We start from the raw sequence: 144179 nt of genomic DNA on the forward strand, positions 1-144179 counted from the left end.
AATTTCGGAGGAAAAAAACCCACTTTTTTCGGGAGAATAAAAACCCTTTTTCAGAAAATTTTCCAGCAAAAATTTTTTGTGGAGAAAAATGTCACTTTTTTAGGGAGGAAAAAAAACACTTTTCTGAGAGGAAGAAAACACTTGAGGGAGAAAAAACTCACTTTTTGGGAGAAAAAAAAAACACTTTTTTTCGGGAGAATAAAAACACTTTTTTTGGAAAAAAATTTCAGCAGAAACTTTTGGGAGAAAATGTGTCACTTTTTTCTGGAGAAAAAAACCCACTTTTTTTCATTCTCAATTTAAATGTTTTTTTTACGAAAAACAGAGTGGCAAAAGAGTTTCGGCTCAGTTTCACATGGGTGGAAAATTCCTCCGGGAAAAAATAAAATAAAATTTATTTTAGAAGAAAATTTTTCAGCAGAAATTTTTTGGGAAGAAAGAATTTCACTTTTTCTGAAGAAATAAATGCACTTTTTTGTGAAGAAAGAATTCACTTTTTTGTGGAGAAAAATGTCACTTCTTTTGGGAGGAAAAAAAACACTTTTTTCCTGTAGAAAAAGTTCCCTTTTCCTGGAGAAAACATTCACTTTTTTTGGGGGGGGAAAACAAATTTCGGAGGAAAAAAACCCGCTTTTTTTCGGGAGAATAAAAACCCTTTTTCGGAACATTTTTCAGCAGAAATTTTTTGTGGAGAAAAAATTTCACTTTTTTGTGGAGAAAAATGTCACTTTTTTAAGGAGGAAAAAAACACTTTTCTGGGAGGAAGAAAACACTTAAAGGAGAAAAAACTCACTTTTCGGGAGAATAAAAACACTTTTTTTGTAAAAAAAATTTCAGCAGAAACTTTTGGGAGAAAATGTGTCACTTTTCTGGAGAGAAAAAAACCTCACTTTTTTTTCATTCTCAATTCAATTTTTTTATTACGAAAAACAGAGGGGCAAAAGAGTTTTCACTCAGTTTCACATGGGTGGAAAATTCCTCCAGGATAAAATAAAATAAAATATTTTTTAGGAGAAAATTTTTCAGCAGAAATTTTTTGGGAGGAAAAAAAAACACTTTTGAGGGAGAAAAAACTCACTTTTCAAGATCACTTTTTCGGAAAAAAATGTCAGCAGAAACTTTTTGGAGAAAATTTGTCACTTTTCTGGAGGAAAAAAACAACTTTTTTTTCATTTTCAATTTAATTTAATTTATTTTTTTTACAAAAAACAGAGTGGCAAAATGGATTTCAATCAGTTTCACATGGGTGGAATAAAATAAAATATTTTTTAGGAGAACATTTTTCAGCAGAAATTTTTTGGGGAGAAAAATTTTTACTTTTTTCTGAAGAAATAAATGCACTTTTTTGTTGAGAAAAATGTCACTTTGGGGGGGGAGGGGGGATCACTTTCCTGGGAGGAAAAATCACTATTTTGGGAGGAAAAAAACACTTTTAAGGGAGAAAAAAACCCTCACTTTTTTCCTGTAGAAAAAAATCCCCTTTCCTGGAGAAAACAATCACTTTTTTGAGGGGGGGAAAAACACTTTTTTTCAGGAGAAAAAAAAGCACTTTTTCGGGAGAATAAAAACACTTTTTTGAGGGAGAATAAAAACACTTTTTTCAGAAAAATTTTCAGCAGAAACTTTTGGGAGAATATCTGTCACTTTTTTATGGAGAAAAAAAACTCACTTTTTTTTCATTCTCAATTAAAAATTTTTTTAACAAAAAACAGAGTGGCAAAAAAGTTTTCACTGTGGGGAAAGAATTCCCTTTTTTTGGGGAGAAAAGTGTCACTTTTTTGGGGATTACCTCACATCCATTATATCAGACTCCATCTTGATATAATGGATGTGAGGTAATCAGATCACATACTGTAGCCTCGAGCCAGCGGCACTGATGTGTTGTGTGTGGTGGGAAACAGAATCAGTGTCACCAGCTCAGCTGATGGCTGCAGACAGCCTGATGTTGTGATGATGGAGAGGAGATGCAGTCAGGATGTTTGTAATCCTACATTTAACGTGATTATCTACGCGCCGGTATGAAGTAAATAAGAAAATGGCTCAGATCTGGCATGTTTACAATAAAGACCCTCGTACTCGCATTTGCAGAGAATTCAATCACATGCATCCTCTCTCTTGTTGTTTGCCTCAAGCTGAGCAGGTCACAGTCGGCCTTCCTCTCATTTAACAACCTATATCCTCTTCACTGCTGCCTCGATAGTTTCATCAGCCTTGAAACAAATAACAGCATTAATGGGTTCAGCTGATTTCTGTCTGAGGATGTGAAGCTCAATTTCAAGTGAATTTCAGGTTCGATTGACCCGTTGTTTCTGAGCTGCTTTATAGAAAATATAATCTACAAGACAAATTGTTTTTGTGACTCTTTAGCCACAACAATCTTTTGTGCCTTTCGAGGAACCGCAGGTTTTGGTACTTTCATGTCGGGCCTCATTTTTCTGCCCCAGAGGTTGCTGCTTGGTTTCCATTTAGAAAACAGTCTTCGTGAGCAAGATGATCTAAATATTTCAAAATAAAACAAGGATGTTATAAATGCAGGAGTCGATACAGCAGTTACTTTCACTCACGTCAGTGGAGTCTGTCTTGTCTTGTAGCCTCCATTTTGGCAGCCTTCTGTATCGACTTTAACATACAGCTTTCGCTCGATTCTCGCCTGATCACAGTCAGAGAGGAGGAGATGTGTGGAGTCTGAGGGAGGACAGTGAAATCTCTGTGTCTGATTGCTACTGAGGGGAGATCCTGTCGGATGATTACGGGCCCAGCGTGGGGCGGATCACTCTCTGATGGCAGTGATGAGTAAACTGTCAGATGGCTGTCAACCTCACATCCCCTTTGTTTATTGGACTGTCAGGCTGAAAGCTGTGCTAGCTCCACGTTTATGTGAAAATACACCAGTATCATCTGTCTAAATCAAGAGCTGCTGTAGGGCAGCGTCTTATCACCACTAATTGGGGCACGGAATAAATATGAGATTTTCACTCTCGCTCGTCACTGGGAGGAATATTTTTCTGTCAAAAGGAAGCCACGGATCAAGATTCAGGAACCAAGTACAGAGCAACAAGGAGCTTTGTTTGGGGGAAATTCATTGATTTGAAATGTTTCTCACATTCTCAAACCAAATTGCTCCTGATGGCTTTTCCATCAGTTTTCAAGTGGTGGTATGAACGGTTGAGCAGAGACGGTGGAGCGCTTTGGTTGAGAAACGCTGTATCGCTCCTGATGACTCTCTGGGTGTAACAATCCATAGATCTGGATCAATAACTTGATTTTATTATTAACGATCTAATACCATCGATGCAAAGATCCATATTATCATCTGTAGGCCACACCTTTATTTTGAAATTCCCATGGCACGTCTCCTAAAACGCTGCTCGTGGGCTGTCTGCTCCGGGATTTCAAAAGTGGACCGACATGGCAGCTTGTTTGGAAACTAGGAAGTTCACTGAAAATGGGTTGAAGACACCTGCATACTGAAATTCAACCATGATGTTCTGTCAGGAGAGACTGTGACTTAAACCAGTGATGAGTTGTTATTTTCTTGCAGAAAAGAAAGTGGTGGCAGCTCCTTCTGTAACTGGTTGTGTTAAACGGACAGAAGATAACGTCTCATATCGATCGCAGGTATCTGAATTGAATTGAAACCAAAATCATATCATGGCCAAAATTTGTGATATCGGCAAATATTGTATTTCTGCCAGAGAATCAATATAATATTGTCTTGTGATGAAACTAGTGATTTAGACCATCCGTCCTGTCTCGACCGTCAGTGTATGAATGTGTGTATGAATTGGTGACAGTGGCCAGTGTTATAAAACACTTTGAGTGGTCGGTCATCAGACAAGTTCTGTTTAAATCCAATTAAATTTAACATTTACATGCCTAACCTGACATCACTCGCTTGTTAGTGAAGCTCTTTAAATGTAGCAGCTGATCTGAGGCAGCATGAACGTGAGAGAGACGACTCTGGGGAGAAAGCAGGAGGCCGACTTGATTGGTATTCGAGGAGACGCCCTCCCCGATCCGGTCACGGACTGGAGGGAGAAACTGGAACTGAAATGCATTCGAACACAAGTCGGAGGGAAGGGAAGGTACAAAAACGGGATGTGGCATCTTTGCTTTATTGTTGCTCTGCCCACACGTGTCGCTGTCAGTTCCTATCGGGGCTGGAAACAGGCGGCGTCCTGATGTAGATGTTTGGAGTCATCCGCAGAAATGAGATATGAGCGGTGACTCTGAATTCAGCACGAAGGTCTGCAGTGGGAGTGAAGCCGTATGTCTGTTTATTCTCCGAACATCTCGACTGTCTGCTCGCCTTTCGCACTTTGTCCACCTGAAATGCTCCAGTGCCTGTCTGAAATCCACCACCGTCTGTCTCTGTTTTTCTTTCAGTCTCTCAACTTAAAAAAATTTACTGTTAAAAATTAACATAAAAGCTGCTGTAAGTGAAGTATTTTTTATTGAAATAAGTGTTAAATAGCTCTTCATTCCAACAGTAATTACTGTTATAATTAACTCCATAAAGAGGCGGTCCTGTCTGGTGGCAACGTAGAGAGGAGGGAGGGGATGCTAACTGCAAAAATGGACAGGAAGTTAGCAAAAACAACGACTCTGACAGCAGTTTTAAATAACTTGTGTATATAAATATAACTGTGGGGAGACTGAGGGGGAAACTGTGGAATGAAAACTTTCCTGAAAGTTACAATTTTAAAGTATTGGTACTTTGCTTGAGTATTTCCATTTTCTGTTACTTTAGACTTCCACTCCACTACATTTATTTGATAACTTGAGTTACTTGTTACTTAGATTTTCGTAGATCGGATAAGAAGAAGAACCAAGCAATGATTACGATAATCAGAAAAATGCTGGATAATTATATATGTATAATTTACTTGTACTTTTGATACTTGAAGTTACTTGGGAAGAAATAGTTAATCTTCTCGCTGATGATCTCATTTACAGTTCACACAGATGCATCGGTGTTAGTTTGAGACTGTTTCATGAACTCCTCAGTGTCGTGAGACTTGCTCAGTGACTTGTGTGAGTGACTTTTACTTTTTCCAGATGAATATTTTAGCGTGGGGGTTCTGCTGTGAAGGTCTTTAACTACGGGCGAGCTGTTATTATTCCCAATTATTCTAGTAGCAGTCCCATTATTCTGAACTTTCTATCTTTTGATTTCAGCTGAATGTCAAGTCCCTCTTGATTGATTGGAGTGGATTCAGATCACCTGTTGCTCAGAGAGTGGAAACTCCTGATTAACGATTGAGAGCAACTTGGTGCATTGCCCTCTCGAGTGTGATGACGCCATCTTTTTTCAAGGCCTAAGAAAGGTGGGGAACGGCACACCCGGGTCATTCTGATCCTTCCTCGACTTGCTGCAGACTCCGATTTAACAAGTTTTCGGACAGAAACTCTGCTCTGTTCAGGCCCTGTTGAGATTTCTTTGTTGTCTTTGTTCTAACTGAGGGAAATTTTGAGCATCCTGCAACCTTGACTTAAAAAGTCACCGTTCAACGAGGTGAGTTGACTCCGTGCCTTTCAATAGCCTGGTGCCTGCAGGTTTCTTTTGTTGTATATCTTCATTGAAGCCCTTTATACCCGAGCCCCTATAGACACGTTTCTTTGTTCCATGTAACTTCGGAAACTTTAGACGGAGATTAAAGGAGGAACCATATTCTAGTTTCATCATCATTGAAGAGGCAGTTAGTAATATATTTTTTATGTTTTTGTGGTTTGGAACTGGTTCTCAGGCTTTTCCCTCCAGTACAACCACTCGCTGTTTCAATATAATGAGAGTTGTGGGTTGACAATATGAACAATAAATGACAATGACTCACCAGTTCCTGTGTATGTGGGCTGAGGTAAAACACAGAAGGTCAGCTCACTTCGTTTTGACGTTTGTTGGGCAACACTCCTAAACTGTTCCTCTCATACGTGTCTTTTTATTGCACCATTACTTATCTGCAGCAAATCAAACTTGAATTGAACCTGACCTCTGCACAGTCTCCATCCTGGCTCCGTCCTGAACTTGCTAGCAGCATTGTGGATGGACTGCGTGGGTGCAATCTCCTCCTCTCACCCTCTGCCCTCGTCTAATTTTATCATCTGTCTGTTATCATCTCTCTCATCATCTCTGCTCTTCCCTTGTTCTGTTCTCCTGTTTTCTTTGACACTTTAATCTCTAATCTTGTGTCTGATTTAATACGTTAATAGCTTCTTTCTGACTTTGTCCTCTCACAAATCTGTAAAACCACCTGCATAAACTGAAAGGGGAAACTCGTGCAGTAAAATCACACATCGACACGTGACATCATCTGAAAGACAAACATAATGATACAGATGGGAACAGTTGATTTTTACACCTTGTAAGAGACTGTTGACATATTACAACTCTACTGTGTCAGTATGCAGCACATTTTAAATTAAATCTGTTATTTCTGTTTTTATTGTAGTTATATTTTATCTCAATCCAGTTATCATCTGCAGCACAGTAAACTACAGGGAAAATGTGTTTGTCATTCAGGACATTACACTGACTGAGATTAGTGAAATAAGTCTTCTTGCATTTATAAGAACTTTCCTAAAAAAATTTAAATGAATTTAATTTTTCATGTATGAAAATAAACAATTTCAGGGGATTTTTTTTTTCCTTTTCAGGTGTGAAACTGAGTGAAAACAAACTTTTGTCAGGAAATGTTTTTTTTCCATGTGCGTAACCGACTGAGAAAAAAAGGGAAACAAAAAAAAAATTTCCAGGTGTGAAACAGAAATTTTTTAATTTATTTTTTCTACCAGAAGGAAATCTTTTTTTTTTTTTTTTATGTGTGAAACCAAGTGGGAGAAAAAAACATGTTTTTTTTTTCATGTATAAAACCAAGTGATTTTTTTTTTCATGTACGAAACTGAAAAATTTCAGAAGGGGAGAAAAACAAATTTCCAGGTGTGAAACTTAGTATTTATTTATTAATTTTGCCAGAAGGAAGAAAAAAAACATTCATGTGTGAAACTAGGTGGGAGAAGAAAAATCAAGATTTTTTTCATGTATAAAATCAAGTGATTTTTTTTTTTTTTCAGGAGAATATTTTTTTTCATGTGTGAAACAGAGTGTAGAAAAAAAATGGTAAGCTTATTTCTCAAGGAGCGAAAACAACGTAGATCAGACTTAGAAAATGGATCACCAGGAAAAAAGAAAAACAAATGTCTTCACCTGCCCCTCAGGACTTCCACAGCTGGAAATATCCCCACGTCTCCTTTAAAAGTATCCAGTTGTTTGACTTGAACTTGTTGGCTGACATCACAACACCACCGTCACCTCCTGATGTGAAAGGTGGCTAGTAATTATGTAATGTCAACGTGATATATCACTTTTAGAAGAAATGTCAACCTTGGACGTATCTGTGGTTTGCAGAAATGTTAACTGCTGACAATGATATCCTGGAGGCTGGGCTGGAAAAAAATAGATAAATGGGCCAGGCAGGGTTTTAAAAAAAAGCCCAAATGAAGTTCAAATTGTAGCTGCTGAGGATTCAGTTAAACTGCCTTAAACCTCAGCGATTAGCCGACTGAACCTGGGTTGTTGGAGTTGAAGCTGCTCAAAGAGTAAATCTGCCTCTTACTTTCCAGGCACTATTTAAATGTCAAACTACTTCCTGTTTCTAGTCGTGTCTCGGCGTAATCCTTTCATGCCGGGGAAAAGGATTACTCACTTCTCAAGTCATTAGCATATGTAGACTTCATGCTCGTTTCAGAACATTTAAGCAGGCTGTGCTCAGCGTCCAGACTGAGACACAACAGCGCTCTCACGCTGCCACCTAAACTTTATCTCCGCTCTGCTGCTTTAAACAAGCAGGACAGTGATGAATGTCATTTCTCTACAGAGCTGCACTTCTAGCAGAAGAAGAATCGATGTGAAATCACTGGAGACTTATCCTGCTCTTTGTATCCCTGCCACAGCACAGACACAACGACCTCAGCATGGGAATCACAACGGGCCTCATTCATCAATCAGAACCGGCTGGAGAAAAAAAAAAAAAAAATCTATCCAGCATCAGTACATCAGGGTGTGTAATGGTTCTAAAAATAAATGTTCTGGCGTTTATTTAATCAATGCTGGGAGACAAAACTCACTTTTCTTGTCATTCTGACCTTGGAGCTGCGCTTCTGAGGAAACTTTGAGGAAACTTCAGACACTCTGAGATGATTACAAGTATGTTGATGATCACTTAGTTTATACTTGCCATTCATTGAAAGATGCCATCCAAACATTACTGGCACGTATGAAAACCCAGGCCAGACGCCAGAATAAGATGTTACCAGCTAAAGCTTCTGAGTTGCAGGTGTTAAGGCTGCCAACCCGGTGACCACAGCTCGAGTATGTGTTTCAACATTTGTAAGACTGAAACTACTGGATATATTGTTAAGGAGACCTCGAGACAAAAAACAATGATATTTTTGACAGGAATTCGGGCCTGCAGCTGTGTTTGTGGTGACAAAATCGGGTGGTCCCCATCTATCTTTGTGTTTTCCTAACCCTAACCGAGTGTTTTTTGTGCTTAAACCCAGCCACAGCATGAGAACAGCATTGAGACGAGAGAGATATCGAACCTGAAGAAACGTAGTTTGAAGTTCGCTGTAGTTTCGCAGAAATGTACTTTGCCAACATTTATTCTGGTGATGTGACTAAATGAGTGTCATCAGCATACAGACGTCCCTTTTCCAAGTCATTTATAAAAACAGGCCCTCAAATGGACCCCTGAGGGACATTCCTGGTTGTCTCAAAGTCAGACTTGTTGCCTTCTGCATATACACACTGAGTGTGAGCACAATGCTGTTTTCTGTCCAAAGCATCAATGAAATAATTTGTCACAACCTTAGCAGCAGCCTTGGTACTATGGCCAATTCTAAAACCAAACTGAAAATCACTTAAAATGTTATCAAGTAAAAACTGTTTTTGCTTTAAACTGACCTCAAAGTCAAGGGAATGATAAAACTGAGAGTTGAGCACGTGACTCTTTTTGAGAGTATATTTTGTTGAAGGGTGAGGTCGTAGTTTTGAGGTCAAGTCCAGACAAGTTTATGGACGTTTCCCTCCCCTCCAGTCCTGCCTTCTGTCCATGAGCATGCTTTTTGAAAATGTTGTTCAAAGTGCCTCTCTTGTCGTAGTGTTAATGAGATGATGAAGATGAGCATTTCAAAAATGCACAAGGCTAGATTACATGACAGGGAAAACAGACAACTGTCCTGTGGCTCCAGGCCGCCCAAAGCCTCGGCTCGACTGTTTGTAGTGAAATTATTGATTGTAACTCAGTTTGGGGGATATGCAACACTGATGCACAATAAGAACAGATGTGATGAGGGCCTTCAGGTGGGTTCTGCTCCAGCCGATCGGGTTATAGCTTTTCCTACAAGATTGACCCTGGAAAAAAGTACTGATGTTTTTTTGTAGATGATAACATGACTCACTGCCTCTCACTACCCCCGAAGCTAAGTAAGTAAGTCATTCAGTTACAGGAATCACCTACGCTGATGTCTGAAAGACCATGTCAAGTAGGCTGTACAACATGCATCACAGTTGGTTCTGAATAATTTTTATATAATTTTAGGATCTTAGGATTTTAATATCTGAGCTATTTTGCAGAAACAGCTTCCTGCTGCCTTTTGAAACAGGACTGATGAGCAGTGAGTGTGAACCAAAACGCAACTGAAAATAGAAAAAATTCTCTGCAGCGTCGAGGTGAGGTTGAATCTTTGCGTTCAACACATGTTTCTCAGCTTTAACCAAATTCCTGTTGGATTGCACACAGAAAGGATAATTTCGGGATTGTATTACGAGGCAAATAAATATTTTTCTCTGTGCATGAGAGTTTTTATGTAATGACTTGGCACCAAAACACAACACTGACATCTGTGTCCATATCCCAATAAAACAGTTTAGATGGAAGCAGAGAACAATAAACTGAAGCAAAGTCAAACTGCAGCGTGGACTCGTGTTCGTATGCAGCATCACAGCCCTCTGTTTGTTTTGTGTCTGAGCTGCAGAGAAGTAGAGCACAGGCAGAAACACCGATCCTTGGCTGAAGTTGAAAGAAAAAGTTTCTCTTGTTGCTCCTGAACACTGATGTTGTTCCTCTGTTTTCTCTCACTAACGATGAATCGATGAGGACGGTGGAGCTTCGGCTCCAGCTCGGTGTCGTTTTGAATTTCATGGGCCGACCTGTCTGCCTGTCTGTGGAGCTTGTTAGTCTGTTTTGAAGCGAGGAGTGGACGGTGATGTATTATCTCCCACGCTGGTTGTATTATCCTTCACTGACCCAAGACCAAGATAACAAGGCTGAGGAGCAGAGGGCTGAAAGCTGAGGGAGGAGAAGAAGAGGGAGAGGCCACGAGAAACAAACAACATAATGTAGTCCACACTTTTCTTTCTTTATTATCTTTGTTTGTGTTGTTTTCTTGTCTCTTGGATAATTTAATCTGACCGAGGCTGTCTTCTGTTTTCTGCTGCGGTGAAAAAAAATAACTCCAAACTTATTTCAGAGTCTGTGGAGTTTGGTAATTTTACTATGAACACATATATATGAATATATATGAACCATAAAAAAGAAAAACAAACAAACAAACAAAAAAGAATTTAATCTTATCAAGATCACAAAACTTTAAAGTTGCAGCCACCTTTTTGTTTCCACATAAAAAAAAAGTAAACCAGCATATTAATGTCCTTGTAGTTAGCATTAGCTAATAGGTCATCAGGTCCTTATAAGTCTTTTTTAGATGAAGATGCTTATAAAAATCATGTGTTATTAAAACTATATAACATAATATTAATTATATTAATGTAATAGTTATTATAAGACATAATGAGCAAACCTTAGTTAATTGCTAATAAATGCATGATAAAGTATGTATAAATCTTAATAAAGCAACCAAAAAGCTTAGTAAAAGTTTACAATGACATAAATGGTAAGTTAAACTGATTGTAATGCTATTATAGACAATCATAGAAACTCAAGGCTTTTATTAACATTTTTAAGCATCTATAAATAATTACTATAAGACCTTATAAGATGCTTATTAGCACTATCGTGTAGTAGTATCACTATCACTGTTAAGAAGTTTTTTAAAATGTTGTGTTGATGATATTGTTTACACTTAAATAGTCTTAACACAAAGTTAAAAAGCATCTTAAAAGGACATTTAGATATGTATATATATACACACACACTATAGGCTAAACTAACATTTATAACAAGGACCTGAATACAACGCGTCACCAAGAATGCTACATTTTGTATAGACAACATGCTGATTGAGAAACAGCAATGGCTAATTGATAAAGAAGAGTTTAACCTGCTTTATCAGAAACTGTATCAGAAATGGGTTTATTGCCAAGAAGGTTTCACATACAACGAATTTGCCCTGGTTTTTGATCCATAACAATGAATAAAGTAAAAGGGGTAAAAAGTCAAGGATCTCAATATAAAACAGAAGTTTACAACAGTGTGTATGAACCATAACAATAGCTAGCTTTTGCCTGTTGGCTACTCATTACAGGAGGAAACCCTTACATTGTTCCCCAAAGTACGTTTGTAAGAAATTCTGCTGAACTTGTGATATAAAATATAAATGAGACAACTTCAGCTTTTTATGGTGGGGTCAAGTGTTTTTACTGGAGGGCTGGATTTACCCTGCAGGCTGCTATTTGCCTCTACTGCTTTACAGCCATGCTAGCAGCTCTGTGAGGCTGTTTGAAAATGTACATTTTAGCAACTTTCATTCATATGTGGGGAAAAAAGCCTTGTAGAAATGTCCGAAATGTCACGTTTCCTCTCCGTAACCGTCCTGGTTTGAGTCCAACAGCTTCCTGCACAGCCTCCTCTTCTCCACTCTAAACTTTCCCGTCTGTCTCCATTTAGTCTCTCCCTCGATAGCAGGAAAGCCAAAAATAATCTTGAAAAAAGGCAAAAAAGCAAGTTTCCCCACACAGCCCCGCAGTTAAATCTGTCAAACCCAACCAGCCTGCGGAAAATGTGTGCAACCAGAACTGTGACACACTGTCATTGAAACATCTTTCCATTTTGCTGCGTAATTGGAAAGAGCTGTGGGCCGAGAGAGGGGGGAGGGAGAGGGAGGGAGGGAGGAGGGAGGGAGGAGGGAGGGTATCAGTGAATTATGGGAGACAATTGGATCGGCTTTTGCTTTTTATAATGGTGCTGAGCCCAATAAAGAACCTTAATGGATATCTTCAGTGGAACAGTGTGCAAATGTAATAGTCTGATCTCTGTCCCAGTTACAGCTCACCAGTCTGGAGGAATGCTGATTATTTGCTAATTAACTAGAAATAAATATAAATGGGAAAAAGCATTACGCAGAGAAATAACCTCTGCTGATAACATTAGTTTAGTTTCAGTAATAATACAATAAATAAAAACGCTAAATCCAATTTAATTAGTATTTTACTGCTTAACTGTTCTTCTCTTTACTGTGACTGTGTAATTATGCGATAGCTCGGTAACATCCCGACTGTAAAGGCTTCTCACGGTGAGACAAACTGAAATGTTCTCCTCCGTGACGCCACGTCCCAGGAGACGGCGAGAAATGGGGACGACTCGCAGAGGCAGTATCACTCCAGCCACGCATAAATCACCTGAACCCTGAAAGCTATCAGAGTTAGCAGGGTTTGCCGGGGGGGGAAATGATTATGGGATTAACGTTTGGGGAAAGTGTGTTTTTGTGCCATCAGTCACAGAAGCAATTAAAGTAATACAAAACCTACAACAAGGAGTGACAAGGGGAGGAAATTAGAAAGCTCTGGGCAGCTGAAGTTATTCAGAGGAGACGATCGCGGCTGGAATGAGCCGCCTCTCTGCCCACCTGGTGCTCTGTGGACAGGTCGCTGCCTCACACACATTATTAAAGCTGCTGCTGCAGATGTTGTGTTGGAGGAGGTGAGATGAGAAAAACCTACATGCATTGGATTTGTACAGTGGCCCTGAGAGCTCACAGCACTGCAGCTTAGACTCATACAAATACAGAGATGCTGTAAGCATGACAACCGAAACAGGGGACGTTAAAAGTGATAAACGTTTCTGAATTTGGTGTTTGCTTTTTATATATTATAGACCTGGATACGGCGGTGCAGACAGCCTATAGCCTCCATTTTTGCCCAGTGGCCACTCTAAATCTGTAAAACTGTTGACAGGAGACGTTGAAATACAAACAAGGTTGATTACGACTCTTTCTGTTACGAATTTTTGATCCCTGGAGTTTTTATATTTGTAAAACTTTCCTCAAAGTGAGAAGAGCTGAGCTGGTGTCAGAACACATCTGACTTGATGTAACTGCTGCAAATTGACCCACTTAAGAGTCTCTCCTCCATCCATGTCTTCTTCTGGAGGTCTGAACCATCTGTTTACCTTTAAAAACAGTGTATGAAGGCAGAGAGACGGCCATGACAGCAGCTGTGTAGCCGTACGTGGGCATTGCTTTGAGTCAGATGCTAACATTAGCATGCTAACATGCAGGTAGAATGTTAGTCATGTGTTCGCTGCTGATTTGACTCCTTCTGTTCTGCTTTCATGAGATTTATCAGCAGTTTTCCTTTTTTTAGAGCGCAGGGAACAAATTATTGACAGAAAAATTATGAGCCACATTAGATTTAATAAAAATCCCTCATGACTGTCAGAAATAATAATAAAAAAAACAACATGCATGTGTCACAAAGACACTGAAGTTTTGCACAAACTTTGATTCTGCTTCTGAATCATTTTAAAAGGCTTCTGCTCCAGCATGTCTGATTGTGTTTCATCAGTGTTTCCTCGTGTGAAATAAAAAACAAATTAATATTTCATAGAGAATTTTTCAATTTTTCACGTGTGTGTGTATGTGTGTGTATGTGTGTGTGCGTGTACGGGGTATTTAAAAACACATCAACAATTTTCAGTTGCCAGAAACTGTGTTTACTCAGCGATCGTCTGTGATCTCAGCCCTGAAATGTTGCAGCAATAAAAACATGAAGCCTGACGAGGAAATAAAGCGAAGGGAGATGAAAAAAAAAAACAACAAGAGATTTTTTATTCCTGGCAGCTGTTTACTAACCTTGTACCTGCAGACATTTTCTGTGTAAACACATGAAGCTGCAGCTTTTTCTTCAGACAGGTGTACTCCCACCTGGACAGGTTAAATATTTCAACCTCAGCCAAGATTGAAGAAGAAAGAGAGGAAATCAATAGGAGGCTGTCGGGCAGCATTTAGTCAGCTGTGACGAGCGTTGAGAACGGACAGGACCGTAATTTTCTGGTTGATTTTAGATGAAAAACAGGAAATGTTTACCTGCTCGAGGAAGAGGAGACGCTTCTTATGATTGCTGCTCTTCCAACATGGCGGCACATTTTCATCTCATCACGTTTGTATTAAATTCTTCACCACACAGGTTTTTCCTCCAAATATAGAAACCTTTTTATTTTACAATTTCAGCAAAAATATCATACAATTCCAGTTAAATTGTACAGTTTGTTAAATATCTAAATACACTTTTACAGTTGCGATGTCAGTAGAAAAAAATATCGGATATTTTCTCATGAGATACAAAATTTACACGTCCCTACACGACAAAACTCACACACACACGTACACAACACGTGTGTGACCGGCCCGACGCCGGCCGCGGACATTAGAAACCACTTTGCTCTTATAAAATGAGATTTCTTTACATTGCTCAACGAATTTTAGTCTGACCGACAACGACATGGGGAAAAAATCATCACAACAAAACTGTGGAAAAAGTAGCGTGAAGACGAGAGATTTTATGTTGTTAAATGGTTTTTCAATGAGAATATGATCGTTAGAGATTTCAATACTTTACCACAGTTAAATGTCACCTTAAGACTCAAAGCTCGACCCAAGTTATAGTTTGATGTAATGTGCAACAGAAAGGTACAATATTATACTTTCACAAGATTTCTCAATTAAGAGTTTACTTCAAGGATACAGTGAGCAACATCTTGGGCAACACTAGGCTAATTTCCAAAGAAAAGTCATTTAAGTCCCGTTTTTACAGCTCAAGTTAACGACACTGTAAATGACCACACATGTTCATAAACACTTCGACTTCGAAGTAACGTAGTGATTTTAGGACGCACCACAACGTTTCATAAACCTAACCAGACTGCAGCACACGTTATTGGAACAGAGATAAAGCTGCATTGATTGATAGTTTTTGGCCACTTGGAGGCAGAAGATCTCCACTGACGGACACAGACCTGACCTGCTTTCATCTTATAGTTGTTGCAGCTAACAACGGCGATTTTATATTTGATTTGAAGTTATTTTAATGTCCAATAACTAATGTTATGTTTGTGCCCATGTCCGTTTTGTTTGCCGGCAGGATTACACAGAAACTACTGAACGGATTTCTACAAGACTTGGATTGAGGATGAGAATAGATCCTTTTACTTTTGGTGTTGATCATGATAAAGCCAGTGAGTACAATTGATGCAGATCGAGCAGATTTAAATGTTTAACTCGATGTTGGATTAGGCTCGATTGAATTAAAAGGGACTGAGGAGAAAAGAAAAGACTTTTTAGCTGCTAAACGTTTCTTATTTGGGGAGAACGGCTGCCTGCTGCTGCTGAAAACCAGACTGATTGTTCCTCTGAGACTGAACTCATCTCAGCTGAGCTCCAGAGTTTGGTGATTTTCATGGTGATGAGCGACTCCTTTCACATTAACTTCTTTTAATTTATTTCAATAAAATCTATTTGTGCATCTTTTAGCATTTTGATTTGTAATGAAAAAGTTAAACGTAGCATGACTATAACTCCAGATACAAGGGAAGCATTAGCGACCTTGCTGTCATGATAGCACAAGTCTAAAAACAGGGATATTTTACTTTCAGCATCCTGTCTTTCAGCTGCTGTGGTGAGCAGAAGAATCCACCGTCCTTTGTTATTAAGAGTTCAGCCGACATGAATCAAGTCACAGTCAAGTTTTTTATTTTACGAGACACTGTGGCCGCTCTGAGAGACGGACTTGGCGGACTCAGACAAACCAGATATTATCAAACTGTTCTGATGTGGAAAAGGAAAAGAAGAAGAAGCCCAACATGTTGCTGTGTATCCAGCTCTTTACACAGCTTTGTCCCTCAGTACAGTGTCCGTATTAAACAGTCCTTCACAATAAAGTGACATGATTGAACAGCGCAGGTTGTACTTCTGATCCAAACACTGGTACTGTGGTGTCACCGCGGTGTCAAAAGGTCAGACAGGTGTTAGGTTTGGTCCCGTAGTGGAGACTCTGCTACAGCAGTGACTCCTGCTCACCTCGTAAGTACAAGTGGTCCAGGCATTGGGGTCGAAGGTCAGGGTGGACTCCACACACTAAGACATGTGACCGGACTGATACAACAAGAGATTTTCAAACTGCAACAAAAACGACGAAAGACGACACGTGTTGACTGGGCAGTTATGCATATACTGATAATTACTCCTGACTTTGGTTTTCAATTCAAACTTCTGACGTTTCCTCTGGAGCAGATGAAATATCTCACGGTGAAGTAAAGCAGACAGTTGGCTGAAATATCTCAGGGATATCATGACTTTATAAAAAGACAATAATGGATGAGTCAGAGAAACTGACTCTTACTGACAGATTTTAGATTTCAGTCTGAAGCTGACGTCCTCCTGACTGATTGCATTTGGCTGATTTAATCGCGACAGTTGGACGTTTTCTAAGCGGCATCGCTGAAATCACTGGGCTCAAATAGTTGGCCGATGGCTGCACAGCCAGCTCCAGTCACATGGGGGCGCTCATCAGTGTTTTGCATGGACTCTGTAAACTGGTATTACTGAGTGTGGGAATTTAATAGCTGTAAAAAACAAGACACGTGAAAGCGATTTTTATTTTTGAGCTAATTTTATGTTCAGTTCTAGATTTGTTTATCAATTATTTATTACTCAGACTTAGATATCTGGTTCAACAGTTTCTGATAAAGAGATATAGACTCGACTTTTTTATTTCGTCTGTGTGTGTGTGTGTGGGGTTGAGATCCTATCCTGCTCCAAACTATCTTCATATCGACCTTTAAGAATCCATCAGTCAACCTCTGATACTGACGTGAGTCCAGATGAACTTTTTAATTCAAACATCTTCAGTTCAAACTGCTGTAAAAACCTACAAAACTCTCTGAAGCTGCAGTGAAATTCATTTTATTCTAAATGAATGAATGAACATGAGCTCAGACTTTCAGTTTGACTCACATCAGCACAGCCAGTGATGCAAAGTAACTAAGTATATTTACTCAAGTACTGTACTGAGCTACTCGTACTTGATTATTTCCATCCTCCACTACATTTATTTGATAACTTTAGTTACTAGTTACTTTGCAGTTTGTATCCTGCATCACAGTAGTGCATTTATCAATTAACTTATTTTTAAGGCCGATAATCAGACGAACGTTTGTTAACTGTTGATACATACATGTAACTATATTCGTAATTTATTTCTACTTTTGATACTGAAATACGCCATTTTTTTTAGCCAGAAAAGTACTTCACTACATTTAATATCAGATACTTAAAGTACTATTTGTATGGGTGACTTTCAATCTTACCAAAATTACATTTTAACACGATATCTTTACTTTTACTCAAGTAGGATTTTCAGGTACTTTTTACGATACTGATCACAGCTGCTTCATTCAGGAGATGTTTGAGTTGATAAAATCTGCAACTTTAATCAAGATTTATTTGGAAATTTATCTTTCTTGCTTTTACATGTTTGTGTTCGATATTAATTATCACCGGGAAGGTTTTCTTCAAACCCACACGGACAAATGTCATTTTTACCAGAATACATTGTTGATATTTTATGTTTCTGCCAACGTTAAATTTGTAGATTTCATATGTTTCACTGGATATTTTCCAGTCGTGTTTGTGGAGACAGAACCAGGTATTTTAAGCCGAAACATGATCTTTTCCAAACCCTGACCGAGGACATTTTGTTTTCGGTTTCACACCAGTCGAACTGAACACAACACCTGGAAGTGATGATTAAAACGACACATTGTTCTGCTTCACATAATCGGATTAGAGAGCGATGCAGGCGACAGACCAGAACATCCCAGAACATCACGTCGAACAAAATCATCATCGGCTGAACGACAGGATCAAAAACAAAAACACGACAGAACATTTCATTAAAAAAAAACAACAACAAAACAAACGGGATTCAAAAACAATAACGACAATAATTCCCTTTTCCCATGAAAGTACTTTGGATTGAACAGGTTGGGAAAAACAGCACAACAGCATCATGTCATGATTAAACAGAACGGAGGTCTTTCTTAGGGCTAAAGTTAACTTTTCAAGGCAGGAGGAAAAATAAGGTGGAAAGAGTCTTTAGCTCTATTCACAGCCAGCAGATACATGTGTGTTCGTTCAGAAAGCAGAAACCAGCGGTGCCTTCAGTGTCCTCACCAGAGTCGAGGTCGAGTCAGCTTCAACTCCAGTTCGGATTTCAAGAAAAGTCCAGAATTGAATGAATCGTCCTCTACGCTGAGATGGACACACTGCACTGCACCACACACACACACACACACACACACACACACACACACACACACACACACACACACACACACACACACACACACACACACACACACACACACACTCTCACACACACACACACAGACACACCTTACATCTAGTCCTCGACGACAAGGCACTAAGATTTCATTCAAGTTTATCATTACACAAGTGCTTTATGCATTTAAACCCCCCACATTTGTCTCAATCCCAGAGCTACCTCCACCCGTCTCTCCTCCTGCTCACACTGTACGCTAAAAGTGATGTGTCAGCTCGGCGGCCGGCCAATCAGGTGGCCCCTGCTGTGAATCAGCCGGCCTGTCAGTCACATAGCTAGTCATCCAGCCAGGCAGGCAGGCAGTCGGGCGTCTTTGCGGCCCTGCCCGCTGCTTTGCGCCATGACGTGACCCCGCGCTCAGCCGTGTGTGACGAGGTCGTTCCGGCGACTGATTGGGTGGGGAGCAGCGAAGGGCGCACAGAAAGCAGGGGGAGACTCTGGGAGGCAGCTCATGTCACCATGACCACCACCACCACCACCACCACCACAACAAACAAGCCCTTAGCCAGCAAGAGTTGGCTCGCACAAGAACGTGGCGGCGGAACGACTCATCGATTAAAAAATAGCGAGGAAAGTACAGAATAAGAGGGAAAAAAATTGAGCGTCTCTTTGTCGACTTCCTGCTGCTACATTCAAAGCAGAGAGAAAGAGAGCAGGCCAGGAGGAACTACAAGTTGTGGGGGAGCAGGAGACACGAGGGAGTGAACACGGGGTGGATGAGGGTTGTAAAGGAGAATCAATTCACCAGTTGATTTTCAGAGTGGTTCTGCCCGACTTCACCCAGGTGTCAGGATGACTTTGGCTCAGTAGGAGCGCTGTCCCCCATCCCCTCCCCTCCCCTCCCCTCCCCCCCAGGGAGGATGTCAGAGCTGGAGAGACATAAGGGGATTTGAGAGGGAGAATGAAGAAGGTGGGCAAAGATGCAGTCATGCAGGCAGATAGAGACGGACGTGCAGGGAGAGGCGAAGCAGGAGAGACAGAACGGGAGAAAGAGATGGAGACGGAGGATAAAGGGAGACAGAGAGGCAATAAATAAACTTTAAAGGAGACAAAAGAAATAAGAAAAGAGAGGAGAGGAGTGTGAGATAACTAATCAACAGCAAAATCAGGGAAGCGAGACGGACCGACCGCCACAGCGACGCCGTGACAGAACAAATACATCTCACACACACAGTCACTTGAAAAACACACACCCATCCATCAGAGATCAGTCCCTCCTCTAACTGATGTGTTTAACCAACTTCGCCCCGCAGGTATCCCATCCTGCCTCACCGCCAAAGAGAGGCAGCTGTCACCTCAGGAGCAGGTAAATGGGGAACTGGAGTAAATGTGAAAACCCCATTTTCATCAGCGGCAGCAGTAGTCTGCCTGCGTCAGGAGTTTTTCTTGTGGATGCTGCGGGGCCTCAGTTGGCGCCCTGGTTGAAGTGATCCAGCACGGTGGAGTTGGTTCTCTCAAACAGCCACTGCTGGGTGAGAGACGACGGGTCGCACGTGTTCATGAAGATCCGCCGCTCGTTCGGGCTGCAGTCGATGCAGCTGTTACTGACCGGGTGGTACAGACTCTTATCCTGCAGGACGGAGGGAGAGAGAGAGAGACAGGAAGGAATGAAAAACCAACAAAATAAAGCTTTTATTCATGTAAACCTTTAAAAGCCCGCTGGTGATTTTTTTCAGTCCACCACAGTCTCTTCCTGTGGTGATGCAGTTGCCAGCAGGAACCTTTTCAACACTGTTAGTGGTGCATTCATTGACATTCAAAAGTCTTAAAGCAGCGTTATGTATTCTATCTTAAAAGAACAACTTTGCAATCACTTAAATGTTACAGTGGACTGCAACAGGGTTAACATTTAACAAGTGAAGCGATTTATCTGTATCTGTTTATCAGGAAACTCCGTGAATCACTGAGGGTTGAGGCAGAGCAGCCCGAGGACATCAGAGGGGAAATCAGAAAACTTTGTTACCATAACATATAATTCAGTTTCACCCAAATCTGTTAGAAATGTGTTTTACAGTACAGTAATCAGTGAAGCCTGGCCCTCGGAGCCACTCGCTCACTGCTTGTAGCTGAAGATTGATTGTTGGGTGGATGGCACGATAAAACATGACTGGATTTTAATATAAAAATACAAAACGATTTATAATGTAATGTGTAGTCATGTTAGAGGGACCTCCGCACTCCTTTGCATTTAAATGATTTTTTTTGAGCAGTGCTCTGCTGAGCCTTTATCGTCTTTTCTTGTCTTTCAAGTGTTAACCGCTGCAAAAAAGCCTTTTTGTGACACTACATTAAATCCTACAAACGCCATAAAAATACAAATGTGGCCTCCTGCACGCCGTGTTTTTTGTAATAGCTGAGCTTAAATGCATAACAACGGCATAATGAGGTCCTGTGAATATCCATCAGCTTCAGGGCACGTTCTGTCTCAATGTGCAGAACTCTGTAGAACGATTTAAGACGCCTTCAAGTCATTTATTTTATTGCAATTATGTTTGGAGCTTTGTTGTTTCGTACAGAAAAAAGGAACAACATGTTCAGAGGAGAGAGGTCGAGACACACACACACACACACACACACACACACAGACACACACAGACACACACACACACACACACACACACACACACACACACACACACACACACACACACACACACACACACACACACACACACACACAGGTAATGTGTTTACAGTTGGTACAGTACCTTCCTGTAGCGCCACAGCTGGTTGCCCTTCATGCCGTGACAGTCGTACAGGGTGACGGGGCTGTTGTGGGAGATGGCGTCGAAACACACTTTTTTAGTGTGCATGGGGTCGCCGACACGGATGTCCTCTCTCCAGCCGAATGTGAACACCTGCGGGGAAACAAATGTCACAATCTTCATGATTTCATGTTAAAATACTGAAAAAAACGCCCAGTCGGCATAATAAATAGCTGCAAACCACAGAAATGTTCAAATGTGTTGAGCTAACTTTAGATGTCTAGAGGTACGGGGCTCAGCGGGGCCAGGAGTCAAGACAGGTACCAAGCCAGAGACCACTGTTCAAGAAGCTGTTTCAACATTTGTAAGTGTGAAACCACTGGATATTTTAAGTCTTTAAAAGTTTGAAGATTTGACCTTCCGCTAACTCTCCATTAAGACACGACGAGGCACCAAAATATGTTCAGTGTTGTGCCCTCATTTAAAACGTTAACCTCCATTCAGAGTAATAACCTCAAAGCAAGAGGAAAGTTTTGACTATGAATCATCCCTCCTCCCTTCAGACTCTGGTGTTGACCCTCGCACTCGGTTTTACTGGCTGGACGCAATTAAAGTTTTACTCCTCTTTCACAAAATGTCAAGGTTCCCCTGGCTGAGTTTTACTGTAGCCTTTGCATTCACTATCATTGGATGGATACCGTGTTTGGTTTTACTGGCTTTTAACTATTAATCCATTAAATGTAAGTGTTTGTTTCTGTCTCACCTCAGATCAGAAGCCTTTGTGGATAAAAAAACAAATCTAATGCTGAAAACTGAGCAGCTAAAAGGTTCAGTTTGACTCGCGTAGGCTGCTGAGTGATTTTATAGGCTAATCAAGGTTAAATGTTTCACAGGCTTGTGACTTTACAGCTGTATTGAGCTGAAAACAATATAGCAGGTACGTCATTCATATCCTCATTGACTGTATAAGGTATAATCACCAAGGTCAAGAATGAACCTCCACGCTTCATAGGAGAAAAGTTCTGAGTGCTGAGAATAAAAACCTAACAGCTACTAAGATTGTACGTCATCAGATCTGTACACAAAGCAACTGAGCAAGCACCATCCACAGGTGAAGACCTTGTGGTGTTGATTTAATTAAAATGAATTGGAAAAGGCTGGTAAAGATTCATTTATACCGAATGTCTGCAGAGCTGTGAGGGTCCCTGTACGCAGAGCTTGCTGAGTTGTCTCGTCACACTTAGATTTAGTTGTTTTTAATTGTTAGTTGGAGCTGCAACAATTAATCGATTAGTTGTCAACTTTCAAATTCAGTAAGGAGGAATAACACATAAGATACGATATATCTGTGATATCCGCCAATAGCACTGGCCAGTCGATATATCGGTCGGACAAAACTTTGTTTCCTCGTCTGTGACAGTTTACTGAATATCTTTGGGTTGTGGAGAGAACAAGACATTTGAGGACGTCATCTCGGGCTTTGGGAAACACTAATTGACTTTTTTCACCATTTTTCTACTCAAGAAAATAATCGACATATTTAACAATAATGGAAATTACTCTCCACCTCAACCAAGTTTGAGGTTGATCGGATTAACCCCACAGGAGTTGTTCCACGTGCGATCCCTGGAAATGTCCAAAACTATTAAAAATTCTCAAAATGGCTGACTTCCTGTTCGGTTTGCAGTATAACACAAGAGGCTTTTATTCAGCTGCACTCCAACTTTTATGAATCTAGATCAAAGTTAAAGTAGTGCTAATTCTGGCATTGGAATATTTAGCTGTTATTTGAAGTATAATTCATGTTGCCGTGGCGCCGAGACAAAACACAGACAGTGAAAGTGTTTCCTCTGAATCTGAATGCATGTGACAAAACTGCAGTTTAACACATGATATATGTCGTAAAGATTCCCTGTACCGTCTGCAGAAGCTCCCCAGAGCTTACTGATCATCTATATTGATTTATCTAAAAACTGCAGTGAGATTGTGATGACTCGGCACACCGAGGAGACTCGTACAGGATGCTGAGATTGATGATCGTCCCTTTTATCTAATTGTTTGTCACCTTCCGTCCGTGGCATTAAAAACGACCACGATGAGCTCAGCAGTCAGGACCGATGACTTCTTTTGCTTTTACTGCAGTTTTTAACTAAGAACATTCTGCTTCCTCATATTTCTGTTGTCTGTGATTTAATTTTGGACCTTGTTACAATCTCGTCAGTGACGTCCAGGCGGCTGCCGCTGCTCCAGCTAATAAAGACTTTGTGAATAACTTCCTCTTCTCCTCTCGTACAGAATCAAAAAGCCCCCGACAAGGACAGCTGCCAGAGGGCCTCCTGTGATTTGCAGTGAATCCATTTCTCGCCCGGCTGCTGAATACAGACTGCAACTGTGACACAGATTAAACTACAATGCATCTTCAGATTAAAGCAATTAAAGTGTCAGAGCTGTGAGGCAGCAGTATTTCAGCTGAGGAAACAAAAGGGGACATTCAATCCATTAAGGTTGTATTATGAGCTCGAGTTTAAAGATCCTCAGTGTGACGTGCGAGAACAAACAGACTCCTTCAGAACAATGAAAAGATGATGAAGCAGCACAGTGTGTTTGTGTGTCTGTGTTAGCTCCACTGACATTAATGTGCGTTTAGCAGAAGCAAATACCATTACTGACAAGACAATCTACCAACAACAGAGGTGAAATCTCAGCATTCCTCTCGGGACGGGAGCAGGAAGATTTGCCCCGATAAACTATTATCTTTTACTCACGGTGTTCGGAGAGGGGCCAGACGTTGTGGTCAGACCGATGGTGTGTGTGGTGCGTCTTTAAAGTGGGGATATGTGCGCAAGTTGCCTGGGCCAAGTGTGACATCGATGAGCGATGCATTAGCGCGACTTGTGCTGAAAAGTTGAGATTTTTTTTAACTTTAATGCGAGTCTAAAAACGTGACGTGCACCACATGAGAGCAGCGCAAACCTGCCGTGCTGGTCCACAGGAAGATAACAGTTTTGCTGGCGACACGTCTCGGTGTGATCGACTGCTCAGTTGAACTGTTGTTGTTGCTGTTGTTGTTGTATCTTCCATGTCTTGAGGAGCAGGAGCTCCACTCTTATCTGTAGTCTTGCTTGCCTCGCCTGCAGTACTTGTTGCTACATTCCTTTTTTTTCTCTTTTTTTTATTAAACCAGCCCGGGGATGTCTTCTTCCTCGCCTTCACCATTCTGGACACTGTCGAGCCAAAGCGCGGGGCTGTTTGCTGGAGTATATGGCATTTGAACATTGTGTCAATATATTTTTTTTTTCTTCAGGCAGAAGTTGCTGCAGAGCTTCTGCAGTGAGACTAAAAATGCTGCACATGTCGAAACACTTCAATCTAAAACCCAAACTCTGCATAATATAAAGTTACATTGAGTGCAATCTTGGCAACATCTAATATAAGCTTATTTTATATGCTAATAAATTCATTTATTCAACGGACATTTTGGTCGTTGACATTTCGCACCATAACCTGATGTTTTAAATAGTTTCCATCAGCTCCTGTCGAGATGTTTTGTGAAACTAAATGTTTGGAAAAAGGGACGGCACGTTCAAAAGCATTCAGCAGGTGACTGGATGTCATCTCAAATGTTTCCAACAATGTTCAAACCAGAGAAATCCACAAGTTCACTCTTGGTAACAGTGCGTTCATTTGGTGGCCTGTTGCTTTCACCTCCAGCAGAGAGTCCACCTGACTGTTGACAGACTTCATTTCTATTAATTGATATTTGATTTGCTGCTCACCTGTCCGTGGCTCCAGCTCACCTCGCCCCGGCCCTTCACGCAGCTCTCCAGGCGGATGGGACTCCCCGATACAAAGTGTTTACTCTCCATACACATGTTGCTGCCCACGTTACGAACCTGCAGCAGAAATACACACGACAGTCATAAACGAGGACAGAGCAGACACTCAGCACTATCATCATTAATGTCTGTAACGGTGGCTGTACCTCTCCCCACGCTGCAGCAGGAGGCTCCACCGGCGGGTAGTGTTTGGGCAGATCCCAGGCCACCTCGCTCATGAACCACTTGAAGTTCTTGCAGTTGAGGTGGTTCCTCAGCTCCTTCTGGGCCGCCATGTCTCCCGCTGACAGGTGGCGGTACTCGGGTCGACGCTGGTAGACGTACTCTGCGTATTCGTCCATCCACACCTCCGCCACGCGCTTCAGATTCTGAAATCAGAGTCAACGTCGGGTAAGAAGTCGACATCCAACAACTTACAGAGAACAATAAAGACAGAAAGAGAAAAGGAAGAACAGGGACTGAACAGATTTATCTTTAAGATGCAGGGTCTCACACAGGAGCAGAGGAAAGAGGAAAAAGAGTCGAGCAGCGGCACGAGGCAGAAAAATAAGTGACTTAGTGGTTTCTACATCGACGGGAAGTCATTTAACGCTGTGAACATTTTGTTATGTGGTGTAAATGTCACTGATTTGTCGACTCTAAAAGAAAAATCTTTCCCGCTGTGCCAGACGGTTAAAAAAGCACTCCGACTTCAAAGCACTCGAGTGAACTGGCTTGTTAGCAGATCTTTGTGCTCGTGGACATGAAGTCTTCATTGAAACAACAGACGAAGCCGTCGTCTCTACATCCTGCCATCCTTGATGTTTTGATTGATCTGACATGACAGAGTGATCAAAGCGGCTCAGCAGAAAGGCAGCCAGTCATCACACAGGACCTGTCGTCGCCTCCCAGAAGGCGAGGGGTGAAAAAATAGAAGCAACTCGTCTCGAGTCATGACGGCAGAAACAACACTGAGCTCAGCTATGTGCTTATTTACAAGGTGGCTTCAGAAAAGACTTAATTTCTGTCTCTTGTTTTTATCTCCGTTTCTCTCTGACATTACCCATCACACCATCTTATGAAACACTGAATTATCGTCATTTTGAACTGAATAAATTCAACATGATGATCCTCGGAGCCAAAAAACATGACCTTTGTGAACAGAAAGAACTTTTTCAAACCAAGAGTGTCCAGAATTTTTCCTAAAACAACTCCTGCACTGCTGGGAAATCATTTAGAGCATTTCTGTTCTTCTGGTCGAAAGAAAATTACTTTAAACTATTTTGATAATTGATTATATTTTGATCGATGTATTTGGTGGTATGGGTCTGTTCTGGGACCTCCTTGTCCTTCTCCATGTGCATTCATGGAAAGCCTACGGCAGGGAGAGCAGCCGATAGTACAGTAGTACAGAGTACAGAGCAGAGCAGAGCATCAATGACATTGATTAGTCAGACACAGCATGAAGAGGAGGAGCTGGGGAGGAGAAGCAGCATGGCAGGACTGTGAGCTGAGCTTGACTTCGTGGCCTGTCTGAACAAACGCTATGCTCAATGTTTGGCAAGTTTTTTTGGTTTGTTTTTGTAATACTCATTTCAGCCACAAGAGGCTGAAGTGCACCAATACACCATGTTCTCAACACTCATGTTTTCTTCCAGGTGAGTTTTTCTCCTTGTTACATTGTGTGGCAAGTTGTGTAATATTTATGCACGTGAATCTTTCAATCAGATATCCACCATTTCAGCTACGATTCCCTCATTATAAGAGTTCATGTTGATCTTCAGATGAATGTGAAATTGTGCTCAGGAGACTATTTGTAATACAGCATATGTTCACATATTGTGAGTGGGATTTTCGGGAGGAAAAAAAAAAAAAAAGTGTGAACCTCCCAAAACTTTTTTTTCAACTGTTTTAAAAAAAATGATCCTTGTGAAAAAGAGTTGTCCAAAACGTTTGCCGGCATGTAATGTGATTTTGTGTGTTTGAATTATTGCTGTTTTTAGGTGCAAATCACTGCTCTGTATCTCAAGTGCACTTTTTTTGGCTCTCCTTTAACTTTAACATGCTTTTTTAAGTTTATATCATGTCACATGTCATTAGACCACAAGAAATGTCATGTCAAAATGTGTTCAAAAGACATCTAATATCAAACATGAGGTCCCATTGGCTCTTCTTCTAATTCTTAAATTTCAGATTGAATGAACCTACAGGCAGGTGATCGCTAGAAACCATAAGCAACAACAACTGCAGGGCAGACAGCTTCCTCAGCAGCCTCTTTAAGCTCAGACAATTGCAAACATAAATGATTTACACCCGAGCAATGGGAAATTCATCCATCTGAGGCCTGTGGGGTGTAAAAGAGTAGAAAACACAGAGCCTGTCAGCCTCCGAGGGACGGATGCATGTGTGAGAATACAGATGGAAGCAGCCTCGCAGGTATGGATGGTGAAATGAATGAGAATACATCCAGAGAGCCTTCCAGGAAAGTAGAAATACAAATCTTCTGCCCTTTGGAGGTACAGATGTAGAGGAAAAAAAGCCTCCAGCCAGCCACACACACTGTCTCTCACACAAACACACACACACGCACACACACTTCCTGTAGCATAGCTCATTGCCTGCAGCTAAATTTGCCCCCTCCAGGTGAAACTGAGTTCAGTGGTTATATCTCCCTCCATGCTGCCGGAGCTCGGGGTGTCTGTAGCTGTTGGAGGGACTCCGCTGCTCCTGTGTTGTTTTGTACAATAACTGTGGTATTAATTAAGTGAAAGAAAACAGTTTTTCTCCTCATGAAAAAGAAAACAAAACTATGATATGGGTGGGAAACGCCTGAAAAATCAAGACTAGATTGATTTTAAAACAGTGAGAAGGAAAATAAAGATCCAGGTTTAATTCTCACCTCAGGCGAAGATTTTACAAAAACCAAGACTGGAGCTTGTGTTGGTGAAGCGTGAGCTACAACACAGACCCAACTAAAGGAAAACTCCACAGGAATAGTTTAGCAAGTCTACGAAGTAGGAGCCTGCCTGAGGACAAAGTTTTTAAAAAGGACAAAGTCAGCAGTCTCTACAGGTACAGTTTGTTATCTCATCACAGTAATTACTTATTAGACCTGCAGTAACTCATTTTTCTTTGGCCACTTGACATTTCATCACCTTATAAGTCAATATGGTGATCTTTTGCTAATTTCCAAACCCAGCAGTTAGAGAAATATGAAGATCCATTTGGACAGTGTTGTAAAAGGCAGCCAAAAGTGGTACTTAAGTAAAGATGTTAAAATATTACTGTGGTAAAAGTGAAAGTCAACCATGTGGATGGTACTTGAGTAAAAGTCTGAGGTACATTTGATGTCAGCTATTTTAAGAATCAAATGTAAAAGTAAAAGTAAACTACAATATCTGCTTTTCCTGACGAAAATGTGTGTGATGTGGGGAGTGACGCGTGCAATAATCAATATTCTTAATTGGCAACATTTTTTTTTTGCAACACAATTTTCTTTTTTCACTAAAAAACTTGAACCATTAAAATCATGATGATCCAAACAAAACATGTAGAGCAGATGATCTGTAGGTCAGAATATCTCTGCAGCCAACAGTTTTTCATCCTCACGCCGTTTCTCACACATTATATCTTTATCAAAGAAACTGCTGCTTTTTGGATGTGAGTATTGCACCATATTGACACTTCGATAATATTTTGATTAGTTGTGCAGCCGCGGCAAAAAACAACAAGAGAAGAGCAACATTTCTTCTTCTTCTGCCTCGTCCTCTTTCAGTCGCCAACAAAACTTTCTCCCTCCACAGACTCTGGATCTGCTCCCAAACTACCTTCAGGAAAGCTCTTTGGATTTATGGCATTTCCTCCTCTATCTCTGGCTGCCCGGCAGTTACATTTTAAAATATTCAAACAGTTTCACCCGTGTGAAAACAGACTTGGATGAAGCTTCTCCACCTCTCAGACCATCATCTTTGATGGAAGACAGAAAATAAAACAAAAAATGTCTCAATAAGACAAACTCTTGTATTTTTAGTCAAGACACACAGTGTAATTATCTCGGCTTTAGTCTCACCTATTCCTGACGCCGTCCAGTCGACTAAAGTAAATCAGTATGTTGTGTTTTTTCTTTAAACACAGGGGACTGACAGGATTCATCCCAGCCTGAGGTACAGTAAGTATTTCTGTGTTGTTAAACCTGCTGCTTGTTTGAGATCAGCATTCATGCGGCCTCAGTGAGGAGCTAATGGTCAGACCGACGAGGCAAAAACAAAGGCCAAGAGGTTTAATAACATATTCAGCCGAGCCAAAACAGAGCCGGGTGTCAGACTGAGTCATGCATAATGAACACTGTTCAGCTACAGGCCAGATGAACCTTATTATTTCTTTTTTAAAGATTTCTCTCTTGTTTCAAAGCGTTAACGCTCACACAGAGCGAAGGAACGTGAGCTCATTATCGGAAAACTGGAAGTTGATGGTGGAGACACGAGTTTGATACTTGAACTGGAAGTTAAAAGATGTTAAAGCTGAAACTATTAGTCATTTTCACTGCAGTGCCTGATGCAAGAATACACTGAAATGATGATTAAAGTGTCATTTCACCCAAATTACAAAAAAAAGATTTTCCATTTTCATACTTTCAGTTTATTTATGACTGAGTATCATTTGAATCATTTTTGTGCCCCAGACCCTCAGAGCTTTGATCGAGAATCAAAGCTTTTCTGTTTGTTCTCCTTTCATCATTTAAAAAATTACCTCACAGACGGAGCATTGTTTATTTTCAGACTCACAATGGAAGGTAAAAAAAACCCCCAAACAAATCGTTGCAGCAAAACCAGAAAAAAATTGGTATTTTATTACAAGCTTTCCAAGTAGCTGCTAATGTAGCCTTGAACTGCTAGCATCAAACAGCAATGAAGAGCTGATTTTAGGAAGTCTGCATTTTTTAAACCACATTTAAAGGTGGAAATGCGATTAAAGTTGGATTTCTACATTTGTGTCTCAGTCCGGCCGCTCCGGCAGCTCATATCAGATTTCAAAGTGTCTTCTGTGTCACTTGCAGCTGTAGCAGGAAGTGCATCAGATGATGAGCACAAAATTATCTGCTCTGCAACTGGACAGCATGATTTGTTTGGAGAGTCTGATCAGTCCGTCTTAAAGATCTGGTTTGAGAAACAAATCTGATCAGCCTGCAGCCCCAGCAGAAGTCTTCAGCCCCGACCGACCTGAGCAACATCACTTAATCAGACTTCACACCGCTCCCGCTGAAGTTTTACTCAACTTTTATATGTAGAAGACAAAAGCCAGAAGTCAAAAGCTCTCGTTTAATCACAAGAAGTTGCCCGATGAACAGTTTCTAATACACATCTTGTTAATACTAACAAAAAGTGTTGAGTCTGATACCCAGTCCTGGTTTTCTTAAGCAAAGTCTGAGTAACACTGAAGGTGAATGGGATTTGGGTTGTGGTGCTCAAAGCAGCCAGATAATACATTCAGAAAATCTAAATCAAATAAAAGTGTTTTTACAGCACCTACTTTCTTTTGAAGGCAGAAATAACACAACAAATCTGTACGCCATTTAATTAGTGTGTATTGTTCTGGAGCAGCAGCAGAGATCTCATCACCTCTGCAAGTAACTCTGACACTATCAGCATGGAAAGACTCCACGGAGTGAACATACGCTCATTTATTTATGCTGTTTAGGTAAACTGACTCTTTATCGTATTTCTGATAGAAGCGTACTCCACATCTTTTCGGCATTTGTTTCATTTTTCAAAATCACTAAACCTCGGCAAGTTCAATGAAAAACATCTGTCCATGAAAAAAACAGAAATGGAAATACAAGTGTAAAGACAAATATTCTGCAGAGACGGTCCTCGTGTCCACACATGTTATAAAACCACCTGAGACTCACCCTGGCCAGGCTCACCCCTCCAGGAACTTTGTAGGGGACGTACTTCCTGTAGATGTGTCCCACCCTGGAGCAAGGGATGTCCTCCATCCGACCACCGCACATCCACACCTGCAGAGACACACAGAGAGATTCAGCAGCGAGAAAACTGGGGGAGGGGTGCTGGTGAAAGCTGCTGCACTGGTGTTTTGTGTAACTGAACAGCGAGAAGGTCGACGAATCAGAGAGATGAAACCAAAAGTGTGAGAAAGACGAAGCGACTGAGAGGAAAGAGGGTTAGGATGTAAAAAAAGGCGAAGATGAAGGAGTGGGAGGATGTGAGGCCGTGATCCCGAGGAGAGAGGGATGAAAGACGGGAGAGGGTACGCCTGGAAGAAAGAGGAAAAGGAAGAAGTAAAAGTCGAGATTAATATCACGTGAGTTTCGACGAGCTCAAAAAACTGGTGATATTAATCATCTTGTGTGAATGAAGAGCGGAAGAGAGAACACAATTCAAAACAACGGCAGATAGTTCGAGTGTTTCTCGACTGCAGAGACCAGAGAGAGCGAACGACATCAAAGAGAACAAGACGAGTCGATCACGCTCAGCTAAACGACAAAGACTTCACATTTGATTTGTTACGCTGCTTTTTGGAAAGCAGAGAGACCTTTCAAGTCTACAGGGAGCGAGTCTTAGAAATATTAAAGATGGATTTTAGGTGATGTTTCGCTTTAAATCTAATCAGTCAGAGGTCAGATATTAAAAGTGTGTGAGCTCTTTAAAATGAAGAAATTTCCACCCTGTGCACAGCCGAACCCCTGCACTTCTTCTTGTATTGCATCAATCGTGCTTAGGCAGTGATGAAACTTAATTTAAAAAGGACCATTTCACAGTTTTTTCTCTTTTTTACTGTTTCACTCATCAACTTCAAGTGTAGATGTCACATCACAGCTGATCATGCTGCCGTTTTAAAGCCTCAGGACCTTTTTATTGTTGTTCCCGTCATCAATCTGCATTTAAGCTGCGATATCTCACAACAAAACTGATGCTGATTTGATGTGTGAGCATAAACTGTGATGCAGGAGGCTTCTTCTTGTGACTCGATCAGAACCATACCGGGGTAAATCAATACTTTCTTTGACCTCTCTTGCCACCTCACAGCACACCATCCTCCACAAACTCACAGGTCTTGCAACCTACTCCTACTTCTGTCGTGACTTGAATCTCTCTGTTATATCAAAGAAGTTTTCCAGACCAGAACCAACATTTTTCAGGTTTATCGTGCTCGATGTGCGACGCCTCAACAGATTAGAGTTTCGTGACAGACAGACTGGTCACGGAAGAAAAATACAGCTCATTCCCTCTTTTGGTTTTGGACTCGATCATTTCCAGTCTGTTGATCCTGCATCCTCCAGAGTGGACATCAGCTGGCTGCAATTTCAATTCAATTACTCCTTGTCAAGTTTGTTGCACCACTCCAGCTTGGACAAACAGAATCGGGGGGGGGAATAACAGACTGAATCCACCGTCTTCACATCTCACTGTAGGGAAGGTCTGACCTGCTCCTCCTGATCCCTTCAGTTGTCCTCATCCCTGAATGAAACACTTGAGCTTAATAAAGGGGGCGACTCGCTGCAGGAGGGATCAAGAGCTTGAGTTTAGCTCCCGTAAGATTAAATTGAAAGTCTTATCACTCACCTCGAACGCACAACCTCCACTATCTGCTCATCTCGAACCACGAAGACAAAAACAACACCAGCGTGGCACGGGGAAGGCGTCACAATGTCTTTTAGATATAATAAAGGCTCTACTCGTACAGTGCTTTTCAAAAAACAAGCAACAAAATGTGAAGAAGCTGGTGCCAGAGTTTGCATTTCTGTGAAGAGGCAGGAGAAGCTAAAACAAATTTGACAGTTATTTGATTTGGATGCTCAACTTTTAATACAACAAATCCTCTCCAGCGGAAATTCATTCTAAGAAACGACATTAAGTATCACACTGCAGCATATGTCCAATCAAATCAAGCTAGCCGGCAGTGGCCTTTGTGCTTAATTGAGTGAGACGACAAAAGTCCTTACTCATTCAAACCAGAATTCAATTATTGTGACTGGCCCTTCTGTCTGTTCGGAGACAGCAGAGACGAGTTCTTAACATGCCGGCCGAGTCGCAAACAGTTACGGCTACGCTGCAGAATAATTCATGCTGAAGCACCAGAAAAAAAACCCAACATGATTTAATATGGTCTTCTGATTATAGGGAGAGTCAGCCATGAACAGAGCATGTTTGGCTCTAATGGATGAGGAACGTCTCGTGGCCACAACAAGTTTCCCTTATTAGCTATTTAATCCTCATGTTGAATCAAACATGAGGGGAACCATATGAAGACACACGCCTCCTTTACAAGCGATTTCATGTCAACATATAGACTTTTATTAAGAGACATCTCAGGTCGCTACACAAGACAAGGATGTCGACCCTCATACATCATCAGTTGTCGCCAATGGCATTTATGTAAACTAGGGCTACCAATTTTATTTTAAATGACACCAAATCGTTTGAATGCATTGCCGGTTATTACAGCTCGATTATGAACGTTTCACCTCACGTTCAAACAAATGTTGGAATTTCAAATAAAAAAGTCACAGCGGTAACGTAAACAGACGGGACACATGGACGCTCGCAGTACGTTCACCACTTCATGCGATTTATCAAATCATCAAATAAAAAGGAACGATGCTGCATTGGCAAACTGCGCTAATACCCTGCCAGTCTGCACTGATATTAAGAGGAGCGGTACCAAGTGCAGCAACCGCATTGTTGGAGACATTAGTGAAACTAAAGAAAAGGACTTTAATACATCGAAACAACAGTTCTCATTACACCTCGGCTTGAAATGTGCCTCTGAAAATCCCATTAAGAATCAGGACTGTCTACCCTGAGGTGTAAACGTGCGTGGCAGGGGTAAGGAGTTTGTTGGGATTGGGCCTACATGTTTTTAAGCAGTGAAAATGTGTAATTCTAATTTATTTTGACTGTAAAATTACAAAGTTGCGGTACAAAGTACAAACCGTTACGGGGGAAAGTCGTAATATTTTACTGTGGTTTTATGGGAACAGTTTGGCATCTCTTGCTGCCGGACAATTTTCCATTTTTACTTCTTTTTATTTGTTTGTTTACGGTTTAATATTCAGTAATAGTATAAAATATTCAGAACAAAATGTCCACAGTTCGAACACTGACTGACTCCAACATGTAGCCGCTCACTTGTTCTCTTCAGAAGTGACACGGAGGTCAAAGTGACACTGTTGATTTTCTACACTTGACTGCAGCTGTGTGTGTGTGTGTGTGTGTGTGTGTGTGCGTGTGCTTCATTTGTTACCTTGAAGGAGATCTCGTACTGTTCTCCTCCCCAGATCTCCAGACCCGTGTCGTATCCTCCCAGCTCCCAGAACCACTTCCTGTCCACAGCGAACAGTCCGCCTGCCATCACTGGTGACCTGCAGGACACACAGACCACAAACTATAAAACCAGAGTCAAGAGTTTTAGTGCAGCTCTCCACTGCCTCATATTGTCTGGGTTCATTCCCGTTCTACTCCACGTGTCTGCATGTGTTTAGCATCTCAGAGAGACTGCACACAGCAAAAACCAATTAACCCATCTGAACCATTGTGAATTCTGACTGGTGTGACAAGCTCAGCGGTGCCAAACAACATAATGGTGTTCGGCTCGGTGCAGAAGGGAGCTCCTCCCTGGAGGGGAACTGAATCAAATGTATTGAGCAGCTTCTCATCAGGAGTCTAGTGGTAGAAAACAGGAGGAGCGACGGAGAGGAGAGAGACTCTGTTAATCCAGAGAGCGTTTTGTGTGTTGAACTGTGATATAATATGAGAAAGACGGTGGATAACCCTCCTGTTTGTCCTCACTCTGCTCTAAACTGCATCAGACAGAAGGCCGCATGCAAAAAGGTCCTCTAATAATTACAGCCATTACCACTTTCACTGAATGTACCATGAGTCTGAGGTCATTTGTGAGTCGGGTCGGACGAATATGTAGCGCTTTTCATTTTTTAATAAACTGGCACTGACGAACAAGCGAGATCTGTCGCTGAGTGAAAGAAAAAGGGAAAACCAGCGAGTAGAGACATTTTGTTTTCACATCTAACTCAGTGAATTAAAGGTAAAGTTTGACCAAACCAGAGTCGGTGATTGTTGGAATGAAGGAACGACAAGACGGTTTTGGTGAGTTTTACTTTGTTCCTGTGGAGTTTGATTGGAGTGAGTTTTACACACATTGATCATGTTCAGCTGTATTTTTCTGTTTAATAAGGACAATGAGTGTAGGAATATTTACTTTTGTGACGTTTTGTTTGTTGTTTAGTTTATTTATTGGACTGAAAAAGCAAAAAAGAGGACTGTAGCTTGTGGAACGAGCTGGTGCTCATCAGGAAAAATGACCATATAGGTAAGAGACGAGAGGTATAAGACGCTTATTACAACCCATATTTAAATCTGTTATTAGGCAGCGACTTCCTCTGGCTGAACTTATTATTACAAGTCGGTACAGGGAGGAGGTCAGGGATGGACAGGAGCGCAGGACTTTCATTCAGGAAACTGTTGTCCGTGTCCAGTGTGAAACCAGATGTCAACGGTGAGTTATTTTAACTTGCTAGTGAAGATATGTCACGTACATAATGTAATGTAAGTTACTTAGGTAACGGTGGTACGTTTGTAACTGAAGTTACATAAGTAACGTAGTGATTTTACCACAAGACTACAATGTTTCCTAACCAAGTAGTTTTAATTCCTAAATCTAATCAGATAGCGATCGCATGACGAAGGTCCGGTGCGACCTGTTCAGTCGTGTAGGTGTGACAAGGTGTTGGTATATTGGCTGTTTGTGGGGAATAAAAATGGACTGCACGATAATCTTTAGTTTAGTGGCTTCTAGCAGTGAGCCTGCAGACTCACTCTTACTTTACGCTGATTATACCCTTGTGAAAACACAATTATGAATATATTATTCCATCTCTGCTTCTACATCCTACACACTGAACCCTTAAGACAAACAGTAAGTAAACAACGACTGAGCCCTGAAATAATCACACATTAAATCTTGTGAAAACGCTCTTCTTTCCCTGCCTCCCCCTTGTTTGGACAACATGGTGGACTGTCTGCTGAACCTCCTTCTAATATCTGTTCTATTTTAAATCTGTAGAAAACTGTCACCCAGGCTCGACAAAGCTTGTAAGATTGAGTGGAGACACAGGAGGCACAAACGTTGCCCTCCAACTCTTTAAATATGTTTGTCACACTGACTGACTCCATTTGGCTGACCGGCTGACAGACAGTTCGTCTGAGCAGTTCATCGTCCACGGCTGGTGATTGTTGCACGCTGGAGGAAGAAAAAAATCACAAGGCCGACACACACAAACACACACTTTGCCTCTCTGGAGTCTCCCCACAATGAAATGCAGCGGACAGACTTTCATCAGGAGACAAAGCATAAACAACGGTGGCTGCAGGGGGACAAAGGAAGGCTGTGTGTGTGATTGCAAACTGGTGTATGGTCACTGGAGTGTATGAGAGCAGAGACACTGTGTGGGCACTGATTTGTGGGGTGGAGATTGTTAGCTCTTGTTCGCCGCAGGGAGAAAACACAGACACACTCCACCTCCCCGGAGTTGTGAGGGATGAAACACACACTTCAGGATAGACAACAGTGACAAACCACAACTCCAGATGAAGCTGGTGAACACGAGGATCCATTAAACACAACAGGTTCCAGTTTAATGTCCAGAATCACAGCCGGAGGCGCCTTCAGCTACAAATGTGCACCAATACGCACTGTTTACTTTCAGTGTGACCTCTCAGAACATCTGCATTTCTATTTTTTTGTTAATTTGAGGCTTAATACAATTACTTGAGGAACTTTTTTACATTTTAATTAAAATTGTAGAATTTTTTCTTCCATATTTCTGAAGAAAGATCTTGACGACGACGATTTAAGCGTATATTTGGGGATGAAACTAGACAATCAACCATCTTTCTCCAGGAAGTTACACTTAATGTTTATTAATAATCTGCTGTTCATGTCCACACAGACGTCTGTGTGGACATGAACCAGTGTCACTCTGGGAGCTGACGCTGGTTTTCAAGTAAAGGAAAGAGACGAGGGTGAAAAAAAAGCTTAGCTACTGCAGGTAGCAGGGCAAAAAATCAATTTCAGTGTTAAATAATATACATCTAAATATGTCCAAAAAAATGTGGTTCATATTTACTTGTGCTTTTCAAAAATAATTACTCTTTTAGAACCAATCACAGTGTCTGTTACTGATAACTTCCCTGCATCACGCACTATCTTACATACAATTTAAGTACCTTTTGTTCATGATGTTGCATCCCAATCATCTAAAATCCATGTTGGATGCTGTCAAATCTCATTAACTATACTTTAAGATGTAAGATTGGAGACTTGAGACTAGCTTGAGTTTACCCCAAACTAGCAGTTAGTCTGAGATCTCGCTGTTGGTTAGATATCAACGATGTTGGCGGAGCACCACAGTACGTACTACACAGTATAAACAGATCAGCGTGTTTAACTGTATATCTTTAAACGTTACAGTCACAGCTGAAGATGCCAGTCGTCTATCAGGAACAACTGTTATTGTTAGCGTGACATCACAGTGATTCGCTCTATTATTACTCAACAAAACATTCCAACAATTTTAAAATGTAACATCTCAAGTACAGACACACACTATCATGTGCAGCTCATGCAACAGCGGCCCTCGTTTCACAGGTATCTTCTCCTGTATTTAATAAAAGCCTGTCGTGTCAACCTGATGGGAGCAGTTCATATTCTGAAGGCCATGAGAGGGTCTTTGTTAATAGTTGAATACTGTAAGAAAAAACATCAACAGCCTTATTCAACTGTATTCAGTTCATGTATTTTGGCAGCTGTAGTAAATATAATACAGGGACACAGACATAAATAGTAGAACTGTGTGTGTGTCCATCTGCAGACGACTTATTCAAAAGTCTGGAGAGCAGCTGCAGTATTATTGACGTCGAGGACGTCGTTCTAACAAGGACTACGCTCTTTGTTTTCAAGCAAATTGCGAAGGTTTCGGTTTTACACGTTGCAGCTGACAACAAACTAATGATTTTGTCTGTAAGTTTGATGTCAGATTAATATAATGTGATATTGATTTCACGATATAATCCTTGTACATGCGGTACTTGAGCTGTCGAGCATGCCGGACTCTGGGGTTCTGCAGTTGTCGCTAAAGAACGATCTCTCGGTGAGATGAGTTTTTTTTTTTTTTTTTCCTCCACGTGTCCTCGGTCACACGTGAACACTCACATTTATTTACAACACAAATAGGGACAGTTCTCTTTAGCCAGCCACTCTTCCTTCAAAAGCAGATAATGCACAGCCCATTTTAAATGGTAAGATGCTGACCCAAAGTCATCACTCGCACTGCTGCTGCTGCTGCTGCTGCCGCTGCTGTGTTGCTTGGCAACTGCTTTGTTTTGCTGATGTTCAGGAACTTTTTTTTTTTTTTGTGGTGCGACTGTTTTGCTGGAGGGCATTTAATTCAATTTATTCCTTTTGACAAAACAGTTCAGTCAAGTGGGGATGTGGAGTTTATTTCCTAAATCAACAGCATTTGAGTATTTTTGTAACATCATTTTCTACATCTTTAGCAGCGCGGCTCTACAGATGGCATTGTTGCCACTTTGGTCCTGAATATCAATAGTAACTAGTGGATGGACGGCGATAATGACCCAGTTTTGTACGGACATTAATGACTCACCCACTGTGAGCTTAAAATTAGTGTTTGTAGTGGCATGTCTCAACAACTAATGGTGGCTTGCCATGAACACATTTATGTTCAACTCAGGGTAAACTGTACCATCATCAGGTCTATTTTTAATCGACCCTACACTAGTTATTCAACACAGTGTCCCCCATGAGACTGACTGGACAACTGAACACTCTGGGCTTCAGTGCTCCGCAACTGGATATTACACTTCCTCGCAAACAAACCTCAGACAGCTCTGATTGGCAGTCACACCTCCTCTACGTTAGCGCTCAGTACCGGAGCCACGATAATGATGAAGTGTTTGGAGAAACTGGTTCTCCAGCACATCAAACAAAAAACAACCCTGCCAGCTGGACCCTCTGGACCAGCATGCTTCCAGAACCAACAGATCCACAGAGGATTCAGTTTAAAGAAAATGGAACGCTCGATTATCAAAATAGGTATCAATTAATCTAATAGTTGACAACTAATTAATTAATGGATCGAGCACTGCTAGCATTGTTACTGTGAACATGTTAGCATGCTGACATTTAGTTTGTCAACTCCACTGTGTCCAAGTTCAACTTCAAGGAGACGCTCATGTGGCTCGTTTTGCTTTGAGTCAACGGCTAAAATGTCATTACCGTTATATCTGAGAGTACACACAAACACAAACGCACACATACACAGAAACTCTGCAATGAAAGACTGTCTGCTAGCATCAGGGCCCCATACAGACTCCTTTTGATTACCTGTCCACAAACACACTGTGAGAAACAAACACAATATCGACCAGAATGATGTTGGCAAATATGTGCAGGAAAGTCTTTTAAACACTTGTTTTTGTAGTGTTTCAAAGAGAAAGTAGCGAGGGAACAGTGCAGCTCTGAGTGGCTGTAATTACCTTCTCAACCTTTTTTGATGTTACATTTTATTTTTTCTGGGAAGGAAATCATTGTGGAAAATGCAGTAGAAAATTGGATTTCTTCTACTTTCAGCCAGTGAGAAGCTCCACTGAATGAATATTGACCTGTATCGACTGAAGTGACCTCAACAGTTCAGGAAATAAACAGAAAAATTCAATACAAATACTGAGCTGTGTATCAAACCTCAAGACTTTCTGACTTTTGACACTTCCTGTGTGCTTGACCAGATTCTTCGTCTTAATTACAAAAAACATTCAAATACATTAGAGCTGCAAAGATTAGTTGATCAAAACAAAATGAATCACCAACTAATTTGATAATTAAACATTTCAGTCACAACATTTGCTGGTTCCAGATTCATAAATGTGAAGATTTGCTGCTTTTCTTTGTCATTTGAAGACGTTACTTTGGGCTCTGGGAAATTGCAATAAGCATTTTTCACAGATGTTTGATATTTTCGACACATAACAACATATACTAAAAATATAAATAGACGATAACACACGAATGGAGATTTTAAACAGGTGTAAGAATGTCCAGATTTGTGCAGTAGTGCAAAACTTTTGACCTGAATTGTCCATTATAGATTTGACTTTTAAGTGATTAGCCGTCAGAATAATCAGGAGATAAATAAATAATGAAAATAATCATTAGTTGCAACCCTGAAATTAAATTTGAGGTTGTTTATTCAAAATGACACACACCAAACGTCTGTAGCCGTGATAATGAAGACTATTAGGCACTGGAACCTTGGATTTAAAGTCTCGTTACATTTACACTCTTTTTTTATTTTTTCTTACTATTTTAGTTCAGTAGTAAACCTATCATGACATCACCCATTGGTTTGTGGAGAAACCATTTTGAAGCATCGAGTTTGGCATTACGGACGTCGCCATCTTGTTTTTTTGGCGCTAGAAGTGACTGTATTTGGACGAGAGAGTGAAACTGGGAAGCCTAAGCATTGAAACGCCAAAATCCTTTTAGGCAGGTTTTTGCCACTTGTCAGCCATCTTGGCAGTAGCCCTGGGCAGTTTATTAGGGCTAACAAGACCAGGCCCCTAACTAAATGAATGGTGGAGAGTGCCATAACTTCAATTTCAATGGTCACTAGGACATAAAAACTGCATGTAATGAACCGGCAGTCAAATCTGATAGAAAATCAACACCAACAGCTTCTTTAACGGCTCGATGCAGAACGCTGTGACGTGAGGCCGTCCGCTCATCCAACCAGAGCACTCGAACAAATGCAAGTTTAATGTCCCTCCGCAGCAGCAGCTGCACCAAATCAGGTGAATCTCAACTGTTGACTCGCGTCTGTCAAACAACAACTCACGTCTGTGGCTTGCATGTTTTCTGGTTCGGCTGTGATAAAGCAGACGGATCTCTGGCGTTACAGACGGTTTTAATCAAAATGCTTTAAGCGGTTTGTTTCCTCTCTCATGACGTCTCTGGTGCTGCCTCTATCCTGGCTGTCAATCGCAAAGCAGCCAGGCTGTAAAACATACCCTCTATTTTACACAAAATAAGCATCATACTGTATTGAAGAAGACTTGAAACTAGTGATTAAGACCATAAACTCATTAGTAAACTGTTTACTGAGGTGATAAATCAAGTGAGAACTAGGGTCATTTTCCCATAAGCTTACATACAGGCTTCTTTTTGAAACCAGTGGAGTTGCTGTTGCTGGTAAGAATGCAGGTTTAAGGCACTTCTGCACATTTCAGAGGTTTTGTTCATACTTCAGTTTCTCCAGCTGGACAAAATCCCTGCAGGTCTTCCTTTGTCACTGTAAGATCCGACTCAAAGACCCATGAATATTCCAACTTACAATTTTGATTTAATTAGAAATGCTCAAGTTGATATTCTCCATTTCAGTCTATTGACCTTGAGGAAAGAGAGTGTCAGGGCCTGAGCTCATCGCTAAATGAAACACTGGAGCCTGAAGGAGGGATGAGAGGGAGACGGAAGGGAAAGAAAAGAGGGGGAAGAGAGAGCGGTGATGGCATTGATGAGACAGACAGTGACAGAGGCATGAGAATGGGGATAAAATCATACTCCCATGCACACACACACACACTTACACACACACACCTCCAAGATGGATTTTGCCGTCCCACAGTGCCTCATCCTCCGCTGCGGCAATGTCAATCAGAATGAAAATGAAAATCTTTGCGACTCAAATTGGATTTGCACTGATGAAGGTCATTTCATTGGGCAAGAAGAGCAGACTAATTCGGCAAATGAGGATTGATTCTGATTGTTCTGCAGCTCATTTCTTCTTCTTTAGTCTCTTATCTTCCTGCACTACAGCCGTGCCTGATGATACCTGTACTGTATTTTCCCGGGACACCCAAATAGACTTTGGCATCCGAACATAGAGAACCGTTGTCGAACTAATCCCCTCGAGGCTCGCAAATAGAGTTTCTGGCATCACATGCCGAGTCATTTGGCCTTACAAATAGCAAAGTGAGTCTCTGGGTGAGGTGTATTTATGTGGGCTTCCATTATTTAAAGGTTACATATCTGTGCTGCTGCTGCTGCGTGTTGACGAAGGACACTGTGGTGGGAAGCTATCAGTCCTGTTTGCACTGAAGTATAACCTGGGGATCTGATGTTACACAGTAATATACCCCTATATCTGTGGTTTCCATTTCCAAGGAGTTACTATTCTTGAAACTGAAATGAGCCACTAGGCTGAAACGAGCATTACGTTTATAATTGAGTTGATAAAATGACACAAATTATGAAAAAAAGAACTTATTCTATCCGACCAACAGTCCAAAACCCCAACATTAATTTATTTACAGTGGCATAACACAGAGAAACAGCACATCTTCATACGTTTATGAGAGGCAGTGTCAATGAATCTGTCAACATCTTCTCGATGAATCTATTAGTTCTAAGTATAAAGTTCGATTAGGTCTATAAAATGTCAAGATGACGTCCTCTAATGTCTTGTTTTGTCCACAACCCAAAGATATTCAGTTTACTGTCACAGAGGAGCAAAGAAACCAGAAAATATAAGGCCTTAGGTGGCTAAGGTTTTTTAAAGATCTCACGTTTCAAAAGCTACATATTTGAGTGGTTTGCACATAAAGAGAGAGAAATAATGCATTGTCTGACTTACAGCTGGAATGCAGGTGTAGTCTAATGCTTTAAAGACTATTAGCCACAAACCGCACCTCTGTCATCGTCTATCTCGGGCAACACCCAGGGCTAATAGAAGATGTGTGTATGAGTGTAGAAGCAGGGCAGTGCTAACGAGGAGCATGTACACTCAGAAGCCCCCTTCAGTGAATAATGAGGGTTGTGAGGCCTGCGGATTCAAAACAGTGTGACGCCAAAACACTAAGCCGTGGGTTTCGACTCCACTCGTGTCACAGATGTGTGCACAGTAAGATAGTCAGGATATAATGTCAAACGTGTCAGAAATAATTGCACTCACTCGAAGGGTTCACTGGGGTCACCCTTCTGCAGCTCGGTAGGGATGGGGATCCGTTTGTAGTACATTTCCCAGTCAAACGCCCCTCGCATGGCGTCCCCCGCCTGCGTCTCGTAGCCAAAGTTGTCGTGGTCGATGACGTCGATCATCGGACACACGATGGTCTTCCTGTTCTGGGCGATTCGATCTGAGAGACACACAGAGAGAGAGAAGCCATTAATGACAACAGATTGTGTAGAGAAGCTTTTCTAGTCCTTACAAAGCAATATCTGAAGCTGCTCACGACTCCTGTTCACAGATTGCAGATGTCTGGGAGCTGTGAGCAGTTTACCCGCAGCATGATGTTCTCTTCTCAGACTGCTTATTTTTAATACTTTTTAGAGTCCTGGTGAGTAAAAAGACTTCAGCATTTCACAAACAAATAAGAAAAATCAAAGATTTGAGAAAAGTTAGAAGGAAAATACACAATACAGCACCGTTAAAAGTTTGGAATTGCTTGGAACAAAAGTTTGAATTGGTATATGTTTGCTGTTCTATATTTTTGTGTTGCAGAGAGTCCTCTTTACAGACAGATGTTATTTTATACGAAGGGTCTGTTTTATACACGGAGAACAAATCGCTGTACGATGGTTCAACCAGACTGACTACTGCTCTGATCTGGAGCTGTTTGCAGGCAGGAGGAGAGCTCAGAGTTTGTTTAAACTTTTGGGATTAAAAAGTGGGTGTCGGAGGATTTTTGGCTCAACATGTTACTTTGTGAACAAGGTGAACGAGTCTGTCACTGAGCAGCAGCGCTCGCTTGCTCTGTGGAGGCAACCAAGGAAGGAAGGAAAGAAAAAAAAACAGCCAGCGATGGATTCATTCAATATGTTCGTTTGGATGCCAAACCCCACTCGTTTGACACTAACCGGACACTCGTCGGCCATCGCTGGTCATGTCTAAAACTGTTTGATTCCTGTCCCGGGTCGGACGATTGGTGTATTTCTAGTTAGAATGTAGTAATTTAATGCTGACGTGTGTTCCTCACCCAGCAGCGGAGGCAGCCAGTTGACGTTGGCCTCACAGTGGGAGTCCAGGAAGGTGATGACTTCTCCTTTAGCGAGGCCGGCTCCCAGCAGGCGTGTCCTGATCAGCCCCTCCCTCTTCTTGGTCCTCAGGATGCGAACCTTCGGAAGCCGCACCATGTACTCCTCCAGCGCCGCCTTCAGGTGCTCTGCAGAGGTGAAAACAGAGACAGAGAGAGAGTCATGTAAAATTGTCACCAAAGGAGCACAATGGGTTCAAACCTCTGGTTATTGTATGCATGCAGTTTAATTAGGCCGTGCTGACATGAAAGAGCTGAAGAGATGCAGAATTGTCCACAAAGGACAACCTCACCAACACGCTCTCCGACAAAAAAGATCAAAGTAAGCTGAACCATTAGCAGACACCGTCAAACACGACATCTGCTGATGCCACATGCGCCTCACTGAAATGTGTCCCTGAAGGCCTCCACGTTGTAACCCACACTGGGATCAACTTTACATTTCACTTACTTTTCTGCACTCACAGACTTTTTGTTATATCTTTACGGCAGACACCAGACAGAATATGTCACCCTAAAGAGAACGAATCCAACTGTGAGGAATGAAAGAGGAATTAAATCAGCTCCTCCTAACACGTGTAGTCATAAAGCCTTTTGGCAGAAAACACAGCTTCCTCTCAAATTGCGTTGATGCAACTTTCACCCAACAAAATTCATAATGCCGAATGAGGGAATTGCAGATAATGCTGCCTCCAATAATCTCTTCGGTTTATTGTCGCACAACTTTTAAAGAGCTTATTTATAACTCTTGCAGACAGTCTGAGTTGTTGGTGCAAAAACACGAGTTCAGATCGAAGCTAATTTTGAGTCTCGAGCTGCTGCGACACATTAAAAAAGCTCATTTTCTTCAGTTAAAACAGCAAAAAATACTGAAATAGAGATGAAGGTGAAAAAATATTAAAATACATAAAGAAAAGACAAACCAGAAACTGTAAGAAAGCATTGATCAATCAAAGACAGAGCTCTACGTACACAATCTTTCCTCAGAGCTGCTGGTGACAGAAATCAATCCTGTCCTAAATGGAGCCTGTAAATCTTTCTGCTCCAACGTCAAGTCACTTCTGACAGGTCAATAAAAAAAAAAAATGGAGCCAGACACAAGGCCATGTTTCATTCGCTGTCTGTCTACTGTCACTGCGTGTCCAAAGTTGAAACACTTTCAACCGTCACGAGACAGATCATCCACTCTGGTCCAGCTGCTTTTATATCCTCGTCTACTGAAGTGGTACAAGGAGTAAATTATCAGCATGATTCAAAAACACATTATGGTTTGGAAAAGGTCAACCAAGCATGACAGGAAAAGTAGTACATGGAGGCAAAAGACTGATAAAAATAGAGACATGGAGCTCCGTTATGGCTCCTGATTATTATATTATATAAAATCCCAGCACACATAAAAAACTATCTAAGATATGTGTAAAGGCATCTGTCTCACACCTTTCATCATCTTCCAACAACTTTTTCAGTCTCTGTTTCGGTCCTCAACATGTTGCTGAAGTGCGTTTGGATTTTGATGCCATCTTGATTGGATGAAGTCTTGATAAAATACCATATGGTACAAATCAACTGGCCAAGAATCGTTCCAGTTATAATGTTGTCCACGTTGTGTAGACACACAACAGATGCATGTGGAAAATAAGACGTCCAAAATATGGCACTTAAATGCTCGAATTCACCAGAGAGATGAGACTCAGGAGTGTCTTTTTTTTTATCATCTGTCTCCTGGAAAACAAACGGTTTAATTTAAGTCATCTGTATTTTTTTTTTAGTTTAGTTTATTCTCTTCAGCTTATCAACACTTCAGCAGTATGGTTGTTTGCTCTGGACAACAGTGTAGGAAGGCATTAGCTATAACACCCTGTGGCAACTACGGGTTTTACAGAATAATCAAATAGTTAAATATTCGGCTATTAAGACGACACCGTGCACGGTGCAGTAGTAAATGACATCATAGTGCATCATAATAGACTAGCTTTAGAGATAGTCTTCTAACAACAGAGGGGACATATCAGCAAATCCCTGCCAGCCTGGACCCTCACCAGTATGCTTTCAGAACCAACAAATCCACAGAGGATGTCACATCCACTGCCCTCCACTCTTCACACACACTGAACAGCAACAACAACAACAACAACAACAGCAACATCATCAGAATACTGTTTGTTGACTTCAGCTCAGCATTCAGCACCATCTCAACCATGAAGCTGACTGGAAAACTTTACACTCTAGGCTGGAGTGACTTCCTCACAAACAGACCCCAGACAGTTAAGATTGGCAGTCACACCTCTTTGTTTTGTTTTTCTGTGATGTAGCATAAAGGGGACTCAAACTCAGTTTTGTTTAACAACCCCGGTGTTGTAAAATGATCAATAAATTAATCCCTGAACATAACTTGGTTGTTGTTGAACAGTCATTACTTTATGCTATGTTAAATAAAACAGAATTTAATGGATTTAGAGACGTAGCAACTCCCATTATTCCAGTAAAAAGCAGCCATGTAGTAACTGCAGTCGAACTGAATCTCCTGCTCAGACAAGCCTGCTGGAGGTTTAGTCTGATAAGATCCCACCTCATATTTAAACAGCCTCTCAAGACCAATCGCGAACTACTTCACCTACCACCACGTTCGATCCACCACTGTTTGAAACCTTTTGACGAGAACTGATCATTGTTGGGTGAGAAAACATTTGATATCTCCTCTGATTAATATACTGTTTGACTTCTTTTTGGGAGTTGTTGATGACTACCAAAATTCAGCATTCGTGAATGTCCTAGTGGCTGTACAGACTTGTTTTGGACTCGGTATTGAACTTTTTTTGGTACCCAGGAAATATGTCCATAACATCGCAGAGTATTTGAAAACTCATTTAAGTCTAATATTACAGACCACAAACTTGCAGTGCAGCTTGTGTTTGGACACTCTAGGCAATAACAATAAAAATAATAATAATAATTTTCTCAGAATATGTTTGTATTCCCCAAAGCACTGAAAAATGACATTTTCATGCCTTTTTCTACCATCTTTCATTTTGGTGACTCTTGCAGGTTGTTATTGATTATAAAGTCAGAATAGCACACGTACGTTTTCTATAACAGCGGCCATACTGTGGAATGCAATGGAGGACATGATCCTGTAAATCAATTTCGGATTCGGATTTCAACAATAAGACAAGTGAGGAGTCTTGATCTTCCCGTTTTGCTGTTTTATTGTTTCTTCATCTTTTCTGTTTCCGTCTCTGAACTCCCAACACAAGAAAAAGTTTGGATGTCTCCACAAAAAGAGCCATTATTTGCAGAATACAGGAAGACATTAATAAAATATTACCTCTGTCAGTGTTCCTCATTGATAGCTCTTCTTACAAATGGGCCACTGTCACAGAGGAAGCCCGCTCCAACACAACCACTAATTGGATTCTGAATATCAGCGAAGAGGATGGAAGAGAGGCAGCAGCCCTTTCAAGCCTTCACAGGACAAACTGCTGGTGCTAAAGTGACAGACAGGACGTCTTTATCTCGGCACTCTGTTCCTTCCTTCCTTCCTGCTTCATTCCTGTTTCTCTTTTGATTTTTTTTGTTTGTTCCTTCTCTTCATCTTCCCTCCCTCATTCGGCTAGTCTTTCTGTTTTGATGCTGTCTGGCAGCAGCCGCCTCTCGGGGAGGCACTCCTGACCCCAGTGGACAGCTGACACGTCGAAGACAAGCAGGACCAGCCAAAACCAACAAACCTGAAGCCAACAGGTCCGCACATCCGTCTCTGCCTTCTCACTCCCTCCCATCATCCTTCAGTCCGTACTTTCTACTGTGGTTTATGCTTCAATGAGTCAGTAAATGACAGCCCATCCCTTCAAGTCAAACAGCATCAAAACACACCATCAGTTCGCCGGGACGAGCCAGAGTGTTTGGGCGAGACCAGATCTGACCAGACATTATTAAAGCTGAGCAAACCAAATTAGAGGAGAGCTGTAATCAAGAGCAGAGTGAGGAGTGCTGTCTATCAAACTGTCACACAGGCCTCTGCTGGTTAATCCTGAAAGCCCCATTTGGGATGCAGCCTGCCTGAAGTAGTCTGGCTCAAATTAACCCGTGTCACATGTGTTAAAGGTGCTGCCAAAAGCTCTGCTTTAAAGCCAAGTGATGGATTATCCTCTGAAGTGATAATTAAATTTGCTTCTGACATTAACATACAGCGCAGGCAGAAGAATGAGGACGGCCAGATAAAACAATGACAAAGAAGATAAAGTGTCGACTTTCAGCTTTGATCCGAGGGTGTTTACATCAAACTGTGGCTCTTTAACCCATGATTCTCCAATTTTACTAGATACCTAATGGATAATAGACAAGATATACTAGATAATAGTATTAGTATCACTAAGCATCATATAAACATTCAATAAATAGTTTAAAACACTATAATGCAATTAAATGCCGATATGAGGACAGTTTAAAGTTTACAATTTCTTCTTCGAGCACATATTTTACAATAACTAAGTTTAAGTGTCATTCATGTAAAGAATAATGAGGCTGTTCAGACGGTTCTGGACTCTGTAATCCATTAATTCCTGATACTGGACACTAGATGGGCTGATACCATGGCCTCGTGCCAAAAAAACAAAACAAGAAGATTAATTTATGTGTTCATGTTTTTTGCGATCAAATGCCAAAGTTTTTTACAAGCTATAACTCGGTTTCCCCGGCAACACTCAAAGGTTTGATTAATCCCATTACCGACCATTACCATCCTATAAGGTTCTTATACAATGACAACATTGTTCATGTTTTTTCCATTGCTTTGTCTGGATGTTTGTATGTGGATTTCACTTCAGCAGCATTGTGACACTTGGGTGTATAAATGGTAAATGGATTTGCAGTTGTATAGTGCTTTCCTTGTCTACATTCCACATTCACCTGTTTCTCCGGACATTCACTAATGGCAGTGGCCTCCATTCAAGGTACCGACTTGCTCTTCAGAATCGAATCCTAAACAAAGCTCCCCCGTGATATTTCTATACCCAGCCATTCAAATATCCACTGCTCAAGGACAACTGGGATTGAACCAACGACCTTCTGATTAATGGACAATCCGCTTTACCTCCTGAGCCACAGCTACCTCGATAAACATTTTTTTTTTCTTTTATTAGTCTTTTGAAAACCCTGAACTATGACCATCTGGCTAAATCTGGCACATTTTCATCAAGTCAAGTAAATAAAGTAAAATAAATTAATGCATCTATAAATGACTAATCTCTAACTGTTCTATATTAAACGACCTCATCACAGGATTAACATGTGCTGCAGGGTTTTGATATGAATCGGAGGCCGAGTGGCTCCATACGGTCGCTGCCACCCTCAGAGGAAAGGGCGAGCCTTCACCTTCATAATAGGGCAATAAATCAGCCCATTAGCTATTAACCATTAGGAGATTGATTCAGGCGAAGCTTTTGCCCTGCATGGGATGGTTCTTACATAACCTTCCTAATGACAGCCAGTGAGATTAAACAATGAACATTTGCATTGCATGTACAGCACATTCAGCGGAGGAGAGGGCAGTGGGAAAGGTTACAGCGTCTAATTATGAATGGTTAATTTGACCAGAATAAATTGGAATACGGCTCCTCTGGTTTACTGAAACTCTGGCGAGGCAATAAATCACCCTAACGAGAGCAGGCTGATGTCTGCAAACACATTAGTCATTATTAGAATGTGAAGTCCAGGACATGATGAGGGCTCAGACATCATCGATGCCTGGACCATTTCCGTAGACCCCATTTACCAAACAGCCGAACATTCGCTGCCCTCCATCTGTTTCTGCTGCAGGAATGCGCCGCATCTCCCTGCGAGCTGTTAATTAGAATCAAATCACAAACACTAAAACTTAGCAAAGAGGAAGACGGTGCCGAGTGGCCAGCAAGGAGGGAAATGTATGCATTTAATGACGGTTTACCGTTATCACAAGGGTCAAAACCCTGGCGCATAAAGCATCCAATAGTTTCCATATAGTTCTTCATTTCTCCATTACTAACTGAGGAAGGAGAGGATTTTTAATTCAATTAACCTCAAATTACAGTGGATCCAATATGGCATCCAAATCTTTGTCTTTCCAAGGTGCTGGATTACTTCCCAGAAGTCCTGGCAAGGCACCAGAGAGCCAAGCTGCTAATTTATTCCTCCAAAATATTCGGCTGCTCCTGTGAACTCCGTCATACATTCTCCCTTTTTGCCGAGAGCCACACTGGAAACATTTGAAGCTGCTTTTTCTACCAACCGTCAGAAAAAAAAAAGAAAAGGATGCTGAGGGAGAGTCTGTGATGATATAAGCAAGTCTGCACATCAAAACACACACAGTTTAAACAGCTACTGAGGCTATGAGACGAGATGTATTACAGATGTGCACATCGCCGGCGCGTCTCAAACTGATGAAGGCAGTCTTTTGATAAGCAAGAGGAGAGGACGGACAATCTCTTGTCTCTGCCTTCAAGCTCTGTCACACATGCTACACCACACACACTAACATCTCTATCAGAGCTGCTGTATTTCTGCTGTAGACTTGAATTTAAAGGTTAAACAATGTTCAGAATGTGAAACCAATGCAACCACATTTATAAATATGAATATTCAAATCACTTTTGTCGCTGAATCTGTGCTTAATCTCAACTATTTGGCCGCTGGTCTCAGTTTTATATGTCAACATGTATGATACCTGGTTGGACCCAAGCAGACTCTGATCCTGTGGTGTGTCACAATCACAAGAGAAAAATGTGTTTGAACTGCAGAAATGACTAGTATAGCTACTGCTTTAGAGCACAGCTGCTTACTAATTAATGATTCATCAAGCCGCTGCCAGTGTCGGTGTTCACTCTCTGTGTGGGTCTGTTTGGGTCGACTGTTTTTTTGGATTGGATCTAATTATTTGGACCTATTTCAGACGGGCTCTGACTGAAAATGATAATGAATTCTTGCACTGTCCTGTCTGTTTTGGATTCAGTCCATAGCTTTGGATCTGTGAAGGCCTCTGGTTCAGACAGCTGGATACTTTCTGAGTCCAGTTCTAATTCGGTAAAAAAATCTGGATTTGTTTCATAGTTCATAGTCAAATGATCATCACAATCAATCATAGTCAATATTTTTGGAGTATTTTATTCTTTAAATAATAGAATCAGTTTTTATAACAACCAGACCAGAAGGAAGATACTGCTTCTGGGTTATGTGTCAATTTCTGATTTTGATATTTTGACCAGGAGTCAACATCTGCAAATGTTTCTTTCACATTCATTCATATATATATATATGTGGTGCTGTCCACTGACATATATAAATGAAGAACACGTCTCCACTTCAACTGGTCAAAAGTGAAGCCAAAATATCTTTCATACGAGCACTGGCATACTGCGCTGATGCAATCTGGAGCCAGACTTGGGGTAGTGCGGTCTAACCCATAGCTGCCGACCATACCATGAAGCGTTGCTAGAAACGCGCTGCCAGAAAAAAACTATTGTTTTCCTTTCATACAACACACCCGGCACTCCTTCTTCTCCTTCGGTTTTTTAAAGTTTGAACTATATTTGATTTCCAGGTTGCAGAAGCAGCCCCGCGCCACAGGTGCACCACACAGTTTTGCCCAAAACTCTCGTTCCCAAGGCGGTTTTGAAGCGGCCCTTCCTGTAGCAACGAGTTTCTGCGTGATCAAGGCCGAACACCTGTCCGACTCAATTACAAGCAGGACTGAGCTGTAAATCATGACGTGATGCCATTATCACAGCATCATACAGGAACATCAGCGTTAAAAGGACAACCTGAACTGAAGGGAGGGATTAAGGACCTATACTGCCTATACAGCCAGCCACCAGGGGGCGATCGAGATTATGGGGGGCTGTCATGTCATCCATCTTTATACACAATCAATAGTGCCGTCAGGTGGAACAGTAAAGTCAGTCCTTGGCACCTTGTTGACCACCTATCACTCAACTCATGACAGACAGCTACATGTAGTCTACCACGTCTCTCAGCCGAGTCATGCAAGAATTTATGACTCTATGACCACCTGATCTGACACAGCGGCCTTCACGGAGGACACGACTATCATGTAGTCTGAATCCTGCATAAGGAACAAATGTGTACAATTCAGCATGACAGAAAAGGTAAAGCAAGACTTGACCTAGAACCCAGTCTGATGCCAGGCACTGGAATGACAGAGAAGAGCAGAGGCAAACTGACTTCATATAGAAAAAACAGGAACAACAGCAACAGCGTCACTGTTAGTCACTGTTAACACGGCAGCACCGATGTTGTGTTCACTCTGGATCTCCAAACCTCCTCATGTCGAGCGGCTCTTGTACTGCTGCTGTCGACTGCTGTAAAAATATCCCTGTGGGGATTGTTAGTCCTTGAGAGAGTCATTGTCAGAGTCCGGACAGCAGCCTGCCAGCTCAGACCTGCGAGTTCAAGTTTCCTCACACACGCTGTCGTCGAGCTTCTGTTACGGGAGGACGAGGAGAGACGGCAACAGATTCTAACACGTTTTCTGGACCGTGATCCTGTTCTTAGGTTTCAAATTTACACGTAGTCTGAATATTAAGTTATCTAACATGGGGCTCTGAGCTCCATGTTGAGGAACTTGGAAGAAAAACAGCAGTTCATGCAGGTGTGAATGGTGAATCATTTGTTTGTTGTTATTTTTGGTGTTTTATGTTGGTGTCATTTTGATGCTAAGGGCTCATTGTTGTCGGGTTTCAAACCTGTCAGAGTCGATGTAGGAGGTGCTTTGTTTTGTTGTCAAGCTTAGTCAGGTACCAGACTACCTACATCTTTTTATTCTACTCTTGTCCAAAAAGCAACAGAAATATACTTCTGATTTGATACCCGATGTTCGGATCAAAAAGTCTTTCTTCATTAAATTAAATTATTTCTTTAAATGCAGCCACTACTAAATTAGACATCTGGCCACATTTTGGATTCGGATTGGAAAACACAACCTGGACGAGTACTGGTACTTGAGAAGATGCAGCTTTCTGTACTGTGGTCTGCCGACTGATTTTTAAAAAGCATCATAACAGAATCAATTCGGGAGGCTGAAGATTCACACCTCCCCTCAGACAAACAAATACCTATCTATAATCTATCTAATCTATAAAATGATTTAGTTCTCATAAATTTATTACTAAAGAGGCATCGGCCCACAACAAATTAAATGATAAAAATAAAAATAAAAACAGAAAATCAAAGCGACCCTATCGCCACAATAACTGTTGGCAATATAAGTTAAACCTTTACAGTTCCTTAGGTTTATTTTTCTATTTTAAACCTTGACAATGAACTTATGATCTGGTCAGGTTTAGACATTAAATCACTTGGTTGGTTGCCACAAACACGACTGGAAGTTGTCCCACTGTCTCCTTAAAAATATCCAGTGGTTTCACACTTACAAATATTGAAACACAGTCACGAACTGCAGTTTATGGCTTGGCGGTCGTGGCCTTTTCCCCCGTAACTCCACAACCATTTCCTCAACTCGATGTAAACATAGAGTGTAAGTTGTTTGCGGACATTTTATTCTGGCGACTGGGCTGATAAAAGAACAGGACAGGAACACAAAGCAAAACCAGACATCAGAGAGGAAGGATAAGGAGGTCTGAGGAGATTATTTTCTTGGCCATCATTTCTGGCTGCGGACTCATTTCTACAGATCAGGAGCAGGTGTCTCACGGAGCAGGTGTGACACCAACATGCACCCTGATTAATAAAACACAAGTTTACATGGACTGGCTAACATGCAAGTATTTTCTTGTGTTTCCTGATCTACTTCTTCTTTGCTTCTTTCAACTTGCTGAGCAGCCAAAAACTGGCATCTGCGCTCTCCAGGGAAGGATATTAAAACATAATAACACGTCTTTAGCTCAAACACCACCCCGGTCTCATATTGGCCATTTCTCTTATCGTTGCTCATTTCCCTTCCTTCCATTTTCCTCCCATTCTCTTTTGTGCTTAATGGTTAACTTGTGTTTATGATTGTTTTGGTACAAAGATTGCCCCCATTAAGCTGGCAGGATGCCAGTTACTTCCACGATTACGAATGCTAATGGCGCTCCTTGGGGAGCAGCTCCAATCCTCAATTTAAGTTTCAATGAAACAGAAATAACAATAATAATAATAACTACTTTATGGAAACAAGACAAAACAAAGAAGGTGACTTGTTGTGTGAAGTCATGTGTGTCCTGCGTGTTAACAAGGGAGAAAACGACATATTGAGACGCAGCGAATTAAAGTTTGGTCTGGGAAGAGGAGGTGAAACATGACTTTCTGATATCACATCCAAATATTTAGTGACAAGCATTTATTAAAGACAGCTCCCCTGACATGCCTCTCTCTCTTAATCTCTTCCTTCTCAGCTAACATGCCTGGACACTTACAGGTGCTAATGAAGTCGGCTCCCCAGGAGAACGGCTCTCATCTCCAAAGTACACTCCAATTAAAAAGGAGGGGGAAAAAATAAACACTTGCTAAAACACGATAACGTGCTCCACTGCCTCTCGCTGCCTCTCGTATAAAAACGACGCCTTTTACCCCCTGGCCCTCACAGCTTTATTAGAGGAAATAAAATTAGCTGAGGAAATTTTTAACCAGAGCGTGGCTGAGAAGGAAGGCGGAGGAGAGTAAAAGGACAAATGTTTCCAATTGCAGTTGGACTGTGTTGAAATGTCTCTGCATGGTGCTCTGAACACATCCTGTGAGCAGAAGAGTAGAAGCCCCGACCCGACAGAATGAGTCGGACTTGCTTTCCAACAGCCAGAATGTAATCCTTTACATATTACTAGTTACTATCATTTGAGAGTAAAAACTCTCTCTCTGATGTTACTGTCTGTGCAGAGTAATGTGTTACACTGTTTTGCATTACTACACCAAATAAGTGCAGACTCGGCCCTATAAAATGGAAGACGGTAATATTGCTTCATTATTATAGCTCAGATTAACCAGGTCTCTGTTGACTATAAAATATTTTACTATCATGAAAATTATGGTTTATCATCTTTTTTTTTAATCTTCCGAACTGGGAGCGCTTGCTTTACTCCAGGTGGTGTCCTGCTGTGAAAACTAGACAGAAAAAGGTGGAGACACTTTAAGTTGGGTAGGAAGAACAGAAGATACGTCTTCTGTCGAAAGAAATGTGATGTGGTTTTTGTTTGACGAACAAAGTTGGCCGATAGTTGAGAGATGGACAACATTCACAACCTTTTGTAACACCGACAACGATATAGGTCGACTGTGCAAGCAGCCTATTACAGACCATACTGACCTTTAGCGCCCATCTGAATTTATATTGCAGCAACAGGCGAAGAAGAATAGAGAGTGACAAAGTCCACACAGTAAAGTAGATAGATGGATGCGTTGGTTTAACAATCACAAGACTTCCACCGAGCCTGTTCTCAACGCAAAACACATCACATTTTGAAAATAAAGACTCCATCATGTGAGGCGTTCAATGACATGGCCATAAAAATCACTTAATATTGATCCTCTGTTAGATAAACTTGAATGCAACCTTCATAGCAAAGAGTGTACAGACATCAACGTTGGGCTGATGAAATAAAAATGATAAAAAAGTCTGTTACATCTATTAAAAATCCTTAAATAGTTTTCACTATTCAAACTGAGGCAGCAAACTGTGTGTCCACTGAGCAGTTCTGCTGCTGCGACACTCGTTGATGAAATCCATGTATAAACTTTTTTTGGGAAACGAAGATGAATGTCCTTCATTGTCTGTGTGGTCAGCTGTAACACTGGGACACTGCAGGTCCTTTGTTGAGCCGCTGCCACAGCTTGTCTCAGCTGTTATCAGGGCCAGAGGTGGTCGACTGCAGTACTGAACAGGGTCTCTAGTAGAGACGCTACAGCAGCATCACGTGGTCGATCATACACCTGTGCTTCTACATGTTCAGACATGAAGATGACAGACGGCAAGCAGAGAAATCCAGGGAGAAAGTAGCCCATTAGCTGAGCTAACCTTGAAAGTATCGGGGAGGCTGGGAAGCCGGAGCGAGCCAACACTCCCCTGCAGGGAGAGCGGGAGCCGAACATCCTTCCTGCGCGAGCTGCGGAAATTCAATTACAGCCTAATGAAGAGTGAGCTGACCTCCCCTCACCATCGCCACCCTCCTCACGCCTCCTCCTCCCTCCATGCCTCCTTCCTCTCACCCAGCTGCAGCTAATCATGGACTGTAGCTGGGCAGGTTAGCAGGTGTAACTGGTTTCACTGAGACCAGTGGTGTGTCTGTCTCCTTGTCTTACTTCACTTGATCATTGTTACACTGAATCCCTCTCTCTCTCCGTTTCAGTCTCAGTTTCTCTTTCATCTCTCTCTTTTGTTTTTCACTGAGCCTTGCAGCCAGTTCATCCTGTTTAAAAGGTGCTTGTTGATTATTATTCTGGTATTGATATTAAATATATCTTGACATATTAAATACAGCTAGGAATAAATAACTGCACGTCATCAACATACTCATGAAGAAGTTTTGGTTCCTTCCGGAAGACAAACCAATGGTAGATATATCTGTCATATTTTCACTGTAGCGCCCTCTGGGGGTCACATTATAAGTAATGTTAAAACTTGCAGTGTGGCTGTATGTATGACATCCCCAAATTGGATTTCAGTTGAATGTAGCATGGAAGAGTTACGGCCAAAAAAGTGCGGCAGGTCAAACAATATCCAAAATCATCTACATAAGGTAAATATGTATGAAGTTTAGTAAAGGTTGGATGAAATAGAAGTGAAAAAACGCAGCGCAACAAAAATCACCCACACATTGTCAAAATATAGGTCAGGCTGTACCTAACGAGCTAATGGCTAACTCTCAGTTAGAAAGCCCATTAGCTTGGCTGCGAGCAATAAAATAAGTTAACACAGTTCATCCGAAAGATGTATTTGCACCATCGACTGTCCCTGAACTGTGTAAAAACCACATCTTACTTGTAAAGCAGCTGATATTCCAACAGGGGAAGAATAAATCAAAGCTGATGGTGCAGCAGAGCTCACAGGTTTTGGACTCTCCGGCTTTCTGTTCCCTCAGAGATCAGCACTGTCAGGACATCCTGCTCTTGGTCAATGGTCAATGGTCAAAGAAGTTATCATGTGGATTTGTTTGATCTTGCGAGCAATTCAGTCAATGGATTTATCTTCTTGTGTAACTTTTAAATGTACAAGTGGTCAGTATTTGATACTCAAAATCTTAGTTTTCAGTGGAATATTCCTTTAAATGCCCTGTCAGAGCAATGGCATCATATATTCAGGAGGTTTTAAACAGCACCAATGACTCAGTGAGTACATTTGTGAATTGATTTATGTATTTAGATGATTGACAGTAACCCAATTTCCCAAATGAGTTTTTGATAATCAAGCTCATGCCCGAACAATGCGTGGTCGCCTACGGGATGTGAGGAACTGGGGAATATAAAAGAGAGAGATAATAATACATAAAAAAAGGGTGTTTGTTTTCATCATCATGACAGCCATGTTTGTCATTTTTTTTATTTTGCACCTGTCCTGCTGCCAAAACACTGGCAAACCAGCTCCTCTGCTTACTCCGACTGCAACATGAGTAAGATAATCTGGTTAAGGTTTTATTCGTCTGCCAGGAACTGACGTGCTCACTTTCAGGCTCCAGACTCTCTCAAGTGAGATTTCAACACTTTCAATCTCAAGCTTGAGCGAAAAAAAAAAAAAGCCAAATGAACTCCTCATTACACGTTTCTGTTCTCTGTCCATTTCAGGTCATGATGAGACGAGCCGGAGGTCTGTTCAACGTATTCGCTGATGCAGGTTCTTAAAAGTAAAACAATTAATTAAATTCAAAGCATCCACCTCCCCTCTCTGTCTTTCACATCATCTCTCCTCCCTCCTCCTCTCTCTGAATGTTGTTTCATGCGTCTTGATTGCTCCATTTCTCACTCTATGACTACATTTATCGCTCGCGCCCATTTATCACCTGCCTCCACACTGCTTTCCCTTTTCCTGCCAAAACACGATAACCACCATTAAAAACATGTCATACAGTCTGAAATTGTTACAAATTGACAAACCAGTAAACAGAATTAATTACATTTTGAAAAAAAATACACTCACAAACACAAACATTTCAGACATTTCAGTCTCTTGTGTAATTCTTCTTTTTCTTTCATATCAACATTAAGTCTTTTCCAAATCAAATGTTCCCATTTCTATAGTTTCTATGACAGTCGTCTAATTGATCCCATCAGGCAGTGGACAGTGCCTGAATAATTGGGCGATCAATCTGAAGTCGCTGACAGGTTTCCATCACAGGAGGTGATGCTGCAGTGTGGCTCAGTGGTCCTGCTGAGAGCGATTGTCTCTGTCATACACCACAGTTAACCATGATGGATACATCTGGGCTCCCGCTGTCCCTGCTTTAATGAAACTCTGCTATGAAGACATCTGAGCCCAATAACACGCCAGAACAGAGATATGAAAGGAAAATAGGAAGCTGTCCTTTAAGGGCTGATAAAATCTTTTTTAACCAACTGGTTTCTTCACATTTTAGGAATCTTTAATAACACAGCAGAAGCATTAATGATATAAACTTCTAATTCAGCTTTCTTTTGCCCTGAATGTGTAAAAGACAATGACAGTGATAGCTGATAACTCTTTGAGCTGACACAACAGCTGGATGAATGCAACTGTCACAGAAATGCAGTTTCCTCACTGCATAATTTAAAACGTCAAACACAGACAGACCAAATGTAGTTCTTACAGATGCTGTGTTAGAATTTATAGCCGAGACTGTAGAATATACAGCTGGAGGCTTTGCAAAATACACAGAATGGCGACTACCAACAAGAGCATGAAGTACAGCTAGACCATAAACCAAAAAGTAAAGATACCGACACTGACTGAGAGTCACCAGCCGAGCCCGTTTTACTCACGTTGGTATGTTTGGTGATTGTTTTCAAGATCTGTCTCTGATCAGACCTGATATGTGTCCAGTCACAAACTTTCACTCGTCTTGTCCAGTGTTATGCACGGCCTGCAGTTTTCCCAGTAAACACATCAACATCTTCGTCTGTCGCAGTCCCTCCTGACCAGCCGACTACAGCTAGCAAACCTCTCACTGTCCGCAGCAGCACAGACACGCCAGTGCACATGTAATAATACTCACAACACTGTATAGGCCACTTGCATAGGTTAAAGAGTATGCTCTGCGTAGAGCCTACATGCCACCATAAATCAGCCTTTAATCACAAAGTGTTAAAATTGTGCTTGGCAGTCTGTGAGACAAATTGTGTGTGTGATAAAGAAAATGGTTTAGGAATAAAGATAATACATGTTAACACATGTTGTGAATGCACTTATATACAAAAAAAATAAATAATATCCTTTGCAATGTTCACTTGCTCCAGCAATTTCATTGCAAAAACAAAGAAGAATTGCAACTTGCATTTAAGTTTCTTAGAAAAACGGGCCTGAAATCACACGTTAGGTCGCAGTAATCCCAAAAATAGCCTGCAAATATACTGCAGGGACTGTTTAAGGAAGTTAGGAGGCGATATAAGCTGTATCACCATGACAGCTCATGTGAAGAGATTTCCTTTTATCAAGAGAAGACCAGTTTCATTTTGTGCCAGAAGCAAAATATGCGAGCAATAGAAATCAGTCCTCACCCTAACTTAAACCTCATGTTGTGGCTCTATCATATTATTTCCCATTCAGGCGAGAGGAAATATTAGTCCCTCTGCCTTTTCTGTGATGGATTCTTACCTTTATGACTGTTGAATGTCAGAGGGAATATAGAACCAGAAAGAAACAACAGCTGCTCTTTGATTGAGGGACTGACACTGAAACCTGACATTTACTGCTATCAACAATCTTCCACTGAGTAAAGTCAACAGTAAAGTTCAGTTAGCAACATGACAGCCAACAATCCCAGCAGTCACTGGAGCTGACGGATCTACTAGAGTCAGATTTAGGAGCTTTGTTGATCTGATCCCTGGAAAAGGTGGATATCAAACCCACTTACTGTAAACGAAAAGACAGTCCAAGTCCAAGGGACAGAAGAGGAGAGAGAAACAGGAACAGAAGAAATGAGAAGAGAATAAAAGGGAACTTTAAATAGATTCAAACTGGGACGGACTGATGGTCATTTCCAGAACCTGACCGATATTATCAGACAATTTTAGCTCACTGCATATTAGACATTGGTATTAGCCCACAAATCTGGGTGACAAGCAGACATGTGACCAAGTCATTTGGTCTCAACCAAGTCTTTATTCATTTTTTCTTGGGCGAGCCAAGTTAAGTCAAGTCAAGTCAAGTCAAGATACTGCAGCCTTACCTGCAGTCTCTATAGGGAGAAAAAAGAAGATATAAGAAGTAAGAAATAAGAAGTACCAGTCAAATTATGATATTATTGGTCAGGTTATCTTACCTGTTAAACTATGAAAATGACTTGAAAATGTATTATAATTATTGATGTTCAGTGAAATAAATATAATCAAAGAAAAAACGAATACATTTATAAAAGCTTATTTATTTCTCAAGTTGTTTTCAATCAAAAAATATCATCTCCGCATCAGTTATATAATGAAATACTGACAGACTTAACACAGACAAGTCATCATGTCTCCAATTCAAGTCTGAGACGAGTTCCACTGTGAACACTGTGACTCGAGTCCACATCTCTGGTAACAAGTAACAAGAAATAGTTGTGCAGAAATGCCAAACAAAATCTTTTAGGTAAGTTATAACCAGCGTCTCCATTAAGTAGATTTAGTAAAGACAAATGCAAGTCGGAAGATGTTAACACGCTGCCATGACTTAATGGATAACTGAAGTCAATGTCACTTTAATGCACTGCAATTATTCTCATGTTTGCAACTCCACTGGTTCCAAAAATAAGTCCTACTGTATGTAAGTTTATGAGACAATGACTCTACTTCTCACGTGATTATTTACCTCAGTAAACACTTTCCAAATAAGTTTACGGTCTCAACTTCTAGTTTCAAGTCTTCTTCAATACAACATGATGTTCATGTTGCTACCACAGCATGTCCTCAGGTTGTCAGTCACATCCAATCAGGATATCCTCCCCAGCTCCACACTGTCAACCAAATACGGTCGCTTCTGGCTCCAAAAAACCAAGAAGGAGACGGCCATAATGTCAAACTCGAGGCCCTAAAACAGTAGTCCACTGTCCACTAAGTCCAACGAGTGATAAGGTTGGAGTATTTTTTTCTGCAATTGCAAATTATTTAAAATTTAACAAATTTAAGGGATCTTAAGCAAACATATTATATTAATAATATATATATTAATATGATATATTCACATATTAATATTTATATTGTTATCAGATTTATGAGAAGCTGAAACCAGGAGAAACAAAAGACAAAATGAGAAGAACATGAAGACTAAAAGTTTTCCATTGAAAGGTGCTGAAGTTAAAAGAGTTAAAAGGACAAAATCCAGACTCTGTAAAGAAACTGTTGAAAAAAAATCTCCCCACAATGGACACAAGGTGAGAGAGGAGACGCACAAACAAGAAGAGATGTCAAGAAATAGACAGAGGTGCTAAAGACAAGAGGCATCAAGAAAAGACAGAAGAAGACACAGAGACAAAGAAGAGATTACAGACAGAAAAAACTAAAGAGAAACAAGAGGACAGGAGGTATGAAAAGAGACACTGAGGACGATGAGGGGAAGACAGGAGATAAAACCAGCAGGTTTCAGTGTTTGCATGTTATCTGTGAGTCACGGTTCTGCCTGAATGAACTGCTCCGACAACGCAGAGGTGAGCGTGGGCGAGAGACAGTGAGAGAGGCAGAGTGAGCGAGGAGGGATTGAGATCATTTTACATTAACAAGGTGATACGCAGTGAAAAACAGATGAATATGGATGCAAAATATTGCCAGCTTTTAATTTCAGGTTTTCTGCACTCGCGTGGGCGGAAGGGGAAATTATTATCATCACTTGAAAATAACAGGTGAGATTTTTCTCCAAATATTATTCTGCAGAGGAAACAGCTTGTGCAGAAAAAAAAAAAAAAAAAGTGTTTGGGACCGCTTTCCTTTTCCTTTCAAAATAACAACTTTGAAGGTGACTGTTGTTTTGTTGCCTGGCTACGTGCCGCTGCTGAAGACATCTGCCTGCAAAACCAGACACAACTTTTCTTTTCTTCTGTCAGAATGTTTGCACTGAAGTAACCAGGTCACAGATGGCCGACCACAATCCATCAGGACAACTGTGACACATCGTGCTTTGATTTCTCACAGCAACCGATTCGACTCATCTTTTCTCCTTTTAAAGTTCAACATCAAAATAACGGACGAGAACGGCACTCAGTAGAACGAACACCTCCGCCATGGTTCTACACTTGCTGGTCCATTTTTACCCTCAAACTTGAACGTCTAAGCTAACAGACACCAGATGCGTTGCCAGGTTGGAATGAGTAGCGTTGTACTTTAGTCTGTAGAGTGAAGGGAAGTGGAGGAGCAGAGCTCAGTGGGGGATAAACAAATATAGAGACTCCCAATGAAAGCCATCTGACCCCCGCCTTGAATCTGATGATCCTCGACTCACAACCATCCCCGACCGACGCCGCCAGAGTTCCTCAAAGCTCCACACAGCTCGAACTCTGCTGTTCTGTTTTTCTGTGTGTTTCTGAGACATAACGTTCACCAGAAAAACCACCATCAAGAGGAGGTAAAACGGTCCACAATCCACCGGAGGCCCTCCTGAACCCAAAGAGAAAAGTTCTCCTATCAGATACAACAAGAAGTCAACTCCAGCCCGGCATACAGATAAATATAAATCATCAGGTATCCTTTGAGTCAAATATGAATAGATGTATTAATTATGATTTTAAAAAGGAGAGAAGAGGCTGTTCCTCAAACGCCGCTCTGCAGCGAGGCTATAATTACACCACATAGAAGCTGGGTACTAATTAGCACCCCAGAAAATATAACTGCGCTCCGAAAAAACATCTCATCAATTGTTTATCGTCCTCATGTCGGCTGTGAGGTACCGAAAACAAAACAGCATCATTTAATGTGGTGGGGCATCGGTATTACAGAGCGAGCAGACAGACTGCTCATCAGCATCAGGAAAAGTGACGGATGTTTACCTCAGGCTTTATTACATCGGGCTCGTCTCCACGGCGGAGCAACAACCACAACAATCATTTCGTATTTTCTTGACCTTGAAATTTGCGTTGCCCGTCTGTGTGGTGTTTTACTTCCTGGCATCGAACTCACAGGTGGGAGGCTCATTCGGATGAGGAACTGCAAATGGATGGATGTGCTGAGAATAAACTCAGCTGCCACTTTTGTCATTTCATCAACAGGAGCTAACTTAATACTTGAAGGGTGTTTAATTTAAATACTTTTTATTTACATGTAGGAATTTTTGCTTTATTTTAGCACATTTGCTCCAACTAATAAATACATAGATACAGATGACTGTTCTGCTCCACAGCTGCCTCATGAAAAGCTTCTCCTGCAGCCATCTGAAGGCAGCAGCGCCGTTACACCAACCGACCAGTGTCCTTGATTAAATCTCATGTAGATGACACAGGCTGCTGCAGAATAACTACATGCACACCTCTTCAAACATCAGACTGGCTGGCTATAACTTAATATTCTGCCCTGTTTCCCATTCAAAAACCACCCAAGTATTTCTGGCGACCATTTTTCACTTGTGTTTTTTTTAATCCATCTGACAGAACGACGCCATCCACCATCGATGATGACAATCTGCCCTCGCTCTCCCGTTCCAATCTACTGACATCCGGACATGCATTAATGCACTGATTGTGATCCAGCCTCTCTGATTAAATGTAGGAATGTGAAACTATGATTTAAAAACGTGATCATATAAACCGCTTCAACCAAACTATTATCTATCATGTTTCTAAAATCATTGTACTGTTTAACTCTGGTGCTGCTCTGCACCCTACAATACACAAGATTTCCTGGAGAAGCTTATTCTTCTTCACCATCGGTATTGATGTATGAGGTTGAGGTTAAATGAATGATATAATCCAAAGGAAAATGAAAAATAAGAAATAAAAGGTTCAACAGTTTAGACACTTCATACATAATAAGGGGTTTTAAGTGCCGAATAGTTTGTATGTATTGTTGCTTCATGTCAAAGGTTTTCTGCCAGAAAATGTACTTTTTTTATGTGAAGTTTTGCTAATATAATAAAAAAGTTTCATAATATTGCACCGTTTTTCTTCTCAAAAAAACTCATCTGATCTATTCAATCTTTGAATAGAAAAGAGGATTGCACGGGGATGTTTTGTGGTCCACAACAATAAAAATAATGCTTTGCTGGGTAGCATCAACTGAGTTGGAGACATCTCAAGGTTTGTTTGTGATCTAGTAGCTTGAAAATAAGGTCTAAACTTTAATCCACTGAATATTGGTAATAGATTACATATGGGATGGTAATGATGTCTGCTGTTTCAGAGCAATGCGAGCAGCGATGTGACTGGCTCAGAGTATATTTATCAAATCACCACACTCTCTGCTTCATACTCCGCCCCAGCCAGACATTTTGCATTCTGAACTGCTGCATATACATGAACCGAAACAGCAGTCTCATGTAAAATGAGGCCCCATGTGTCCCTCTGAAGCGGCAACACTGAGCAAAAGAGTCACGCACAAAAACACTCGGCACACACACAACTTCATATCCTTTTCTTTCTTCCCTCTTCATATATTTTTAGTGCATTATTTAATATCTTAGGAAATGGGAAAGTGAGCAGGAAATTATGCTTCACACGGTGGGCGTGAACCGGGCTTAATGATGAATATCTTGTTCTCTCCTCCACTCAGAGCCCGGCGATAATATTGCACTTGTCCCCCCGATTTATTATGCAAGGGTTCAAAGCTGTACATTAACTCCGCAGTTCAAACTGATTAAGCCGCCTGTGTGTGAATACCAATCCAGGCCAGGAAGTGATTTTTTTTCTCTCTCTTGCTAACACAAGCAGGGTCACACGATGCCCTCATCATCACCATCTGTTCAGAGGTCACTGCAGCCTTCAGCTCCAAACACAATCGTAATATAGTTTTCATGGAGCCCGAGAGGGAGGTTGATTTTTGTAATAAAAGAAAAATAAAACCAAAAAATGTCTGATACAGGTGATGTTCCCTGCTCTCAGGTCTTGATAATAAATGAACAACAGGGTGGGTGAGTGTGTGTGTGTGTGTGTCTGTGTGCGCACGTGTGTGTGTGGTTGTGTTTGTTTCTGCCTCTCTTTGCTTTTGTTCCTGAACGGCTTATTATTTGTCCAACAGTCACCAACACTTGCAAACAAATGACTCAGTGTTTTGTGTGTGAGATTAGTGTCAGTGTGTGTGTGTGTGTGTGTGTGTGTGTGTGTGTGTGTGTGTGTGTGTGTGTGTGTGTGACTGTGTGTGTGGGCATGAAAGAAGGAGACGGAGGGAGAGGATGCCGCAGTTCACCACAAGTACTAGCGAGCCGGTACTGACTGCAGCTGTGCTCATGTACCTGTGTGAACGTGTGTGCATATGTGTGTGTGCGTGTGTGTGTGTGTGTGTGTGTGTGTGTGTGTGTGTGTGTGTGTGTGCGTCCTCAGTACCTTTGTCGCTGAAGTCGTCGACCAGGATGACCTCTGCTATGAGCTGTGGAGGAGAGCGGTTGAGCACGCTGTGAACGGTCCTCAGCAGCGACGACCAGCCCTCGTTGTGGAACGGGATGATGATGCTGGTGTTGGGCAGCTTCTCTCCGTACAGCTTCTGTTTACAGCTGCACACGAAACAACAGACAAACGTAAGAGTGGGAAGAGTTAGTCATCCCATTTTCAGCCATGTTAGTGGTGTGGCTCGAGGGACGGACATGTTTGTTGGGTCAGTCCAACATTTTGGAATAGTGAGCGAAATATAAACAAGTATTGGATTAATTTCTTCAACCCTCCTCCTGAGGGACTGAAAACATTTATAAACACAACAGAATGCAATCATTTACAAACAAACTGTGTTCACTGACGACAGCTCTCTGAGGTGTCCCTGAGCCAATGTAGTAACATCCTCTATACAATAATGTGCTTGACAGAGTGGTTAACGTCGCCTCATCCTCGCTTGTGAACGACTGAGCCTTTCAAGGATGCTCCTTTCATACCCAATCACGACACCTGTTAAACTGCTGAACGATCCAAACAGGCAGTTCATTTGGTGCTCCTGTCTCAGCTTGTTTGAAATGTGTTGCTGGCATCAAATTCAGAATAAAATTATATATTTACAAAAATCAATAAAGATGATGATGATGATGCAAGTGTTTACATATTTTGTCTTTGTACTGTTGCCAATTGACCACATTCTGTTTCACACAGCGTCCACACTTTTTTGGATTCAGGGTTGTGTGACATTTAGACGACTCCTTGTCACCCCCCAACATAATTCAACGATGTGTTCTTCATTTACTGCCAACATTACCATGTACCATGATGTCAGTGGTTTGCAAATACGTATACTAAAGCTTCATAAACACGCACATCAGCCGCTCCAACGCTCCAGAAAACTGTTATTCTGAATCACATTCACTCTCAGCTAGTGTGCTGCCAGCTTTGCAGGTTTCTTGCTAGACTTTTCTGCTTTTAACATCCCTTTAACAACAAGTTCATTCAAAAATCAACAGCCAAACAGAGATATGAAAACACTGTGAATGTGCATAACAATCGTGCGGCGAGCCCCAACTCCTTCGTCTTTGTTTTTGTTCTGAAAGATTTTACTTCGACTATTTAAGTATTATTTTCCTCAAAACACAGTTTACAAGAGGTTTACTCCAGCGTCTGGATCCTCTCTGTTCATGACATTTCCACAGCTCTACAGTTCAACAGCGTACAAAGGTTAAATGTACATTTAGATGCGTAATGATGTGATGATAGCAGCTTTAAAAATGGCCGATAATAAAAGCTGGTAAGAGTAAATCAGCACATGATGTCATGTAGCAGCATCTAGAGCAGGCTTTGGCTTCTTTCCATTTGAAATAGCTGGCAACAATGTTTTATACTGTATGAAGCATCTGTATGAACCAAAGCCCAATAAAAAGTGTGTAACGTTTAGCATGCTCGCAAAAAAAGCTATTCACATGCATGTTTATACCAGCTAACAGTAGCATACCGGCACGCTAAAGTTTGTGCTCCTTACATCAACCAGGAAAGAGAGATATAATGAATGTGAGGACGTTTCATTGGTCTGCTTTTGGTTTTAAAGTATAGAAATGAAAGTTCAAATATTTGGCCATGACATACCAATATCAGGAATGGAATTTATGTGTGTGTTTCTTTTAAAGTTTCAAATGTTATCGGGGAAGAAAACCCTCAGGAACCAACCTTTTCTTCTGTGGATCTGAACCAGCCTCACCTGAACAATGCGTTGCCCTTTTTTAATAAGATGTAATGAAGCGTTCCACCTGCTGGCTCGCCCTTCCATCCCTGCCTCTTTTCTTTCTCTCTGTCTGAGGAGTCAGAGAGGACTCTGTAGAGACAGTAATTATCTCAGAGTCTCTCAGGCCTGTCTGGCTGTCTGACACTCCCTCCCTCTCCCTCTCCCTCTCTCTGTCTCTATCATGTCACTCAGTCAGCGAGCGAGAGTGAAATGAATGAATGAATGAATGCTGCTGGAAGGTCTCGGCCCGCTGAGGAGTGATGTGGCACCTGGCTGTCAGGCTCCTGTCACTCTGCTGTCACTTTGACCAATCAAACAGACACACCTGCTCCCCTCCACCATCCAGAGCATCAACCATGCCCCTGTCTGTCCTGTGTGAAGTGTATGGGTCCCTGTATGGTGGCTTGTTGTCGGTTCTTTGGAGGTCCAAAGCATCTCTGACAAGTCAGACTTTCACTGGCTTTTGTCGGTCTGTGCATGATTGAACCACAAACCGTGAACCCATCTCACAAGTGCTCATAAATAAAATGCAAATGTTTTCTACCTGTTAACCTGCGAGTCTGCTTATCAAATACTATTATCAAAGATAAAATGGATGGTTGCATAAAATAATGTCCTATCTTGCTACGCAACAAAGATCCTTAAGCAAAGATTGAGATTGAGATTCAATTCTGGATATGATTGTGTGTTGGAGGCTGTCTCAAGCACACCTTTATAGCAAACACTTCAACTACTTGTATTATATAAGGATAAATCTAGGTCATAACTTTCCTGTTTGTTTATTTTTCATATGTTCGTGCTTTTGGCTGGTCCGGTGTTCTAACTCATAACCCTGCAGAAGCCTGCTTTCTGTTAAGTTTTCATATTTTGCTCAGAAAGTACAACAATGTAGGTTTGACAGTAAGTCTGTAGGTGGAGAATGCATTCAGTGTTCCTGCATATTAAGCATGCATCCACAAGTTATTCCAAAGGACTGACGGGTCTATGTTTCCCCTCATAGCGACTGAGTTTGTGTTTGTGTTCACTGGACTCGCTTTGCATTTTTCTGAGGCTGACATTTTATATACTTTGACTGTAATTTAATGAAATGTAGTAAAAAATGTAAATGTAAAATGGCCAACAAGAATGATTATGTACTTGTTTTTCAAGATCCCCATAATAACTTCATCTAAAATAGAGCCCAACCGATATATGAGTCATCTTTTTCTTTCAACAGAACAAAAAGATTGCTGTTAACCTCATCACACATCTTTGTGTTTGACAACCACAGTTGAGGGATCATTGCAAAAAGTGTGTGTTTATGTATATATTCTTTGTTTTTAAGAATATTGGCTGATATATTGATATCAGAATTGTTTCGACACCCTCAAGAACCCTTTAAACGAGGCTCTTTACCGAACCAGCTGGGTCAACAAACTTTTATGAACATGTTTCCTTATGAAACCTATTTTGCAATAGTTCCTTGGAGCAGCATTTATGGTGCCGAAAAGAAACATTTTTTTGATAGTGCAGCTGGGTTTCCTCTCATGAACCGTTTGCAGGAACGGTTCTTAAAGAACCTCTAGCAAAAAGGTTCTTTGTGGAAATGTTTCTTCTGACATCAAGCTGAGGAACCAAAATCAAATGTGGATTGATCCGTATGTCTTTACAGAGTACATACGGCAGCTCAATCTCGAAAATGATCTATTAATCAATTAATTAATTATTATCAATTATCTATATAAATTATCTTTATCTACAAAGGCTAATTTCAAGCTTTATGACTGGATATTTCACACCTCTGTGCCCCTCTGGATTCTCTCTTAACATCAGTGCTGTGCTGAGAGAAAAGAGACAATAAATGATCAGATAACTTTAATAAAAGTCATACTGGATCTAGAGCTGCAGATATAATTTCATGGTCGATTGATTAATCGTTTAGTCTATAAAATGTCAAATGCTGTCCCAGAGCTCCAAGTGTCGTCTTCATTTCGCATCTTTTGTCCAACCAACACTCCAAAGCTCACAATTCTTCGTTTACTTTCATAAATGACAAACAAAAGCAGCAAATCCTCACATTAAAGAGGGTTAGGGAACCAGCAAGTAGTCGGCAGCTAATTTTCTTTTCCATCGATTAATTGACACATCTTTGCGGCTCGAGTTGGTGCAAGATGGTTGGATGACTGTACGGAAACACGTGTTCACTGGAGTTGCATGATACCGGAGATACAAAGATATAAGGAGACCCTGAGAGAGAACACGTATAAAAAGTGCTTTCCACATGAAAGTGACAGCAGGGTCAAACAGAGGCTCTTGTCAGGTAGAAGGAAAGCGCTGAAGGCTGATCTGTGATGAATCGGGTCAGCAGGTCTGAAGCTGTTAAGCACACGATATTTATAGTGTCGCTGGTGTGTTTATTTTCAGTATGTTGTTCTTTAATGAGTCAGAGGAGAGCTGGAAGAAGCCCAGCAGTCTGTACTGTAGCTTCGGCTCCATATGGCTCACCGGCTCTACAGCGGCTGTTATTTCACTCTTTATTCGACTAGATTTCGAGCTGAAGGTAAATCTCCTCAGACTCGGTCCTAAAAATGTAAAGACCTGGAACTAATTAGCTGCATTCAACCGCATTTTGCAGCATGTTTACTGACTAACATTTAGCATATTAGCTACAGTTTAGCAGACGTTGTTCCATCCATTTCTGGCTTTTTCCTCCGTTTATCTGTGTTGCATTCGGACCAGGTTGAGCAGGTCAGCCCCTTCACATCCTCCTGGGGGGATCCTAAGGTATCCTCAGGCCAGATGAGATATATATCCCAACAGCGTGTTCTGGGTCTGCCCTGGGGTCCCCTCCCAGTTGGACCGTCCCCTCCACAGAGACATATGCAGGACGCATCCTGATAAGATGCCTGCACCACCTCAACTGACCCTGCTCAACAAGAGAGAGCAGTCCCTCGGGCTGAGCCCAGCAAGAAAAGAAAAAAATAACATAAATCTGTCCATTTTTTATCGGTTATTTAATTTTCTCTGTTTATAATCAAATCTCATGACCTCATTTGACTGGTACATAGAGAGCTATCTAAAGTTAAGGAAGCCTAACAAGATTTAAGTCATTAGTTTAGAGATTTACTGTCATATCCAACTCAAGTATGACACTTTCGGTGGCACTGGATGAAAAGTCGTTACCTCGCGAGGCAGCTGGATTCAGGAGATCTTGTGGCCGAACACACAAGTGTCCTATGAGGAACTTCTGGCAGCTACAGCCGTGGTTAAGCTGTGACGACCACCAAGAGAAGTGGCCGTCTGAAAACAATATTGAGGCTCCTCAGCAGGTTAGCGTAGCTGCTGCTATGGCATCAGTTATATCATATCTGGAGAGTTAATTTCATTAACAGAAGAGCAAAGTTCAGAACTGAAGGCTCTTCTCGATGGAAAATATGTTTTCACTTGTTGGTTTCGGTAAGAGTTTGATTTACTAACTAAAGTAAGCCTGTGATAGACGGTGATGGACACACGGTTCGTCCACTCACCAGCTGGTGTTTGCCCTTTTTCAAACAGTTAGAGGTGCGAGTAGAGCCAGATGGTTCTGTGTAGCAAATCATCTGGTGTGTCAGGTTAGAAAAGCTACCCAACATCTACATAGCACGTTCATGTTCTCCCGTGGGTGAAGCCCTTCTGGTGTCTAGTCCATGAGCTTTGAGCAATTGCCACCCTGAACGCAAAACTTTGTAAACAAGATATCTTTTATAAAAAGATGCAGATCTCCAGGAGATGTGTTCCCTATTTACTTTAGTCCTCCCGATGCAATGAAATCTAGATTTGAATGACCCCATTGCCTTTCCTCTGACAGAAAAGATAATGTGTCATATTATGGAGAACGATGAACATGGCGGCCACTGGAGTCACACTTCACCTCTATTTTCATCCCTGTTCTTCATTCCAACAAACCCTCCGTGGAAAATAACCCCAACACACATCTATCATGAGTTCTTCACACCTCGCTCAGTGCTCGCAGGGGAACATCAATGACGCTGATAATTGCTGTCAGGACCACAGTGTCTAAGAACATAGGTGGTGTTGTGTGGTGTGTAATCAGTGTCTGTCAGTGTAAAGCTGCATCTCTCCTGTGAATCGACCGGGCAGCTTGATAATTGGAACGATTGTTCCAAACGGTGCTTGTTGTAATGAGTTGGGACAGATCCAGCATGCAACAATAAAGGTGCAAACAATGCTGGAACTAGGGTTTGGTGTCGGGGCAGAACGGTCCACTGTCATCCCTTCACAACTGGACGAGGACGGTGCAGTGCAACTGATGGCACACGTTTTGTGTTTTACAGGTTGATATTTTGTTTTCAAAGCCACGTTAATACATCTCTTACATAGCTGAGACCGAGTTACGTCAGTGCACAGCTTTACCAATTCGACATTCAAACAATATGAAAGGGTTGGGTCATTTCAGGTTCTGTCGGTCCAGTCTTTAAGAGCTTAAACCAGTTTGATTTCACACCAACTAAATGAATTGGCATTCGTCAGGTGTAGGTGCAGACAGCTGGGACTCTGGGATAGTAATTAGCTCAGCACCACAGGGTGTTTCCTGCCGATGGATTATTGTGACACACTAGAGCTGAGAATCGACGTCAGCGAGGGTGTGAATCATCTTTACTGAGTTGGCACAGGTTATGCTTTGTGTTGAATGTTAAAAGCCTTGTTTTGATCCACTCCTATTTGCCTTCTTTATGTTTCTGCATTTCTGTTATTGCAACCTCAACACTTCCTGTATGTTTCAAATTAAAAGCCCTCTAGCATTTACGTAGACAAAAGGCCTTTATTTCTTTACAAGGCTTTTATTGTGAAACATTTGTAGGAACGTGTTGAGGTTCCCGTCCGTAGCTCCAGCCATCTTTTCTGGAGTGAAAGGAGGATGAACTCTTTAGATGAAGAAAAGCATCATGTGACACAGTTGTCCTGATGGATTGTGGTGCTGTCACAGGTGGGGGACTGGAGTCATGTGTCTTGACTTGGTATTCATGACTTGTGACTTGACTTAGACTTGAGACAGTCGACATGAAAAAACGGAATATTTGCATTTTGCGTCTTGTTTTTCAAACAAACAGTGGGGTGGTTTCAAGCTCAATGCGCGCAAACCTGGCAACTTACTAGGACGCAGGAGACCAGCAGAGGTCGAACACAGACGCAGCTGTCACGGCGAAGTATAGTCCAAAAATAATCACATTTGGATTTAAAGATTATGTTGTCGATGACGGCAGGAAGAAAAGACAGCGTAATGCGAGGTGACACAACCACCACGGCATCCAACATCGACAAACACGTCTGAACATCTTTACATCGGCCCGTCTCTACTGTATGTAACATCTGCCTGTCCTTGTCTTATCAATTTGTTAGTATTCTGGGATTTCAGCAGGTCAAAACTCAAGTCTCACTGCAGTCATGTCTAAATGTACAGCACTAAAGAAAATCCTAAAGACGCTTAACCTTAGATGTCAAACGTTGACAGTAAATACATGCATACAGGCAGTCATGCCCGCAGTCCTTTCTCACATGAAATCATCAACTCAGGATTGTATCAGAGATATTTTCCTCCGTTTCTGCTTCCCTTAAAAACAGATTCCTCTGCTCAGTTCCTGCATTGAATCTGGCCTCTCTTCCAATAGTCAACCTTATATTGGGGGGTGGGGGGGGGCAACCATCTGCTTCTAACGGCTGGGAGTTTGCTGGGTTTTCAATCCAACCTAGGAGTGCACCAGGTGATTCATTTTTCCTCTGCGGTTGATGGAGTGCCAATCTGTGAAATAACCTGCTGCAGTCTTTGGCTGGAATGAAAACCTGCAGACTGCTTGGCCCTGTGTGGCCTGTTCCTGCCCTCATTCAGAGGAAAACTGCTCACACAAACACAGGTGATTTATTTAATTTTTTTTTTTTTTTTTGTAGAAAAAAAAAATGGCAGTTTTTCCTGAGATCACTGGGCGCTTTACTGGAAAAGATAAAAGGAAATGTTTTCCATCTGGTCACCATTGCACCATCCATAAAAAAGACTGATGTGGCCGATTGAGATGGGACAGAAATCACCAATATGCTCCATATTTCTCTTATTATTTACAAAGTCGTAAAATCTTATGACGAATCAACTCAGTGACAAATTTATGCTTGAAAATGAGGCAGGTTTTAGTAGATAAGTTACAGGTCTATAGTCTATCAATCACTATTGATTGGCATCTATTAGGGGTTGAAATCACCACTTTAATTACAATACTATATTATTTGAATTCAATTGATAACAACACGACATTTGCTGATATCACAAACTCCAGAAACGGCAAGAAACTGCCACCCTTTTCTTTTGGCCATTAAAAAACACATAAGTAATGAAAATAATTGTGAATTGCTTTTTGGCAGTCACAGTCATTATTTGCTTCAGCCTATAGCATTTTATATTGCATAAATTCTTATTCACCACTGGCTTACATCTCCTGACAGGACATCACGGTTGGATCTCAGCCTGCACTCATCATTTTTCAGCCTAACATCGTTGAATCGGAGCTGCTAATATTACCGTAGCTAGAGCAAGTTAGCAGACTGCTGAGAGAGATGCTGTGTTTGTCTGTTGACTTGTCTTTTCTCAAAAATCCAAAAAATCTCCACACTGCTGATTTATTCCAGAGAGGAGAGTAAATATCCTTGTAGTCTTGTTCGTGGCTGCTTGATATTACCTGCCCGGCACTAGCATGGTTTGGGTATCAAACTTTTATGGGACCGACCGATTTGCCTCGATACTATCGTGTATAAAAAAATGTCTCATCATTCAAGGCCAAACTTCACTGCCTTAGGAGTTCATCTCACCAGCATCAGTAAGCCAATAAGCATGCAGCAGGCTTGTTGTGCTGAGATCTAATAGTGCTGGTGATTGGCTGCCTCGAGGCATGCAGGAAAAAGACTTGGTTACGCCCAGAGATGGAGCTCTCCACCTATTGAAAAATTATTGACTGGGAACCAGGGATATTTAAAAAATGAAGGCACATTTAAAAATGATGATGTTCATTGTTGAATCGCTGAATCGATCCGGATTGAAGGATCATCACACCCCTGGCATCTATTGCCACATCATGAAATCTGTATTATACTCTCAGCTATAACACACTTACTATCTATTGTAGATATATAAAGCGATTAGTAAGTCAAGATTTGTCCAAAGCTGACTTTGAAATTCTTGTTAATGCATCTGAAAATGACCTTTTTAACGTTGCCTTTATATCAACAAGCCGTCCAGTGGAGTAAGAGTCCAAATGCACTTGGACCAAAGTAGAGTGACATTTCATGTTCAAACTGGCCCCACCTAAATGTTTATCCAACTCTCCCTCCCTCGACAAACACACACAGGACTCACTTCGGATGGCGGATGTCTGGGACGGAGCGGTTGAGGGAGATCCGGTCGCTGACATAAATGTTGAAGCCGTTCTCCCTGTAGGCCTGGTCCACCCGGTCAGCGTCGGTCAGGGGGAACGGCTTCCCCTGTTCACCGTTACCTGCGTCAAACACACACAATCAACATGTCAACACATGTAAGAGAAACTCAGACCATCAGTTCCACCAACACTGTATCTCCTCTGCACACACATATATATCAGGAGTTTCCCACTTCCTTTAGGATAAGATAATGTGCAAAATCAAAGTTGAAACAATCATTTCTGGCAAACGAAAAGCAGCACGCCTTCAGGATGGGAGTGCCCTCACACATAACCGGGTGAGGAGGTTTTTGTTTTTGAGAGTGAACACAGATGAACAGAACGTACCATCAACACCAATAAACCAACAGAGCTATCTCACAGCCGCTCCTACAGAGGAAAGACGAGTTTTAAGACTTTTTAATGCCAAAATAAATAAATGGAAGATGGGGCCAATTTCATCACAGGTAAAAGTTTACACGAAACAAAAACCTTTAAAAATATATTTTACATTGTGAAGTTTAACAGAATTTAAGACAGTTTTAGTTCTTAAAGGTGCAATACGTAAGAATTTGACTTATAAAGAATTAGTTAAATATAAAGAATAAGAATGTGAAGAAATAACAGCTTTGACGTTATGTTGAAGACGTCTTTGTACTTGTTGCAGAGATGTTTCATGACATTAGTATGCTAACCAGTGAGCTCTTGGCCTGAAAACATCGAGCTCTAATACTCTGACAGCAGTCATGGATGCTAGAATACAGTTAGCAGCAGTTAGCAGCTACCCTGGGGTTAAATAGTGCACCTTTAAATACAGAAAACACATCAGGCAGATTAAGACAGAACATGAAGACTATTTTTTTTCCTCATGGGGCAATGACAGCCACACTTACTGCACCTGCAGATCCATGCATGAAGCTACCTGGACTTTGCTTTTAGAGGATATTTAACTACCAAATCAAAGAAGGTACAAAAACTTAAACTGATAAATATCAAAATCACAAAATGGGCAAAGAAGACAACAAAATGTTCAGTCGTGGGTTGAAGCTGACGTTTAAAATAACTAAATAAAACATGTGTTTACACCCCTGGTCTGGAGCAAGAGCAGGAAACCCTGATGAACCTGATGAAACATGATGAAATAACACTAAATCTGAACTCTAATGGCTGAACTGCCGAAGACAGTTTCATATTTCTTACAGGAGAATCAGGGACGTATGAAGTCCCAGAGGACAAAAACAACCCTCATCATTCACAGACATGCATGTTTTATTAGGCACTTTCCCTCCTAAAGGTAACAAGTGAGGAAAATAACTGAGACTTTCACGGCTCCTTTCAGGGATCAACCCATTTCAGCTAATTTACACAGTTTGTGTAGACGCTAATTTCCCTGAACAGAAAATAAAACTGAGTTGGTGATTATTGCAGCAGATATAACTGTATTTACGACAGCAGAAACTGCATTCAAGCACAGATTTACACCTCTGCTGGAGAGCAATAAGACCCAGAGAGGAATATGATTGTGTGTAAATGTGAATCTTTCTTATGAATAACTGAACACTGCGTACCTGATGAATAAATATGAATATCTCTGAGGACGTTTGGACCTTACCTGATCGAGATGCATCTCTTTTGATGGCTTCATAGTTGTGCCAGTCTTTCCTCCGCACGCCGTCAGGTCCCACCTGAGCGTCCTTCCCCACCCGGTTAACGCCCTGCAGACACACAAACGTGTAGAAAGAAGGTCATGAATGCTGTCAAACACACGGACACACTCCTTCGCTTTGCTTTCATCGAAGCACCGTGCCAGTACAGGACATTTCTGCCCGTCATCGTCCGAATGCACGGACGGCTTTAGATTAAATTCCATGCAGGAGTTGGGTTTTTAGATAATCTGAGGGCACTACGGGAGTAAATTTGCGGACTCTTGAAGCTTTCACATCACATTTACCAACTTGTTTATCTTTAGTCGTCAGAGATTATAGTTATTATCAGAAGACATGACAGGGATCATTTTGAAAATCATCTTCGCTGATGCTTTCAAGAACCATCAGGCCTCTGAGGAAAACATCCAATTCATGAACTGTATAATGAGAAAATTAAACTGGAGGCAGGACGATGAGCTCACAATGAGTCACGGCCTGCTGTTGTTTTATCACCTGACAATAACCTGACTGATCAAATCCGATCAATTGGTAATTGTGATCTCAGGTTGTCGGCAAAATCTTCACGTTGATTTTAATAGTTTCTAATTAAATCCAAAAACATCAATAACAAAGAACTGCCCATCCAAATGCTACTGTGGTAATTAGAATGGCACTCAGTAGAGCGCAAACCTCCGCCAAGGTCAACCAGCCCCCTTTGGTACTCAATCATAGATACCAGCCATCTGAATATTCCTAATTTCTTCATCAAGATCGATGCTTTACACAAATATCTCAAAAAACACCCTCACTCGCAAATTAAAGGAGAGTGAGAAGGAAATATTCCTGCATCTGTCTCTCAATCTGGATCCACGCAAAAAGTTACTGTGGTCTATTCTGGGTCGAGAGCCATCCTCCATCCAAGTTTGGAGAAAATCTGTTCAGTATTTGTTTGTGTAGTCCTGCTGACAAACCAACACACACACGGGTTAGGTGGTAATGATTTTTTATCAAGCTCATATAACTCTTTCAAAGAAGTGCAGAAATTAACTACAGATGGGCTGAAGAGCCAGTGAGTCTGTGTAAATGTTGCATGTACTATAGATTGGAAACTTGTTTAGTTAGAGATTGGCTTGTGACTGCTCCGCTGTTTCTAGGGCTGCAATTATTTTCACATTTCATTAATCGAAAAATGCTCGCTGCGTCTTCAAAATTGCTTCTTTTGTCCGACCAACAGTCCAAAAACCCAAAGACACTTAATTAACTGTCATAAATGACAGAAAAAAAAGCTGAAGCCAGCTCAGGTTCGACACTTTGGATTGAAAAATGACTGAAAAACATCATAATAGCTCTACTTGTTTTGCGGCTGAATCTCAAGAGTCGACTGTGTTTGACTTTCCCCACCAGCCCACAGTCTCCCACGTCAAGCTGCAGCGGTTCGGTCATCTCAAATGAATCCTCAACTTGTAGGAAACACTGAGAAATCATTTAAAATAAACACAGTTTCCTGTAAATGAGCTCAAATTTGCAAAAACCACCGATGTGCATCTCCAGAACTGCTCGTCAGTTATACAACAGTGCGGCAGACACAATATGTTTTTTTTTCCTGGTACTCTGTCAGTATCAGTGTCAGCAGGAGATTTCTCCAGAGCATCAGACTCTCACTATCCAACAGCGTTATGCTGGGGGTTTATCCACAGAAAGTGTGCTCTTCTATTTCATGCTTGACGACCCTGTGAGGAGAATATCAATGCCGTGACGCACAGCTCTCCGCGGAGGCCTTATATACACACAACCACACACATACAGACAGACGCGCTGCAGCTCGGCATACAAACGGCAGCGGCTGTTTCTTCTTCCACTTACTCATTCTACACACCAAGTGACTTTCGGTGACTCTGCATCGTAAATTGCAGGATCACAGCACAATGGAGAAATAATTAGTTCAATGGTAGGAGGCAATTAGTGAAACACTTCAAATACAAATGGCACAACTGACTGCATGAAACACCGTGAATTATTAATCAGACTGCCGGCTTAGAGGAACGTGACACTGAATAACAAACCACTGTACAGTACGAACACACACACCGATTTGGTTGAAGGTCTTTGTATTGTTGTACTTCAATCTGTTTGAGGTCTGGATACTTTGTCATGTTATCACTTTTTCAAAGGGTGGTTAAGGTGTTAAGACTTTGCTTTGGAGTTAGGAGTTGTGTTAGGTTGAGGTGAAGGTCAGGTTAAAGTGTAACATCACGTAACATCACACCGATCCGTCTCTCGGGACTCATGTGGGGACGAATCAGTCCCGACAGGATTAAGAGTACGAACTGACTGAAACGGAACAAAATATCACGGCTCATGGCGACTAAAGTCAGGCTGAAGTTGGCAAAATCTAATTAAAGGGGGCTTTATAACTCTGCATTAAAGGAACATTAAAATGAAAATTCTGTCATTACCTCCTCACCCCTGATGGAACGTCGGGTGAGTTTCGTGGTCCACAAAACATTTCTGGAGCTTCACAGCAAAACAGCAGTTTAAATAAATAAATAAATAAATGGCTCCCTACGCCATAGAAACATGAGCTCACCCACGTCGAGGGGTGTAAACAACATCTTCTCAGATTGATTTGGGATCTCGGGGCTTCTGGAGACTTTGATCATGCCGGACGAGCTGCATGGAGCCACTTATCGTTCATGTCTCAACCCTGTGTTGTTGTGCAGCTCCAGAAATAACACACAACTACTGTGGGTGAGTAGATAATGACTGGATTGTCATTGTAATGTGAACTGTTCCTTTAAGACGTGATGACATATCTTCCCATACACAATACAAGAGCATTAATACAATAAATCAATGTTCCATTAGACGCAAAATTAGAAATAAATGTAGGAATTAATCAATTCATAAAATGTGGCATAAATTGATATTACTGTTTTAATTTTCCTTGCTGCGTTCTCTCACTAATGTTCCATTGTATTTTATTATTTATTAATCTTGAATACATTTATTTGTTCCTGTATTACTTTTACATTTTTATGTAATTCTAAAGAAGCAAAACAAAAACATGAATTTTTGATAACCTAATTAATGTCGCCTACATTTAGCTGATTTTTTACTTCTTTATGTATTTGTGACAACCACGCCACGTGACACGTCTTGTCGTGTCACCGTAGGTTGTTGAAAAAGCCACCAAACAAAACACTCAGCGTGGAAAAGTTCACTGCTGACGTCAGTTTGCAGGCTGGATAGCCAATTAGCTTCTCGGCTGCAGCACATTACACAGCATGTTAACATACCTGAAAATGTCAGTGTGGTGCAGTTAGATGCTGCTGTGGTTCTCACTCTTCAACACCACTAACACACTGTCTGTCCGTGACATGGACGCAGACACCATCAATCCAGAAACAACCTTCTTTCCCACTTTTGATAATAAAAACCTTTGAACAGGCTGCAGCTAATGATTATTTTCATTATTGATTCACCTGCACTGTTCTCTAAATTAATCAGTAAATCATTTGGTCTATAAAATGTCAGAAAATAGCAGAGCTGCAACAAGTAATTGATCATTTGATTGAAAAGAAACTTAGGTGCCAACTATTTTAAAGACTAATTAACCACTGAAGTCATTAATCAAGAAAAAATGTCAAACATTTGCAGGTTCCAGCTTCTTAAATGTGACGATCTGCTGCTTTTTCTTTGTGAAACTTTGGGTTTTAGACTTAATGGACAAAAGAAGCAATTTGAAGACGTCACCTTGTGCGCCAGAAAACTGCAATGAGCATTTTTCACATTTCTTTTTCACATTTTATAGACTAAATGATTAACAGCTGTAGAAAATAGTGAACTAGAATCTAGAATATTATGATGTCACAGTGAATTTAACCTCTAACCTTCTGGATGTCGAATGTCACAACTTCATCATGTTAAGCTATCAGATACTTGTGAAAAAATGCATCATTATTATCATGTGAAGTCTTGAGTTATGGCCAAAACGTGTTTTGTGAGGTCAGTGACCTTTGACCTTTGACCACCAGTTCATCCTTGTGTCATACAAGTCATATTTGGCCCGCTGTGACATCAAGAGGCATAAAAATGTCCATCCCAGGTTCTCGTGGTCTGAGGTGATGTCAATCCAAAACTCAGACACACTCAGTTTAATGCGATATAAAGCAGAGAGAAGCAGGAAATCTCCATATTTTAATGGCTGAAAACATCATTTTCCTTTTTGCATCGAAGAACTACTTTAACAGTTGCTTGATTATCAAAATAATTGGCTTTTCCCCTGTCTGTCGATGGCCAGGTCTAATTAACAATCCATTAAAAAAAAAAAACATGAGTACAAAAATGGAAGACTTAATGTGATTTCAGTGTCCTTGAGCAAACTGCTTCTGATGGGTGAGTTGGAAAGATGGACGCCTTCTTCTCCCCCAAAGTAAGTAACTTGCTGTGGGAAGAAAAAGAGTGCCAGATGAATGTAATGTTGAAAGACAGCGACACTATACCATCTGCTGAGGAACTGGCACTGCTGAGTGGATGAGTTTCTCTCATATTCCGGCTGCTTATTCAATGTCTAACCACCACATGTTAGACACACACATACTGTATGTGGCAGTTTGCACAGACAGGCTTAAATATTTTTGCAATTATCTGAGCTTGAAATGAAACTTGGCTCAGTATTTATATTTTAGGTTATTTCACATTTCCCCCCAGTTTAGTTTTTCAGTGTTTATTTTAAATTCACATTCTCCTGAAAGTTTCTATATGCGCCGTTCCTTTAAGCTCCTCTGCTGCATCATTTCCTCCGTGCAGCATCCGACTGTCTGGGTCAACCTGACACACAGGAAACCTTGAACACCTTCAGCCCGTTTGTGTGATGAATGTATAAGTTATTATTCCATCCCGTGGCTGTCCTCCGCTCCGGCACAGAGATGCTGCATATGAGAGCCTAATACAAAAATCCATTCAGCTTCCTCCTCTCTTCTTTTATTCTTCATCCTCCTCACCTCTCTCCTTCACCCCCTCCACCACCACTCCTCCTCCTCTTTCTGTCACAGGCAGACGCCCTCGGTGTGTCACACAAGGACCTGACAAGCAGCAAGAGTCCGTCTGTGCAAATTTATACTAAAAAGAAGCGCGATTGTGCCGCCCCATTTCCTCCTGATTAAAATTTCAGCGCACGTCGCCATGATATTCCTCTGGGGCTTTTCTCGCTGCTCGACGAGACCTTGAAAAACAAGACAAGGAGAGAGGGAAACTTTTCAGCTAATGTGTGCACATGTTTAGTTTTGTGGAAGCAGAACGTGGGCGGGTGAAAGTAATTGAGACGGACAGTAAAAGACGATGAGTATGAAAAAGACAGAATAATCTTGAGGAACAGATGGGAGACGGGATCACATGTTTGAAACGTAAGTGGGGTAAGACAAGTAAAAGGACTCAGCGATGGAAAGGCTTTAAATTCACAACACACTACCCCATAACAGCCACTTGACTTGACTTGACTGGCTGACAGACAGGCAGCACTAAAAGCTCATTATAAACTCAGATCTGCAGAAACTGTTGTCGAGACATTTCTCTCAAAAACAAAAATGTTAAACTACTGGTGGCTGTACGGGAGAAGTCAGGTAATTAGCAACGGATTCATCCTCTTGGGACCATTAAAGCTCCAGTGTATTTTGATATCTTTATAATATGTCATACAGTGATGCATGATAAATATGGAAACAGAATTTGGAAATGTATATTATGGGCTATAAATCGGTACAGGTTAAAATTATAGCTGATAAATGGACCTGATATTATGAAGCCAAATGGCACAACAAGCGCAACATCTACTCACTTCAGCACGGTGGTGGCTCTGAAACTGGGTTACATTTTAATAACCACAGGGGGGACGGAGGAGGAGGAAAAGGAGGAGAAGAAGAAGGAGAAGAAGGAGAAAAAGAAAATGATGAAGAAAAAGACAAAGAGGAAGAAGAAGAAAGAGAAGAAGACAGAAGATGACGAGAAGAAGACAACGGCTAATATGAAATCATCCATTTTTGCTCTCTCCATCTTCACTCTCAGCTGTGATAAACTACAGGTCACATATTTACAAAGACACAAAGTTGTTTCCTGACACTGTTGATGAGCCAAACTGTTCCCCAAATATCTTCTGACAAATAACTCCAGCTACAACTATCTAGAAACACCAGTCTTCACTGTGTTTAGCTGCTCAGTTAAATATTTACATCAGTGTGCTCACAGTCCCACGAGGGACAGAGCAGACTTTAGAAAGGGCTGAGTGAATCTTTCCAGTAAATACTGGTTGAAAAACAACATGCATTGTTGATCAGGAGACAGATACTGTGAGCATGAAGCATGATGCATGATATAGAAAATAAAGAAAATATTTAAAGCATCCTACAGTGATGGATCCCGGTCTCGGCCCCAGTACCACAATGTCCCAGCTTGAACATTTGTTACATTCACACCTCTAAAATGTAATAAACTGACTGACTTCATGATGCTTTTTTCAGTTCACTATCAGTGAAGACGAAACTAACACAGGAGGTGAGTGTTTGATTCTCTGAAGGTTTCATGTTGTTTGGTTGAGTCCCAATTTTCATTAGGAAACACACAATGTGTTCTTGAAAGCAGCATTTGTTTACAATTAAAGCTCTGTGGGGTAATGTGCGGTGCAGTAAACATAATGCAGGATTAAATTCACCAGACGATTCCAGCTCCATCTCCGCCAGCTCATAAGGATGCACATTCACAGCCGCGCTGCCAGCCCAGATGAAACTGAGCTGAAAATAAGGCAACGGCAAACACAGTCATCTGTTCCTCTGCTGTACGACACAGCAGAGTATTACCTTCCTCTACTCTGCTAATCACCATCATCAGAAAAAAAGCCGAGGCTCCACGCTGCCACAAACTCATTCCACTCTGGGCACTTTTCCGCTCGATTAATATTCAAGACACAGCACAAACACTCTGATGGGACGCTGGAGGAGCGACACCGCGATCCACACAGCGCTCTGTTGTCTCCATCCAACACGCTCTCATTAACTGACGGGCCACGAAAATGTCTCATGAGTGACACAACAACACAGAAATGTATCTTTGGAGCAGAACACACATCCTCGCTAAAAAGTAGAGAAGCAGCAGGATGGATGGATGTGAGCAGAGCCGAGAGGACAGGGATGTAACTCGCGTCACCTGGCAGCGTGATCCCTCATTAAATTTAATGCAGCCTTTTAGTGGTCCATTTAACTGATGACAAAAGGCCACATGTCAGTCAGTGTTTGCACACGGATTCACAAAAGACAGACTGAGAGTGTCAGTTAACAAATGAGCGAGTCTATATGCGTAAGACACGGAGGCAGACACGTGCACGCCGCCTAATCTACCTGAAATGAGATATTAGCTGTGTCCAAACTCAGGTGCCGTCTCCTTCAGAGGACACGTCCTGCTCTGAGTCTACAGAGTCACTATAACAAGTGACCACTCTGTCAGGGTACACTCGATCAGAGTCCTACTGATCAGAAATGACATGTTTATAGGTGTTTTGAGCCGCTACAATCAAGAACACATCATTGAGAGTGGGAGACATTAAATCTGTTTAAATGTGGGACTAACAGGCGCCCACTTTCAGACGGTCTCTCCTGGAAGACATTCACAGTGTTCAAGTCTTTTCACCCTCCATGTAAGTTTTGTGGAAATCCATTCAGTAGTGTTTGTGTTATTCTGCTGACAAACCATTCGACCGAACAACCAATGAACAGACGTGGACGAAAGCAAACTGTCCTTGGCGGAGGTAATAAAAATAGTATGGCTGCAGCTAACAATTAGGTATTAATCTGCCAATTATTTTCGCGATTAACTGATGAATCATTTAGCCAACAAGATGTCAAAAAAATGGGAAAAATAGTCATCACAATTTCCCAGAGCCCAAAGTGACATGTTCAAACGGCTTCTTCTGTCCACCCAAAAGTCCAAAATTTTCATCCGTCAGCAAAGACACAGAAAAGCACCAGGAGACAAGTTCAGACCCTGGCTTGTTTCTCACCTCTACATAGCTAGCAGTTAGCCCATCGCAGTGTGAAGTGCATTTGAATGTTGGATTGTTGGTTTTGTTAAGACACAGAAATAGTCGGACAAAACCGAACCTAATCATTAAGGTGTGAGGGGAGGGGTCCTCTGAACTCATCAGACCCTCCGACAAGCACTTCTGACAGCATATACTGGCTCGTTTAGTGTCAGTAACTGATGGTGTATTCTGGTTGTCCCCGTTACCCCGTCACCAATCCTATTTTCCCAGGTCCTCAGGTCCGGTAAAAGTGTGGAAGAGATCACAACCCCAGGGGGAGGTGGGAGGTTTGTGTGCCGGGTTTGGAAGGGGATGCAAAGCAAAAGTACTGTACAGGTAAACCACATCTCTTACTCCTTAGAGTCCTAACTCAATCACAGAAGAACTAAGTCATTGAAAACCCCTTGTTTAACCCATCATTATGTGTGTTTCACCAGTAGGAGTTAACTAAACTGTTAACACATTGCATGTTTTTGCTTTTGTTACCTGCAGTTTAATATAAATTACTATAGAACAGTGGTTTAACCGACTGTGGGTCTTGTATAAGATGTTACATGACTTTATCTGCTAGCATGTCCGAAACAATCGCTTCCTGTGTTCGTGATGTGATGTAACCGGTGACCGATGTTGACCTAAATGCCAGCACCTGATCATTAATTAAAAATGTGACATCTTGACTTCAAGAGCTCACCAGAAGCGTTTGAAGAGGATTACGGTACAGTCAAGGCCACATCCACAAGTACGGATTCATTCTTCTACATTTGACAAAAGAAAGCGACATGTGGAGGACTGAACTGCTTAGTCATAATGAAATATATCCAGTCTTGTAACGTGGACAGCACCTGAATGAGGACATTATGAGAGGCACTGAAATTGCAGTCAGTCGCCGGTCCGTCAGTTTTTCCTCCTGGTGACCTCGATGGAGGGATTTGCAGATTATAAAGAGCCTCTCTGAAACGCTGGCTGCCTAACCTCATTTCCATGCTGCTGTGGTCTTCTGTTAATCTGCCCAACAGCAGATTATGTTTGCTATTCGGTCAGATGGGGGGGGGGATTGGTGCTGCTGCTGTGAGTTCAGGCTCTCAGCAGCTGTTGTGGGACATTACACAGTTATACAGCACCAACATGCCAGACAGACATGGACCGAGTTGCGGTTCCACAGGGACAGATGTAGAGCCAACTTTAAGTTCAAGTCTCACGTTTACAAAACCACCGATAGCTGATATTAAGCGAAAATACTCGCTAGCTGTTGGAGTATTTTCTGAATGGTCTTATGGCAATATCGCCGTCATCCATAAATGGTACCTTTAACGGTGCTGGTGAAAGGAAGGAGCTCTGCAGAGTAATACAAAATGTTTTTTTTCTCTCTTCCGCTTCTTTACAAATTAATTTCCTCGCCCGCTGCCCAACACCTTCAGGCTTGAATGAAGTCCTGAGGCATGAAGTGGACACACAGGAAGCGACTGGGGTTTTCTTCTAACAGCAACCACAAAACACACCTGTTTCTTTTCCTAATTTTCAGAATTTTGTAAACTCGTTTGTTACATCCTCTCTGTAATAGCTGTGTTTTTAGCAGTTTTGCAGCGGACTTTATAACACCGGGTCAGGCAGGAAGAATATCCACTCAGGCTGCATGCAATGTCTGCTGCGTTTGATTTGAGGTTATAGATAGAGCTGACTAAAAGAAGACACAGTTTGCAACTTCCCTTTTCTACTGAAGGAGGAAAAACTACATATAAGGAAAAATGCATGATCTTGGTATTTTGGAAGAAGGAAACCGATCCTGAAACCTTTTTTGGCAGATGCTGACTTGATATCTCTGATGAAGACTACTGAATCCTCATGTTAGCTTAAGAATATAATTACTTTGGACGCACATTTCGAAGGGAACTCTTAAACGGGAGGAATGATTACTGCAAGGAAAACCTATTTCAGTGTAATGTCATATGGACAAGTGACTATTGTTTTAAGACGGTCTGAAGAAAAATGGTGAACCTATCCTTTAAGCCTGGACAAATTAGACTGATTTAGAAGTGACAGCTTCGAGTGAGATTCAATTTTTGCATGCAACAACACAACAGGGTGTCCACAAGTACCAGACACTTACATTTAGAGCTTTTCAGTATCTTTTCAAGTGAATTTTTAACCAAATTTAAGACCATTTTCTGGTACTGTATGTGGTACATGTGTGGCCCCGTGCAGAGGTCGGCATTATGTAGGAATACGGTTATTTGTGTGAGTTAGAAGTCTTAATGAATGTTGTACAGAAGATGTCGCAGTCTTGAGGCTTGTGTTTGATCAGTCAGTGATGTTCAGTCCTGCTGGGCCGGTACTAACCGGGCCAACAGGACGTACTACCTCAAGTGTGCTGCTCAGGACCCAAAGCTGGAACTACATGTCTGCAGTCGAAAGGCAGGCGAAAAATCAAGAATGTGTAAAACGATTCTCGGGGCTTCATGGAAACATTTTCGTTGTGGGAAAAGTGCTTCTGACTCTTAGTTGTAGCTGCTTGAATTCAATTGAGCACTGACTTTTCATACACGGCCCATAATCTTCTTTCGGCAAGAACTTTAGGCTGCCTTTGGCGTAGTGGAAGAGCCGATAAGAAAAGAGATGGCCGTTCATTCTCTGAGGTGGATGAATCAGATCACCATAGGTCAATATTTCTCTTTTCTGTTTCCTCTCCTCCTGCTGTGAATCGACAGTATCTTTGAGCGAGAAGACGAAGCCTTTTCTGTTCTTTTTTTCTTCCTCTCCTCGTTCTGTCAGATCCAACTCGACCCCCAGGGACGCAATTACCTGTCTTTCCTGTTCCGCCTCACCCCCTGCTCCTCCTCCACCTCTTCCCTCTCCTCATCCACTTCACAGACGAGTCAATTTGCCCCGGCTGTCCTGGCTCATCACACAGAAACATAAGCTACCAATCCTCACCTTCTAAAAATAGTTCACTGTACCACAATGCCTCCACCTCCACACCACTTACACATCCAACAAGCTGTTGATCCAACCGCAAAGTGAAGGTGAATCACATCCTCTCCTGCAAATTGGTTTGTGTCATAGTTTGGACTTTTTTCTCTGATGCTGTCCCTGAAGAAGTCCGACTGAAAGCAGGAGAAGGAAGTCGTTTGTTTTCAGATAAAAATCACCCTGAAGGTGTGATGATTCAGTCTGCAGTACAGAGAAGGACAAAATAAGCAACAAAATCTTAGGCAAAGGGCAAAGGAAAGGAGATAATCGTTCAGATAGAAAAAAAACAACCTTTCGACATCTTTAAGAAAAACGACTACTGGCAGCGACTGCACTGCTGTATTTCTCTTAAGCCCACAGAGAAACACTGAGTTGTAGAAAAGCCAGTTGGGAGTTTTGACTGTAGATCTTTTCCAAATCCCTGTCCATCCCCTGTGCACCGGCTCCACTGCTCTTTGCTGCTCGAGTTGAGGATCTCCGAGCGGAGATTGAGGCGCTGAGACCTCCCTGGAAGACGCATCCCGGCGGGGCTGCCACACAGCGTCTGATCTCCCAACAGGAGTCATTATCCAGAGCTCTGCTGCGACCAGAAATACCAGGCAGAGGACTGGACAAAGGCCACGACAGATGGCTGCTTGTCTGACTTCTGCAGGCGCAGAACTGTGCTTAATTCTTGGATGCATGACATGCAGACGCAAATAAACTGGCAACTTTCATGTTGTGTGAACAGCTTCACCTCTTGGAGCATGTTTACTCTGCGAGTCGGAGTTTATCTCACTGCCATCAATGCCAACAACAAGCCCTAACCAAACCTACCAGAGCCCGACCGATTTATGTATCTGTGAAGAAATATTTTATTCATGAAAGCTATATGAATGTTTGACGACAATACAGATGATCTGTGTTGTCATTATGTATTAATTTGACGTTGCAACTGCCAAGTATCCAAAGGGATGAAGGTAGCACACACACCCTTCTTCAGGACGGAGTTGACGAATCTCATTTTCACCGATTTATTCTGTCCATTTCAAACCACATGCTAACGTTTCAGCCTAGCGGCCTTCATCAGAGCATGAGAAGTCGTGTCATTTACATACAGGGGCTGGCATGTGATGAGTTCAAGGTAATGTCACATATAAAGCCTAAGATACAGCAGCACTTAACAGGACAAACAGCCCCCGATGCAGACAGTAGGTCCACCACTTGTTACCACTTGACTGAAACTGACCCAAACCTGGGCCTTATTTCTACATTTTTGTACAAACCCAGCCTCGCCTATCAGGTAAAAATGAGTTCAGGTCGAGTATCCACGCTCCAGTGTGTACCGCTTATACACGTTTTGCAACGATCCCCCAACTGTGGTTACCAAACACTCCCAAAGATGTAATGGAGGCAGGATATTTTACAGTTTACAATAAACTTACAATAAAGTGCACTGAAACTGTAAACTTCACTTGCAATTAAATACTTTTTAAGGTTCCCAAGCATCTTGTTCTGCATTATGTTTTGTTAAAAATGAAAATTGATTGTGATTGATTGAAATTCAAATAGTTCTTGCAACTTCAATGAATTTGTCTGTAAAATATATTTTCCATTGTGTTTACTGGCGGCCCGCGTTATTTCCAGGTAGAATCGCGTTTTTATTACCAGGCTCCAGTAAAACATGTATAGCACCGTCTTTTCCACACAAAGTCAGTACAGGCCTGTACCGCTTTATGCTACAGTACATACAAACAGCAGACAGACAGACAAAAAGCTTTGAATAATCAAATCACCGAATAGTTCCCGGTGACTATCGATTTGCATTTTTGCTTGAAATGTCAATCCCTAGTTTGGATATTGCTGCACACTGGTGAACATGTTTGCCTACACACGTATATCTGTGATGGGCCAGTATTTGCTGACCAATACATCAAGACTTTGGCAGCACAAAGTTCATCTAATTCTAGTTCTTCCTCACTGAGTATTACAAAGTAAACAACAAGAATAAAGCTGTGCGTCTGTCTAAAGAGGAGAAACAATAATCCCCTAAATACTACATGCTTGACCAGAGAGTGTGGTGGTGTTAACAGGACCTTGGACAGATGTGTCATACAGAGCATATGTTAACCTGCTGAAGGCAGCTCAGGCAACATTACACATGACAGATTACACCACGTCATTCCAGTTAAAAATTGAATTTTAACAGGAGACATAGTGTGATGGATTTGTAAGGGGCCTTCGCTGGTAATTTACAGCTGTGTTGCCGCTGCCATGATCACAGCTTCCACTGGCACCTGTCCAAACCCATCTGAGCAAAGTGCTGTTCAAATAAGCCCCTTATTATCATGTCTGAGAGAGAGGAGGCAGAGAAATACTGTACGTGGCCATTAAATGCTGCTGAGTTGTGGCGCTGCCAGCTCAAAGAGCAGCCTCTGTCTGGCCAAACCTCCTCCTAACGTCCCATGGTCCTTGGATCTAACGCAGACCAGCGGACTGTCCTTCAGGCCTTTGTAGAGTCAAGGCGCAGTGATGGAAACAATCTGCCCTGCTGGAGAGTCCGTGAACACGGCGTGTAATTCTTCCAGGGACGCTACTCATCAGTGACCTCAAGGGGAGGTCAAGAGAGGCATATTCCTACACTTAAAATGTCAAAGTAAAATGTTTCCATCCACCTGTTTATATGTAAGTGTACTTTTAATTTCCATGTTAAGCGAAGTGGAGGGAAAGAAAAGAAGAAAACTTGATAGGAGCAACAAAGAAGGATCCTTCTGTCAGGGTGAACAGACATGCCACAGATGTGTCAGATACAGGGCTGCACGATATGGAAAAAAAAAAAATCATACTGCGATTATTTTGACAGACACGGCGATTGCAATATTATTCACAATTAGTGGGAGTTTTTTTTGGGTCTGTACCAAACAAAGGTGCTTCTAGGAGTTTCTAGGCATCTATGCAGCTTTCATCATGTTGTTTGTCACATTCTGCCTTCTACAGCTTCTGCGATTTGAATATCGCACTTTGCCGTACTGCAATTTTCAACAATATTTTCGTTAATGGGGATTTTGGACTAATCAATGAGCCTTTACGAGTTAGTGATTAATAAAAGAAATAGTCTGATCAATGCAGAAAATCTCAGCCTGTCGTCCAAGGACAGTCTGATCTACTGTATCTGTCGGTCAACTCTTGAACTGGAATGGAAACGCTTGGCTGGTCACCCGTTCTGTCAGTATATGAACAACATTTTCATCATCTGCTCAGTGTTTCTGCGACTAGCAGCCGGCAGCGGCCCTTCCCCTGACTTCCTCTGTGTGAGCAGGACTCAGAGCCTCGTCTCTTCATGTTACTGCTGCTGGGCTTGGCTGCGTTCAGTGTGGGAGGCCAGATGCCACCGAGGGGACAGAGGACAGATGTGGCTTACGTAATGATCAGCAAAAATCAGTTGTCTCAGTGGCCCTAATCCTTCCAGCATCCCTCCATACATCCATCCCCCTGCGGCTGCCTCGTCCGTCTGCGCCAAGCTTTTTACTGTGCCGCGGCCGGCCGGAGAGCTCGAGGCACGCCGCTTCCTTCCCACCACTGGTTAGAAAAGAGCGAATCAATGAGCTCAGCGGGGAGAGATTTTACAGCTCCACTGGAAGGTAATTATCAACATTTGTCAGTGATGGGGACAATCAGGCCACGGGATGATAGCTCGGGGTTCAGCAGACAACAGTCCAATATGAGAGAATAATGTGAAACAAAGTGGGCAGAGGCGACGCTTTGAGAACGGCTACAAAGACCCCCATTCAGAGGCTGCTTCATAATGGAATAACGCGCTGTAAATCTACCCACGTGTTTCAGCCCGCTGCCTCACATCAATGCTGGAAACTAATGACAAGCACCAGTTCATCTGGGCAGCAAAGAGACCCGACAATAGAAGCAGAAAGGTTCAGATTTGGAGTCACTGAGTCACATGAGATGAAAACTACTGGGGAAAAAAAGAGGAATTTTCCACAGAAATATGAATATTAAAATAGCGGAAGTTTATAAATCCAATAAAAAGAGCTGTGTCATATTTGTTTACTGTAGTAATCCAATTGACACATGACATGGAACTGCAATTATTTTCAATTCAAATATGCAAATCAATCAATGAAACTCTCTGCGATGGTTACTGTGCTGCACAATTGATCAACATATCATCAAAATCACAGTATGGCTCATCGCAAAAATCAAGAGAAGCTGCAGTTCTTTGACAAAAGGTAAAATGTGCTGCAGAGGTGTCTTAGCCTACAGAGATTCTCTGCAGATGGAAAATGTTAGCCTTGAAAAAAATACAGGATCCGGGGTCATCAACTCCGAGAAAGGCAGTACTCAGTTTTACAGAGAAGGGACACAAAGTGAGCTCGGCTTCTGCAACACAGCAGCTCAACAGCTCGATAAATAAAACAACTGATCAGACTGTGTTCCCACATCTCAAAAGATTGAACACTGAGCACTCCTCTTCTTCTTCTCAAACATCCACCAGAGAGCCACATTCAGTGCAAAGGTCTGAAAACACTGACTGACCCTCTTTGACCCTCTTCCCAAAGAGAGAAGACTTGATATGAATAGGCTCCTTTCACTCCACTGAAACTGAATCTTTTGTTGATTTTTTTTTTGACGATTGCAGAAGTTTGAACCGCTGCCAGTGCAATTAGAAACTTGTTGACATGAGTGGCATATCGAGTCTCTTCAGTGGCAGCGTGCTCACAGCAGCTGATGATGCGAGTTATTTCTCCCTCCGCGGACGTGTTCGTCATGAGCTTAATTCACATGTGTCAGTCACACGTCGGTGGTTGAAAGCAACTAACGCAAATTACAGTTCCACAAGTAGCTACACGAGTGAGTCACCAATAAGCAGCGAGTGTCGCAGTTCCTCAAAGGTTGACATCCACCGTTTTCTATCTAAATGACTTCTTAAGGTAAAATGTGACATTTCATGGCAGTATAAATCAGCTGCTCCCTTTAACACTCAATCATTTGCAAATGATGACGCAATGTGAAGCAGGAAATAGGTAAAGATGAGGATATATTCGATAAACAATTCAACAATCACGATACCACAGAATAAATGCAGAAGAGAAACGGAGCAGCAACAAACAAAAACTGAGACAACAAGTTTTTTTTGCCGCACAACAGGAAATGCATTAATCGGTGTGAAGAGTGTATGGAGTTGTGTTTTGTCTGGACTGTCGTGACTCTGATGGGAAAAATGGTGAGGTAATAATATCTAACCTTCTTTAAGCCAATCACATCAGCATTAATGACTGGAAATACATATTTCAGAGTCCTTTATGAAATCCTCGCACCTACAACTTAAATGAACAGATCAAAAACACACCATTTTCCAGCCGATTTTTTTAAAATATAGAAAGCTGTCTCTTCTTGTGCACTGCCGATAGGTTTTGCACAGATTCTGATGGCTCATTCAGCTAAACAGACGCCAACAAGGGTCGACTTGTGCCAGTGGTGAGGGACACACTGCAACAACTAGGGCCACAGACGGTCCTGACATGGGCAGACCGTCGGCCTGGTGTGTCAGGGCCCTGTCACAGAACTTGATGGAAGACATTGTACTGTTTATTTCAGGTGTGCAGCAAAGGAACAACTCAGTCTTCATCAGAGAGCACAGCTACAGTATAGTAATATTCACAGCATCTGAGATTGATTGTATGAAACTTGCAGCAGGTAACGACCAGTTCTGGATACGTTTTGTTCACCTGAGGGGGAAACAATATGCAAAGTGACCAAAAGTTGCACACTGTAGTTTTAAAATATAATATTCTGTTCTGTATTGACACAGAAATGTATCAATACTACCAAAAACATTTAAAAATCCGTCCAATAAATTCAGCAGACCAGCACTTGAGTGACAGCTGAGTTAATGTTCCCATTAAACTGGACTGTTTCAACATTGCATCAGCAGCCACCACCTGAGCCGTTCCCTGAGCCTGGAAAAAATCCCAGCATTTACAGCTCATTTCATTTACCTTCTCCTCGCCCAAACAGCCTGGCTGTTCACGCACCGCTTTACAACCCTAATCAATGCCAATGAAAATATTTTACAAGATGAGGGGAAAAAAGGAAATATCCCCTGATTGTGATCCAAGATGAAGACGGGTGGGGGGGTAGGTGGTTTGTATGTGCGTGCCTGAAATGATCAAAGAAGCATAAATGCTAACAGTGACATCACCTGCTGTTCCTACAAGTAGCTCAGTATAGTAAGTAAGGAAGGCCACGGTCTAACAGAGCAAAAAATGCAGCAATTTCTTCCGGAGACAGCACGTCAATCTTGAAACAGCTGCTCAGAAGTGCTGGTGTGGCTGCAGTCTGATTGCTGAAAAGTGCTTTAAGACTCGAAAAAGCGACCGACTGCCTCAGTTAAAAAACATTCCTCTGAAGCTGTTTGAACTATAGGATACATCTATTGCGCCGTGATCTGTCAGAGTGAAACAAAGTCGTCACTTGACAGAGAAGCAGGGTGGCTGCAGCCTTATGCTGAGAGAAGAAAGGCTTCATTCTTTGAATCACAACCGTGGGAATGTGGGTGAGGAGAGTTGAATGAAGCTTACAGTATGCCTGAAACAGCTGCTGAGGTGCTGCTGAGCAAAGAGCTGAACCCTCCACCACCACGTTCACATTCATAGAAGAAGAGATTATTCTGGGTTATCAGGATATGGCAGGAAATCACACAGCACTATAAGCATTTACAGCACAACACCTGTTACAACACCCGGCCATATATCAGCAGGTTTATTAGCAGGATTTTCTCAGCTGTGCTGTTTATGATACAGCGTCATTCACACTTTTAATGCTACCAATCTAATGCCTTGAGACCTAAAATTCATACCTTTGCTTTAAGTGGTCTTAGACAGTCATTGCTTCCGTGTTGCTGGCTATTAGATAAACATATAAAGCTGTTCTCACCTAATAATCACACACGGACTACGAATTTATTCCAATAGGGCAGTCAGTTTCTCCTGTTGCTAGTTTACTAGTTGATTTCCTGCTCAATGTGTCTCCATGCATCTTGTCCTTGTAGCTCGTCAAAGTTGAAATCTCAGACTGATATAAAGTGTTAGAACAAGAACAGTCTTGTAAGTTTTTCTAGACAATATCCAAACTCCAAACAATCTATTATCATATATAGCTCAGCCCTACGTTAACGTAGCAAAGCACTTAGTTAATTGCACTTCACATTAAGACGTGCATGAAGTTGAACCTCTCTCTACCTCCTCAATTGTTGTGGCAGCTGTTACCGGTCTACTGATGTTTTCTTTTTAAATAAACCAACAGAAACAAAGCTGCATCTTCAACTTAATCAGTCTGACTAACAAGTAATAAAATTAAAATTACTGCCTTTTAGATTTCTTCTGATAAGTTCATCCTTGAGTCTAAGTGGACATCGGTCCTACATTTGATGAAATTCCTTCAAGACCTTCTAGAGACATGGTGTTCACTAGACTGGGACGCCGTGAGATCAGTGTGACCTTGACGTTTCGACATTTGATAACTGAAATTGGATCAGTTCATCCTTAACTCCAAGTGGATGTTTGTGCCAAATTGGACGAAGTTCTCTCAAGGCATTCTTGAGATATTGTGGTCACAAGAACAGGATGGACGGACAATCAGAAAAACATAATGCCTCAAACTACAGATATCACCGGCGTGGTGGCATAAAAACCTGCACAAATGGGGTATTTTCACCAAATAAACGACTTAAAGGATTATTAGTTATTGTCAAAAGGATCATAGCTGAATATCAGGAAGATTTTCATGCACTTTTTCATTCTGATTTAATAAAAAAACAAAAAGGAAGGGGCATTAATAAACCATACAATGGCTATCAGGGGCCATGTCGTGTCTCTCCAGCTGTTTTCATTGAGCTATTCTTAATCCTTGAACCTCCAACGGGAGATACAAACTGACATTTCTGATTCGGGCGACTGCTCAAAGAGGAGAATAACCACATTACTGAAGAGCATGTGAACACAGCACAGTGTTCAGAGGTTAACAGACACAGCTGAGTGAGCAGAACATACAGAAGCAGAAAACTGCCTCAGGTTAAATGGTTCATCTGTTATGGACACTGTTCCTTCTTCCCATGATGCTCGGCTGATTTAACTGTCATGAGTGTGTCATGACTGCCGTTTTTTTTTTCCTTCATCACCTGATCTGTACTGCTGTACAGCCAAGCAGGCGATATGGGGAAGATAGTGCTTTGTCTTCAGCACGCACACACACACACACACACACACACACACGGCTATTACCTAATGTGCACAAAGCCAACAGCAGACTGCCTTTAAATGCCACGGACTACAACAGTACGAGCTACAGAAACTCCTCGCATCAAAGTGTGCTGCTGGAGGAAAACTGAATATTCTCTCCGGTGGAAGCACACTGTGTGTTTTTCCCCTCAGAAAGATAAACTCATCACAGGTCAGTAGCTGCGGTCAAGTACACAGCACAGAGTTTTTCAGCAAAGATGAACGAAAAACACATTTTCCCAGCCGGCATGTGAACGCAGCAAAGACAAGTTGAAGTGAAGGAGAGCTGAGGTCCGTTTATCAGCCAACAAGTTAATAACATGTTCCCGATGGTTCCAGTTAATTGTGAACATTTTACAGTTCAGGAATTCATCTGAGGAGCAGCGGTAATAATACCAGCAGGTGAACTTTAACTCCAACTTCATTGAGATTACCAGCGACCGATAATGAGGAGGACAAGGGTCGGAGTCAGTGTTCAGACCGCAAACCTCACAAATAAGGAGAGTGCCTCGAGGGACAAAAATCTACAATAAGAGCACGAGATACAGAGAAGAAGTTCAACAACCTGAGTGAAACATTTCAGCTGTACTTTCATTTGGGGAGCAAGCGTCCTGTTCAAACCCAAACTGGACCGTTTCAACCTGGCTGCTACAGGGACGTGCAATCTAACATGGCGACCATGTGCACAAATATAAATAATAAAACTCCACCTTACTAAGTTACTGCACCGTTAGCTCCATCATTGTCCAAGATGGTGAGCAAGCGACTACCAGATGTTCAGCTCTGAGCCTTTAGTCTCTGAGTGATGGCGTAGAAAGTTTTCACAGTATACTCCTGTTCATCTCGCTTAGATGATTTTATTTTATTCCTTTTCTTTCTTTTTTAGGGTAACTTGAAAGATCACTCTAGCGTGTACAGGCTGTAGAGTTTCAGGGCGCTGCACCGCCCTCACAGTTTAGTTCTGTATTTTACTGTTCAATTAAACATATTGATGTTTGACATTTGTGGATCAATGCAGAACTGTTGAATCACCACTCTTATCCTAATCAACTTGTTTTTTTCCACCACCCAAAACTATTTGTCACTTTTCATTAGAAGTCAACCAATACAACTTTTTCAGGGCCGATACCGATTATTTGAAATCAAGGAGACCGATAACCGATAATTGGGACCGATATTCATTTGCAGTAAAAAAGAAAATAGTGTCACAATTGACTCAAGAACTGTTGGAGTTCAAAGCTGAATATCGACCCCGATAATCATCCAGGCGATAATCGGCCGATCCCTACTTTTCAGGGAAAGGCCTTCCAGGAGACACGGTCTGTTAATGTTTGCCTTTATCCCCCTCTGTATGACAGTCAGCTGTCTGGGACACGCACAGTGTTTCTGTGGTGAGTACCATAAAAGGTGAAGAAGGCAACTCTGCAGAAAGATAGCTGATCGACGAGTCCTCCAGGTTGTCAAACACCAACACTTTGGGTCATTATAGTGTTAAAAACTGCACGTTTCAGATTTTATTTTCACACAGATTTGGTCAGGAGCCCAGAAATATTATCATCTCACCTCGGGTCAGTGCGAGTGTGGAGCAGGTTTAAGCCAAAATACAGGTCCACTCAAAAAAAAACTAAATATATTAACATGAAACATTAGAGTGCAACTTCTTCAGTGTGAGGCTCAACACAGAGCTGCCCTTAAATTGGCATCCAGGGATTAGTGTAATCATCTGAACATGAAAAAAAGCAGCTCCATAACCCACGTGGCTGTAATTAAAAGGCTGACTCCTCGCTCCGTATCCACAGGCTGTCTGCTGCACCTGTCCCTCATTTGGCTCCTCGCACTGATCTGGGGCAGCAGATCCCTGACAGGCATACAGAGCAGCTTCTGCACGCGCTCAGTCGGTGCCGCAGCCAGCAGCGAGTCAACGTCTGCCTTGTGTGAGGAACCTGGGGAGGAAACACTCTCCAACAAAGTCAGCCTGTGAACAAACACCTCTTTTACCAACTCACTCTGCCTTTTTCTCCTGAGGTGTTTCATCCCCTCCCTCTCTCTCGGCTCTGAGTGATAAAGTGCAGCGACTTAAGTCTGCAGCGAGGAACTGCACTTGTCTTTGCAAATGACTTTCATCCCTCAGTCTCCCTCGTTTCCAGAGGCTTAACACATTAAAGGTAAAATCTCATTTCCCAGTCTAGCAGCAGAGCTAGCCCCACAGCCTCAGCGACACTGCATCAGGTAGTGACGCTAACAGCTTGTCTCCTGATCACAAAATCCTGCAGCTGTGTGATTTATTGTCTCTGTGAATAATCTGACTGTGACCAAATCTCCTTTCAACACGAGTTAATTCCTGCCTAACTTCATTCAACATTTCTCTGAATATGTCACTCTGCAGTAGAGCAATGAAAAATGATACTTGTTGGGATGTGATCACAACATGTAGCTGTCAGAAACATGCTGATATTTAGCACGACATTACGTTTGTCCATCTCAACCTCAGCTGGGAGGGAAAATAATGCAAATGATTATAATCAAAATGGATTCATTAATTCATCGTTTTTCCTGAAAATACTAACATGCTCATTTACACTGGCGTAGAACAAGCTAAGATCTTCGAATAGGGGTGGTGATCTGATGATTTTAAGTCATGATTGATACTGAAGGTGCCCACAATCTGCTTTTCAGGCAAATCATAAAGATAGCACTATTTAATGTCCCTGAACTTGTGTTTCCAAATGTCTCATAACTTCATTGACTAGCCAACAGAGTGATGCAGCCACCTAAAAGGCTATGCTGACTGGAAAAATGACTTCACATGGCTCGTTCTTGGGTGACGTACAGTAAACAGTGCAACATGAGTTACAGCTAGTAACACGGCTGAAGAGGAGCTTGTGTTAAAATGCAATGTTGGGTTATAACAGTGCAAATAAAGACATCAAGTCTGAGTACAGGACAGGACATTTCCGGCTAGTTAGATCATGGCTCGTCAATGGTATTAAACAAATCAGATATTACAGATCGTCGTGTCTTGTTGGTCGAAAACACAAAAATATTAACAGTTAACTATCCTATTGTTTGAGGAAATGTTTGGAACTTCTCTTCAAAAATGACTGAAATGCTGCTTCAGTTATTAAAATGCACTAATTAACTGCAATAAATCAAATGCAATATCCAAGTCGCAGAAGCTACAATGTGTTAATAAAGATAAAACGTGTGGCAGAACAGCATTATAATGAAGCACTGAAGTGCTGCGGAGATGCCCTCACATGACCCAATAATCATGAATCATATCGCATGATGAGGATCAACGTGCGTCAACTAACTGACTGATCAACTTATATTTAAGTGCTACCGACCAGCAGGAGACACTGACTTCATATCCGCTTCTTTATTAAGCAACAGTCCAGCACCTGCAGTGTAACGTGTCAACATCATGTCCATCTACAGGTTCATGACCTCTCTGTTGTTTCACAGCCTGACAAACAGACACTGACGGGTCAGCCTTGCAGCGATACATGTTTTTTTTACGATGGCATAAAATGCAACAATGCACAGTATAATCAAGTCTAATGAACTCTCACAAGTGTTATCATAAACCATGTTAAATTGTCTTAATCCCACTCACAGCCTCTCTAATTGCTCTTAACCTCACAGGATTCATAGAGTTGATGTGATTTCCTTAATTGCAGAGAGCCGGCGTCTCCTCGCCTGTTTGCAGGAAAATCACTGCAGCCTGAAATTACTCCCAATTCCGAAAATGTGCCTTGAGGAGGGCTCGCTTTTTTTTCTTCAAATCCTTCTGCATGTGTGGTGCAATCCGCGTGAGCCGTTTTTTGCGAGGGCAGCCTAAATCCATTCAATTTCAATTTTGTTTCTTGTGCACTTTTGAGTCGTGCTTTCCCGTAGGTGCAGCCTGGAGGTTCCCGAGCGTCTCTGAAATCGCTGCCTGCTATTGGCATGAAACATCATTCCCTCTCTCCCACATGATGTCAATAGAGCAGAAAGGAGAGATTTTTCACAGGACCACGGGCTAAACTCTTATTCAACTTTAATGTTTATCAGAATAGCAACAGAGAGGAAACAGACAGGGCGCTGCGGGTCAAACAGTTCGACACTGCCGGAGCACCGAGGCAAAGAAGGGGACCGGGTCTTACAGACGACTGTGCCGAGGCGTCAGAATCTGGGACATTTAGATGACTTTATATGTCGAGTTTGGCCCAGTTCCTAGACTTTAGTTGTAGTGATGAGAGACGCGTCGGCTCTGTCTTATAAAAATTTCATTGCCGAGTAAACTCTCTAAGAAGAAGCCGTTCATTCACTGATTTGGAACATCATTTGTGGAGACACTGCTAACAAACACCAACATTTTTATCAATAAACGCAGGAAGACTTCTAGTGTTTTTCCTCCCAGTATTTTCCCATGAAAATATTAGCTATTCTAACCATGGATGCCGCAAAGCTAAATATATTCCACTAAATGATTTCCTCTGGTCCCAATCACGTCTCAGCACACTGGTACAGAACATGTGTTCTTCAAAAGGTCTTGAACAGTTAACGTGAATGAATAAAGCATCGAGGGTTTGTTTATTTTCCTCAGAAAGGACAAATGTCAGACTTTCAATGTGTTTAAAGGCCCGTGGGAGCCCTGGAGGGCAGAAGGGTCAGACAAATATCTGATTTGCATCGTGACTGTGGGGTAGGAATACATCAGAAGCAAGACATCCAGGGAATTCAAAATCAGACTGAAGCACTGGGGCTGTTTACTCAGAAAACCAGTTTGTTCTTAATAATAATAAATAATTTTGCCTGGTAAGCTGCGGTTCAACAATCTGTGACCTCCGAGGCAGAAAACACAAATTGAAAAACGTTCTTATGCTATTTTTCTGTTGGGATTTTTCCTTGTCCGGAGATGTTCTACATAGATGTCCTTGTTTACTCTGAGCTCTGCTCATTAATAAGACCAGACCGTCGCTGACTGACCTTCTACTGGCTTTAAAGTCAGTCTGTGTAAGTGTGTGTGTGTGTGTGTGTGAGTCAGGGGTTGTACTGTACATGTGTCAGAGGCGAAAAAGCACAAGGTCCTGCAGTGATGAATGAACAGTAATCCGGCCTACAGTGTGTGGCTCATAACTGTAGCCTCCAGTGCACAGAAGGCCGTGTGATGCTCGCTGCTCTGTGACAGGACCGTGAATCTCAGCCAACTTTCCTTTCAAGAGCGCACTTTATCTTCTGGACTTTTATCAGAGCTGATTACATCCAGTTAGTGAGAGGGAAAATCCACCGGCAATTTGGCCCAAAGCTATATTTTCTGCATGGCTCTCTTTGTTTAGTCTAACCCACCTCCAACAGCTCAGGCTGGGTTGGGTTTACTATTTATCTGAATTTCCTCCATGTTTGGGTGAAGTAGTGGTTCCCAAAGTGGGTGACTTGAGCCTGGGTGAAGAATGGTTGCCATAGTAAGGCAACACAGTTTCCAGGATGGATTTTTTCAGATGCACAGCAGTCAGAAACCGAGCGATGAACAGACATCCTGAAACGTCTCAGTCCAAACACACCTTAAAACAAGGTTTAAATGGACCGGGGAGCGAACTGTCCCACACCACAATACCTCATCACCAGGAAAAAACTGTCAAACACAGCAACAGTGCCAAATAAGTTCAAGAGACATCTTGAGAAAACAGCTTCTATGGCCTGCCAAGATCTAGAGTCCTTTAAGTGTTACCACAGTGTTGCCAAGTGCTATTATTCAGTGTTCTCCACAGAATGGCAGTGTATCTATAGCGGGTGGACCCGAGCCACCAACCCAAAGCGTTGGTATTTGACGACCTGAGAATAAGACTGAATATCTTTTCCAGAATCGTATTTTTAAAAGTCGGCCTACATAGTGTTGCTTTAATTGTGTTCTCCCAGTTTGTCTTGACTTTCTGCATTGCCTGTATGTTTCATAAAGTCACCCAACCCTCAACGGAGGTGTAACGCGGGGAGATTGTACACTAGTTGATAAAAAAAATGCATGACACTCTTCAGACGACAGTTAGCCGGGCAGCACAGCAGGCAGCAGGTCAGACTACGCAGCCTCGTTTTAATTCTACCCACTGCTCTCCTCGTCTCTACCCTCCAATTAACCTGAGCTGGTGGAGCAGGCAGGTGGAAGCCGAGCCACCTTTAGCTTCAACAGACGTCCTTAATAACAGATGGGAAATGTGCAAATTACCTCTCTGTCACTGTCATGGTGGGGAAGCTCTGAGGCGGCTCATGTTTGCTAGAGCGGTATGAAATACTCATTCAGGCAGCGTATGCATGAGCACATGATTACAGCTTTCACTGCTCGTAGCTGCTGGATTTCGATACAGTCGTGTTAGCACGGTGCGAGCGGGGGACGCCTCAGAGGAAGACACTTTTATCTGGTGCTTAGATCAGAGCTGTACTACACCTGAGGCCTGGGCGTTACTACAGTTGTCAGAGAGAAGGTACGTATGATATCAGTGAGATATAATGTGCCAAAATAAAGACTATCAAGGTAATTAATCTTCAAGGGAAATGTCAAAAAGGCCTTCTATCACCTCAAGTCCCAAAATCAAAATGTTGCTTCTTTACTTTTTTATTATCATCTATAGTTGCTGGTTAAATGTATCAGCAACCATTACTTTTACCTCTGAACTGTACTCAGCTGAAGTAATTCATTTACTTACAGTAAATCTGTTGTTTTGTCACATTAAACTGCAGTGCGCTGTTTAATTTCCCATGGTCCGCTAGACTTCAACTCTATCAGTCCTGCTATGTAATTAGCTGTTAGCAACATTAGCTCTACTAGCTCCATCAAATGTCAGCTGCATTAGCTCTATTAGCTCTGTTAGCTGTATTAGCTCTAATAGCTCTGTTAGCTGTGTTTGCTCTGTTAGCTCTCTTAGCCAAACATGCCAAAGGACTCTGTTTCCCACTGGCTGCTAACAGCTAACAGCTAACTAGTTCTCCTCCTTCCAATTTGAAGTTTACAACGTAGCATCAGGTAAAAAAAAAAGAAAAATTGAGTGCATCTCCCTTCAATAGTGAATTCACTGCATCCTTTCAGGTTTTAACCCGTCATATTTTCTTGGGTCTGGCGCCAAGTAGCACAATGATAGTTATACATACAAAGATACAAAAACCTCCTCTGTCCCAGAGGCATCCTCAACTGTATGTTTGCTTGATTGTTTGGAAACAGGACACATCCTGAGAATCCTTTAAAGGCTCCTGCGTTAACGGAGAAAGTCGGCCTTGTTTTTCAAATCAGCCCATCTGTCTCTTATCAAACGGTCTTGAAGGTTTACAGCTGTTATCACACAGTTTGCTAATATGTAACAAGCTTTTCCCGGCCTCAGAGATGTCCTTTAATCCCGTTCATAACACCTCTTGTCATTTTAGATATCACAACCAAACTTGGGCAGAGAAAAGTAATCGTTGGGGAAGATCTGTGCAGAATAAGCTGTTTAAAACAATTCCACAATTCAGGATACAAATTATCTGTAGCTGCTGATAAAAAGAGGATCTTACTGTGGACATTTACAGAATAAACGATGGACTGATAATGAAATAATTGTTTGCGGTTGTTGTTGTGTTTAAGTGATACACGTCTGCGGCCTTTTCTAACACAAGCTCCGGCTAAAGCATCAAAACTGAACTCTCCCTTCGCTTGGTTCCTTTTCTACAATCAGTCCAGTCAAGCAGGTTTGGTGGATTTGGACAAACTCCACCACCACCACCCAAAACTCACACCGACACACATGCACGCACGCACACACACACACACACACACACACACACACACACACACATACCAACAGTGAAAGCCTCCATTCAGCAGATTTGCCTCATTTGAATTAGAGGAGCTACTATTGTCTGCCAAACGCCGTCCTTCTGAGTGAGGTTTTTTGAATTCTTCACCTCACTCCAGTTTGTGCCTCTCACTTATTCAGCTTCTTTATGTTTTTTTTACTGTACAGACTTCTGCAATGATGATTCAATCACAAGGTCTTGCTTTCATTAAACAGTCAAACCTTCGACACCCCGAGATAATGAAGTTGTTCCAAAATACTTTGAGACCCTGCTGCAAAAATGTTCAATTTACTGTTCAGACTATTTGAATTACAACTCCTTTCACATGCTGCGACTTCATGGCATTGTATGACACAAGGACAAAATGCATTATCCCGTAAGAATGTAACAAAGAAGAGGTAAATGTAAAACTTTGTAACATCAGATGTGTCCTACAAGATGAGCAAAGAGATTAAATGCTTGGGCTGCTATTTCGCTTAAGTTGAAGGAATAAAATCCTAATTTTTAGAAATCTAGTTTACTGTATGTGTTGCAGCATACTTTTTTATCCAGGTTAGAGGAGTATTTAAGGATTGCTGATAGCTCAAGTGTAGCTAAACATGTGTGCTTTTATCAATTTTACCAGTAAAACCTCTGTCAGATTTGAACATTTCTGAGTTTTGGCATCAACTGAACTGCACCAGTCTGCAGAAGGTTGTCTTTTCCGAAACACAATAACTTGTATCATCAAAATAATTGGAAAGAAACAATTAGTTTATGATCAATTTATCAATCAACAAGTGGTTTCCAGCATCTAAAATGTGAGGATTTGCTTCTGTTGTAGCAATTTGAATATTGTTGGATTTCGTATTGTTGGTTGAACAAAATAAGCAATCTGAAGAGTCATCTTGGTCTCTGTGAACAAAAAGTTCACCCAAATATGAAAATTCAGTCTTTATCTATGGAAAGTCGGGTAAAGTTTCATAGCTCACAAAACATTGCTGGAGCTTCACGGCAAAACAGCGTTGCAGCGTTCTCCTAAAAACCGGAAGTAGCTGGAGACTGGCTTTATGACGAACATTTACCTCGGAAGTTGGAAGTCGGAGCTGGTAGTGACGTCATACCCAAGTTGACCACGATCCAGTACAATACGTTGGAATACCAGTTGTAGCCATGTTAGCCATTATTAGCGATACCATTTCATTGTACTTTGCGCATAAAAACATTGAAGCAACACGTCCACCGATAGAAGTTGGACAGTTCTGTGTGTACGACTGATTTAATGAGACACAAATAAGACAGAAGTGCTAATAAACAATATATACTACAGCTGTTGATAAGCGGAGTAGCCATCTTGTATTTTGAGGTTGGGGTTGGTGAGGTGCGTCTGACTTTCCTAAGGACATTCCTGAGCTTCCAGTTTAGCATTCGGCTAACTTGAATGGGGATAAAATAATTTACGCCCCTTCTGGTTTGCCCCGTGGAGCCTCCTTCCTTTAATAAAGGGCACTTCCTGTTCGCCGACATTGTAGAAACTAAATAATCACAAAAGCTATAAAACTACAGAAGAATATCATTATGCACTTTGTGAAGAAAGTCGATGCTTTAGTGGCTGGTTGTTGACCTGAACTATGTTAGGTTGGTAATAACTTAACGATATTGATATGATATACATATCAATGAAGCATGCCGTTAGGATGCAGTGATGGCAGCGGCCGTAGGCTAGGCCAGCTCGCATAGCTGTCAGTCACTCCCCAAACTGGAATTGATGGGAGTGATGGAGAGCCGACTTTATTCTTGACATATCGCTTTTATTTACGAACTTGTATTTCGACTTTATTCTTGAAGTGCATCATGAAAAGGAAACTAAACTTCCTCCTCTCATTTCTTTTCTCAGCCCCTGGCCCTGACAGTCAAAACATAGCTACATAAGGGCTTTTTTAAAAAAAAAAAAAAAATAGGGCCTTGGGTCTACAAACACTGTCACACAAAAACACCCTGCTCTTTAATATAACCCAACGAGCACGTGAACGCATCACGATAAACACAGACCCCATGTTGCGCCTTTAACTTCGCACTGACGTCCTGACCTGTGAACGCACCACCGCTCCTCATGTCAGACACAACTTCCTGAACTCCGTGTTGTTGCAACTTTGCTGCGACGCCCAGCTCCGCTCGGCTACGTGGCTCCTCTGTCACCCTGCTCCGCGTCGTAACTCACGACCCGCCGTGCTGACACCGAGAGGTCCATTTTGTACCAGAACCACACTCACACACGCTCACAGTATGGGAATGTAAAGGTCGGTGTGCTGGGGAGTTAAAGCGGCTGAGGCGGAGATCGACGCGGCGTCTCGGGCGAATCTCAGCCGCCACTGCGGCGAACAAACTCACGTTTCACGGCTTTTCTGGCGGGTACGGTCGCCGTGAACACACCGCGAGGCAGCCCCCGTACAAGCGGCGGAGACCTCCCCGGCCACCCTGTAAGCCGAACCCCTTACCTGTACGAGGGGGATGCCGCCCGGACCGTCCACCGCGTCGGGCGAGTTGTCGAAGACTCGGTCCCGGTACAGAGACCACAGCCCGACGTTGGGGAGGAAAAGAAGAGCCGCTATGAGCAGCCCGGCGACCTGCAGCAGCCTCTTCTCCTTCCGCCTCATCTCTCCGGGAGGAAGCGTGCGAAGCGGCGGCGGTGGTGGCAACTGAGCGAGTCCCGAAGCCCCGCTTTACCCGAGCGGAGACAACTTTCACTGTGACTGGGGGACGGACGCCGGCGCTGTGACGCTGCCTGCGCGGCGGGGCAGCTCTGCCGCTAGGGGGAGCGAACCGCTGCGCTTCCGCCTGAGCGGGGAGGAGGAGGAGGAGGAGGTGGAGGAGGTGGAGGAGGAGGAGGTGGAGGAGGAGGTTCAGCCAACACAAGACCTTAATGTCCTAAAGCAGATCTCTTTAAATGAGTCGAGTGAAATACACAAGTATCAGAACCGAACTGAGCCTTCAGGAAAAGTTCTGTGACCAACACGCGGCTTGTGCTGCCTTCAAATGCACCTCGGAAAAAAAGACAAACCATCTGCATAGATCATAAATCCACCCTGGGGAAGTACATCACGAGTTCATTTGAAAAAGACAGAAGTGGTAAAAGTGTCACTACCACCAAAAGTTCTGTACTTTACTTGAGTATTTCCATTCCATGCTACTTTAAACTTCCTCTCCACACTTTACTTTGTACTCGACTACATTTTATTTGATAACTTTAGTTACTTTGCAGATTATTTAAGACTTATTTAATCAGCAGTATCATATAAAATCACACATTCACACGTTTAGAAACATTGGTCAACCCATAGTATACAGTATATACATGTAAATATATGTATAACTTACTTAAACTTCCATTTTTTAATACTTAAGTATGTTTATTGCCAAAAAATATATTTACTTTTGATACTTAAGTACATTCAATATCAGATACTTCAAGACTTTTTCTCAAGTGCGAGTAGTATGGGTGACTTTCACTTTCGCCAGAGTAATATTTTCACACGGCATCTGTACTTTTACTCAAGTAGGACTTTTGAGTACTTTTTTACAGCATTCAGTCCCTTAGTGAAAGTTACTCTTTTACTCTGTTCCAAGTAAAAATCATGCATTTCAATTTTTATTGAAGTAAAGGTACAAAAGTAGCCTGATAGCATCACAATCTACTTCAAGTACTAACAGTGAAAGTACTCATTTTGAAAAATTACATATTTCAGAATATAGTGGAGTAAAGGAAGAGTAGGAGAAAATGGAAATATGAGATATCTCGCCTTTATTTATTTTCATTAATCATGTTTTTTTGTGAACTCAAAGGGAATTTCAATCAAGTTGTTTTTATAAATTTTTCATTAATTTTTTTAATCCAAATCTATTCATGTACAAACCACCTCCTGAATCATTTTTAATCGCTGGAAGACTTATAAAGTCTTATGAAGATAAACTGACATGAATTCTCCCTTCGAGGGTGACTGAGATTATCATAAACTCAACTCAACTTTATTTATATATTATTTACACACACACAGTCAATCCAAAGTGCTTAACAGCATAAAGAGGAAAACAAAATAAAATGTAAGGATACACACACACACGCTACAAAAAGGAAATTAGTGTAACATATAAGGTTAAAGGGACAGTTCACCCCAAAATCATATACATATTTTCTCTTACCTGTTGTGCTGTTGTGTATCCATCATTGGATGGACTTTCCTCTCACTGCCAAACTAAATCAGTTCCCCAATATGTTTTAGATCATATTTCCAAAACTTGAAGGGCAGATGTCATTTATTGCAAACATTTAATGGCACTGTGGTCAATGAGTAAACACAGGGTGAGCACTGATGTCACTTTATTGTGTCAAACAACCCCCCTCACCAACACTGAGTGGCTAAACTAACCAACAGGTGACTTCTCTGGACTGAAAGAGCAGCAATTTGTGGCGAAAAACAAAGCAAAGAAGAAAAAAAAATCACTTTGAAAGGAAAAATCTGTATAAATGGGTTTACAGAACAAATGCAGAGGCTTCCATACAGGGCACAAGGGCTCGCTCAATATCACAAAGGCAGATCTCAACCAAACTAAAACTCAGATGCATCATAAATAAACAGCACTCAAGATATTGATGTTGATTTCTTGTATGTATCTTCACACCCAGAATAAAACACAATTCCCCGAAGGAGCCTCTGTGCCGACGCAGGATTCATCAGCCTGATCACAATCTCAGGGACTTCAAAGCACATCGTGGTCGTCTTTGAACACATTTGTAAAATATTTTTGATTTTATTTCATGTTTCATTCAGATAAGCACGTATGTGGTTAGTCGAGTGTCCTTTCATGTTGCCTCTCTTCTCTTCAGCCTTCATGTTTCTTTAAAAATCTTCTGGCTGAATTCTTTTCTGGATCTTGTTTGTGCAGCCCATTGAACGACGACTCTTAACAAGTTTGCGAATGCACAAAGGCAGATGCTGACTGTGTTGTGTTTGCCACTCAGCAGGGAATAATCATCTGCATTCAGCAATGTCACGTCAAAACACTCCATACAGCTGTAGGCCACTCTCTACAGCCTGTTAAACAGTGCGGTGGGGATCTCGAGCTGATATCTTCTGCTTTTTGTCACCACATGTGGTCGATTAGCACAATGCAAATATGCTGATGAAACAAGTTGTCTTGCTGTAATGATAAACTAAAAGTTAACCTTGCTTTATTTAGACAATAGGAACCTGTTTTACTTTTAACACGTGGGACATTTCAGTGGACGTGGGCGGATTCTCATCATGACACAGCACATCTGAAATATGTCACTCATCCAAAATAAAAAAAAATCTCAGAGCAGGGCAGTGCACGTTGGAAATGTCATCAGACTGAGGCTGGTGTTCAGCAGGTATTTACTGATCCAGTGAGGTCCAAACCAGCCACCATCTGTTCCATCAGGTTGTTTTGTGCTGCTGCCCTCCTTCAACAGAGCCGAGCCGCAGCCAGCAGAGGAGGAAATGAAGCTTAATCGTGTCTCTGATGGAAATCCAAGCAGCCACCACATCTATTTTGTAAGCACAGAACAAAGCATATGTGGAGAATCTTCTGTGAGCATGTGTGAGTGCATTCCTACTGCTATTTCTTGTTGGTGGAGAAAAAAAATGTGCATTCAAAGGACGACAGAAGAAAGATTAAAAAAAAGCTATTATGTAGAAATTCTGCATTAAAATGTCTGAGGTCTTTATATATAGTCTGTTGAGTTGTGTTCATACATAATCCACAAGTTTATTCAACGTAATGCTGCGTTTCATCAGGTCACCGTCGCTGCTAGACTTCGTCCACTACAGTATGACAGTTAATGCAATAGACTGTCTACATGTCTGGACTGTCTGTTACCTTTTCTATACGCTTCAATTTATGAATTTACATAAAGTTATTTATAACATAAATCTGGCACTGAGACGAGGCACTGGAGAACGTGCATACAGTCACATCCTTTGGACCGATTCAGCAGCACTGAATAACTTTAATCATCCACGGGCTTGTATAGACAACAGAGAGGGACGGGGAAGGTGTCATTTTCATGTTACGTTACAATCCGCTCACGTATGGCCAAAAAAAAAGTGATTAATTCATGTAAATTGCTACAAAGAGCCCTTTTACACTGGCAACAGACACGTTTTTTGCTCTAACTTATTAAACAGTAAATGTGATATGGTTTAAACAAAAAAGGACCCAATCGCAAGATACAAAGAGGCAGTAAAAGTGAGCTTTAATGAAGAAAGCTGTAATCCAAAAACGGCAAAAACTCAATCAAGTAGAAACAGATGAAGAGCTGCGAACACGAGGAACAGGACTGATGCAGGGATACAGACGGGAACAGGAGACGCAGGACAAACAGGACAGACGAACTGACAGAGACAGAGGGGAGGACGAGGGCAGACAGACTGACAGAGAGAGGAAATGGAAAGCAAAACATGACACCTGAGGACAAAACTTCAAAATAAAACAGGATATAACAAAACCAAAAATTAAACTATGACAAAACCTTGGCTGCACGATGTAATGACCATAGCATGATCGGTTCCCTGTAAACCTCACTTTCACGATGCTTTTCTGTCTGCCACCGGGCACCAAATCTCCCGGGAAGGAGAAGACTGACTGGTGATCCAGCCTGACACCATTTCTGTCTGCTTTCATATCTCCATAAGTCACTAAATGAATTAATAAAGTCATGTTTTGTCCTGTGGCCAACAATACCACGTGGAAACGCTGGGGGAGAACCATGTCCGTTTCCACCCTATATAACTTTTTACTGCTCGTTGTCTGTAAATGCCCCAAAAGACATAACACACTGTGCAGGAATCTCTTCCTTTTTCGAACATCCTACAGCTCAGGAAGGTGGACAAGGTCCAAGATCCTCTCCTCCGGACCCACAGCTGCACCATATTTTATTGTCGGATTTTGGCAGATTACTGCAGAGCTGCCAGGCGACTTTCACCCTCTTTTTGAATAAAAATGAGGGTGAAACAATGGCGTTGTTCCTGTGCGTTATGTCTCATCAACCATAAGCATCGTCAGTCCGTGCCTGTTCAGGTCCAGTTCCTGGATCAGATCCACTCACGACAGCCCCGGAGGAGATGAGCCTGCAGCTGACAGAGAGCAGTGTGGCTATTCAACAGAAGAGAAAGGAAAATAAAACAGGAGGAAACACACAGGGTGGCGATGAGGCAGAAAAGTTATTAAAATATTGTATATCATAAAACTGCAAGTACATTTTTATGTCTATGGACATCCAGGAAACAAACTAAAATTTTAATGTTGTTTTACTGAAGAAAAACCCAGAAGAAGAGCAGGGGAGCAGAAGGTCTTTTCATATTTTATTGTGATGCCCTGCTCTCCGCCCGCTGACTTTCTGTTCTTTACTGTTTGTTGCGTCAGTATTTATACCTGCCGCCTGCTAGCACCACAACGCCGCTTGCTGCCTCTGTGTCTCTGCACGCAACCTTCAGAGTTATGGATTTAAAAAAAAGTGCTCGGCAAAAAATCAATGCGAGTCGAGACACAAGAGTGTGGCTGACACACAAAAAACATCAAATGCATGAGCAGAAACGTGAAACAGAAAATCACACAGCTGGAGAGCGCGCTGACAGAAAAGGCTGAGCACAACGTCTGAAACACAGATTTTTATTGTTGACATGTACTTTGAAGATTATATTCATGCACACAGCTGCATTATGTGAGAATAGCATGATTTGGACTGATGCTATTTTCCCCTGTTTGCACCTGACTCTGACGTAAAAGGCTTCAGCTGAGATCTATAATGTGTTTTTTCACAGAATGAGGTCAGAATGAGACTAATCAACATGTTAATGATGAAATAAATGAAGTTGGACATGCATTTTTTTATAGCCACCAAAGGTTTTGGTTTGAGGTCTGACATTAAGGATTCATGTGTAAACAGCGAGATTACACAGAAGTGGTGACGCATACTCATCAAACTGACTTGTCACCACATAGTAACATCACTGACAAATCAGGGGGATTCTAACATACAAATACCAGTCCATTAGTATATTTTTAAAAATGTTTTCCACATTATGAAGGATTTTGCACAACATACATCCCCGAGCCAGGTTTTAAAGCGTCTTCATCCCTGCACCACATGTCCGTAACTTCGCTGTATTCAGCCTTGAAACAAAGTTAGCCAGCTAGCTCTACTGAGGAAGCTAAGCTAAGAAAAGGCAAGTACAACAGCACAATTAAGAGAAACGCAGTGACAGCCGCCCACAGAGAAGAACCAACACTGCCATCAATGTAACTGAGGGTCTTTGGTTCGCCTAATTGAGCTGGTTTGATAAGAAAATAACATACAGGACACGGAGACGTAATGTTGGTGCATCGAGCAGTAACAAACGTCTTTTCATTTTCTCTCTCACATATCACAAACACCAACACCAACAACTCCTGACTTATGGCAAGTCTGAGAGCAGACACTACTTCTTCATGCTCTCTGGTCATGATGTGAGGATGGTACAGTGCCCAGCAGTCGAATACTGTCAGCCATCAGCGATGGACGATTGCATCGACTACAGAGCCAACCCAGAGCATGTTGCAATGTTCTGAGGTGCTTTTTTGCAATAAAAATTGGGAGAGCAAGTAAAAACTGACTTTATCACACACACACATAATCTCAAACTTGATATATTCACACACACACACACACACACACACACACACACACACACACACACACACACATATTGTCAAGCAAACAAGCAAGCAAACCAATTATGATACATACTACATGGTTACCACTAACCATTAAGCAGTACTTCTTTTAATAAAATGGGAGACTTTCATGTTACATGTGTCTGTGTCATCAAGCAGACTTGGCCTTGCAGGCTACGCCTCTGGCGTCACTTCTTGAAGGGCCCCTCAAGTGCAAGAAAAGTGCAAGTCGAGGGGTTGTTGGGTGGCTGTATGGGTCATACACTGGGCTCCCACAGTTGAACCCCCCTGGAGACCCGGGGTTTGCATCCCAAGTGTCAAGGTTGATTTGTTTTAAGTGAGTTTTAATACTTGTTTTATGGATGTTTCCTTAAACCAAACCAAACCGTAACATTTTCACAACGTTAACAACAGTCCAAAAGTCTGTTCATCAGCAAGCTTTATTTTGAAAGTCTGACTGGATGTTGCATTTGTATTTTTGCTAACTTGACTGGGCAAAACCGACGCTAGAGGTGTTGGTAGAGCACTGACCGCGAGTGAGAACGTGTTGGTGTGACTCATTGTTTTTTGAAACTTGCAGGACACCATGATAGTCGGTCAAATTTGTGGAAAAGTTGTCCTGGATGGACCCAATATGTGACTACTGAAAATAAAGCATTTATTCTGTTTGGGTCCTGCTCAACACTTGATGATGCTCGATACTCGCCTTCAGCAGCTCATCTGTCCGTCATCACCTTCAGTACCTCCTTGTGTAGCAGCTCACTGCACAGAGCAGAGGAGCAGGAGTCCGTCTCGCTGCTTTTAATGAGTCTTGAGTTTATATAACTGTACAACAGCACTTTGCTAAACTCAGAAACGTAGAAATAGAAAAAGTTAGTCACTCTCAAAGGTATCTTCTCCTCCACTGCAGCTCAGCTCAGAAACACTGTGAGCAGATACAAAAATGATAAATTCGCACTTGAAAGACTTTGGGAGATACCCACTTGACTATTCTGACTCAGACTGCTGAAGCCTCATATAAGCTCAATGTATAATGCATCTTTGCACAGGATTTTTTATCCCCCAGCTCATACACAGGAAGTGCATTAGGACGGGATCATTTCAAATCATTTGGGCATGAGAGTGTTGTTTTAAGAAAACCAATCCTTTAAACAACCTGTCAGAGGAGTTTCCATCACTTAAAGAGCTGAACATAAAGTTATTCTGTGACACATTCCCCAAGACGAAATGTGTCCTACAGGCTCGGGTCGTCTGTTCTGACAAACGGCACAGAGATATCGCTCCACTCAACTGGCTATCGGATAAAAGCTGACATCGGCTGATCGGAGACTTCTTCTCTTCACACTTTCCTTGAAACAGAACTGACTGGACCAGTGGATCATAGTGAAATCATTTCAGTGCTGATGTGTGATCATCACAAGTGAGCTTTGTACACTCTCTGTCCCTGCGGTGTTTCCTGTTTATTCAGCACATGGGGGCACATTTTATGCTGCTGTTTCAGTGAGTTCAAAAGGAATGGATGTCGGCCGTTAACGTTTCTGCAAACCACTAATTCGTTCACAGTAGCAGGCTACGTAGGACGTCATATCATGTTCATGTTACATGTTTATCACAAGACTTTCATAGCAGGAGGTGGAGGGGATGATGGTGGAGTTCGAGACAGCATTTCAACATTTGTTAGTTTGACTTCACTGGATATTTTTAAGGAGAAGTCTGGACAATTTGTGAGTTTTTAAGAATTTGAAAGATGGGACTCCAGGTGTGTTTTATTATGACCAAAACAGACCAATTTGATTGGCCTAAACCTAATCAGAGATTTGTGGATGGCAGAAATGTCAGCTGTCAGCATTTATTCTAGTATTGGGTTGGGCTGTTTTGTTGCTCTGTCAGACAGTTGTCTGGTTTGTCTAGTTGACTGGTAGTGCTTAAATTGTTTTTTTATAGTTGCCAGGGTGATGGTGTGTGAAGTCAAAGTAATGGCACATCAAATTAGAGGGCTTCATGAAAGTCCTTTAAGGCAAGTCTCACCACTCGGCATCCATCTTGGCAACGTCCCTTGGCAGTTATTCCAGGTTAACAAGACCAGGCTCCAATCTAAATGAATGGGGCAAGAGCCAGAACTTCACTCTTAATGGTCAACGGGACATAAAACTGCATGTATAGAATCGCCGGTCCAATCTGATAAAGAAAACGTTTGGTGATTCGGCCCCAAAATAAGGTTAAAACACCGTTTTCCTAAGTTATACCTCTAGTGCACATTTGCACGGTTTCATGACACCAACTTCTTTTTACGGCTTAAAACAGAGTGCCGTGCCGTGCCGTGCCGTGCCGTGCCGTGCCGTGCCGTGCCGTGCCATGCCGTGCCGTGCATTGAATGTAAGTTTACTGTCTAATCTTGAAGTACTGTAACCTCACCGTGCTTGGTAATCCTGTGTGTTAGTGTGATATCCCCCTTTTTCCATGCTCATTAGAAGCACGCCACCAACTTGAAACTGTTGTGAATCTCAACTGCGTGCGTCCATAGGTGCCACAGCGCGATTGGCTGATATTTTTCCCGGTTCGGCTGCAATGATTGGCTTTGGTAGGAAGGGGCGGGATATGTTGTCATACAACCGCCATTACAGACTTTTCTATTCAAGATGCCTGATGTGATCCATCTCTGTCTTATAATGGCTCTGGCTTCATCCTCTTAATATGTTTGTTCAAAATTTCATCTTAATCCATCCAAAACAGATCGATGTTGCCGTCCCTGGAGACAAAAAGAACAAAAACTGGTTAATAGTAACTCATCTCTGGTAATGGGAAACAACATCAGGGGTTAAAAGGATCCAACATAACAGTTATTTGTTTGCATATCTTTTAGTGGCTCTTTCACCCGCTCTCCGCTCTCTGAATGTTTTGTAATTGCACTCGACTACATAAAAACATCTTTCCACAAATCAATGGTTTCTATTCACCTGACCCTGGCAGCATCATCACCGCATTCTCTGCTGAAGAGCTCTGATGCTGACTAATTGTTATCAGAAACGACACAGTGCCAGAATGAACACAGCTAATGGGTTTCAGCACACACCAGTCAATCATGGGTCTGTCACCGGGGGAATAACGGCATGCTAACAGGATGCTTTGCTTTGATGCTCTGCAAATTACCTTGATTTTTTTTTCCCAACCTCTTTTCAAATCCACACTGAGCCGGTGACACGAGCAGGAGGAGTTATAAAGCGTGGGGCTGCTCGATCAACGTAAATCCCCACCGCATTCACAGGTTGCAGGGTTCATCCATAATTCATGCTCGAAGACGCCGAACAGATTGAATTGTCACAACTCAGGCTGGTATAGACGAGGAGGACGAGGGAGGAATGAGCTGCTCTCTCTGAGTCCTGAGCAGGAATAGAGAGAGCAGGATTAGCAGCAGAGAGAGCAACTCCAACACATCCTCAGTTCACGGCCGCTCTGCTAATGTGGCTAATCTTTGCCCTCAGTGACCCGACACACGTCTGCATGTCGGACGGGATGAATTCAGGCCTAGAGCCACAAATGGCTGGTTTATGATACCAAGATTAAGGCAGGAGTCCATTAGAATTTAGTGACATCGTGAATTCAACAAATTAAGATGAAGACAAAACTTGAACATTTATATTATTCAGCCAGGAGAGAAAATATATTGCTTGGAGATCTCTGCTGCTCTGGGGATCGAGGTGAATTTAAGGACACAAACTTCTTCCCATCACAGAATCCTCAAAATCCACTCACTCAGTCTCACTACACATCAAATTGTGTAATAGCTTCATTGGTCCACAGCACAGGAAGTATTAGATTGATAAAAAAAAATATATATATATATATATATATATATATTGTCCTGCGTCACTGTCACGTGACAGTCAAGTTTCTGTCTGTGATTTGAACAAACAAACAAAAAGAATAAAAGGCGACAGAAACAGGCAAATTTGCCTCTAATCACTCCGGGCGGCACGAGTGGCATCATTAAAATTTTTGCGTGACGCTGTGTAATGAAAACCGATCTGCGTTGCTGATGTCCGGACATTTATGAACAACAATGGAGGAGAGGATAATAATCACTATTATTACTCCATTCAGGGAACAAGCATTTTAAAAGTTGTTTGCTTGTTGTCTGGCCGACAGACCTGATGAAGCATGAATTTTTTACAAGATGGCATTATGATGTTGTTACTTCAGCGTCCTTCTGATACATTTATTGCAGTCAGATAACAGAGAAATCTCTTAGTTTTGGGTTCATACTGATGCTTTCGCATTACTTGCACGAGTAGAAAAAAAAAAGTGTAACCCCAACCAGTAACGCAACACGAATAAGTTCTTCATGTTCGGTCTAAACACGGCATAACCCTAACAGTGTTTTTTGTGCCTAAACCTAACCAGAGAGTAGGGACAGCATCGTCACCAGACACACTTGAAAATTAAACCCAAAGAAGGAAGGTCCTTAATAAAAACATTTTCTTTTTCACAGTTTCAATTATCAATTCACTGAACAACACTGTGCTTATGGTCTGGTTAGGTTTCGGCACAAAAACACTTGGTTAGGGTTCAGAAAAGCTCATGTTTTGGCTCAGACTATCTGGTTTTGTCGCCACAAACACAGCCTGAAAATGTCCTGACATCTTGTTAAAAATACACAGTTTTGAGCAGAATTATCCAGAGCAGCGGACTCTTGCCACTTGTTCTTGACATTCAGACAGCTTTCCAGTTTTCATCTGACTTTTACAGTCTTCAACATCTGTTCATAATCCCATTACACTCCCACAGCTCTCCTGAAGGCTCGTATTTGGTCTGTGTAAAGACTGTGTGTGTCTGTGTGCGTGTGTCTCTGTGTGTGTGCATGAACCTTCATTACCCAGATGCTGCACCCGGTCCTTACCTGCACATTAAGCCCATATGATCCTATAAACACTGGCGCACTAGAAATGCCAATCTAAGTAATGGAAGTTGTGCTGAGTGTGAGTGACTGAACACGCCTGACATGTTTCATTCTGATCCCCGGTGACGAGCGAGGACTCGGCTCTCCGCGGCCATGAAACCAATCAAAAACAACTTGATGATCGACAGCTGCTCTGCAATAAAATGTAAAGTGTGTTACTGACGGATCATGTTGAGTATGTTCCTGAAAGTGAAGCAGCAGCCGCTGCAGCTGAATGTTGAAACTAGTATGGAAATGTGTCGAGCAGCAGTTCCTCTAACGCTGTACAGAAACACTGACGCTCTCGACTCAGTATTTCCATCCGTCATAATGTGTGACTGAGGCTTCAGTGTGTGGGAGGCATTTCACCATTGTCGCTGGTCGGGGTGAAGTTAGTTCTGACTACTTTTTTCGCAGTTTAGTCCAACCTGAGGGTCAATTCCCTCCAAATGGTCACAAAATAAGGGAGGTCAAGTGATCACACACATTTTTTCTAATCATGTAATAATAAATAATTTAACCACTCTGGCTTTTTGATTAGACTGTTAACATTAAAGCATTTGCACAGTTTTGATGGAAAATCACCCTTTGGTGGAGCAGCAAACCAAAATTTCGGGTCTAAAGCTGAAAAGTTTTTAAACAACTAATTCAATCTTTCAACAATACATTGTATTTTGTAAGTTTATTATGTTTAATCTTAGTCTGAAAAGTAGACTGTAGCTACAGCTGTCAGATAAATGTAGAAGAGTAAAAAGTAAAATATTCCCAGTGGGGTGTATGTTACCTTAAAGTCCACGTGAGACGAAAGGTGGAGTGTTATTTGCTTCTGCATATTTAAGTGTTATCTGTGAAAGCAATCAGGTAGGGAGGGACTTGTTATTGTAGCCAACAGCATAAGTGCTTAATATGACTTAACGCTGCCCACATGCCACAGTAGCCAACTCTGTCTGCCCGGATCACTGGGAGCTCTGAGTAAACACAGCTGATTAAGTGATGACGTTGCAGGCCGAACACGGCCCCGGCAGCACCGAACACCCCGTCTGAGTTTGCCAGTTTGACGACATATATGACCACATGAGCGAGTGGTAACTGTCCAGCTGCAGCTAAGCTCTGTGCACCACCTCTGTACTGGATTCCCTGTTGTCAAACTGGCAGCAGTTGGTCGCAAAGTTTATATTTGGACCCGTCAACGACCGAGCCCGGTACAGTGAGCTGCTGTTAGTAGTTACATGAGCAACAACAAAAGCCATCTGTTCATCAGGACAGTGTGTGAATCACAGAGGGTTCAGGCAGAGCAGCCCGAGGACATCAGAGGGAAAACCAGAGTGAAACTAGCGGATATTTTTGATGAGACGTCACAACATTTTCCAGCCACGTCCAGGTACTTAACCTAACCAGACCACAAGCACTGCGTCGTGACAACATTAAATTGAACCTAAATAATTATAAAGATGCAATTTAAAGAAATATTAAGTTTTAATATATCAGTGGTTTGCAGGAATGTACATTACCAACGATTATTCTGGTAATTGGGTTCTGAAATGATGAGAGTTATGGTTTATAAATCAATCATTGAAATAAATAATAAGCAAATATAAATATTGTAGAAAAGATCGTGGGACGTTGGGCGCTGTTCTCAAATGCAGTACATCGAGATCATTAAGATAATTATGTCACACCATGAAAAATAAAAACTGAAACTGAAACAAACTGCCCGAAAGAAAGGCAATCAATCAAAATAAAAACTGTAAAGGCCTTTGAAAACCAGCAGTCTTTATTAAATTATGAGTAAAAAAAACACAAAACATCAGCTAAATACAAATAAAATATCAGGCTTTAGCTTGTGACTCACAGCAGACTAACACCAGATGCTCTGGTGCACTTTTCCTCTTCCTTCCTGTACAGTTGTGTCCTTCAGCCTTCGTTTTAAACCTCCCACATGCTCTTCCATGTGGCCACCTGTCCATTAAGCCCATCTAATCTGCTCGATATTGATGCAATAAAAAGGCCACAGTAGAAGTGCCTGATTAGAAGGCAACATCTGCTCCATATGGCCGCGTTGGCATGTTCGCCGTCCTCAGCCTTCACGCTCACAACGGTTCACAGCACTCACCATTACAGGCAGCACTTCAGATTTACTGCCGGCAGCTGGACTACCTGTTATTTGATGGCTTGATTCAGTGCGTGATCCGTGTCGAGGGTTTATGAGCTCCAGAACTCTGCAGTGATCCGGATCAATTTATCGATGTAGCGATGAAAATGAATTATAAATTCATCATATTATCTCCTATTGATTTATTGACAAGCGATGGCAGTTTAGACAAACAGGAACTCGGGTGGTTAAAGGAACAGTTCAACATTTTGGGACTCTTCACATCTATAATAAATATTGAACTTTTAACTCGGCTACAATTATTTGATTGTAACTTTTTACATAAAATGCCAAATATTTTATCCAGGGGTGAGAAATAAATAGGCATAAAAAAAACAAAAATATAAAGGACCACACATTTTCCTGGCTTTTTTAATTAAACTAAAAAAAAATACATATCTCAAAAGAGATAACACACACACTGAACAAAGTTAAAGATAGATTTGATTGCTTTTTTTCACCCTCAAATTTCTATGCAGTAGACATTGTGATAAAAGCATTATTGTGAATTCATTTAGCCTCGATAATCATGTTGTAAAAAAACAGATATCATGAGAGTCCTAATACAAAAGTAATTAAAACAGAAACATATTTTATAAAAGCATCATTCTGCATAATGAGAACATTTACTTTTAAATAAGTAACATTTTGAATTCAGGACTTTTACTTGTAATGGAGTACTTTAAGACCATGCTCCAATTACTTTTAAAAAGTTAAAATAAAGAAATGAAACTAGAAAAGTATTTCTAGTACTTTCTTTCTTTCTTTCTTTCTTCTGTAAAAAATGCAGTAACAAACCACAGATTCTGACAAAACCGGGTTCACGTTTGGATCCATATCTGACCTCTAACGTGTTGTTGTCTTGAAATAAGCAGCCTCATACTCAGACGACATACTGCAGTATAAACAGCTCATAATTCTCCAGGAGGAGCTGCCACCACCCAGACCTGGAGAAAGAAGTGCAAGATGGATGGACTGATAATGTGAACGCTTAACTACAAATTTTGACCTCATGTTGATAAATCTGGAGCGTACCAGACATTTGAATTTTCCTGTATTATTCTCCTGATACTACCTCTGTGAGCAAACGTGACAATGAGCTGAAAGAGGCTGATGGTGATGATGTACAGCTGGTTCATAACTACATGAGACACATTTTCACACATTTAATTCATTTATATAAAATGTGTTGCTTCGCGCAGCTTTCCGTTGAGCAAACATTCAGTAGAAGCTTCAGGATGAATTAAAAGCTTCTGCTGCTGTATAATGAACATCATTATCAACACACCTTATAAATAATATTGTTTGTTTCAGTCTCTTGAGCTGAAATCAGAGGGCAACGCTTCCAAACAGAAAATATTGTTGCCCTCGAGCCAAACTGAGAAGTGTGATTACATCGATGACTGTATGTAAATAAGATGAGTAAGCACTTAAACAAACACTTAAACACCAGATTGATCTTAAATGAAATGCAAACACAGTCATTTTCCTGTCGGTGTCGGAGCCGTTTGATTTAACAGCCCTGCGTCCTCGCTGCACTTTAGCTCTCACGTTGACATTTTAATGCACGTCGTTCTGAGCTGCAGAGAGTTCAGGTCGTTTCCACGCACAGTATCGATCTTTTCTGTTTTGTGTTTCAGATTAAAATCAATACGACACCAGTGTTTCTCCTCGAGTGATGAAACCCGCCCCCCACCGGAGCCAGAGGGTGAGAACGCCTCCTGTTGAATCACTCAGACTGCAGGTCTGTGTAGTTACACCCACTGGTTTCTTCATGGTGAACAAGTTTTTTTGATCTCGACCTACTCGTGGCTTGTAGTCACACTCAGACTACAGTAAGCACTGACAGTGAGGCCAAAGGATGGTGTTAGTGGTTAGTAATCAGAATAATTTCACCATTAGCCTTCATTCCGGCTGACTGAATTCTGGATAAACTGTTTCTCTGTCTGCTTATTTTTATTTCATCAGCGGCCTCAACCTACACAGCGTCGATTACATTTCTCTGCCGGGGAAGGTCGGCACCAACACGTCAAGGATACACGGCTCGTTGATGGACAGCGAACAGATGAGGCTGAGATGCTGCCGTGGTGTCACTCTTTTACCTACACAAACGTATCATGAACACTTGTTTCATCTTGATAAACGCCACCTGTTTATGAGTAAGTTACATTTTTTTTGTTGCTTTTAATTTTGTGTACAGTTCCCTAAAAGCCACAGACGTTTCAGGCTTTTATTTACGGAAAATGATGTATTTAGGGAAAAGTGTTGACAGTTTCTATATAAAGATTAAAAACACCATGTCTATATTCCGTAGTCATATATTACATCTCACTTGAACCTGCTGTAAGCAATAACACATGTTTGTTATTTATTAAATCCACCTCCATTATGCATTTGTTCCATTAGAATTATGGATTTTGGACCTACTGATTTATTTATGAAATCTATAGTGCAGAATCAGCAGTTTTTTTAAGTTTACTTATACAAACACAAAGGAGGAAAGGTTAATCTGAGAAATCGCTGTAAAAGGAAACTTAATACAAAGAGCGAAGGGGATGGTGCAGCCAACAAGGCTGCCAAATGGCCGACCGCAGTTTGAGTCACACCGCTGGATATTTTTACCTGCAGCCAGTTTCAGCCAGTTTTGGTCAAAACATGTTTTTCAAGCCAAACCATGATGCTTTCCTGACTCTAACCAAGTGTTGTTTCCTGCCCAGACGTAGCACTGTGTTGTGAAAAGAGAGAAATAGGATTCAACCTAAACAAACGTAAAGTTGCAACTTAAAGAAACGTTGAAATGTATCTGTTGCTTTGCAGATTGGAGATTGGGTTGTTTCTGGATTTATCTATCCTCAGTCTGGACTTTCTTCTGTTTTAGACCTTGGGGACTGAAATTGTTTTCCAGGTGCCCTTGAAAATGAAAAAGCACAGGTGTGCTCTGAGATTTGAAGGTTTTGAGAAGAAATATTCCTTTCTAAAATGTAAAAGTAACTAAAGTTTGTGATTTGTATAGAAAAAAATCATATAAAAGACATTTAATTTCTTCTTTATTTGAATGCAATTTCTTTCCTTTGTCTCACAGGGAGTTTTATTTTTACTTCTCCTCCTCTTGTTTCCTTCCATCATTCCAGACATGATCGTCGTCTTTAAACAAGTTTTCTGGGAATGTCGCTGCCCACAGCTTTCTAATTTCCTTCCCTCGTCACTCCTTGTTGTAGGTTTTATATTACTTTAATCGTCTCCCTCACTGATGCTTGCTAAAACACACTTTCCCTAAATGTTAATCCCATCATCGTTTCCCTTGGCATCCTACAAGCTCTGATAGTCCGCAGCTATCACTGATGTCTTCATAGCTGGAGTGATATTGCTTTTTGCAGCGTGGCCCATTTCCCCGAGTCTCATGGGATGTCATATAATGCTCAACTTGTCACACCGGCTCCGAGAGCGGGAGAAGGACCGTGGATATATTAAGGGACCGCATTATATTCAAGATGATTTCGGAGCCTGGACATGTGTCCTAGAGGATATGCACTCTGAAATGCAAAAGGGATTTAGATTTTTTCCTCCCTTTCCAGCTCGACAGTGAGAGAACCAAAGACTCATTTATCTCCTCCGCTGTTAGAACATCTTATTTGCAAGTGAAATGTAAAGTCTGTGGCCTGATAAGAACTTTACTTTTATGCTTACGATGCTAATGTTGCTCCAGCAGTTCAAATCTTTGGTCCACAAGATTTCTAATCAACTGCTCAGCACGCCATGAAACCCGCAGTAGATATTTATGCTCACCAGAGGATGATTCCTTATCATTCTGGTGAACCTCTGACCTCGACCATGTGAACTAATGGATGGACGTGAATTTTGTTGTGGACATTAACCTGTTAAGCTGCACAGCTATTTCACCAAAGAATACAAACACAGCATAAATAGGCAAAAAGTGTGCCTTACATCATTAGAAAGTTTAGATTCTCATGATTTCATTCATGCAAACCATTTTAAGATAAAACTACATCAGCAGAGTACAGACATACAAACAAGCTAACAAACAAGCATGTCTGAAGTTATTCTGACTCACTGATAAAGTGTGTGGGTGTTTCAGTAGAGCATCAAACTCCAACAAAAACTGTCTTCTCCCATTTACAAATGTCCACTAGATCCATTTCAATAACATATTTAGTCCAAAACACTGTATTCTATTATTAAATGGTGACACAATGGCAAAAAAAATTGTGATCAAGGATGCTTTTTCATGCTTTTACCTATACAAATACCTATACAAAGACTAAAAATGATTTCAAATCCAGTAATATATAGTTTACACTTTTTTGCTATGCTACTCGCAGCTTTACCACCTCCTCAAATATGATGACGTCACGCCGGAGACTCACTGCCGATGACTTTTACATTCTCTTATTGTTCACATGGTAAAAAAACTATACTGTTCTCTCCTGATTGAAATGAACTTAGGAGTTGAGCTCTGGACAGCATTAGAAAAGGTTCACAGAGCACAATGACTTTTTTGAATGGGTAGAAAAATGAATGTAGGCTGCAATGATGATTATTTTCATTATTTATTAGTCTAGTTTGTTTTTTAATGAATCATTTCGTCTATAAAATGTCAGAAAATACCCGTCAAAATCTTCCAGAGCTAAAGATGATGTCCATAATCTGCTTGTTTTGTCAGACCAACAGCCCAAAACCAGAATCAACCATTTAGTCTATAAAATGTATGAAAATATCTGCACAATATTGAGATTAAATGGCGTGAAAAAGCAGATAATGTGAAGTGATAGCACGCAAAAATTACCACCATTTAGTGATACCAGGCTGGACAGGCTGAAGAAAAAGGATGTCCCAGTGTCTTGTTAAAAATATCCAGTGGGTTCACACTTACAACATGTCTCAAACAGTGGTCTCTCACCTGGCAGCCACAACACTCACCTGTAATCTGAACATGTATTGTACAAATGTCAATGTGTATAAAACATACAAATTTAACTTGCAGTGGTTTTGCAGAAATGTAAGATGCCAACGTTTTATTCTTGCGACTGAGCTGCTCAGCACCGTATGTCGGTGACCTCCCTCCTTGTGTTTCTCTACAGCAACATCTAAACTGCCTCACAATGAGCAGCGAGCGAGGCCTCTTGCTCAGAGAAAGCTTCACCAAACAGCGTCAGATCTCGTCACCTTCCTCATATAAAGCAGCGCAGAGCGGCCGGGGAGAGTAAACACGAGCTGCTGCGTGCAGTTTACTGATGAGGCACTGTTGGATTTCTGAGCGTCACAGTTCAAGATTTCCTTACAAAAAAATCTCTCAGTGCCATTTGGAGCGACCGGCGTGTGAAGTAACTTTGAAGAGGAGTCTCCAGCTGGAGTGTCTAGTGTGTTTCTCCAGTTTCGGTGTTGTGTCTGTGCCGGCCGGCCGCCAGGTGACTCTGAGTAGTGTTATCTTAGTCTTTGATCAGTGAAGGACGATGCACGCCCAGTCAGAGACAGAATAGACCGGCTTCTAACCCCTCAGTGAAAACAGAGCTACACAGCCAGATGTCAATATATATTCCAAACCACACCTCGCTTGCAGTGTGCAGAGATAAAAACAGGAGAATCATCTTTAATGAGACCAGAGGTGAGGACTAAACTGCAGCTTTTCACGTATTGTGGAGCATCACTGTTCAGATAAAAGAGAAATCACCTGTTGTGTTGCCTGATACCACGCTGATTTCTGTCAGCCACAATCAGCTCAGGGAACAAAAGCTGTTTTCTTTTATTCATCAGAGGAGTCAGCAGTGTATGCTCGTCGGTCTTTTTTGTTCTTTTATTAAATGGCAGGAGGTCTGAACGGAGCACACAGAAGGGGAGACACCCGAGAGGAAGATCCTCTGATATTAAAAGACAGGATAGAAATACAGCAAAATCATTCATTTAGCCATCTACCTGTGAGCCGTCACAGTGTGCAGACTCCCAGGCCACCTTCGGAGGAACACTGGCACATAAAATTATACCTGCTTCTTCTTTACTGCTTTGCTTTACAGATATTGAAAGCCTCTACACTCCCACAGCCCACCTGCACAGGTGTTCTCACAAGTAACCCCTGATAAAAACCCTAATTAGGACTGTGTGGGTGTGTACAGATGGTGAGTGACTTATTCCCAAATGTCCACTAGATCCATTTAAGTCCAAAACACAGTATTCAATGATTAAATGGTGACAAAAGAGCAAAAAAACTGTGATTGTGGGTGCCTATTCATGCTTTTATCTGCCAAAAAACTTTTCACAGCAGATGCCATTATCCCTCTACGCAGACGATCCTGTTTGATTGACAGCTAATTTTGAGTTGAGAGACTGTGTAGACAAGTGAGAATGAGAGACTGTGTAGACAAGTGACACTCTCTCTTTTCTTTCTTTTCTCTCCAAAGCAAATTACACACCAGCCTCTGGTTGTTTGATGCATCATGTGGCCAATGAGAGCTCAAATCCAGTAATATATAGTTTGTATCAGTTGTTTTCTTAAGCCCTACACTTGAAAATCATGCACGTTTGTGTACTTTAATGTGTTTGGCTCTTTGAATAGGCTGTTTTTCCACTCAAGCACATCTTTTTTTCACTATTTTTATGCATAAAGTTAGAGTAAATATGCAAATAAAGAACTAGAATAGAGGTTTAGGGGTTCTTGCCCCTGTTACTCTCAGGCAGGGGTATTTTTTCACTGATATTGTTATCCAACTTTAACTTGTATGTACATGTTATAATATATGATGTGGACACATGACATTTTCCAGGTAACAGGGGCAGTTATAGGTCATCTGCAGGCTTATCTTTATGCTTTATAAATGTCATTTTACATCCTGGTATTCAGTTCTGGATCATTTCAAACTCACAGGACAGAATACATGACTGAACACATGACCCCGACTTGTCCATTCATGTAAATCAGGGGGAAAAAAAGTACCTCAGCCTCTCTCCGAGTCTTTCCACAGACAGACTGAATGATGAATGAGGTGTCGTCGGGATTCTCATGCTGTGGTCGTCGGTGTGTGTGTGTGTGTGTGTGTGTGTGTGTGTGTGTGTGTGCTGTGGCAGGGATATAAAGAGCAGGACGGTCTCCGGGGGTTTCACATTGATTCCCCCTCCTGCCAGAACTGCAGCGCTGTGGAGAAATGACAACAACATTCATCATCTCACTGGTCATTTGTATAGACAGGACAGGACTACAATACAAGGTGGCAGAGCAGGAGCACTGTGCGTCTGTGTACGAGGACGGTTAAGGGTGGTCTAACATGTTCAGAATAGAGACAAACCGTGGAAAAATGGATCGTAGAAGCTTCTGTGGACATTGATTTTTTATTTATTAGAGTTTTAAAACTTTAAACCTTAAAGCCTGCAGGCAGCCGGTGTTTGTTCCTGAAAAGCTGTGTTAGATTTCTGACCACTAGAGGGCAGGCTGTACTGACAGCTAAAGGAGTAATTCACAAAAAATGACAACCAGGTAAAATAATTTCTAATACGTTGAACATCTATCATCATCTGTCTCCCCCACTAACAGGACATCCTTGAGAGTCTAATTAATCAAATTTGTGTCACTTTGGGACCTAATAAGTAAAAAACAACACCTGCATGTCAACCTGTTTGGTTGGATTAAACAAAATGGTTTGTACGGGCCGCTGTGAAAGCTGTCAATCACATTTAGTTACGAACCAAACAACACAACCAGGACGGCCTGAGCCGAGAGGTATATTTGCCCCTCAGAGTTATGTGACAAAGCTGTAAAGTATGTATTTTGATTACTGATTAATAAGTCATTAACATTTGATGGTTCCAGCTTCTTAAATGTGAGGATTTGCTGCTTTTCTTTGTCATTCATGACAGTAAATGAAGAGTCTTTGGGTTTTAGACTGTTTGTTCGATAAAAGAAGCTCTTTGAAGACGTCACATTGGACTCTGAGAAATCCTGATGAGCATTTTTTGCAATCACTTGACACTTTAATTGATAAACCGTGAAAATAATGGGCAGATTAATTGATAATTAAATCAATAATTGGTTGCAGCGCTAGTGACAGTAGACACTGTATGTGATATAGGTGAAGATTTTAACTTTTATTAACTCCATCTGCTGATCATGAACCTCTGTATTAAAACGATCTCCAGTGCTTGAAGAGGAAAACGTGTCAGAGCAGATGAAGGTGGTCTTCATGTCTTGTCCACCTGGTAAAGCAGTACATTTAGGACAGTCAGAGGTCGCACACAGAGCCTCAGCAAACATGGAGAGGGCAGAAAAGAGTAACGACAGCTTGTGAGAAGGACCAGTACGCAAGAAAAGTCAGATGCAGATACAGATGGATGACAGTCACTGTGACAATCGGCTACCTGAGACTGTGATTGTCAGTTGTTTGCCTTGGAGCTGCCGCGTTATGATGGCTGTCTAATCAAGTCCTCGTCAGATACTCTGCCCAGTCATCTCCACCCCCGACAGTTCGTTGTTGCTCCCCGGTCAGCACTACCAGCCTCGTAAACTTGTGAGGTCTCTTTTGCCCGTTGAACTTTGCCTGAATTAACTGTATTTCCCATCTGCTCGCAGCCCGGCTAACCCTCCTCTCCACTCATTATCCATCTGCCTGCCGCAACCGCTTTGGACCCAAACCAGCCGTCAAGAACCCCCCCTCCAGAACCCCTGCTACTCTCTGCTCCATCTTCTTGACATTCCCATAATAAAATAAACTGATTTCCTGGCACCCTGGTCTTCGTCTGTATTTGTGTTCAGTAGAATAAAGCCCCTTAACAGTCTCCAGTATTTGATTTCCCTCAAGTCAAAACTGTTCAATCACGACTCACCTGTCGGTCCGTACAGTACGAATCTGTGTTTAGTCGAGGTATGTTCATATAAAGTCAGTGTGAACGGATACTATAACATGTTGTACCAAACCATAATTAATCTCTTAATGGATCAACACATTTTTTACTGCTGCACCGTGAAGCTCCCTGAGGAGAAGTGATCCATACTACAGTGACAACGCTGACGTCCACCCGCCCACATACGCTGAGCAGATCGACAACAGTCATGTGGAATCAATGAGTTCCACTGGATGTCAATAGGAGAGACGCTTGAGTCCAGGTTTTTAAAAGCCGGGGCTTTGTCTGACGCCACAAAGCTGCTGAGTCAGAGAGGAAACTGACAGCAGACTGGTTATCAATAATCAGAACGTCAAAGCCCTCAGCTTCCTCCTGACTGTCATCTTCATCATCCTCACACGCTGCTAATCCTGAGACAATGACACTTCAAGATGAAGCTCATCGTTTAAAGTGATAGTTTAGAGCTGTGCGTTGTTTTGACCAAGTGGCCAAAGAACAACAACAACAACAACAACAACACACTGCTGCCTTCTGACTGGAGTCCATCTTGTGTTCACACGGACCATCTGGGGACTTTACTGCACAGACAGACAGTTTATTGCACGATGACTGTCACCCTGCATCATCAGCGATGCATCGACCCGGGGGGACAAATCAAATGTTCGGACACTGACAGCATTTTTTTGCTGCACTTTACAGTATTGCCTCGGTCTTCAACAACGAGTCCGCGACCCCTCGAGAGTCCTCAGCAGAGTTTCTGCCAAAAACAAAAACTGTGACCACACTGTAAGAAATCACAGCCCCATTTAGTTATTGACTCTGACTCAAAGAGCTCTGAAGGATTTTGAACTTGACATTATGAGTTTTCAAAAGTTAAACTCACAATAATTCGTTGTGTTGACTATTTGTCAGATCTGTGTGTGTTGGTTGAACTTGACTTTGTAAGTTATGGGAGCTGGAGGGAAATTTTGTTTTTCTTCTTCTTTAAACCACTGCAAGGTTGAAACATTATCATCTAGTTAGACGCTGCAGAAAGTCATATATTCGACTTCTGGCTAAAATATCGATACTTGTGGTCAATAAGAAAGGATTATTGCCACCGGTGCAACACTACGTTACTGTCCTCAACGAGGAACGAGTGTGTGCTGAGGATTTTCCTCCCACGCCAGCGTTAAGAGGTGAGTTTCAATCCTGTCTTGAACTGGGTATTTTTCCATAAACCTTATTAATACAGTTAGTGGTGTCAGCCATGTTTATTAACAGCCTGGAAAGACTACATTTGTGACCAATTGGGTAAGTTTAAAAGTCACTGCAGTATTTGTATTATAATTTCATCTGCCGCCCCAAACTTAACACGTTAGCTAATTTGCAAACGTTAGCGTCACTAACATTAGTAACCATGCAGTCCAGACCAACAGGATCGTTAATGTTACTGTGGCTCGGGGCGTTCACACTGAACAGCTTTGCTCTCTCTAAGCATTTTAAATTCACCAGCAAGTAGGAAAATTAATTTATTAATGTTTGAATAAAGTTTTTTATGCTGATAAGTGACTCGTGATCATTGGGAGCATGCTGCGGACTGGGGGCAGAACTCAGAACTCATTTATGATCCGACATTTCCTCGTCGCCTTTCCCCTCCTCTGCATGAGTGTATGGGGTACTTGCTTTAAAAATAAATAAATTAAACGTATTTGTAATGATCCATAATTAAAATAAACAGATGAATTTACTTTAATTCTCTTTGCTGAGCCATCTTCACCAAACCTCAAGAAGTGGCTCAGCTTACACGTAAACACAACGCATGTGTCGGTTCAGCCTTAACGACGTTCAGCCCGTCTTACTACATTCATCATAATGTTAAGAAATTAGTTAATATGAGTTCATATTTGAGTTAATTATCCATTTTTCTCCCGACCCCCTGCTGTGTGATCCCTGCTCACTCACTCACTCACTCAGTGATTGTGAGGAGGACACAAACACAACACACCTGATCTTGCACAAATACACAAATTGCTTCATTGACATTTTCCATCATCAACAGACGCACCAATGTTAATTCGACCCACAACAACACATTGAACAAAAGCATCGTTAAAGGAAAAGAAATCATCTTTTAGATGCCCAGAAACTGTCAACAGTACTCTGATTGTTGCATAGTAGACGTACTGTATTTCAAATGACTCAGACAGGTAGTGTGCCGGCTATTTTCTGGCTTTCTTAATGTTTTCATCTCTTGGCAAAGTGAAAGTGGTGCAGTCGTCATCTACAGAAAATAAAAGAGTTGAAGAGGTCGCTCCTTTCGGGGGCATGTGGAGGGTATTCCTCTCTCCTCCTCTTCCTGCGAGGTGTTTTGTAGGAGCAACACACAGGAGAGATGCTCGTTTCAAACTAGCTCGTGATGCAAACAGTTAATGTATAACAGAAGGAAGCAGTCAGAGAAACTGGCATCTGATTAATAATTCTTTCTCATGATGTGAGATTTCAAGACCAAGTCAGCCAGAGAGCACAAACATATAAACACTTAGCATATTAATGGCGGGGTTGGGATCGAGTTCGAGGGGAAGCGCATGTGAGGAAGTCATACATTAATAATCACTGTACAGCCACAAACAGACATTAAAGCTGGTTTCTAAATTGTTGTTTTAATGTTTTCAATCTTTAAAAAGTCTTCTGAATTTTTATTTTAGATCGTGAACATGACAAGAAATGTGCGTGAGATGTTTTCAAATTTCTAATAAAATGTTATATTTACTGATGATTATTTTCCTTTTCTTTTTATGATTAGGTTTTCACTGTGTTTTATACAAATGTGAGAAATGTTTTTAGTGCTCACATGAATTACAAAGGAATGAATTACCGAGGAATGCCCTTGGTAAATTAATTTCAAAGTAAAAGATTAATCTTCGGTGACAACTTTATTCATGTTTCTGTAGAGAGCATTTTAAAAACAGCATTCAGACCTTTATGTTGGGAAAAAACATCTTTGACTTTCCAACACCTTTTTTACAGACTTGTGTTCAGGTCAAATTTGGCTTTTGAACTCTTCACTTTCAACATGTAATAAAGTTTTGGATAACAAATACAATGAGAACTTTATATTGAAAGTTGTATATTTCGCATGTGCCCACAGGATGCAAGTTCTTAAATGTCAATTTATCATCCCAATCGCCAGAGTAAATGTTGGACGTGTACATTTCTGCAAATCACTGCGGAAAATATCATACTTTGGCTTAAATTAGTGTACCAGTATTTTGGGGTTTGGCTGGAAATCTCCCCACAGAGTTGAACTGTGGTCATTAGCCTGGCAGCCTTGTGGCTTGTAATAACACCACCAGCATCCAATTCCTGATGTGGAAGTCAATGTGAACGTGATATGCCATGTTTGGTACAAATGTCAACCTTGGACGTATCTGTGGTTGCAGAATTGCTACCTGCTGACATTATATCCTGTCGACCCGGCTGGTTTATGTTCTGGTTAGGTTTAGGCACAATAACCACTTGGTTAGAGTTCGGAAAAGATCATGCTTTGGCTTAATAAAACTGTTTTGGTTGCTGGTGGATTCACACTTCAGATGTTTAAACGCTGTCGCCAACTTTGGTCACTGGCTCAGCAGCCTTTCACCCTGTCGCTCCACCGTCCCCTCCACCTACCAATATGACAAATGATCGCCAGGTAAACAGCAGAAATACGGCATTTACACAACAAAGTGATCAGAACCAGGAATGTGCACTTGTATGTGTCTGGTTGGCCAATGCAGCATCTTGACTGATGACTTGCAGACTGGTCTTTCTCAGGCAGACGCTGGAAACCTTTAGTCAGTGATCACTTTAGTTGTACTCAAGCAACACAATATACACATGACATCACTTTAATGTTGTCGCTCGTAAATGTGGAGATAATTTGCGTTACTTTATAAACAGCAGGATCAATGAAGTGTTATCTTTACCTACTATTTTTTATCTTCATCTATCTAAAACCTGTGCACTCAGATATCTTCATTTTAATGACTGTTAAAACAAAAACAAATTAACTACGTTCAGTTAATGAAACAGGTTTTTATAAATCTCCAACGATTCCACAGCGTTGAAGTGAAAACTTCCCCCTGCAGGACCGACCCGCAGTTAAACTCTCCACTCTCATCTCTTCTTATCGGAGTCGTTCTGTTTCTGCTGAGGTAGGGACTTTGAGTTTTGCCTCAGAGACACTTCCTTCTGTTCAAACCATCAGACTGTGTAAACAGCCGTCTGCGAGCGATTAATCATGCCTGGTGCCTCGACGCAGAGTGAAGGAGGGCGATGAGGGAAGGGGGCAGGGATCGGGATGGAGAGCAGGGTGCGCTGTGGGTAAAAAACAAAGTGTAAATCATGATTGTAAAAGTGTTTGAAAGCAAGTGAAGAAGAAGAGGAGGAGGAGGAGTGAGAGGAAGGTTACACTTGAACACATCCTCATCGTCTCCGCTGCACCGGCTGTCTTTTCAGCAAGTACATATAATAGTGTTTGAAACTGAGGGTCTATTATTCATCAATCAGCAAACTCAGATGAAGACACTAAATTTAACGGGGAGTTCGAGACCCACTGAACAACCTGCACGTACGGCGAATAGATAAGATCAGTTGGCAGAGGTGAGAAGTAACGAAGTACAAATACTTTGTTACTGTACTTCAGTAGATGTTTCAGGTATCTGTACTTTACTTGAGTATTATTTTTCTGACAACAATCACAAGACTGATTTCATCCTATCAGTGCACATCACGCGGCAGACGCAGCGAGACGAAACAAAGATGTAAACAGACAGAGAAGGAAACTGGAGTGGGAAGAAAAGGCGTGTTAGTGTCTCGTATCTGCAGAGATTTTCTTATTTTCTCACTTTGTTGCTGCTTGGGACGCTTTACCAACCCAAAATGTGGCTATTTGACGTCCTGGGAATGAGACTCAACAATCAACTGTCTTTGTGGTGCGTTCAGGAGCAGCTGGGACAAAATCCTACTGATTCTACCTTTAACTTTAATAGTTTAATTATATTAATATGACGTGAGCTTCAGTTAGCTTTGACCACAGATGTCCTTCAGAGGGAGACTTGTTACTGTGATACTCTGAGTACATGTCAGAGCCTGTACTTTATTACTTTTGCTTGAGTAAATAAGTTGAATCGGTACTTCTACTTTTTTTACACAAGTATCTGTACTTCTACCTGAGTAAAGAATGATCTTTTCCTAACCCTAGCCAAGTGGTTTTTGTGGCAAAACCTAACCAAACCAAAAGCACAACTGGAACTTTCAGAAACGTTAACTTGCAAAATAAAAATATGTAAAATTTCAACATATCTGTGGTTTGCAGAAATGTAGATTGCCGATATTTATTCTCCTCTGACGCGGACACGTTTGTTGTGACTCCTGAAGACAACAATTATGAGCTGGTGTTTGTAAATGACTTAAAAAAGACACTTTTTTGGTTGTACAACGTGTTTCATGTATTTTCTCACTTTGCATTATTTTCTCTAAATGTTGCTCATGTGTTGTGTTTACTTAAGTCGCAGTGCGTTGAGTTTCTCAGGGTCAACATGTGGAACGAATATATCTTACAACTACAAACTTCTGTGAAAAGAAATTTCGGCGTGTGTGCGACACAGAGGAGATGAGCAGCATACTTTCACACTCCTGCTGAAAATATGAGCACATTACAAAAACATCATTCTGCTGCAAAGACGAAGGCTGTTTCCTGCAGGATGAAGCTGCACACGACGCAAGTACCTGCAGATAAATCTACATCTGTATGTGTGTGAATATCAGTTTCACACATTTCTATTGGTTAATCAACATTTGTTTTACATGATTCTGTTTTTAATCCGTTGTCACTGTCTTTCTTCTCTAACGATGCTTTTTACCTTATCATGCATTTAAAACCTATATGAACTATGAGAGACACACGGGAGAGAAACAGAATAAACTTTTCAAGAGAAAAAGAAAAGTTTCCGTGTCAAAAGTACAAAGAAAAATCTAACCTAATTTCCTCCGACAGAGCGTTGAAGTGGAAATGAATCCTGGTTAAAGTCTCCAAATTCTTTCCTGCTGTTTCTCAAACGCAGGCAAAGAAACCAAAAGATCTGATTTTTCTAACTTTCTTCAAATGTAGTCTAATCAGACTCCTCACCGTGTCGCTCTCTGTTTACTGCTTTATCTCTTCACTTATGACACTCATTTGCAGGAAAAACATGTATTAAACATCAGGGAGTGCGCGATATAAATAAAATGAGTTCATGAATAAGACATTTCTCATGTGAACGTCTTTCTTTTTGCTTTTCTTCTGTTACCCAGACGTAAAAAAAAAAAAAAAAAAGCAGAGGTGAAGCGAGCTCGTCTCCAGCCGGTGAATCGTGAAGCAGTAATCAGATAGCTGCTGCAACTGTTTGACATTCAAGTGTAATCACAGTGAAAAGCGAATTCTTCCTCTGAAAAGCTTCATTTCACAGCGAGATATTTCGATGTTTGAAAGCTGGATGCCTGTTCCAACAAAATGATTGTTGGCGTGAAAATGGAAGTCTCCGTGGCGGGGCCATTGAAGTGATTTGCAAAGTGGGGACGCTTTAGTCACAAAGTAGTAACATTTTCAAAGATACGATCGTCTGCTGTGCCCAACTATGGAGTCTGGAGCTGCTGGTGTCTGCCTAAATTGAAGTGCAGCGTTCGGTGATGAAACCCTTCACTTATTCATAGCTGTGGTTATTTGTGTAGCTGCTGTTATCATCTTTTTACAGAAACCTGCTTTCTGATGTGATGCATGTTCGAGGGAGAGACACAGGTTGTTTGTGTTTGTGTCGCTGAGCTGGACTTTTTCCACCACGGGAACCTTCGATAAACTGAGGAACATTTTGAGGAACTTTAAGGAAAATCTACCTGCAACTCGACTGCGAAGAAAATTTGGTGCCATGAACTACACATGAATTTCCTTTCTTTATAGGTAGAACATTGTCGTGGCACAGTAAGGCTTAAGTTTTCACGACTGGATATGAAATATAACCCTGGGACTGGGAAGTGTGCTCGTTGTACTGGCACTGGTATCATCAATAATCAGACTACAGATGGGGGTATCAATGATTTTGGGAGTAGTCTTCACAAAGAATGAACAGACAAGAAATAAAAAAGGAGTATGTCAAAAAAAAAAGAAGTTTATTGAGTTTTGTTTCATAAAAAAGTTTGAACATTTCATATCTGTTTGAAGAAGCGGCTCTGATTGGTTCGTGTTATATGAACCATATCAACATTTCTACAATGATCAAACAACATGAATATGAGCTGACTTTCATATCAAGAGGCGGAGGGGGGTGGTGGTGGCGTGCAGGCTAGATGGGTTTATCAAGAAGTGGGGATATTGTCCAGCCGTATTTGTGGCAACAAAACCATCCTTTCTTAACGAGACATCTGAACATTTTCCAGCAATTTTGTGGGAACAATACCAGATATCTTTTATGAGACACGGTGACAGAACAAAACATGATCTTTTCCTAACCCTAACCAAGTGGTGTTTGTGCCTAAACCTTACCAAGCCGTAAGCGCAGCGTTGTCACAACATAAAAATTGAACCAAACAAATGTAAAGTTGCAACGTGTCCGTGGTTTGCAGAAACATACATCAGCAAACATTTATTCTATTGACTTGGTTGTTCCCACAGACTCATTATTAAAGCAGCTACAAAGAGCAGAAAAAAAATGTTAATAACCATGTATCCATAAAGCATTTTGAAGAATATCACATTCGAAATTTCATCGAAACGGCAAAATAAAAAAAAAAATTCCTCTAATTCGCAAAATGTTACCGCTGTCTGCTGCGTGCATTAAAATCATTGTCATCTCCGGACAGCATGCAACATGGCCGGTGCTAGCTGACATGCAAGAACAGTTACAACTTGCCCTATCGAAAGAAATTCCTGAAGACCTCTCTCCATTGGTCTCCTGGTTTGTTTCCCTCCAGCCTCTGTTTACTTCCGTAGCCACGTAGCCTACACTGCCATGCTGATGACACTACGCTTTACGTAGCCCAGTTCATTCACGAAAAACAGTTAATGGAAATGCCCCAGATACGCTTTTTGATATTTTTTACTTTTTTGTGAAACTTTCAAAAGTTTGCTTGACATTTGCTTGACATTTTATGGAAACATGGCTGCTGTAAGCTATGTTTTATCCAGGTTACATGTCCAGCTGCTGTCCAGAACAGGGACAAGCGTTAACAGTTATTAAGGATTCTGTGTTTCCCATCCTGGTTTTTGGTCTTTGTCTCTCACAGCTGCTGGTCAGGTCTGACAACAGCAGGCTGGATGAGACAGACAGTCCATTATCTCTCATTATTATCACACCGACGAAGGTTATCGTCATCAGGGTCATCATCCCCTTTTCACTGCTGTAATACTCATTTCATCACTCGTCTTGTCAGACAATGGACCTCCGACAATGGCTGCTGATTTTTGACTAGGAGAGATTTTATTACACAATAGAACATGATGGGTCGTCTGGACGGAAAGTTTCTTTTTCTTGGCATAAAGTCTTTTTTCACTAAGCACAGTTGAGAAAAAGCACTAAATAAAAAAGAAGACTTTTAATGTATTTGATGTAGTTTAACAAATGACAGCTAAAACGTTCGTTAGTCACAGAAACCACTGCATTGTTTTAACGAATATTTCTGTTTGTATGCATCATATCAACATGTCTCCAATACGTAACATGTCACATTAACATTACATGTATATGAGCTGACTTTCTTATCAGCAGAAGGGACTGTGGTGGCGCGATTACTGCCCAGCGAGAGACCGCTGTTCAAGACGACTTGGGTAGTTTTAGCAATTGATGGGACATGTTAGCCGTCTTTGTGGCAACCGAACCAGGTATTTTAGTGATCTTTTTCTAACTCTAACCAAGTGTTTTTTGGGCCTAACCTAACTATACCATAAGCATGGTGTTGTCACAACATAAAATTGAAAATTCAACCTAAAGAAATGTAACAACACAACTGTGATTGGCCAAAACATACTATACATTGCAAATAAGGTTGTATTTTTTTCATCAGCAAAAAATATATTTTTTCTTTCAGATCGCTGTTTTCATATTTCTTACCCAACATGTTCTCACTCCCGACTCGTCACATACGGCAGCCTGGTCAGTGGCCTTAAGCTTCAGACGATGACGCTCTAGTGTCAGTTTTGCACATGAACGGCTCCACAGTCAAGTTAGTAATAATACAGTAAATGCAACGTCCTGTTAGACTTTCAAAATAAAGCTGGTTGACAAATATTTCACATATTTTGACATATTATGACTTCAGGATTGTTATTAACGTTGTCAAACAATCGCGGTTTGGTTAGGTTCAGTAGGTTCAGATAATGCAAGTCAAAAACAAATCACTCCCCTCGAACTTTGATACTTTTATGGCACTGACCGAATTGCCTCGATACTACCGAGTATCAAAAAATGTGAGATAATCTCATTAGGATCTGTGAGCCAATAAGAAAACATCATGCTTGTTGTGCCAAGATCTAATAATGCTGATGATTGGCTGTCTCGAGGCATGCAGTTACACCCAGAGATGGGGCTCAACACGTGTAGATGGATTTATTATAAAATTGGAGTCAAAAAAGTATCATTCAGGAACCATTATCAAAGTCAAGGTACTGGTATCGAAGACATTATTAACGATACCCAGCCCTACGATTGGGATGCAAACCCCAGAGGAAAAGTCCAGTGTATGAGCCATCTAAACTCCCCGACCGTCCCCCGACTTGGACTTCTGTCTTCATACAACTGCACTGGAGGGGCACTTTGAGAAGTGGCACTAGAGGAGTAACTACAGCATCAGACCAGATGTAGGACCACTGACCAGGCTGCTGTATTTGACGCAAGTAAATATTAAGTTGAAACTGTATTTACAAGGTGATGGACTGGACTTAGAAGAACAATCAAGTAACCCGCCTCAGTTCACATTTTCTCAACAGACTCGACCATTTTTACATTTTTCACAAAAGTCCTGCTCGGGGCCTTGTTGACTCTTCTTGGGTGGAGTTTGAACTGTTAAAACTTAACATGTGTGTTTGTGTCCAATAATGTGTCTTCCCTGTTTGTTCGCCCTCCAGCGTGTTGATTTTTCACTGTATGTGTGTGTTGCTGTGTCAACCTGGCCGGGTTCTGGGTTGTGATAAAGGGCCAGCTGCCACCTCAGCTCTCTGCCATATGGAGCCGGAGCAAGGCTGCTCCTGGACGGAGAGATTAGAGAATAAATGACTGATAACTGGGTGCCAGAGGGGCTCTGAGAGCAGAGAGACACATCACAGCCCCACTGTGAGTGCAGAGACGGGGAGACAGAAGGAGTGAAGAGAGGAAAGGGAAGGAAAAAGTGAAGAGAGGAGCGAGGCAGCGCAGATCTACAGGGATTTACTGAGAAGAATGCTTTATTGTTGTTTTTGGTTGAGTATTGAAAACACACTCCAGCCCTACACTGATATAAAACCATATAATCATAATTGTCTGGGAAGATAGAGCCTCATCGAGCTGCTGTTTTTCCTTCTGCGAGCGAGTTAAAGTGATTAGATTGTGCTGCAGTGTCTGATTTGAAGTTTAAACCTGAAGGACAAAAGACACACACTTTCCTACAAACAAAAAAAAAATCAATGGCAAGAAAAATTAGATCCAGAGAAGACTGAACTCCCTCTGATTAAACATTGTTTTCTGTTGACTTGCTGTCAACAGCCTCCAGGTGATGGAAAAGACAGAGGCACAGCGAGACATTTCAACCTCTTGACATACTTTTTCACAAATACAGTAAAATTCTCAATACTCCATGTTTTTAATCGCTGCACCTTCCCAAATAATCAAGCTGCACAGCTTTATTAAAACTTCCCTCAAATTCCAATAGATTAGGTTTAGGAAAACATTGTGGTGTTATTTCTGTGACTTCGGTCATGAATGCACATCAAGTAACTTCACTACGTTAGTAAGTTTGATGATCTCACCCTGACTTTTGGTTTGGACACAAACTGCGGCCTCCTGGGTGAAAGTCCTGTGTTTGTTTAAGGCAAACATCCTCCTGCCTAAGCTGATTTTTTTTATCTTTATACTACTTCGCCTGACCTCCTCCTTTGCTGCCGTAATGATTACTATGTCCACCAGAGGTCGCTGCCAAACAGAAAATGTAAATCGTGGTAATAAGCTGCTCTCACAGACTCATATGGTCCTTTTTTCTGATGAGGGCGGGCAACAAATTCAGCTTGACATCTTTTGAAACTTTGGGATAAAATAAAGTTCAGGTTTAGTTTAGATTTGGTGTATCTCACAATTTTGTGTATTGTATTTGCTCCCACAGTTTGGATTTTAGTCATCGTTAACGTTATAAAGTAGATTTTAGCGGCTAGTGAAGGCTCGCCGTTACCCAGCATTCATCTGCCTTCCCGGGTGCCAACACGCCGACAAAAGTGAAGGAGTTCAGAATGCCGAAGGACACTTTCTCCACCTGCTAACACTGATTCAACTTCGCTGAGGAGATTGTTTTTGGACTGTGTTATGAGCGTTTGATGGAGACTGCTCGCCACAGTGGAGCCGCCATTTCCTCCGACGGACCCGGAGCCACCGCCGAGGGAAATCTTTCCACATCACGGACCCTGACAGGAGCCGACAGCCCCGCGAGGGACACGCCGTCATTATGAACTCAGGTGAGCCGACACTAACTCCTCCACACTTAGGAAGGAGGCAGCCACAATACAGGAGCAGATGCAGGGCCAGTGTGAGAAAAGCAGTTTTTACCCATGAGGACTAGACAAGGACACCTTTCCAGCACCCAGACAACCCTTGGACCCTGACACCAGACAGGTTTGAATTATTTTAAGTTAATTCAAGCCATACACCACAAGTCAACCGTAAAAAACGCCAAGCCAGAGCTAACAGGAGAGTGAATTTTGGATTGAAGGTGGACTCAGACAGGGATCTAAATGAATGTCTGTTGCTGGATGTGTACTGTAGGCGAGAAGATGTCTCCTCACACATTAAACCGGCTGAAGGCAGCTGATTTGTGGCTGTGAATCCTGTTTTTTTATGTTTTGCACTTTAGTGGCCAGAAATTGATTGAAGCAGCTTCAAGTTCATCATTCAACATTTAGCGGATTGAGTCTGTAAAACCGTTCACTGCATCTCAACGCACTGACGACAGTGTTTTAAAAGACTCTGTATGAAGACGTATGGATCCTGTGGGCTCAAAAGCCCTTAATGGAATGAACATTTAAGTCAGCGGACGAGAGGATTGACTGCACACTATTTTCTGACTTGACGTTAACTGATGTGTAAAAACGTGCATTTAGGTGATGGACACATAAAGCAAAGTGCGGCTGACCTTCAGATTCCTGGCAGCTACAACTCACCGCTGTGTACTTCCTGTCAGTAACTCCCCAGAGGAGCTGTAGCCGCCTCGCTGCGCCTTGTTTTCTTCCATCGTGAGACGCTGTTGGGCTTTAAAAGTATTCTCATCTTCTCCCAGATTACATTTGTTGCTCTGTCCTCACTTTGTTGAGCTTTTCTGCCGCAGCCTCAACAATCCCAAACACACAGGTGAAGCCATCGCCGGCTGTCTCTTCCTCTTCGTTGTTTCATCCATTTATTCGATCACTTTGTGTCTCTGGGGCCCTCTGGGAATGCAGGTGCTGCAGGTTTCATCTGGAGCGTGTCCACAGCCGAGCGTTGGGCGCTTCACATCGGAGGTGTGAGGGTTTAAAAAGCAAAGTTTCGGTCCACTTCTCCCCAGAGGACAACAGCTCTGCCCTCACCTTGAATCTCTTCATGCCATGTGATTTATCATCATCTTGATAACCCCCGCCTGACCCATCTATGTGCATAAACCGCCATAATGCAGCATGTAGAACTAATTCATTAAAATTTCAATCTTCCCCTCACCTTGAGTATCACCATAAAGCCCCACAGCCACAAGTAGAATGATTTAGCCCGGGCTTGATAACCTTCTCTATTTTTCAAAGATAAACATGTATCTTGGTAAGCGGAGCAGGCGGACAGCGTAATGAGTGAGACTAATCCGTAAAAAGTTTCCAGGTGTATCAATTTAAAACCACTGTACACACTGATGATGAACCTTCAGCTCTTTTTTTTTTTTTTAGCAAATGAAGTCCTCTCTCATGTTGAGGTCACTTACACCCATTCAATAGTTTAATCAATAAACTAAATCTCTCATCTCTCGTCGGTCCTCGCTTTGAAATTGAACCTTTACATGTTTGATCTTGATGATAATAGACGACCTTGTGTGACGTTTTAGTATCAGATGAGTGTTTCGCTTTTAACAACCAATGTAAAAATAGTGTCGCCCAGTGATCTGATGTTTGTCGTCATTTCATCACCTCCAGGATTTTATGTTTTCGCCCGTGTCTGTTTGGTGGTTTGTTGGTTTGTCAGCAGGATTAAACAAAAACTACCCAACAGACTTCCACGAAACTTGGATGGAGGATGGGCCCCGGCCCAGAACAGACCCCGTCAACTTCTGGTGATGATCCGGATGAAGGGACCGATCCAGGAAATTGTTCTCACTTTTCTTTGACATTGTGAGAGAGGGTGTTTTTCTACATTTTCATTTTCTCAGGGAATAATGTGTATGGATCTTGATGAAAAAAACTAAATTAGGCATCTTGATGATGTTGGTATTTATGAGTGAGGTGATAAAAAACAAATAGGTGATAGAAACCTCAGACTCACACCAATTTGTAGCTGAGATAATGAGAATTACAAAAGGTACCGATGGTTTTAATTTCTTTTTTTTAATCAACCTATTATTGTTGTCCTAGAGGTCGGCTGTTAAAGATCTGGTGATCTAAAGTTTTGGTCAAGCAGTTATTGGTGGTTCAACAATGCTCTGATATTCAAGACTTAATACCTTTGCTCACAGTGGCACCAACTGATCCAATATGATCATTCATTTGAGGTCATGTTTGTGTCCACCTGATGAAAGTAAGTGCGATATTCTCTAGTCAATAGTTTGATTTAGTCACAATCATGGACTTCATCCATACAGACCATTAAATGTCATCTATGTGTGATATATTTGATATAATTTACATGTCTCTGGTGGCAGTGGAGCAAGAAAGAAAGGAAACAAAGAACTTTTGTCGAAAACATCGCCCGTCATCCCTTTTTCAGCTCAGTTTTGAGGCAGAAAAGGAATATTTTTAACAAAACCATGTTTCTGGTGACAAAACCAGATTTTTTAATCAAAACATAATCTTTCTGTGATCCATGATTTGTGTTTTTCACTTTTTAACACCTCAAAACCAGCAAATTCACAGTGATTTCATGAGCAAGTTTCAAGCTTTCCCAAAGTTAATTCTCACAACGTCTTTTAAAACTGCAGTTTTTAAAGTTTTACAGTCTCAGTTGTTATCTCAGATGACTTGTGTTTATCTCCATATGTACAGCACCAGACTTGCTTCCCTCTACGAAAAAGTATCTTGAGTTTTGCTCAAACATGAGTGTGCAGCTTCCCTCAGCAGTGAGATTCGGTAATAAGCCAGAGGAATCCATTAAAGTTTCTGGCAGCCTGCATTTCAAAGAACTGCTCCACTGGGCACTAAGTGACACAATCTAGCCTCTTTGACCACTCCTGTGCTTTTTTCTGCTGCCAAGCAGCTCAGGCAGCGGGTGCAGATGGTGGTGCTGGGAAAGCAGTCAGGCCGTGGATTACACTAAAGATTAGATTGGGCAGAGGCGAGGCTTCCTGTGCTCCGGCAGCACCGGGGCAGATTGAAGTCGCCCCCAGCAGACGACATTTTAACCTCAGAAGATGCTCCGCCGGCTGCAGTGAAATTATGACCAGTCCTTCACCTCAGAGCCTTATCTAATACAGCTGTGATTGTGTGGGCCGACCGTGCACACTGTGCATGTACAAACACTGGACACAGGCATGGAAGGCTTATTTTGTTAGTGGCTCAAGGATGGTGGGCAGTTCATTCCCATTTAATGTAATGTTTCCTCTCGTACCACCACGTTCTCACTCCCAACTCGTCAAATAAAGGCTCACATACACTCAACGTCAGATACAGACACAGATGGAGACTTCTGTCTGTACTCTTCATTCATTTGGTCTGTATTTCTGCACGTTTTCTAAAAAGCTTACGGATACAGATCAGTGGTGCAGTACCTGCAGCAGTCATGGGGGGCAGTGTGGCCGAAAGTTCAAGCAAAACACGATTGCAGAAGTATGGACGAAATGAACGCAGAGTAGGGACAGAAGGCTCCGCCCGTATCTAACGTAGAGCATAAATGAGCCATAGGTTCTGGTCTCAACCTCGGTCTCAGAGAGACTTTCAGAAGAAGAAATGTTTTGATGTGGAACAGCTTTTCATCACACATTTCAATACACTGCCACACTCAGTCTGCACAGCCCTGAAGTCTGGATTTGAATGTACAATATTTTGCCTGAAATGTTACATCTGGAGTCTTTGTAGGATTATCTTGTTTTTGTCTCCTGGCAATGCTGATTTAAATTGTCAGCAGCAGCTGGCCCATTGCGTGAACTCTGTTCAACTTGCTCTCAACAGTCAAAATCCAAATCTTACATAAAATTATCTAAAAATCACACTGTGTCTTCACTTTTACTGGCTACA

General features: G+C 41.6%; 1 protein-coding gene across 1 annotated transcript; it reads right to left on the reverse strand.

Moving 5' to 3' along the window:
• Positions 1-19492: 19492 nt before the first annotated feature.
• Positions 19493-106683, reverse strand: LOC141007023 (polypeptide N-acetylgalactosaminyltransferase 10-like). The gene is made up of 12 exons (XM_073479345.1): positions 106382-106683; positions 76757-76859; positions 75087-75225; positions 65902-66068; positions 44240-44425; positions 43216-43399; positions 34419-34536; positions 31063-31170; positions 25322-25543; positions 25116-25232; positions 21343-21492; positions 19493-20204 (listed from the first exon to the last, which is right to left on the reverse strand). The coding sequence occupies exons 1-12, from the start codon at positions 106538-106540 to the stop codon at positions 20040-20042; spliced, it is 1818 nt and encodes a 605-aa protein (XP_073335446.1). The 5' UTR covers positions 106541-106683; the 3' UTR covers positions 19493-20039.
• Between the last annotated feature and the right edge of the window lie 37496 nt (positions 106684-144179).

The sequence above is a fragment of the Pagrus major genome, chromosome 13 (genome assembly GCF_040436345.1).
Source record: "Pagrus major chromosome 13, Pma_NU_1.0".
In the NCBI taxonomy this organism is placed as follows: Eukaryota; Metazoa; Chordata; class Actinopteri; order Spariformes; family Sparidae; genus Pagrus; species Pagrus major.

Bases quoted from the DNA above. Each gene is read 5' to 3' on its own strand.
- LOC141007023 (XM_073479345.1), bottom strand. From the start codon at position 106,540: ATGAGGCGGAAGGAGAAGAGGCTGCTGCAGGTCGCCGGGCTGCTCATA. The intron at 25,233-25,321 runs GTACAGCCACCG...TTTCTGCTGCAG, and splicing joins CTGCTGCAGCGTGGGGAGAG to GTTCGTAACGTGGGCAGCAA. The intron at 21,493-25,115 runs GTGAGCAGCAAA...GTTTCCCCGCAG, and splicing joins TGAGCTGGAGCCACGGACAG to GTGTTCACATTCGGCTGGAG.